This window comes from Pongo abelii, chromosome 11 (genome assembly GCF_028885655.2).
Source record: "Pongo abelii isolate AG06213 chromosome 11, NHGRI_mPonAbe1-v2.0_pri, whole genome shotgun sequence".
In the NCBI taxonomy this organism is placed as follows: Eukaryota; Metazoa; Chordata; class Mammalia; order Primates; family Hominidae; genus Pongo; species Pongo abelii.
Genome location: NC_071996.2, coordinates 111,614,518 through 111,758,696, shown reverse-complemented (window position 1 = coordinate 111,758,696; position 144,179 = coordinate 111,614,518). Strand labels below are relative to the sequence as shown.

General features: G+C 38.6%; 1 protein-coding gene across 20 annotated transcripts; it reads right to left on the bottom strand.

Annotated features, from left to right (window-relative positions):
- Nucleotides 1–48,865: 48,865 nt before the first annotated feature.
- Nucleotides 48,866–140,145, bottom strand: PIKFYVE (phosphoinositide kinase, FYVE-type zinc finger containing). Of its 20 annotated transcripts, none has more exons than XM_054549716.2 (43): nt 140,057–140,144; nt 134,610–134,790; nt 132,565–132,714; nt 129,468–129,586; nt 128,591–128,762; nt 120,358–120,565; nt 117,505–117,594; nt 107,496–107,634; nt 105,181–105,338; nt 103,902–104,013; nt 101,892–102,039; nt 101,197–101,364; nt 94,643–94,708; nt 93,917–93,976; nt 91,771–91,900; nt 90,824–91,004; nt 89,849–89,923; nt 87,438–87,545; nt 83,983–84,123; nt 83,229–83,355; nt 81,837–82,996; nt 79,959–80,059; nt 78,318–78,389; nt 77,540–77,711; nt 74,720–74,898; nt 72,793–72,906; nt 72,310–72,418; nt 72,039–72,193; nt 71,301–71,391; nt 69,033–69,093; nt 68,045–68,182; nt 67,470–67,590; nt 64,956–65,051; nt 62,406–62,489; nt 61,451–61,548; nt 59,586–59,750; nt 57,541–57,600; nt 56,676–56,852; nt 56,172–56,275; nt 54,844–54,972; nt 53,457–53,718; nt 52,972–53,046; nt 48,866–52,424 (listed from the first exon to the last, which is right to left on the bottom strand). In XM_054549716.2, exons 2-43 carry the CDS (start codon nt 134,779–134,781, stop codon nt 52,309–52,311), a joined length of 6,363 nt encoding a protein of 2,120 aa, XP_054405691.1. In that variant the 5' UTR covers nt 134,782–134,790; nt 140,057–140,144; the 3' UTR covers nt 48,866–52,308. The 20 variants fall into 20 exon arrangements, with proteins under 20 accessions (XP_054405691.1, XP_024099306.2, XP_054405692.1 ...); XM_024243538.3 differs by lacking the exon at nt 140,057–140,144 and adding an exon at nt 139,905–140,034; XM_054549717.2 differs by lacking the exon at nt 140,057–140,144 and adding an exon at nt 138,352–139,882.
- Nucleotides 140,146–144,179: the final 4,034 nt, after the last annotated feature.

Below are 144,179 nucleotides of genomic sequence, written 5' to 3'. Positions count from 1 at the left end.
TCAATTTTGTTGATCCTTTCAAAAAACCAGCTCCTGGATTCATTTATTTTTTGAAGGGTTTTTTGTGTCTCTATTTCCTTCAGTTCTGCTCTGATTTTAGTTATTTCTTGCCTTCTGCTAGCTTTTGAATGTGTTTGCTCTTGCTTTTCTAGTTCTTTTAATTGTGATGTTAGGGTGTCAATTTTGGATCTTTCCTGCTTTCTCTTGTGGGCATTTAGTGCTATAAATTTCCCTCTACACACTGCTTTGAATGCATCCCAGAGATTCTGGTATGTTGTGTCTTGGTTCTCGTTGGTTTCAAAGAACATCTTTATTTCTGCCTTCATTTTGTTATGTACCCAGTAGTCATTCAGGAGCAGGTTGTTCAGTTTCCACGTAGTTGAGCGGTTTTGAGTGAGATTCTTAATCCTGAGTTCTAGCTTGATTGCACTGTGATCTGAGAGACAGTTTGTTACAATTTCTGTTCTTTTACATTTATTGAGGAGAGCTTTACTTCCAAGTATATGGTCAATTTTGGAATAGGTGTGGTGTGGTGCTGAAAAAAATGTATATTCTGTTGATTTGGGGTGGAGAGTTCTGTAGATGTCTATTAGGTCCGCTTGGTGCAGAGCTGAGTTCAATTCCTGGGTATCCTTGTTGACTTTCTGTCTCGTTGATCTGTCTAATGTTGACAGTGGGGTGTTAAAGTCTCCCATTATGAATGTGTGGGAGTCTAAGTCTCTTTGTAGGTCACTCAGGACTTGTTTTATGAATCTGGGTGCTCCTGTATTGGGTGCATATATATTTAGGATAGTTAGCTCTTCTTGTTGAATTAATCCCTTTACCATTATGTAATGGCCTTCTTTGTCTCTTTTGATCTTTGTTGGTTTAAAGTCTGTTTTATCAGAGACTAGGATTGCAACTCCCGCCTTTTTTTGTTTTCCATTTGCTTGGTAGATCTTCCTCCATCCTTTTATTTTGAGCCTATGTGTGTCTCTGCACGTGAGATGGGTTTCCTGAATACAGCACACTGATGGGTCTTGAGTCTTTATCCAATTTGCCAGTCTGTGTCTTTTAATTGGAGCATTTAGTCCATTTACATTTAAAGTTAATATTGTTATGTGTGAATCTGATCCTGTCATTATGATGTTAGCTGGATATTTTTCTCGTTAGTTGATGCAGTCTCTTCCTAGTCTCGATGTTCTTTACATTTCGGTATGATTTTGCAGTGGCTGGTACCGGTTGTGCCTTTCCATGTTTAGCGCTTCCTTCAGGAGCTCTTTTAGGGCAGGCCTGGTGGTGACAAAATCTCTCAGCATTTGCTTGTCTGTAAAGTATTTTATTTCTCCTTCACTTATGAAGCTTAGTTTGGCAGGATATGAAATTCTGGGTTGAAAATTCTTTTCTTTAAGAATGTTGAATATTGGCCCCCACTCTCTTCTGGCTTGTAGGGTTTCTGCCGAGAGATCCGCTGTGAGTCTGATGGGCTTCCCTTTGATGGTAACCCGACCTTTCTCTCTGGCTGCCCTTAACATTTTTTCCTTCATTTCAACTTTGGTGAATCTGACAATTATGTGTCTTGGAGTTGCTCTTCTCGAGGAGTATCTTTGTGGCGTTCTCTGTATTTCCTGAATCTGAATGTTGGCCTGCCTTGCTAGATTGGGGAAGTTCTCCTGGATAATATCCTGCAGAGTGTTTTCCAGCTTGTTTCCATTCTCCCCATCACTTTCAGGTACACCAATCAGACGTAGATTTGGTCTTTTCACATAGTCCCACATGTCTTGAAGGCTTTGCTCGTTTCTTTTTATTCTTTTTTCTCTAAACTTCCCTTCTCGCTTCATTTCATTCATTTCATCTTCCAGGGCTGATACCCTTTCTTCCATTTGATCGCATCGGCTCCTGAGGCTTCTGCATTCTTCACGTAGTTCTCGAGCCTTGGTTTTCAGCTCCATCAGCTCCTTTAAGCACTTCTCTGTATTGGTTATTCTAGTTATACATTCTTCTAAATTTTTTTCAAAGTTTTCAACTTCTTTGCCTTTGGTTTGAATATCCTCCCGTAGCTCGGAGTAATTTGATCGTCTGAGGCCTTCTTCTCTCAGCTCGTCAAAGTCATTCTCCGTCCAGCTTTGTTCCGTTGCTGGTGAGGAACTGCGTTCCTTTGGAGGAGGAGAGGTACTCTGGTTTTTAGAGTTTCCAGTTTTTCTGCTCTGTTTTTTCCCCATCTTTGTGGTTTTATCTACTTTTGGTCTTTGATGATGGTGATGTACAGATGGGTTTTTGGTGTGGATGTCCTTTCTGTTAGTTTTCCTTCTAACAGACAGAACCCTCAGCTGCAGGTCTGTTGGAGTACCTGGCCGGCCGTGTGAGGTGTCAGTCTGCCCCTGCTGGGGGGTGCCTCCCAGTTAGGCTGCTCGGGGGTCAGGGGTCAGGAACCCACTTGAGGAGGCAGTCAGCCGGTTCTCAGATCTCCAGCTGCGTGCTGGGAGAACCACTGCTCTCCTCACAGCTGTCAGCCAGGGACATTTAAGTCTGCAGAGGTTACTGCTGTCTTTTTGTTTGTCTGTGCCCTGCCCCCAGAGGTGGAGCCTACAGAGGCAGGCAGGCCTCCTTGAGCTGTGGTGGGCTCCACCCAGTTCAAGCTTCCGGGCTGCTTTGTTTACCTAAGCGAGCCTGGGCAATGGCGGGCGCCCCTCCCCCAGCCTCGCTGCCGACTTGCTGTTTGATCTCAGACTGCTGTGCTAGCAATCAGCGAGACTCCGTGGGCGTAGGACCCTCTGAGCCAGGTGCGGGCTATACTCTCCTGGGGCACCGGTTCCTAAGCCAGTTGGAAAAGCACAGTATTCGGGTGGGAGTGGCCCGATTTTCCAGGTGCCGTCTGTCACCCCTGGAAGGGGAACTCCCTGACCCCTTGCGCTTCCCGAGTGAGGCAATGCCTCGCCCCTGCTTCGGCTGGCGCACGGTGCACTCACCCACTGACCTGCGCCCACTGTCTGGCACTCCCTAGTGAGATGAACACGGTACCTCAGATGGAAATGCAGAAATCACCCGTCTTCTGCGTCGCTTGCGCTGGGAGCTGTAGACCGGAGCTGTTCCTATTCGGCCATCTTGGCTCCTCCCTATAATTTCTTCCTTAGCCTTTATGCGAGAAAGGAATTGCATATTAAAAATTAGAAAATCTTTTCATCAGATCTTTTTTCTAGTTCTTTTCTACCGTTTCATAATTTTACATTTAATGTTTTAAAGTATCAATTTTTTAGGTAATGTAACAATTTCTCCAAGTTCCTAACCAGTTAATGCAACATCACTTATTAAAGAATCCATCTTTTTAATGGGAAAGATATTTTGAAGGGAGGTGGAGGACAAAAGTTTGCTAATGCCTCTGAAATCACAACTTTAGCTCCATGTAAGGCTGCTCTGATAGAAGAGGCTTAGAAATCAAAGTAAGGTTTGCAATCGATTAATTAGAGCATCTCTCTAGTTTATCCAGGGTGGAATACCATTCATCAAACTCAGATGTGAAACACCTCCATCAAATGGTTGGCAATCTTTCCTCTGAGTGCCTGACTGTTAAATTTGGAAAGCTGAAGAACTTACTCCTCTGAAGCTCAGTCCTGAGGGCTTTCTCACTGGAACTCAGGAAGTAGGCAGATAACAACAGGGAAGTCTGGCCATTCAAACACGGGTACTTCTCGGGGTACATCTGAAGAGAAAAAGTACTCCCCAAGGCGAGGGTTTTTGTCTTGACTCCAAACTGATGTGCAGTGGCTCATGTGCAAGTGTCTTTCTCTCTGTTTAATTAGGAAAGGTTGTTATTACTGATAACAACTTGCCTCATAAGGCCCATGTAACAATTAAATGAGATAATGACAATGTCAAGGAAACTTTTATCAGCTGTACAATTATACAAATGACAGTAAGCTTGGTATTTGCAAAATACTTTCATATACACTATTATATTCCATTTATAATTATTAATATGCAAAGCCTATTATGGAAATACTCAATAATTAATTTGTAGCTTAAGGGAAAATAATGAAAAGGAAGCAATCGCCAATCTTAAAGTTTCCCTACTGAGGATTAAAGAAAATTATTAACAAATTCAAGGCCCACCTCCGTCAAGATAAAGCCTGAAGAAAATTAAGAAGTTGGACAATTATGTGCTTGGCACCATGCCATTTCCTCTCTCTTAAATCTACACTGCCCTACTTGTTAAATTACCAATGTTCTGCCTTTGTTTCTCAAATAATTAGATGAGAACTTTCTTCTCAGCAGCCAACTAACAGCCCCAACTCAAGCTTGTCCTCCTAAGACTTAATGTTCTTCTTCCCTCTGTTCTCCCCTTACACTCTCTGACTGTAGAGGTTTTAAAATATGTCCCAAAACTCTTGGACACACACTTTTCATTGAGAGGGGAGGGTCTATGTCTCCTTCCCATGATTATGGGCTCTGTGACTGCTTGACCTCTAGAATATAGTGGAAATAAACTCCGGCCTTAAGAAACTGGCAGCTTCTACTTCTAGGCTCTAGGACTTCCTTTCAGTCTTGGAATTTAGCCACCATGCTGTGAGGAAGTCTGAGACACCCATAGAGAAGCCCAGTGCAGGCAAGTGAAGATCTCAGGTCTCAATCCTAACCACTGTTCCAGGCAACAACTAGTGGCAACTCATCAGCCCTATGAGTGAGCCACGTTGGAACTGAATCCTCTAACCCAAGCTGAGCTCCCTTAGTTAATACCAACTTAAGCAGAGAAGAGCCCTGTCCAAATTACAGATTTCTGAGCTGTGTAAGTGGTTGTACTTACTTTAAGTCATTAAGTTTGGGGGTAGCTTGCTATGCACCAATAATAACTGAACCCCATCCTGTCATTGAACTCCCATGCTTGCAGTGTGAAATCTAGCTGCTAGCATCTGATGTGAGATCAACGTGATTTCATTAATTGTTAGATCACTTAGCACCAGGATTTAATCCTGTCCAAATGCTAACTGGACAAATAGCCCCTCTGCTTTTTGTAACTCCCTTTTGTCTTTCTAAAATTAAATGGCTTTCTCAGAGTTGACACACTCTTCTGTCAAGAATTTAGGAGAGCTGTTAAGTCTTCTCTAGAAATCCCATAGGATTTTAGTATGTGAAAAAATCATTTAACTTCTTCTCAATACTTAAATCATCCCTACATATGTATAGCATATTTCCTCAATAAAAACAATTCTAATAATGAAAATCTTACTGCCTCCATGGAAAACACCTGACTGAACTAGCCAATATCATGGATTAAATGGCTATAATTTGCTGGCTATAACAATAGCTCATATTTTTAACATATTACCAATTTCTTTCATAAATCTGCATTCTGCAAAATATTTGCATCCAGCAAAATATCCTGATTCCCCAAACAAGCCTTAGAGATACATAAATTAAGATATCCATTTTAGTGGTAGTACCCATTTAGATGAGGAAACTACAACTCAGAAAGAAGCTAAATGATGTGCAGAAGGACACATGGCAGCCAGGGAAGACTTCAGCTTAGGTTTCCACATTTATCACTTTTTCTACTATTCTACCGTGCCCCTATAGAATGCACTTTAGCATTTCCGTAGAACTTCACAGATGTACTAAGCACCTTCTCATTCATTTTCTCATTTCCCCTACAGAGATAATTTCCCAATAGAATTATATTTTTAATCCTTGTTAAACCAAAGGATGACTCAACATTACAGGCAGTATGACATATCTATGAGCAATTTATGTTGAGTCTTTCAGCACATGAAGGCATATGCTCCCAAGAATGTACCAAATAACACAAGAAAGAGAAATTTCACCTAGGTAAGTAACAACCCTTTAATTTGGAGATGGATTAGGAAAGAACACTGAAAATGTCCATCTGGTTGTTTCTTTATCACTTAAAATAAGTACAAGAAGCCTTGAAAAATAAAATTTGATTACGGACTTTTTAAGATGTAGGGAGCTATGACATTTTGTTAGCAATTTATACTAGGTACTTTCTAGACAAGAAAGATCACTGTAAAAAGTAAATATTGATAAAACAAAAAAAATGGAACATACTGGTTTTCCCCTAAAGAATTTATATGACAAAGCAAAATATCAACATGGACAAAATAATGTAATATAAAAATAGCTACAGGCTGCAGAGGGAGGGACTGATTACTTTGAGGCTAAGGTTTCTTGAAGAAGTCTTCCAGGATAGTGAGAAAATCTGCAAAGCTTCTCAGAAGCTATGACAAAGGGAAAGGGCATTTTTAAGTGTTTTGAATGGCAAAAGCACACTCAGAAACTGGCTGAGTTATATAATGTGCAAAAACAGGAAGAAAACTGCCTTGTTGGTAAAAATGGGAAAGTGAGGAGGAGTAGCAGGAACTGGGGTCCCTCAAAGCCTGGCTAAGACATGGCATTGCAATGGTATGGTAGCCAGTCATGTGCCACCAAATGACTGTGATACAAAAATGTTTTTGTAGGAAAAATGTTCTGTTGGCTCTTGTAGAACAGGTGCAGTGGAGAGGAACCAGGGAGCTGTGTAAGGGGACAACCTGTAATAACAACAACACACTGTGGCTAGGGTCTCTCAGGCACCAGAGCTTCAAGGAGAATGATCCTGTCCTGTTCCCAGTGCACTCCCAGAGCCTTGAAGACAGCAGAAGTCCTCTAAGCCCTGTGTGATGAGAGAGGATTTCCAGAGGAGTCATCAGAACTGAGTGTGAAGAAGGGCTGCGTGTGACCCAATGGAGGATGCTAAAGAGGGCATTCGAAGCAGAGAAGGACATGTGCAAAGCAGGAGACGTGCAGAACAGGAGGGATTCTAAAACAGCAGGTGTGCCGCAGAGGAAGAAGGGTGGCTGCAAACCCTGAGGAGGAAAAGGATTAAGTTTAAAAAAATACACAGGAAGGAATAAGAAGGAGAGATACCATAAAGAAAATATTAACAGGACCTGATCACTGAGCGGTTTGGAAGGCAAAAGGAATGACGGGGAAAAAAAAAAAAAAAAAAAAAAAAAAAAAACCTTTTTGCAAGTCTCGGAGGCCAAAAGAACAAGACTAGTGTTGATAGTAGTGGGAAGGCAGCAGGAAAGGCCACTGTTTTTACAGGGGACAGATGCTAATCCTAACTCTCCTCATGTTCCATTTCAGGTAACATTGGAACATACAGGTGGCAGGTAGGGGAGAATCTGGAGACTTTTGGAAAGAATGTGAAATTGGAGAGTGGGGCTCAGGTAAGTGCTGAAAACAGATTTGGGAATAGTTCCCATACAGATGGAAGGAGAGACTGTGAAGAAACTCAATGTTTATGGGAATATGAATGATTTCTTCATAGGATTCATACACATACATCCAATATTTCTGAGCATGGCATAATCCTATTGTATGCCTCCTTCTGATATCTGGAATACAACCAATGTATTCGCATAATGATCATAAGCTATGTCTACTGACTCTCATGTATCATACCCAGTTGGTTTCTATTCTAGAACTATGAGGTCAGTACTTGTCAAATGTATATTGAGGTCTACTATGAAATTTGTTTTTATTCTCTCCACAAACAGAGCTTTTATGTTTGTGCAATAAAAGTTCAAGAGATACATATAGATCTGGTTAAATACTTACTGAGACATTAAATATAATGTTGATTAGTTGAATATAATGCACATAAATCACATTTCCAATAAAATATACATATGCTTTGGAAATTAAAGAGACTATTTTAGCAATTACATAGTGAATTCTTGCTGACATAATTTGCAAAATATTTAGATAAAATTAAGTTATTGTCTGATTCATCCATGTCTAAAATGATTTTCCCCACATTAAAATAAATTAATGAGATCTTTATAAAAGGTGATAGATAGTACTACAAACCTAATACCAAAATAACCACTAATATAATCTACTCTGAACCATCCCTTAGTGATCCGGATGTTGCTGTTTTTACTAGGATACCAGGTTAAACTAGACATCTGAAAAAGACATTCTAATGAGAAATTCAAATAGCTCTTGCTACCCCTGGAAATATAAGAATACTCCACCGAAGGACATATCCTTTCATTTTAGGCAGTCCCCAAAGAGAGGTGCTGATGATTAATTTAATGACTGGGAAGATATTTATGCTGAGTATGTCTCAGGATATTATAACAATATATTACAGGAGAAAAGGTCTATCAAAGTCAATTCTACCACTTACATTTTGAAGAATTTAGACATTACTATTTAGAATTCATATTTTATTTTGTTTTCAATAAACAAGTACTCTACTAGCCTCTGGACATATAACCACTACAATATAATATTTTAGTAAGGTATAAACAGAAGCATTTTCTGAAAAACAAAATAGGTCAAATCACTGAAAGAACTAACTTGGGTTTTAAGAAGAGTTTAATTTTCCAAGTGCTGTAACTGGAGACCTACTGAAATAAAGTGTTACTTTCCATAGTGTTATTAATGAAGGTTTAAGGCCCCAGAGACAGGGTGAGTATCAATAAAAAGGGTTGAAAAGACATCAGCATAGAAGTTCATAGCTCCACACTACATGGTGGGAAGGAAAAGGTGAACAGCAGGTATGAACTTTTCTCTATCAGAAAGGAAAGAAAAACCTCAAATAAATCTCTTGGTAAACATGCTGTGTTGGGAGTCCCCAAAACCACCACCATCATGCTTAATGATTTGCTAGAAGGACTCATAGGACTCAGAAGATGTTATCTCATGGTTATGCTTCCTTAGAGTGAAAGGATACAGATTAAATTCAACATAGGGAAAAGTCACATAAGATGATGTTCAAGTAGAACCAGGAACAAGCTTCCAGGGGTCTTCTCCCAGTGGAGTCACACAGATGCACTTAATTCTCCCAGCAATGATGTATGACACCTTGTGCAAAGTGTTGCCAACTAGGGAAGCTTATGTGAGTCCTGGTGTCTAGGGTTTTTAATCACCTACTCAGAACCCAGCCCCACCATAACCCTGCCACAAGCAAAAACAGGCATTCACAGATCACATTGTTAGCATAAACTACCTGGTCAAACTGGTACAGCATAGCCCTAGGCTGCAGATATACAAACCACTCTTATCCAGCAGATTATGCTGAGGACATAGAGCTCATCTCCCAGAAACCAGCCAAGGGCCAGTCCTGAGGACTGGCCTTTCTTGGGAATGTGCAGGGTTTGAGCAACCCAGACCTACTAAGTTAACCCTTCCCTGCACACATGTGAATAACCAAATTTTCCAGTAAACTCACTAAGTATTTACTAGGAATGGAAAGATCATGGAGAGTGTAAAATGTTTTTAGGAGCACACATCTTGATTGTGTGTATAAATAAACTTAGAACTCACAGGTTTATGGATGATGTGGGAAACTAAGAGATGATTATGTAAACAATAAGGTATGAAGAAGAGGCATTGCATAACTGGAATTATTCCCTTTGTTTGAACAATGTCTCTGTGGCACATATTGCTTATAAAGAAGCTTGTCTGTTAAATCTAAAACTTATCCTACTGCATGAGAATAGGGTTATTTTGGAAATCTGTGCCAAATGGTCTCAGACTTCTCCAAGAAAAGACTGTTTTATTTGTGCCTGGTGTTTGCCTGGTCCTTTGAATTCTGAGTCAAGTTTGGGACTGGTTAAGAGCTAGAATTCAAGAGAGTCTAATTTTATGATTCCAGTATATGTGTTATCACAAGAGATACAGACAACTCTTTTCTGCCTTAAGATTCAAACAGCACAAAATCGAGATAGTAAATAAATTAATTAGTAATACAATAACTTACGGAAAGAGAGCAATCACTTTAAACAGTTTTAAGGGAATTGATCTAATTACATTCCCCAAACCACATCCAGACACCTCATATAAAGCTCTAAAATGATTATCTAAGTAAAATACAATGCCCCTAAAGAAGCTTTTCCTTTTGAACACAAGAGCGTGATTGTCTTTCTTCTATGCCTTTGCAGTTTCTTGGTTTAAGTACACACATCTAATTATTCATCAAATCACCAAGATCATCGGAAATGATTGGAACATTGACAGTAGCTGCTAGAAAAAGTAAATACTTCCAACCAACCATTACCATAAACTCATAGAAACTTTTTGCTCCATTTCTTGCATGAGACATGTTTGTCTTCCATGGCCATTCTGGCATCAGATCCTTAAGGAGAATGCCAAGGAGTGATAAATGTGACTCTATTTATACGTTAAAAATTAAGTAAACCACCATTTCACTAATTATAATAAGGATATATCTGCTCTGGAACTTAGACTACTTCATTCTGAGACAAAAGAAACTAACTTTTTTTAATGAAATGCCTATAGTGACAAATTCAGTCTTTTCCATGACTTCTGTGGCTTAAAGAATATTAATATCAAAGACCCAATGAATTAATTTTCAATTATTTGATTTTAGTTTTAAGTTTTGTGAATAAATTGCTTTCTAGTAATCATTGTGTTATAGGAGTTATTAAAAAATTATTTTAGGCAGATAAAGAAGAAAAGGGGTCCTTGGGAAGTTTATTTTTCTTTTAAAGCAGCTCCAGAAATGTTTCTTGCCTAGCAGAAAAACCCTGGCTCTTAGACCCCTGCAGGCAAGCTTTGATATGCAAATGCAGGCCATTAGAAACTAGGTCCACCAAACATGGCGATTCCTGCCATCTTCTTGTGCCCACATGTGCCTGGAAGATGGCCACCCCACATATCCCCACATGTGTAGAACATCATGGTGCCCTTCATTTGCATATTAAAAGGCTAGGGTGGGAGGGCCAGTTTTTTCACTGGCTACTTGAATGACATACCTGGTCAAACCAATCCTCTGGGCACTATGCCAGTAAGACACCACCTCCTCCAGCCTCCTCATATAAATGGCTGTTTTTCACCGCACTCAGGGTTCCCTCTTTCAGCTTAGAGCCCCCCCACCTCTATCTCTGTACAGAGGGAGCCTCTTCCTTCTTTCTTGCCTATTACAATTCTCCACTCCCTAAAGCCGCTCCACATGTGTCTGTGTCGTTTTATTCAAACCGGCGCAAGACCAAGGACCCTGGTGTTCCTCCAGTCATCAAAGCCATATCATTTTGGTGCATTGGCCAGGAATCTAAGGTACAGCATTCATCAGAGTGGTAAGTATGGGAGTAAGCTTAAAATCTGTTCTGTCATTCCAAGGTGCTCTTGGCCTCTTTTTTTTTTTTTAATTATACTTTAAGTTTTAGGGTACATGTGCACAACATGCAGGTTTGTTACATATTTATACATGTGCCATGTTGGTTTGCTGTACCCATCAACTCATCATTTACATTAGGTATTTCTCCTAATGCTATCCCTCCCCCAGCCCCCAGCCCCCACCCCCCAACAGGCCCCAGCATGTGATATTCCCCGCCCTGTGTCCAAGTGTTCTCATCGTTCAATTCCCACCTATGAGTGAGAACATGCAGTGTTTGGTTTTCTGTCCTTGTGATAGTTTGCTGAGAATGATGGTTTCCAGCTTCATCCATGTCCCTGCAAAGGATATGAACTCATCCTTTTTTATGGCTGCATAGTATTCCATGGTGTTTATGTGCCACATTTTCTTAATCCAGTCTATCATTGATGGACATTTGGGTTGGTTCCGAGTCTTTGCTATTGTGAATAGTGCCACAATAAACATACATGTGCATGTGTCTTTATAGTAGCATGATTTATAATCCTTTGGGTATATACCCTGCAATGGGGTTGCTGGGTCAAATGGTATTTCTAGTTCTAGATCCCTGAGGAATCACCACACTGTCTTCCACAATGGTTGAACTCATTTACACTCCCACCAACAGTGTAAAAGCATTCCTATTTCTCCACATCCTCTCCAGCATCTGTTGTTTCCTGATTTTTTAATGATCACCATTCTAACTGGTGTGAGATGGTATCTCATTGTGGTTTTGATTTGCATTTCTCTGATGACCAGTGATGATGAGCATTTTTTCATGTGTCTGTTGGGTGCATAAATGTCTTCTTTTGAGAAGCATCCATTCATATACTTTGCCCACTTTTTGATGGGGTTGTTTGTTTTTTTCTTGTAAATTTGTTTAAGTTCTTTGTAGATTCTGGATATTAGCCCTTTGTCAGATGGGCAGATTGCAAAAATTTTCTCACATTCTGTAGGTTGCCTGTTCACTCTGATGGTAGTTTCTTTTGCTGTGCAGAAGCTCTTTAGTTTAATTAGATCCCATTTGTCAATTTTGCCTTTTGTTGCCATTGCTTTTGGTGTTTTAGTCATGAAGTCCTTGCCCATGCCTATGTCCTGAATGGTATTGCCTAGGTTTTCTTCTAGGGTTTTTATGATTTTAGGTCTAACATTTACGTGTTTAATCCATCTTGAATTAATTTTTGTGTAAGGTGTAATGAAGGGATCCAGTTTCAGCTTTCTACATATGGCTAGCCAGTTTTCCCAGCACCATTTATTAAATAGGGAATCCTTTCCCTATTTCTTGTTTTTGTCAGGTTTGTCAAAGATCAGATGGTTGTAGATGTGTGGTGTTATTTCTGAGGGCTCTGTTCTGTTCCATTGGTCTATATCTCTGTTTTGGTACCAGTACCATGCTGTTTTGGTTACTGTAGCCTTGTAGTATAGTTTGAAGTCAGGTAGCATGATGCCTCCAGCTTTGTTCTTTTTGTTTAGGATTGTCTTGGCTATATGGGCTCTTTTTTGGTTCCATATGAACTTTAAAGTAGTTTTTTCCAATTCTGTGAAGAAAGTCGTTCGTAGCTTCATGGGGATGGTATTGAATCTATAAATTACCTTGGGCAGTATGGCCATTTTCACGATATTGATTCTTCCTACCCATGAGCATGGAATGTTCTTCCATTTCTTTGTATCCTCTTTTATTTCATTGAGCAGTGGTTTGTAGTTCTCCTTAAAGAGGTCCTTCACATCCCTTGTAAGTTGGATTCCTAGGTATTTTATTCTCTTTGTAGCAATTGTGAATGGGGTTCACTAATGATTTGGCTCTCTGTCTGTTATTGCTGTATAGGAATGCTTGTGATTTTTGCACATTGATTTTGTATCCTGAGACTTTGCTGAAGTTGCTTATCGGCTTAAGGAGATTTTGGGCTGAGATGATGGGATTTTCTAAATATACAATCATGTCATCTGCAGACAGGGAGAATTTGACTTTCTCTGTTCCTAATTGAATACCCTTTTTTTTCTTTCTCTTGCTTGATTGCCCTGGTCTTGGCCTCCTTTTTAAAAAAAAATAAAATAAATCAATGGGCATCCATCAAATGGGTACACATGCTTAGCATGACTGCTTGGATGTGGGGCTTGCTGGTGAAAATGTGGAGAACCCCATAGTACCCCAGGGTCATTGGGAATGTTGGCCATGTTTTGAACCAGCTTCTTTTCACAGAGAGACCTTGCCATTGCGCGAGGCTGGGAAAAGTCCTGAGGTAACTGAGAATTTCTGGCCAGGACACACCCTGGCATGATTCAAAGGCCTCCTTTGAAGTGGACCCAGCCTCCAACAGTCCATTCTGGGTGTTGGCAGAGAATCCTCAGCTATCCTGTTGCAAAACTCTCCTTCCTTTTCTATCCACAGTCTCATACTCTTTCTCTGTGTGAAATGTGCAGGGATTTGTAGAGCCTAGAAAAGTAATCCTGTTAGGCAAGATCAGGAAAATGTCATTGCAGTCTTCTAGGAACCGAGTTCTTCCCTTTCCCCGGTGGTGAGGTTTCTTGGGACCACATCGCTGGCGAGCACACAGTATTTCTAAGCCAACAACACCACCTAGTGGAAATAGAAATCCTCTGCATGAGGCACATTTTTTTTTTCCACAGCAATACCTCGCTTCCTTTTGCACCATTATAAACCAGACTCGGCTGGGCGCGGTGGCTCACGCCTGTAATCACAGCACTTTGGGAGGCCAAGGCGGGTGGATCACTAGGTCAGGAGATCGAGACCATCCCCGTTAACACGGTGAAACCCCGTCTCTACTAAAAATACAAAAAATTAGCCAGGCGTGGTGGCGGGGACTTGTAGTCCCAGCTACTCAGGAGGCTGAGGCAGGAGAATGGCTTGAACCTGGGAGGCAGAGCTTGCAGTGAGCTGAGATCATGCCACTGCACTCCAGCCTGGGCAACAGAGCGAGACTCCGTCTCAAAAAAAAAAGAAAAGAAAAGAAATCAGACTCTAGGCCTCTTCTGGGAACAGGAAAGCTCTGCCTTTAGCAGTTAGGAGGAGTAAGATGTCTTCTGCAGCCAAATTTTAGTCTCGTTATTCTCCCATCAGCAGGAAAATGGCCATTCGGTTCCTACGTTCCTTTGAGGCACCTATTCTGTCTCTGATTAAGACAGTACTTAATTAATAAGTACTTAATAGTATTAATTAATAATTAATTTTAATTACTTAAATAATTTAATTACTTAAATAAAATTAATAATTTTAAGTCCAGAAGTTAACTGGAACCATTTTTCTAAGGGTAAATGCTTTAGCATGGGCCATAATAGCAGGATATAGAGTTCAATCTAGCACGCCCCCTCCCTTAAAGGGGCCTTGCTCAATTACGTAGTTTTTCTTGAGATCCATTTTTTTTAGGGAGGCACACAGGTCACATAAGTCTAGGAGGTCAAAGGGAAATAAAAGGCAGAGGACTAAGGCTGCTTAGGGAAGCATGACTAGGCCCAAAAGTCTAGTTTCTCTGGTGCCGTGGCTTGGAGGGTCATGTCTGCAGTCATGGGTAGCACATTCAAATGGCTGCCAGGATCCAGGAACCAGGGAGAGAAAATAAGTGGGGCAGGGGACACCCCCTACTGTTTTCTTCTGTATCCTGGATCACATACTGAAAGGAAGGAGACTAAAAGAACACTTTTATTCTCACTTCTCTTTCTAGATAAGTAACAGATTGTCTTCAACATGCACCCCCCTGGTGTATATTTTAAAGCACTGGGACTCCTTCAACCCTGAGACTTTGAAGAAAAAGCACCTTATATTCTATTGCACAAGGGCATGGCCTTCTTACTATCTTGTGGACAGGTAAACCTGGCCTGCTGGTGGGGAACCTTGATTTTAGTATTATCCAAAAGTTAAAACTTTTCTGCTAACAGAAGGGCAAATGGACTGAGGTCACATATGTACAGGCTTTCTTTGCCCCGCAAGACAACTCAGACCTTTACAAGTTCTGTAGAATCGACCCAGTTCTTTTAGCAGCCACAACAGGCAAGCCCACAGGGAATAGTTCCCCAGAGCTAAAGCAGGTTCCAGAGGAGCAATCCAAGACAGCTATCGAATGTCCCAACACTTCCAGTCCCCTTCCAATCATACCATCCACTCCTCCAGCTCTACCAGCTCCAGTATATCCTACTCTCCCCGCTTCACTCTTACCTCTGCAGGAAATGCCTGATGGGAGTGGTGCCATAAGGGTCCAAGTTCCCTTCTCATTACAGGACCTTAAGCAAATAAAGGGAGACTTAGGCCTATTTTCTGATGACCCCTGTAGGTATATAGAAATTTTCCAAAATTTAACTCAGGTGTTTGATCTCACACGGAGGGATGTTATTTGCTGCTAAGTCAGACCCTCACTGCAGCTGAAAAGCAGACAGTTTTGCAGGCAGCAGAAAAATATGGAGATGAGCAACATGTCTCCTATAGCAGACCCAGGAGAAAAAGAGGAGAGAGGGAAGGTGAGGAAGAAGTGGAAACTCCATTCCACTAGGAAGGGAAGCAGTTCCAGTAGACAACCCTGATTGGAATCCCAATAACTCAGGAGATGAATGGAAAAGGAAGCCTTTTTTCTAATATAGAAGGCCTATGGAAGACCAGGGCCAACCCTTTCAATTACTCTAAACTGTCCATGCTAGACCAAAGATGAGATGAGAATTCCACAGCCTTTATGGAAAGGCTGAAAAAGGCACTAATAAAACATACCTCTTTATCCCCTGATTCAGTTGAGGGACAGCTCATCCTGAAGGACAAGTTTATCACACAGGCATCTCCCCACATTAGAAGGAAGCTACAGAAGCAAGTTGTAGGACTGGAGAGCACCCTAGAAAACCTCCTGAGAATAGCCACTTTAGTCTTTTACAGTAGGGATCAGGAGGAGGCCCGAGAAAAGGAGAGGAAATACAAGAGAACAGAGGCTCTAGCAGCAGCTTCGCAAGCTTGTAAAGTCCAGAATCCCCAACGTGCATCCACTAGCTGTTATCAATGTGGCCAGCCAGGGCATTTTAAGAAGGAATGCCCGGGCAGCAATACGAAGCTTCCTTGACCCTGTCCAGCCTGTGGTGGAAACTGCTGAAGATGGGTCTTTCCCTGGTGGCAGAGGTCACTGGGTTCAGAACCAGTCTCAGAGATGGTCCAGCAGGATTGATGGGTCCTGGGGCTCAAACCCCTGTTCCAGCAGCTCAGACTGCCATTACAGCACGGAAGCCCCAGGTGATTCTGGAAATTGAAGGAAGGAAGGAAGGTAGATCTTCTGGATAGTGGAGCCAGTCTCTCTCTTCTCCTCTGTGATCCAGGCCTTCCCTCTTCCTTTAGCATGACTGTAAGGGGTGTCTCAGGAAAAACTCTAACCTGATATTTACCTTTAACCCGTAGCTGCAGGTTGAGAGCTTACTATTTACACATGCCTTTCTAATAAGGCCTAAAAGTCCCACTCCTTTATTAGGTAGAGATATTCTAGCTCACATGGGAGCCAGTATCCTTATAGCCCTAGGACAAACTCTTTGTCTCCCCCTGATGGAAGTTAACATTAATCCAGAAGTGTGAGCAACTCAAGGAAGAATAGGTTGAGGTACAACTGCTAGGCCCATCCAAATCTATCTTAAGGATCCCACTTCTTTTCCTAGCCAGAGAGAGTATCCCTTAAGGCCAGAGGCTAGGAAAGGGCTAGAAGCCATTATTAATAACCTAAAGATGCGGGGCCTCCTCAAACCCTGTAATAGCCCCTGCAACACCCCAATATTAGGAGTGCAGAAACCCAATGGGGAATGGAGAATAGTTCAGGACTTTCACCTCATTAATAAAGCTGTAGTTCCAATCCATCCAGTGGTCCCTAATCTCTATACCCTGTTAACTCAAATACCTGAGGGAACTAAATGGTTTACAGTCCTAAATTTAAAAGATGCCTTTTTCTGCATACTGTTACATCCTGACTCTTAATACCTGTTTGCCTTTGAAGATCCCTCCGGCCAGACCACCCATTTAACATGGATGGTTTTCCCTTAGGGATTTTGAGATAGTTTTCATCTGTTTGGACAGGCACTGTTGTAAGACCTCTCTGAGTTCTCTCATACTCAAGTTAGGGTCTTGCAGTATGTGGATTATATACTGCTCTGTGCCCCAACTGAGGAAGCTTCTCAGGAAGGCACTGAAGCTCTTCTCAACTTCTTAGCTAGCAGAGGATATAAGGTTTCAAAACCCAAGGCCCAGCTCTGCAAAACCTTAGTGAAGTACCTAGGCTTAGTGTTGTCTGAGGGGACCAGAGCATTAGGGAAAGAGAGGATTAAGCCTATCTCCTCCTTCTCCCTCCCCAAAACTCTCAAGCAACTAAGAGGATTTGGGGGCATTACAGGATTTTGTAAACTGTGGATACCTGGATATGGTGAAATAGCCCATCCATTATATAACCTCATAAAAAAACTCAGGGAGCTAAAACTCATCTTTTAACCTGGGAACCTGAAGCTCAGAAGGCCTTTGACCAGCTAAAGCAAGCTTTGCTCAAGGCAGCAGCTCTCAGCCTTCCTGTAGGGGAGTCCTTCAATCTGTATGTATCAGAAAGAAAGGGGATGGCCCTGGAAATTTTAACACAGGCCCAAGGACCAGCTCAACAGCCAGTGGGTTATCTATCAAGAGACACCTCAGAAAATTATCCCAAGAAACTCACCTTCCTTGGGTCACTCTTCTTCCTATGGCCTTACTAGAAATAAAAAATACCCCTTCAAAATTAGGTCTTAGCGCTTTTAAGATGCTGTATGGATGGCCTTTCCTTACCAATGATTTTCTATTAAATCGAGAAACCTCTAAGCTAGTTAAGCATGTAACTTCTCTGGCTCACTTCCAATTAGCACAATTCGTGAAAGCTCAACCCCAGGAAATTGGACCACTCTATTTAACCCAGGAGATTTGGTACTGGTGAAGGCTCTCCTTTCCCTGTCTCCCTCCCTAAGCCCAAGCTGGGAAGGGCCTTACACTGTTCTTCTTTCAACTCCCTCAGGAATAAAAGTTATAGGAATCAAATTCTGGATACATCACACTCGAGTTAAAGCCTTGGAGAGCTAAGGGACCAAAGCCCAAAGGAATGACCTGAATATCTGTGAAAAAATAGATCTTAAGCTGAAAATCACAAAAGATAAGTAACTAAGAACTACTCATCGTACTCAGTCTCACCCCTACCTCATCAAATACTTTTTGTCATTTCTACCTCTCCCTTTGAGCCAAATATTAAAACTTCTTTTTGATGGAAATTATTTACTACGCCACCCTTGCAGGAATTGTTATACTCACTCTACTATTTGCAGTAGAACTATATACTGTAGCACCCTCAGGGTGGAATATCAGACAGAGAATCTCGATTACTGTAGCATTTTGCTTAATTATTATCCTGATAGCAGGAATAATGGTTACTAACAGAAAATAAACATGAGTGTTTTACTATCGCTAAGTCTATTAGGACTTTTTGTCGAACATAGTAATATATCACACCCTTTAGCTCCTACAATATCCACCATGGCCCATTTGTACAAGACTAATTGTTGGATCTCTCCTAAGTAGTTCATTCAATTCAACCACACTGAGGAATCTTACAGTGACCTGGAACTCATCGTCTTGGGGTTCCCTTTATTGGCTTTACCTTTAACCCTTAAAGACATATCAGGCATAAATGGGACATGGTATGGGAGCACTTTCAACTGGGTGACTAACTCCTCTCAGGAGAACATTCTACCCCCAGTGGCAAAAAACACTGTCTCCAAACATAAGCTTCACATCCTCAGGCTGGGAAAAGTTGGCCAAGTAATAGCAAATGTCTTTCTCTGCTTTAAAAGTAGCGGGAAAGGACCACACTTGGGAGATCTCAGATATTGTAACATCACACTTGTAATTGCTGACAGTTCAAAAATTTGAGGAGAAGGGGGCAACAAGGGTCATCTAAAAGGATCGGAAGCTCTAGTGGGGGGCTTTCAGAATCTAGCCTCTCCTGGTTGGAAGTCCTAATGGGAGTGGCATGCTCTAAATAACCATCTTGACTATAATGTAAAAAATAACACATGGGCCTCTCCAAACATGCTCCCTCATGGAACTTGAGACCCTCTATAACGTTTGCTAATAGTAGCAGCTTACTTTCCAACAAACATCCATTAAACACTTACTATGTGCCAGATGCTTGTCTAGGTTGTAGTAAAACGGTAGTTTAGAAAACAAACAACCCCCCCACCCCCACAAAAAAAAGAAAAAACGGAAAAGAAATCTATCTTCAAAGATCTTTAGTTTTTGCTCATTAATTTGTGATAAAAATTAAACATTTGTGAGAAAACATCACAAATGTGTGATAAAACATCAATGTTTGGCACACTATGTTAAAGGTAATGAAAGGATCAGCTTGATCATGATTCATTACTTCCCCTCATGGGTCATACATAGCCTAGACATAGGGAAGGTACTATTCCAGTGTCTACCCATTGAAAACAACTGGCAAACTAACATGAACTAATTTCCATTTATAGGCTAGAAATTAAAAGATTCATTTAATGATTTGTCCTCCAGTGCTTCTGTTATCTTTTGGCGTTTATGAGTTAATAAGCTGCTATGGTTTCTGCAAATATAACTGGCAGTAATCCACAATTGATTGAGTTAATTAAGCATAACAATTGTGAAGAGCTAAGACTAACGAGAAGGAAGAATTTTAATGAAATGATGTATAAGGCCATAGAGCTGCACCAAGGAGTATAGACAATCTGGAAATTTTTCCTCAATAGATTGTGTGTGTGTGTGTGTGTTTGTGTGTGTGTTTGTGTGTTTGTGTGTGTGTGTATGTATGTGTTTCCTTTTAATGTATCATCATTCTGTAAAATATGGCATATTCCTAATGTTCAGAGTAATGGAAAATATGTTGTTAGAAACTTAGTTTTTTCCTATAGCTTGACTGTGTAATACTCTCTGATGCTTAAATTCAGATATAATGAAAACATCTTCACAATATGAACATGTCTAATTCTTATTGCTAATTAGAATCTCTTGATAATAAGAAGGGGCACTGATGCTGATGCTAAGGTCACATTGTTTTCTACCTATGTGCTATGCTTCGATGAGTCCGGCTACAGGATATTTGCTGCTTACATCCATGAGTGCTTACTGAGTGCCAGACCCTGGATTAGTGTTCTCTCCCCTGGTGTAAGCGCTAGCTAAAAATAGCCTTTAAACTTCCTGGGGATAGAATTATAATCAAACATCAGGAGAAGCAGAAGTTCAAGGATATGGGCAGTGAATTTGCATGTCTCATATCCTAGTAGTTTGGCCATAGTCCTTGACAGTTTTCTTTCTAAAGTTGTATTTATTTCCCCAGTTCTACTCAACCTTACAGTGATTCTTATCTCAATTGTCTATTCTAGAGTAATCACTATTACATTGTGTTTCAAACCACACAACTCATAAAGACATATTTTATGCGAAGATAGAAGGCTACAGGGGTTACAATATCTCTGTACCAACACAGAGTACAAGGATAGGGAGATAAATATTACCTAATAGGTTATTCTCAAGTCTTGATGGAATGGGACACAGGTATGAACATGACAGAAGAAAAAGATGTCATTGTAGTGTTGAAGGATAATGTGGAATGTCACCGAAGGTAAGACCTTTTTGGAAGTATCTGTGGAATTATAGCTTTGTTGGTGTTGGGATCGATGCCATTGAAGCGTGAAGTTTTTTTGGGTTTTTTTGTTTGTTTGTTTGTTTGTTTGTTTTTTGAGAAGGACTCTCACTCTGTCACCCAGGCTGGAGTGCAGTGGCACGATCTCGACTCACTGCAAGCTCCACCTCCCAGGTTCATTCCATTCTCCTGCCTCAGCCTCCCGAGTAGCTGGGGCTACAGGCGCCCGCCACCAAGCTCGGCTAATTTTTTGTATTTTTAGTAGAGATGGGGTTTCACCATGTTAGCCAGGATGGTCTTGATCTCCTGACCTCATGATCTGCCCGCCTCGGCCTCCCAAAGTGCTGGGATTACAGACGTGAGCCACCGCGCCCGGCTGAAGCGTGAAGTTTTAAGCCATTGCTAGTTAATTTATTATTCCATCCACAACTGTTTAGCCTATCTCCTCAAGGAAGAATGGTCCAATGTTTACCGACTAGCACTGAGAGGGGTTGTCCTGCACCCAAATCTAGATTCTGCCACTGGCAGCATCATCTGTGATCCTGGAATAAGACATTTAACATGAGAGCATCCGTTTCCTGATCTTTGTATAACAAGGGGTTGTTGTAATGATGTGATCAGTGAGACACACAGGTCTCTGCACTTCAAAGAATAATCACCTAAAGATTACAACATTGTGACATCCTCTATCTATGCTAGTATGATGGTATAATAGAGAAGCAAAATCACCTGAATGTTATTTTGCCTCAATTATTTTCATAATGGAAAATGATCATCTAATTGGAAAAAACAGAGTCACATTTTTAAAGGAGGGTTAACTTCTAATGTAGTTAAATGGCTCTTTTTTTCTGAAACACTAGGAATTTTTCCTAAGGGAATCAAAGCAACAAAGTCTGAAGCTTCAGTGATTAGGCATTTGGGGACAAAAAGTATAGTATGATGGAGACATTTAGGAGAGTGTGTCCTTTGTGAGTGCAAAGTTTTAAGTCAGTAACTGCCTGTTCAATTCATGTGATGTGATTCCATTTGATGTGGATGCCTGTATGTGCATTTAGGGAAATAAGACTGTTTATTTATGATTTAATACCACCATGTTTTACCCATACAATCTAAGGTACCCTAGACTCTCCCTGGAGCTTATCTGTAAAACAAAATATATGTTCTTTCTATCTCATGGATTGTTTATTGAAAAATAAAATTTAATACTGTATATAAAATTGTTTTAAAAATGTATAAAGCACTATCTCTGCACACATACAACCATGGGATGATCGTAACAATGATCCAGAGCTCAAAAAGCAGAGAACATTTAGCCAAATATTATCCCTTTGTATGTGAAAGTTTAAAAATTAAAAAGTAAAAAAGAATCATAGAAAAGATAAAAATAGATTACAAATTGGCATTAAACTTAAAATTCTGCTTATTAATGATCTTTCATATATAAAATATAAATTCTTGAGATTTTCTACCTTACCTGTTATGAGCTGAATGTTTGTCTTCTCCACCCCAAATGATTCGCATGTTAAAGACCTAATTCCCAGTGTGACGCTATTTGGAGATGGTAGCATTAGGAAGTAATTAGGTCATGGCAGATAGAACCCTCATCATGGGATTAGTGCCCTTAGGCACTTTCTCCCTTCCCTCCCTCCGTTCCTCCTACACTATGTGAGAATACAGTGAGAAATCTGTGATTTGCAAACCATGAGGAGCTGCAAAAGAGGAAGACTGCTGTCACCAGAAACTAATCTTGACCTTGGACTTCCCAGATTCCACAACTGTGAGAAACAAAGGTCTGCTGTTTAAGCCACACAGTCCATGGTATTTTGTTATAACAACCCAACCTGACTATTATGCATATTAGCAGTTTCTGTCTCTATCACATACACACACACGCACACACACAAACACATACATCGATTGATTGCAGTGTGCCAGGTGTTGTGCTAAGAGCTCCACATATTTATGCCTTATAACTCAATTAGATATTGACACAGATACAGTCAAGATACAGTACACAAGATATGTGAAACACAGATGCAATTATACAGCTGTACTGAATCTACATCAATACCATATATATAGCCATCTGCTTCATCATCTATGCATATCTACATCCAAGTCCATCCATCACAGCACAAACACAGCGTGATAGATGTATACACGTATCAATGAGAGTTACGTGAGATGTCTCCTCAGAGCTTAAAATGATGTCAAGAACATGAGTATTATGATGAGCACAAGTCTAAATCTGACTTTCTCTAGAATAAGGTTATTGGGACACTGTCTTGAACCAGATGTATGGAATGAATTAAAGATTTGATGATTTGAATATATTCTAGAACTTTCTGTATCTGAAGAGATGGAGGAAACTCAAGAGTAGAGAACAGTAATTTAGCTGCTTAAAACTATTGCCAACAGAATATGGTGATGATGAATGCCCAGATTTGTGGATCTCTGAGTCAGGATAGGGGTGAACAATATCTTCATATGTTTCAATTGAGGAGGGATGCTTTGGTTAATATGAAAATGCTCTTTGAAGTTTTTGCTCAATTGACCCAGTACTAATTTTGACAATAAATTCTCTCTCAAAGTTGGTTTTCTTATCTTCTGTGTTTTATTCTGTGTCTAAGTCTTCACAGGTCCTTTACAAGTTAGGAGTAGCCACATCAAGGCTAAAAGCCAGATTCTATTTCAAATCCAGAGCCCTACAAATACATTTGACTTAAGAGATTGTCTGGTAATACGTCATTGAAAATTAGAGAATGGACTGCTACAAAAAAGATGACAGTCCAGGATAGAATTGCAGCATTTTCATGACTTTGCGTTGCTCTGGTACCTCTGAACCAGGTCAAGCCTTCTCCAAGATGACCACAGATCTTTGTGCAGCAAAGTCTAGAAGTGGAAATGCTTGGTCAAAGCCTAAGAACATTTTTAGAATTTCTATTATGTACACCAGTGGCCAGGAAAGGTGTGTTGATTTGCAATCCTATCCATAAAATTTACATAATAATTGTTAAAGTATTAATTTGACAAGCAAGAAGGGTATTATTATTATAATTTGCATTTCTTTGAATATTAGTGAAGGGAACTTTTTGATGTGTTTACTGACCACACTTATTGCTCACTTTTTAAATAACTTGTTCTTGTCCTTTACTCAAAAGGCCATTTTTTAAATCATCATAGCACACTATAATTGAATTTAAAAACACAGTTTCTTGGAACAGATCATTTCCCTGTATATTTTAAAGAAAGGTACTACAAAAAGGTATTAACACTATCAGGTAGTAAATGTAACTTGGAGAATAAGAAGTACAAAGAAAATTCTTCCACCCATTTTCTTAAAGCACAGGGATTTTATTTCTGTTCTGAGAAGGGAGTGGTAGAAAAAATGAGTGTTTTTCAAATGTTTGCGCTATTTTTGCTTAGGCTTTTTTATTCTAATTCTAAGCATTGAAACAGAATCAGTTTGTTGTGTATGACTTAAGAGATTGTCTGGTAATATGTTGTTGAAAATTAGAGAATGGACCACTGCAAAAAGATGAGAGCCCAGGATAGAATTGCAGCACTTCCGTGACTTTACATTGCTCTGACACCTCTGAACCAGGTCAGGCCTTGCCTAGATGACCACAGATCTTTATGCAGCAAAGTCTAGAAGTGGAAATGCTTGCTCAAAACATAAGAACATTTTAATTTCTCCTTTTGAAGTTATCACCCAAATGTGTAATTGTTTTATGGGACTATGTGCCTTTTTCATTTAAATAACAGTTTGTCTATCTAATAGAAGAAAAATTCTCAAGAGAAAACTGTGTGTGTTTAAAGAAACTAACATTCAGCAGCAGCATTGAATTGACAATCTTTTTTACACTAAATTCTTATCAAGGGACCCATTCCTTGAGGGAGAGGTAATGAATGGTAAGGTGTTTGGGGTTTACCAATCCTGCATACGAAGATCAGGCTAAGAACAGCTTTCATTATGTTTCTTCTCAAGTCTTCAGAGCCTCTAGTTAGCACTCCTCAAACTGGATATCACGATCCTTCATACTTTCATGCATTTCTCCACAGTCATGCCCTATTCTTACAGGCTCTTCAGACACAAATACTCAATTCTCCTGAAATCCACTGGCATAACTTCTTGATGTGAGATGTCCTCCCCATCTCTTTCCACCAATCCAAACCCTCACCAATCTTCACCTTCACCCAGAAACCTGCTCTAACCAGTTCAGCCTACACTGAACTCACTTTGCTAAACTGCTATTGCACTTGTTTTCTGTGCCACACATGGTATTGCTTAGTCACGTGCTCTCTTGTTTGAGTATTTAGCAGTTTTTCACATGGACATCTTCTCTTCCAAGTTAAATATTAGGCAGAAACATTTATCCCCTATTCCTAACTTCTACACAAAGGGTCATAGCTAGAGAAAGCCTCATCTTTCCTCATGCCCCCATCCTCCATTCACTCCTCCCGGACTGTTCTCTTCATCATGGCAAACACTCCTGTTGACTGTTCTCTTCATCATGGCAAACAGACACTCAGCATGGAGATCTGTCTTGACCAGAGCATGCAGATCCCCACTGATGCTCATTGTGGTTTTGGGATTATACCTGAGTCTCAGCAGGGAAGTGATATTCAACTGTGTTCATTGTGAATCATCAATGCCAGCCCTCACACTCATGCATTATGTTTAAGTTCAACTATTGGCTGGTAATCGATATGTACCTCATGCATTACTTTAATAAAATGTATTTCTAGATTATTTTCTAGGATCATTTACAAGACAGAAGAGATTTAGATAAATAGCCAAGTGTTTCTTTGCTGCATAATGTGGCCAGAATAAATCAAATTTTGGAGAACTGTTGGAGTTGTGATTGAATGTTCCATGAGTTTTCAAGAAGCTTATTTAAACATTTAAGCATGTCTGCCTTTTGCAACAATTCTACCAGAAAATTTAAGGAATTCTTTACATCTTCTGAAGTGCCTTGGAGTCCCTGACAATATTGTTATTTCTCAGTTGGCCGTATATGCCACTCCCCTAAATCTCTGCCTTGTAGCTACATGTGAGCTGTTGAGCAGAGACATGAGATACACTGTTATTTCACATCCAGGCCCCTTAACAAATTTCTACCCACAGGACCAGCTGGCATATTCTAAACAAATAATAAAAGGAAATTCGTCCTTACTTTAGATCCAAGTTACATTTAAAAAGAAAGAAAGAAAAATATTTAGCACCTTACAGCGTCTACCTCCCTCCCTTGAAGTAGTTTTCCCACTGATGAATTTCTAGATAACATAACAGTTTTACTAATATAAAAGGCTTAGTATAGAAATTGAGGGATTGGGCTATGGCTAGATCTGTCAACTAAGACAGAAAAAGTGAACTGATTAGTGCACAGGTGCATTTCTTGGAATAGACTAATAATGCAAATGATGTCAGACCCCCGACATCCCCCAAGGGGACAGCTGTGGGAAGACAGAGCAAGGAACTTGGAGTGGGATCAATGCTGAAGGCCCAGCTTTATGAACCAGGGCACACTAGCAGCATGCAGTGTGCCTCAGAGAATATCATAGTGTGCTGGTCAATGCCAGGCTAATAAACTCTAAGTTGAGTTGGCAGTTGGGGTGACAGGGACAGCCACGCAGGAGTCCGTAAGTACAGAGTAACACCAAAACTTCCCTGGAATAGCTTAGCTTAAGCTCTTCCTGAAGTCTCTGATAGTTCAGTAACTAGAACAGAAAAGGGTCCAAAAGCAGATGAATCTACCAATTTATTTGTGAGGAGTAGGGAGGATCAGACTCAGAAATGAGGTGGGATAGGAAAAGCAAAACTTTCTGACGCACATTTTCTGTGTACCTGCTCCCTCCACGCCTTCCATGTATTACCTAGGCAATTACTACACTGGCAGACCAGGACGCTATTATTAGATTCTCTTAGGTTGTAGACATATAGCATCAAAATTGCTAGTGTTTTTCCTCTTTTCTGAAACAGCAAGTATGGTAGAACCATTATGGAAAATAGTTTGACAGTTTCTCTTCATTTTAAGTATACAGAGTATTTACCATATGATCTAACAATTCCATTCCCTTATATTTACCCAAGAGATATGAAAACCTATTTCCACACAAAGACATGTATGTAAATGCTCATAGAATAGCTAAAAACTAGGAACTCCCAAATATCCATAAATGTGTATGGATAAACACACTGGATATATCTACACAATGTAATATACTACTCAACAATTTAGAAACTACTGATAAAATAAATAAATAAAAACTACTGGTAATGCAACAATATGGATGAACCTCAAAAGCATTATGCTAATTGGAAGAAGCCAGACTCAAACACTATGTATTAATTCTTCTTGACTGTGGATACCACTCCCCTAAATCTCTGCCTTGTAGCTACACGTAAGCTTTTGAGCAGAGACACCAGATACACCTTTATTTCCCACCTTTATTCACATCCTTGCTCTCTAACAAATTCCTGCCCAGGGTCCAAGAATCAAATGTGCAGATATGATTCCCTTTATATGATATCTGTTTGCAAGACTGAAGTCCCTGTTATCTTGCTGGGATTAGTTTAGTTCAGCCCAAGATAATCTCTCTTTTGATTAACTGAAAGCCAACTGATTAGAGCAAGTCACTGTCACTCAAGAGACAGGGTATTGATTGTACAAGGGTGTGGGTCATTTGGGAGTCATTTTAGGCGTCTACCTGCCACAAATAATTAAAAGGCTTCTATTGTTGTATTACTCTTTCAGATGCAGCAGTGTAAGTGTAATTAGTAAGTGCAACTTATTCAAAATTTAAGTGCATGCTGGACACCATGGCTCAGGTCTATAATCCCAGCTACTCCAGAGTGTGAGGCAGGAGGATCACTTAAGCCCAAGAGTTTGAGGCTGCAGTGAGCTATGATTGTGCCACTGCCCTCCAGCCTGGGTTCGAGAGAGCAGGAACCTGTGTCTAGAAATACAAATTTAAGTAAAGAATAGTTATTTTGTATTTTAAAAATGATAAGCTTAATGAAAGAGGTTACATATTGTATTATATCAATTATGACAATATGCTAATTTCCAATAAATGTTAAAAACGAGAAATAATAAACACTGAAGATACCTGCAAAGTTCAAGTAGATTTTTTTTAACTGGATATGATACATCTAGAGGAAAAAGGAAAATAGAATTCACATGCTGAAATAGGTTCTTTACATATATTTTATCACTTTAGAGATGAAGAGACTGGGGCTCTGGGGGGCTGAAAAGCTTTCCTAAAATCACAGAGCCAGTAAGTGGTGGCCCCAAAAATAAAAGTTTTAAAATATATAACATATGCGAAAAGAAAGTAAGACAGATTGTGTGATATATCTCAAAGAGTGCAGGACTCTATCCAAAGATTTGGGTGTACTAAGAAAATTTGCATTAGGTCCTCAATTTTTTGACCTTCATTCTCTTGGGGTTCAAGAGGAATCAGAGCATCCATTTTCTCACCAATATGCAGAACTAATGAAGACATATACACAATGATGTAGCAGATGGAGGTCAGCATGTCACCTTCCTTACTGACGAAGTCAGTACTGGAGAGGTGGCTTAGGTCTACCAGCTAATAGTCCCTACCTGATGAATGCAGGCCTTGAGGCAGTCCACACAGGAGAAAGCTAGTGCTCTAGGACAGACACACTCCACACACCTGGGTGAAGAGAGCAGAAAGAGACCTACATCTGAGGCCTTTTATCCTGTGAGTTCCATACACTAGAGAAATGTGGCCAATGGCTGCACCTACCAGGCAGGCAACTCACTCCATTGCCAAGGAGAACAGTATGGATCAGGGCAAGAGACCAGGGGTACTTAGAGAAAGTCTTTGTTCAAATAGGAAGGGGGGTGATAATTTAAGTAGGCAAGACATTGTATGATATACAGAGAATCTACTGATCTTATTTCCAATAAAATATGGAGTATTTTTCTCTCAATTATGAGGATTAAATTCCTGACATACATGACTCACAGGGTTTTTATAAAGCCCAAGACAAGAGAAGAAAAAGGTATTACTAAACTGTAAATATCACTATTAATTCAGATACCATCATAATTCACATACAAGCATCTTGTGAATTTAAAGTTTATGTCCTGTCACTTTGGGCTGCTTCCTCTGCTACATAGCTTTCCTTAGCAAGTTCCTATTCAATAAGACAAATTATATAAACTCTCATATTGAATGGAAACTCGCTAAGAATAATTGACATGTTAAATGGGAAATAGCTAAGGAAAATAACATTTACTGGGAAGCTCCTCTGTGCCAGGGAAACCTGACACATGTGATTCATTGACCTCATGGCTATCCTTAGGCATCAGAGAATTCCTTGGTTCCTGGGGTCATGCCCGTGTTCACATGGCTAGTGAGAATGAAATCAGAAAATGCAGATGCCACTGGATAATTGATTTGGGATGATTCTGAGCCTTTGAATTTTTCTATCCTGGAGATTAGGAATCAGGAATGCTCTGTGTAACACACCTTCACAAAGGGTCTCTCTCTTTTTTTTTTTTTTTTTTTTTTTGAGACAGAGTCTCACTGTGTCACCCAGGCTGGAGTGAGTGGCACAATCTTGGCTCACTGCAGCCTCCACCTCCCAGGTTCAAGTAATTCTCGTGCCTCAGCCTCCCAAGTAGCTGAGATTACAGGTGCACACCACCACGCCCAGCTAATTTTTGTATTTTTAGTAGAGATGGGGTTTCACCATGTTAGCCAGGCTGGTCTCAAACTCCTGACCTCAAGTGATCCACTCACCTGGGCCTCCGAAAATGCTAGGATTACAAGAATGAGCCACCATGCCAGAGCCCAAAGGTCTCTTTAAGATCGATTTTTAATTATTAAAACCCAAATGTGTTAAGCTTCATTGCTTTGCCTTTTTGAAGACTTTGAATGTAGCAAATATCTTTGCAATGAGCAAAAGACAGTTCCATTTTTATTTTTTTATCATTGTAGTTGATTACCTGCAGAAACACAGGCTGAATTAATTATTAAGTATTTCACTTGTTCCAGGAACTCTTTCTTGGTAGATCGTTAGAGAAGTAACTATGACACTCTGATGCTCAACTGTGTAAATGTACATTTACCCTGACTCTTTTGTGTCCCACAATATCCAACATTTTAACAAAGAACATTATCTGCTTACTTTATTAATATACATTTTCTTCCCATGAACACTTCCAGAAACCAGCTGCTGCCCAAATAAAATTATTAAGTCCCAGCCAAATGTGTCAAATGTGATTATTTGTTAGAGACTAAGTGATAATGGTGGTATGAACTGCAGAGTCACACTTTGAAAACTGCCCAAGAAACTGTATGATGTGCAGAGAACATGTGTTTCACTAGCTATCTTTAGTTTTCAACTGTGTCTTCAGTTAACACCGTGTACTGAAGTACCACGCACTGTGCTGGTCAGAGTATATGCACTTTCTCTAATCTTCACAATCACCCTGCAGTGTAACTATCATTATCCCCATATCTAACACAATTAAACCGAGGCTCCATGAAGGTAAATGACTTGCCCAATGTATAACTCAGGTGCACTGTCCTCCACTTGCCTACCGCCTGAGTCCATTCAGGCTGCTATAACAAAAATACCTTAGACTGGGTGACTTAAACAACAAACATTTATTTCTCGCAGTTCAGGAGACTGGGAAGTCTGAGATCAAATTGCTTGTAGATTCGGTACGTAGTGAGGGCCTGCTTCCTGGTTCACAAACAGCTGTCTTCTCGCTGTGTCCTCATAGGGTAGAAAAGGGTGAAAGAGCTCTCTGGGGTCTTGTTTATAAAGGCATTAAATTTATTCAGGAGGACTCCACCCTCCTGAACTAATTATCTCCCAAAGGCTCCATACTTCCTAATACTATCACTCTGAGGGCTAAGATTTCAACCTATGAATTTTGGGAGGAACTACAGAAGGCAATCATCTATCAATCTTACCTTACATACTTGAAAGAGGCATTTTTAATTGAAGAAGATAGGAGTGGGAGCACATAAGAGGGGCGGATAAAAGAGGGAGTGACGTGCTGCAGAGAATAGAGCCCATATATAGGAATATGTCCAAGGCATGTGCTCAACATTACAAGATCAAGAAATAAAATGACGTGTCATTGGGTAGAAGCTGGGTTTTGATAGATGATTTGGATATGTGCTTTCTTTTTTCTTACTCTTATTACTTAATTATGTGGGCTAGGAAGCAAGTTCAAAAATAATAGCTAAAACCTTGTGGGTACTCTTAAAAATCAATTTACATAATGTAAATAAACTGCAGATCAATTCATATGGTAACATAAAATTTTAACTTTAAAAAAGGACTAATTTTACAAAAATATTTCATCTTCAGTCAAAGCCTATTTGATGAAAATCACACACTTGCCAACCCAGATGTTATTTATATATAAAAACACACATAAAAGTGCAACAGTAGGTATTTTAATTTAAATAGGAACTATTTTATAACCTATAACAATGTGGATAAGAAAGTTCCTTCTCAAGTTTCCCTGGTTCGTTTCCTTTGTAATACTTTGTAAAGTGCTAGTTTACATTTAAAAAGCCTAGGATTTCAACCAATACAGTTTAACACTATATTATCTTGGCAAAAATGCTATCATTACTGACTGAAAAAACACAGAAATAACATGAGGCTAAATGTTAATGGTATGGTAAACTGGCATGCTGTTACACTGTGTGAAATGGCAGTGAAGCATTTATTAATTTCTTTTAGAATTGTTAGTGCCTAAATAAAAGGCCATGCCCGGGTTACCTGATGGGCATTTATTATGTGTGTGTGGGAAAGAAAGGAAAGTTTGAAACCTATTTGGGCTTCATGGAGAGCTAGAAAACTCTTCCCTATTCATGAGAGGATGGGAACTCGGAATGCTAAAGAAGTGCTGGAGACATAGGCAGTTTGTCTTCCTCTCCGGAGCCAACTCTCTCTTACTCCCTACTCTGCTGAGCACACCACTCTCATGACCCAGCTTCCCTGTCAGTTCCTCCCTCTAGTCTCTGGTTATACACACAGAACCTGCTTCTACTGCCTTCTCTGGAAATCAAAATGACCAAGAAAGAGAATCTGATTGGATTCATAGGCATCATCTGACATGGGGCCTTTCTGTTCAAATCACATCACATCACCTCACAGGCTGCTGGGCTCTGGTACATCTAGACTATGCAGAGTTGCTTTGGGGGTAAGAAAGTGTTGGATCACACAGAAGAAACTGCTTCTGGCCACTTTATTCTAAAGGGAAAACAACCATGTCAAGTTCCTTGCCTTGCCTCTAGTTCGACTATAAAAAGAAATATTAGCAGAGTCAAAAATGAGTAAAGATAGGTCGCTGCCTTCACAGAGCAGACAGTTTCAAATTATTAATAATGGGCTTTGAGTGGAATGACATTTAGGTGTCTTCACAAGAGTTTTACATTGTCCTTCTATCTTAGCTAATAGAGCCTTCTTCTCTGAGCTATACAGCATGTTCCCTTCTCAGGGTACTTGAAATTAAGTGTTCAAGCTAAACTTTCTTCTCCTTGAGGTTCACGGGGGGGATTCATTATTTACAAAGAGACTGCATCAAGTTTACATGTTAAAAAGAAAACATCTTGGTCTCAGATGGCTTATAAAATAGACACTAGAAACCAAAGATTTTTGCAACCAACGTAACTCTCTGAAATTAAAAAAGTAAAAACAAATCTCATCTCTAAATTCACTTAAATATCCTTCAAATAAATAATTTTTGTCATGTTGCTAATTAAATATTCTCTGAGAATGTTTACCTGTGTCAACAAAATAGACCTCATCAGTCTTCACCTCACATCTTATGATTATTTTACATCCAGTGCCACCACTAAACTGCAAGCTCCTCGAGGCTAGGAGTGGCGTCTTTCGTCTTTGCAGCACCTGATCTAGCCAAGAATACGTGTTCAATGCACGTTTTTTGATTGAATGAGTGAAGGTCTTTCCTGGATTTAGTTGCTCTTAAAAATAAATGTCATTTGGGCCAGGCGTGGTGGCTCACGCTTGTAATTCCAGCACTTTGTGGGGCTGAGGCAGGCAGATCACCTAAGGTCAGGAGTTTGAGACCAGCCTGGCCAAAATGGCGAAACCCCATCTCTACTAAAAAAATACAAAACTTAGCCAGGCATGGTTGAGGGTGCCTGTAATCCCAGCTACTCAGGAGGCTGAGGCAGGAGAATCGCTTGAACCAGGGAGGTGGAGGTTGCAGTGAGCCGAGATCATGCCATTGTACTCCAGCTGGGCGACAAGAATGAAACTCTGTCTCAAAATAAATAAATAAATAAATGTTGTTTGAATTCTAAACAGTAATCGATGTGCATTTAGGCAATTAGATTTCAAACAAGTGCTGAACCAAAGATGACCTTCACAGGAGCAATCATTGAGGAGTAGAAGGCAGACTGCAATGAGTAAGCAGAGTTAATGTGAGGTAGCAGTGAATGTGGTGTACAACTTCTCAAAGTTCTATAATAGAGTAACTAAAACAGAAGTTAAAGGCATAGGAAAAATAAGGGGTACTTTTTGGATAAAGAGTCAGCCAAAGACAGGAGAGTGATGGATCAAGAGTAAAAAAGAACCATCAGAAATGGCAGTATATTCTCTTTCACTTGTCTGTCTTCTAAATTTAGAACAGTTGGTACTTTGAATTGAAGAAATGTGAAAGTATTTTGATAGTCAAAAAGAAAAAAGGCAAAAAAGACCCTCCCACTTAATGTCATTAAAATCAAAGTCTTTAAGGTGGGGCTATTCCTATATGCAGTATAGTCACTTATTTTTACAAACAGCCTTGAATCTACTATTTCAATGATATAGGGACAAAAATACATAAAGCATATGAAGTGTATTCGCTTTCAAATAAAAAGCTTTTAGTGCTACTTTCATTTGGAAAAAAGCGAATTATATTCTGGAATAGAATATATTAAACTATTTCTAACTTAAACCTCCACCTCAAAACTACAAATTCTGAGATGTAACAAAGTATTGTCAAAGAATAACATAGAAGACATTTAGGGCTCAGATAAAGATGTTTGGGATTGAGCTCCCTTAGTCCCAGTGGTCCTTCCAGAGTTTCCTCTGCTCCAGATTAAAATGTGGAAATTTTAGAATTAAGTACTTCACAGCCCTCTAGTGGCCACTGCTCACCACTGCAATTTAATTTTGGATCCTCTTGACTCCACCAATCTCCCTACAAATACTCTCTTCCTCCAACCATATGAGCAGGGACAATTGTTACAGCACCTTGCTAAGTGCCATATAAGAGCAGACAGTGTCCTAAAGGTGAGAATTAATCAAGTTAAAAATTTCCTCCACCCTGGCACACATATTTTGGTAAATCTGAAATTTTTTCAATGCAACAAGCAGCAAATGACAATCAGGGAAGGCCAAATTCAAGACAACTAGCTCCAAGGATGCACTAAGGGACATTACTACAGCAATATTATCTCTTCATAGCTTTTATTTTTCAGTTTAACAAACCAAAAAATATATATATTTACAAAAAGAAAAAAATTGTTTCAATAGGTGAAAACATCAGAAACAATTCCTAGGCCAGCAACTACTCATTTACTCATATATCTCACTTTATGGCTTAACTGTTTCAAGACACTTCACTTGGCTCTCTACTTATTTTTCTTCTCTTTTGTTTTAGCCAAAGACATCAGAATACATGTTATAGAACATAAGTTTTCATTTATTTATTTATTTATTTATTTGAGATGGGGTCTCAGTCTGTCACCCATGCTGGAGTGCAGTGGTGTGAGCTTTGCTCACTGCAGCCTCCACATCCCAAGCTCAAGCGATCCTCCCACCTCAGCCTCTCGAGTAGCTGGACCTACAGGCATGTGCGATCACGCCTGGCTAATTTCTTGTATTTTTGGTGGAGATGGGGTTTTGCCATGTTGCCCAGACTGGTTTCGAACTCCTGAGCTCAGGCGATCCACCTGCCTCAGCCTCCCAAAGTGCTGGGATTACAGGCATGAGCCACCGCGCCCAGCCAGAACATGTTTTCTTTTGGGTATAAATTGTGGATGGGAACATTGTTCCTAATTTCATCATTAATACAATTCTTTGTGTACTCTTTTCCTTTATGTACCTATAATGGACAAAAGTTGTAACTACTGCCTAGAGTAAGCATTTTCCCTGCATTTCAAATATCTTTTTTAGTTGACATGCCCTAGTTTATACAACCACTCCCTCTTATTATATTAGGTATTTGTTTGTAGTGTTTTGCTACTACAAATAGTACATTACTTAACAATTCTAAAAATGTACCTACTTGTGAACATTTTAATTAAGTGAATGCCAAAACGCTGATCAAGCTTAGGGTATATTATTACAAAGTATACTGGACAAGATAACTACTTGTATGTCCTAACACACACTTCCATGGCCTAGAATAGACTTAAACTGTAATAAACTTGCCCAAAACCAAGGTCCCATCCATCCCAGGATGATGAGGCTTGACCAAGCATCCTTTCTGGAAAATATTCTTTAATCTTTCAAATGACAATCTCTTAAATCAATCAAGTGATGTATTACATGGGATAATCTAACAGTGCTTATCACATATAAACACTTAATAAATGTCAACTACTCATGACTGTAATCCCAGCACCTTGGGAGGCCGAGGCGGGTGAATCACAAGCTTAGGAATTTGAGACTAGTCTGGCCAACATGGTGAAACCCCATCTCTACTAAAAATACAAAAAATTAGCTGGGAGTAGTGGCGGGCGCCTGTAATCCCAGCTATTCGGGAGGCTGAGGCAGGAGAATCACTTGAACCTGGGAGGCGGAGGTTGCAGTGAGCCGAGATCGCGCCACTGCACTCCAGCCCAGGCGACAAGAGTGAGACTCTGTCTCAATCAATCAGTCAATCAATGTCAACTATTGAGATTTTCCATCTTGCATTTCTTCAACATTAGTGGTGAACCAAAAAGGAAACAAGTAAGGAAAGTTTGGAAGCAAAACTGACATCTTGTCCTACCCCATTATGAGTATGCATATCACAACACACAGTGAGTGGCAAAAAACTAATACTTTGCAACCTATGATGACTCAGAGAGTCATCTCATCCAGTGAAAGTCCCCTAAATCAATTAAACTTTAAGCATTTCCTGAAAGTTACTGCAACCCTAACAAACAATGTTATGCCTGACCACAATCTCTACAGATATACCATAAAAGTACTATAAGCTTGGTCATGTTGGGAGGAAAACATTTCATCTGTCAACTTATATCTGAGTGGTCTAGGTCCTGTGAATTATTTGAAAATACATTAACAGGAGAAAAGTTTATTCTCCATGCCTGAGGGAGCGCCCTGTAAGGAGTCACTTCCCAAACAGCCAGCGGTAAGGGTTTATATACCAACTGAGGCTTCAGTGAGAAAGTATAAAAGGTTCTGATAAGACTCATTTACACAACTTTATTTTTTAATGTCACGTTTGTAAACATCTGTCACCTCGCTGTCTGGAAACTCCCTCAGAAGGAGTTGATGATAGCAGAACTCTTGGACAGCTCTGCTTTCAGTCAGATAAGGCTGCTTTCCGCAGCAATTGTTTGTTCAAATGTTTTCAGTTTAAAGTAATCTTTATGCCTTTCTGGTGGTTATATGGTTTGGATATTGGATATTTGTCCCCTCCAAATGTCATGTTGAAATACAATCCCCAAGTTGGAGGTGGGGCCTACTGGGAAGTGTTTGGGTGATGAGGCAGATCCCTCATGAATGGCTTAGTGCCATCCTCATGGTGATGAGTGAGCTCTGGCTCTGGTACTTCACATGAGAGCTGGTTGTTTAAAGAGCCTGGCCCCCCCGACCCTCTCTCTTGCTCCCTCTCTCACCATGTAAGATGCATGCTCCCCCTTCACCTTCAGCTATGATTGTAAGCTCCCTGAAGCCCTCACCAGAAGCTGAGCACATGCTGATGCCATGCCTATACACCCTGCAGAACTGTGAGCCAATTAAGCCTCTTTTCTTTATAAATTTCCCAGCCTCCAGGTATCTCTTCATAGCAATACAAATGAACTAACACAGGCGGGTATAAATTGGGGATAGGAGGTGGGTTGTTAGTTCCTTCATTTCCCCCATTTGAAACTTCACATGAAGTTTCACAAAGAGTTGGATTATTTCCTATGTAGAAAAGACTTATATTAGGTGTTGGGAGGTAAGATCTGCAAAATGAAAGAAGAACATAGATTACGACAGAGAAAAATCTGAACACACTGGTCCATATTCTGTTGAACCAATCTCCCAGTCGTGGGAATAGGTCAGTTCAGTTAATTGGACTATGCCTTATTTACCTAACGTAGAATGTTGACCTTTCTTTTCTTTTTTTTTTTTTTTTGAGATGGAGTCTCATTCTGTCGCCCAGGCTGGGGTGCAGTGGTGTGATCTCTGTTCACTGCAAGCTCCGCCTCCCAGGTTCACGCCATTCTCCTGCCTCAGCCTCCCAAGTAGCTGGGACTACAGGCACCCGCCACCGTGCCTGGCTAAATTTTTTGTATTTTTAGTAGAGATGGGGTTTCACCACGTTAGCCAGGATGGTCTCGATCTCCTGACCTCGTGATCCGCCCGCCTCGGCCTCCCAAAGTGCTGTGATTACAGGTGTGAGCCACTGTGCCCGGCCAACCTTTCTTTTTAAATGATATAGATTAGACACAATTTTTCCTTTCTAATTTACATAGAAGTAGCATTGTTGCCAGTGATTGTACAAGCTCCTCTCTGTTGGGCAATCAGCATATCTAGGACACAATTTTGGAGTACAACAGAGGCTACACTGCTAACTTGTAAATGGCAGGCTTCCTAGTCTGTATAGTGGCACCAGATGCTTGTTCATTACTTTGGAATGCTTAGGATTGTTCTTTCTACATCATACATTGCCAGGCTTTGGAAAAGCATTCTTATTACTGAGAACTTAGGGTTGCGGTACATAAGTGGGTTGTCTATGATGTCTCATCAGGTGCATCTACATGGCATTAATTTATATATAAAAGAACCCCAGTTGTAATGTGGCTAGCATTCAAAGTGGGATATCTGGTAAGGGAAGGCACCAGATATCCAAGTTCACATTTCTCTGACCACTTAGGTGGGAACCTTTTATATATCTTTTTTTTATACAAAAATGAGACCAGGCCAGGCACAGTGGCTCACGCTTGTAATCCCAGCACTTTGGGAGGCCAAGGCTGGCAGATCACTTGAGGTCAAGAGTTTGAGACCAGCCTGGCAAACATGGAGAAATCCTGTCTCTACTAAAACTACAAAAATAAGCTGGGCATGGTGGTGGGCACCTGTACTCCCAGCTACTCGGGAGGCTGAGGCAGGAGAATCACTTGAACCAGGAGGTGGAGGCTGCAATGAGCTGAGATTGTGCCACTGTGCTCCAGCCTGGGTAACAGAGTGAGATTCCTTCTAAAAAAAAAAAAAAAAAAAGAAACCAGTGTTGTTTATAGACAAGGTCATAGTGGGGGAACCTGTGAATAACCAAGTTGGAATTCTGTGTCTTTCACAATCCTTATCATCAATCATGTTGGCACCTGCACGTCTTCACTTCCAATGTGCTTCTGTTAGGCTATGAGGGTAAAACAGGTTGTGAAACACCTGGCAGAGAAACCCTTAATTTAGCCTTGGTTACTATAGAAATGTACTTTATTTATTGACCAAGTTAAGGTCCATCCATCAAACTGTAGTCATGGGTGCTGGTCAAGCCAACTAGGGGAACACTTGAGCTATTCTATATCCCACTACTTTTTCCTACAAACCAGGAATATTATCCTGTAATCTGACATTGACTCACATTGAAATACTTAGTTATAATCCAAGTAACAATGACAGTGGAGGGTTGTTTAGTGCCGTCTGTGAAGCCAAATCACAGAATTTGATTGCAATACATTTTTGAAATGTTACCTAGAAAAGGTCCAGTACTGTATTTATTTTCAATGTGGAGAGATTTCCTTCCAATAGTCTTACTTAGGTAAAGCACTGACCCTGAGCTTCCATGGAGGCTTCCCAGTGCCAAATTAATCTACCAGAGAAGGAGACAGAGTGACTCCTCTGCTCATGGATACCATATGCTTTTATATATCCATTGTCCAGAATGGGTTCACCAGGTATATTTACATTGGTAGGAACAAAAACTCTTCTGCATTATGTAGATGTTAACCTAACCAGTAACCAGATTAACTATTTAAGGTGGCCAGGGTTTGAAAGATTGGAACAAGCAGGTGTTGGGGTAGTGCCAGAATTGTCAAAAAACAAAAAACAAAAACAAAAACAAAAACAAAAAAAAACCAGTTAAGAGTTAGTTGAGGCAAGATCCACTTTGAAAGGGATACCAATGTAGAGGAACAGCATGGAGAACAGAGAGGTGAATGGTGGGGCAGTATAAGAATACTTGCTTTGTCAATTAGGATGGCAGCTAAGTCTGTTGCATATAAGCATGGAGGAATGCCTGATGCTAATTAACATGAGAAAGGTACTGTGGGACATATCTAGGTTGACATGAGAAATATGTTATGGGACAAAAAGATTGTCCTAAGATACCCACAACAATCCCATCATTTTCACAGTAATATAGGTAAAAAGGATTGTCAAAGTTGGGTAGTCGAAGGGCTGGGGTGTGGACAATGCTTCCAAGGAGGCTGGTGCCTCAGAGTACCAGGTAAAGTGCTCTGTGGTTGTATCTAAGAGGACAGCATATAAAGGTTAGACATGGGCAGCAAAATTGGGAATCCATTGGCAATAGCCAGTTGCTCCTAAAAATTCACGTAATTGTTTATCTTTGAGAGATAATGAATAAAATTGATTCAAGGCATTTTGGGACGAGTTTTTGAGTACCCTAAAATATTTTATGGCCTAAGTAGGTAACAATTTTTTGTACCCGTTGGCATTTGGACCTGGAAGATTTATAACCTTAGTCAGTCAGTGCCTTCAGGTGAGTAAGGGAGTCCAGAAGAGCACCCTGTTTGCTTTGGTTGCAAAGTAGGAGGTCATCAACATATTGGAAACAAAGGGAACCTTGAGTGATTGTCATAGAGTCTAATTTGACTTTGAGAACTTAGAAAAATATTGAGAGGTATTCACAATATCCTGGAGGTATGCAAGTCCATGTTAACTGTTTCTTCTTAAATTTGAGGCTGGGCACAGTGGCTCATGCCTGTAATCCTAGCACTTTGGGAGGCCAAGGCAGGCAGATCACCTGAGGTCGGGAGTTCAAGATCAGCCTGGCCAATATGGTGAAAACCCATCTCTACTAAAAACACAAAAATTAGCCGGAAATCGCTTGAATCTGGGAGGCGGAGGTTGCAGTGAGCCGAGATTGTGCCACTGCACTTCAGCCTGGGTGACAGTGACTCTGTCTCAAAAAAAAAAAAAAAAGAAAGAGAAAAAAATAAAAACTTTAGCTGAATTAAATTTGAAGGAGTGAGGCCAGGCGCAGTGGCTCACACCTGTAATCTCAGCACTTTGGGAGGCTGAGGTCAGGAGTTCGAGACCAGCCTGGCCAACATGGTGAAACCCTGTCTCTACTAAAAATATAAAAATTAGCTGGGCGTGGTGGCACGCGCCTGTAATCTCAGCTACTCAGGAGGCTGAGGCAGGATAATCACTTGAACCCAGGAGGCAGAGGCTGCAGTGAGCAGAGACTGCACCATTGCACTCCAACTTGGGCAACAAGGGTGAAACTCCGTCTCAAAAAAAAAAATTTAAAGAAGTTTAATTGAGCCGTGAATGATTCACAAATCAGGCAGCCTCCTGAGCCAGAATAGGCTCTGAGACTCCAGCACAGCCACGCTGTGGAAGATGATTTATGGACAGAAAAAGGAAAGTGACATACAGAAAACAGAAGTGAGGTACAGAAACAGTTGGCTTGGTTACAGCTGAGCATTTGCCTTATTTGAATACAGTTCAAACAGTTGGCTATATTTGATTGGCCAAAACTTGGTAAATGGCACAAGTGTAAGCTACGGTCTGGTTATATCTCCACTTGTTACAGTTCACGATGTACAGAAAAGCCTTTAGGCCGAACTTAAAATATGTAAGAAAGCAGCTTTAGGCTAAACTTTATTTAACATGAGGAAGTGTACAATGTAAAAGGTACAATGGTATCAAGAAGAAAGCTGAGCAGAAGTCCTTACCTCAATGCAGTACAGCACATTAACAGAATAAACCAGGCTGCACCAGCAGGGATTGAGGTAAGGATGATGGCTGGGCTAAGAATTATGGGATGGTGAGGAATGACATAGGAGTTTATGGCTATTAGATCTTATACAAATTGAAAAGTATGATTACCTCCTGAATCAAATTTCCCTTCTTTCTTTACTAGCAAGACAAGGGTATTGCAAGGTGAGAAGGTAAAAATAAGGTCACCCCATTATAAAAGGGGGGCCTATTATAGGTTCAATTCCTAATTCTGCATCTCCAAATAGGAGGTACTGAGCTACAGATAAGAAAGGATTATAAGAGAAGACTATGCACTATACCAAAAAACTGGATGACCTATAAGAAATGGATAAATTTCTAGAAACACCAAACCTGCCAAGACTGAATCATGAAGAAATAGAAGATATAAACAGACCAATAACTAGTAAGGAAATTGAGTTGGTAATTAAAAACCTCCCAACAAAGAAAAGCCCAGTACTAGAAGACTTCACTGAAGAATTCTACCAAATATTGAAGAATTAACACTGGCCAGACGTGGTGGCTCATGCCTGTAATCCCAGAACTTTGGGAGACTGAGGTGAGAGGTTCACTTGAGCCTAGGAGTCTGAGACCAGCCTGGGCAACATAGCAAGACCTTGTCTCTTGCTATGAGACCAAAAAAAAATATATATATATATATATATTTATATTTATATATATTTATATATTACATTTTATATATATATATATATATGAAAATTAGCTGTGCATGGTGGCACATCCTTATAGTCCCAGCTACTCAGGAGGCTGAAGCAGAATTGCTTGAGCCCAGGAGTTAGAGGCTGCAGTGAGCTATGATTGTGCCGCTGCACTCCAGCCTGGGTGACAGTGAGACCCTGTCTCCAAAAAAAAAAAAAAAAAAAGAATTTACATCAATCCCCCAAAAACTGAAGAGAAAGGAATACTTCCAAGGTCATTCTTTGAGGGGCAGCATTAGTGTGATATCAAAGCTAGGCAAAAATACAAGAACAAATAATTACCCAATATGTCTGATGAATGTAGTCAAAAAAATACTAGCAAAATTTTTTTGCACACTCAAACAGCACACTCAAAAGATCATTCACCATGATCAAGTGGAATTTATCCCTGGGATGCAAGGATGGTTCAACATATGAAAATCAATGCAGTATACCACATTTACAGAATAAAGGACAAAACCCACATGACCATCTCCACTGATGCAGGAAAAGCATTTGGCAAAATTCAATATCCTTTCACACACACAAAAAAAAAAAAGAAAGAAAAGAAAAAAAACACTCAAAAGTGGAAAGAGAAGGAAATTAACTGCACATAATAAAGGTTGTTTGGGAAAAGTCCACAGCTAATGGCATACTCAGTGAAAAACTGGAAGCTTTTCCTCTAAGATTAAGAACTAGGCAAAAATGTCTGTTCTGGACACTTCTATTCAACAAAGTATTGGAACTCCAGTCCAAAGCAATTAGACAAGAAAAAGCAATAAAAGGCATCCAAATTGGGAAGAAAGAAGTAAAAATTTCTCTGTTTGTAGATGGCATGATCTTATATGCAGAAAATACTAAAGATTCCACCAAAAAAAAAAACAGGTTAAAACAAATTTAAAAATTCAGTAAAGTTACCAGATACAAAATCAACACACACAAAAAAAATCAGTTACATTTCTATACACAAATAGTGAAAGCATCTGAAAAAATTAAGAAAATGATTCCCGTTGCAATGGCATCAAAAAGAAAACAATTCTTAGAAATTGACTAAGGAAGTAAAAACTTATATAATGAAAACTATAAAACATTACTGAAAGAAATCAAAGAAGAGATAAATAAATAGAAACATCTCATGTTCATGGATTAGACTTAATATTATTAAGATGTTAATACCACTCAAAACAGTCTACAGATTCAATTCAATCCTTATCAAAATTCCAATAGCATTTGTTGCAGAAATAGAAGAATTCATCCTAAAATTGATATGGAATCTCAAAGGGCCCTAAGAGTCAAATTGAAAAAGAAGAATAAAACAGTGTGGTACTGGAATAAAGACAGATATACAAATCAATAGAATAGAATAAAGAGCCCAGAAATAAACCCATGTACATGTGGCCAACTGACCTCCAAGAAGAGCTCCAACAGCACTAAATGGGAAAAGGACAATCTGGTCAACAAATGATGCTGGGAAAACTGGATATTTACATGCAAAACAATGCAGTTGGACTTGTTTCTTACACCACATAAAAAAATTAACTCAAAATGGACTAAAGACTTAAACCAAAGACCCAAAGCAATAAAACTTCTAGAAGAAAACATAGAAGAAAATCTTCAGGACATTGAATGTGCATATGACACATTCCACATTCTTGGATATGACACCAAAATCACAGGCAACCAAAAAAAATGGACAAATGGGACTGCATCAAACATAAAAACTTTTGTTCATTGAAGGACACAATAGTGAAAAGGCAACCTACAGAATGAGGGAAAATGTTTTGCAAATCATATTTGATAAGATGTTAGCATCCATAATATATAAAGAACTCCTACAATTCAACAACAAAATAATCAAATTACTCTATTTTTTAATATGGACAAAGCAACAAAAACAAAAATTGACAAGTAGTACCTAACTAAACTAAAGAGCTTCTGCATAGCAAAAGAAACTATCAACAGAGTAAACAACCTAAGGAATGGGAGAAAATATTCACAAACTATGCATCTGACAAAGGTCTAATATCCAGAATCTACATGAAACTTAAATTAACAAGCAAAAACAAACAAGCCCATTAAAAAGTGGGCAAATGACAGGAGCAGACACTTCTCAAAAGAAGACACATGCGGCCAACAAGCATTTGAAAAAATGCTCTACATCACTAATCATCAGAGAAATGCAAGTCAAAACCACAGAGAGATACGATCTCATATGAGTCAGAATGGCTATCATTAAAAAGTCAAAAAATAACAGATGTTAGTAAGGTTGTGGAGAAAAGGAAACACTTGGACACTGCTGGTGGGAATGTAAGTTAGTTCAGCCACTGGGGAAAGAGGTTTAGAGATTTCTTAAAGAGCTTAAAAGTGAATTAATCATTCCACCTAGCAACCCCATTACTGGGTATATACCCAAAGAAATGTAAATTGTGCTGCCACAAAGACACATGCACACATATGTTCATCATGGCACTATTCACAATATCAAAGACATGGAATCAACCTAGATGCCCATCAGCAGTGGACTGGATAAAGAAAATGTGGTACATATACACCACAGCTATAAAGAAGAACGAAATCATGTCCTTTGCAGCAACATGGATGCTGCTGGAGGCCATCATTCTAAGCAAGTTCATGCAAGAACAGAAAACCAAATACCACATTTTCTCACTTATAAGTGGGAGCTAAACATTGACTACACACGGATGCTAAGAAGGGAACAATAAACACTGGGGCCTACTTCAAGGTGGAGGGTGGGAGAAGGGGGAGGGTCAAAAAACTACCTATCAGGTACTATGCTCATTTACCTAGGCAACCAAATAATCCGTACACCAAACCCCCATGACACACAGTTTATCCATGTAACAAACCTGCACATGTACCCCCAAACCTAAAATAAAAGTTGGAAGGAAAAAAAATAGACAAAAGACTTGAATGGACATTTTTTCCAAAGATGATATATAAATGACCAACAAGCATATGGAAGGATGCTCAACACCAGCAATCATCAGAGATGTGCAAATCAGAACCACAGTGAAATGTCACCTCACACCCATTAGGACAGCCATTAAACACACACACACACAACACTAATAAGTGTTGGTACGGATGTAGAGAAATTGAAACCCTGTGCACTCTTGGTGAGATTATAAAATGGTGCAACCACTATGGAAAACAGTATGGAATTTCCTCAAAAAATTAAAAGTAGAACCACCGAATCATCCAGCAATCCACTTCTGGGTATTTACCCAAAAGAACTCAAAGCAGAGTCTCAAAGAAGTATTTGCATACCCATGGTTACAGCAGCATTACTCATGATGGCCAAAAGGTGGAAGCAACCTGTATCAGTCAGAATTCTCCAAAGAAACAGACATATATATGATATCTATGCATCTATGATATAGATATATCTATATCGATATCATGAGACATCTATATATAGATGATTAGATATATAGAGATGATATAGATACATAGATACCATATATGAGACATCTACATATAGAGACATTGATATATATATGAGACATCTATTTATCTATGGGATTGATATATAGATATCATATCTATATGAAATATAGATACATAAGAAGAGATTTATTATGGGAATTAGCTCACATGATTACGGAGGTCAAGAAGTCCCACAATATTCCGTATGCAAGCTAGAGAACTAGGAAAGTTCATGCTGTAATTCAGTTCAAGTCCAAAGGCCTGAGAATCAGGGAAACATACAGTGAAGTATGTTCACTGAGTCCGAAAGCCTAAGAACCAGGGAAGCCACTGGTATGACTTCTGGAGTCTGAAGGCCTGAGAACCAGAAGCTCTGATGTCTGATGGCAGAAGATGGATGTCCCAGCTCAAGGGCACAGGGGTGGTGGGGAGATAACTGGTCCTTTCTCCACCTTTTTGTTTTGTTCTAGCCCATCCACATTGATGAGGGCAGATCTTTATTCAGCCTGCCAATTCAAATGCTAATCTCTTCTGGAAACAGCCTCACTAACATACCCAGAAATAATGTTTTACCAGCTGTCTGGGCAACCCTTTGCCCCGTCAAGTTGACACATAATTAAACATCACACAACTCAAACATTTGAAGAAAAATGGATGGATAAACAAAATGTGGCATATACATACAAACGAATAGTCTTCATCCTTTTTTTAAAAAAAAAAAAAAAAAGGAAATCCTGACACGTGCTACAACATGAATGAACCTTAAGAAATCATGCTAAGTGATGTAACCAAGCAAGAAAAGACAAATACTTATGAACCCCTTTATATGAGGTAATACAAGTAGTCAAATTCATAGAAACAAACAGTAGTTACCTGGAGCTTGGGAGTAGGGGGAAAGAGGAGTTATTTAGTTTTGCAAAATGAAAAAGTTGTGGAGATCTGTTTCACAACAACACAATTATACTTAACACTACCGGATTTTACAATTAAAAAATGGTTAAGATGGTAAAATTGCATTATGCATTTTTTACTTCAAAAAACCAGAGCACTGGTTGGGTGCGTCCTGCCCAGAGTCTGCAGCTGGGGTACTCTGAAAAGGAGAGCAACTACAGCCTCCCACAGCTGACTGCAGGAACCCATTGCTGCCAAACCTGGAGCAAGGGCCGCACCCGGATGGTCACCAACTGCCTCAACAACCACGAAGCTGTAAGAGTGGGGCCAAGTGGGCCAAGGTGCCCGAGCTCAAGGAGCACAACGGGCAGGTAACAGGCATCAACTGGGCCTCCAAGAGTAACCTCATCGTGACCTATGGCACAGGCCACAAGGCCTCTGTGTGGACGCTGACAGGCGGGGCGGGTAAGCCCGCAACCACTGCCTGCTGTGTGTGCTGGGCCCACAGGACAAATTTGCTGTGGGCAGCAGCTGTGTGTCATCGCCATCTGTTATTTCCAGCGGGAGAATAACTGGTGGGTGTGCAAGTACATCAAGAAGCCCATTGGCTCCACCGTCCTCAGCCTGGACTGGCATCCCAGCAACGTGCTCCTGGCTGATGCCCCCTGAGACGTCAAGCACGGGATCCTCGGTATACATCAAGTGCGTGGAGGAGCGGCCGGCACCTCCACCATGGGACTCCAACATACCCTTTGGGGTGCTGATGTCTGAGGCCAGCGGTAGGTGCGGCTGGGTGCTCGGGTTGGCTTCTCAGTCAGCGGGTGCCTCACGGCCGGGGTCAGCCACGACAGCACTGCGTGCCTGGCTGATGCCAACAAGAGGAGGGCCTTGCAACCCTGGCCCCCACCTTCACCACAGAAGGCAGCCTGGTGGCAGCAGGCGACGACTGCTTCCGGGTGCTGTTTTACCCTGGCTGTTGGTGGGTGGCTGGATGGACAAAGCCAGGTAGAGCGGGCAGCGCGGCTTGCGGCCCGCCAGACTCCAGAGCCCCAAGCGAGTGGGAGGGCGGCAGGGCCCCAGGAGCGGCCTCCACTCGCCGCACAAGCACAGTCTCAGCCAGGTCTGGCCCAGAGCCGCGGTTCTGCGCCCCAGGCACGCCCAGCGCCTGAGGGAGGACCTCAGGACCAAGTAACCTGCGAGGAGCACGCTGCCCTCATCCCAGCTGCCAGGGAAGGGGCCCCGAGGGGCTCGGGGAGGCCGCCGCTCCGGGTGTGGCGAAAGTTCCTAGGGACCAGTAGGAGACCCCGGAGGGGCTGCTCATGCAGAAGGCGGGAGAACAAGTGGGGCGCTCTTCTTACCTGTTCAAGGAACCTGTGCCTTTTTCTTGAAGAAATGCTTTCATTTATTGTAGAAAAAGAGAAAAGAAAAAGCACCATGCTGGTGACAAACTGCTTCGAAGCATAAAAAGGTCATTTTCGAGGGAAAAAAAATCATGTTTAAAAACTCTCCGTTTTTTAAAATATTAACCCAGGAATTTTATCAGATAATTTCTCTCCGACCCAAGAAACCTGTGGGTGGATAGGGACTGGAGAGCGGGCTGCCTCCCAAGCCACATCCGCTCCTCCCGCCCAGCACTAGAACGTGGAGGCAGCGACTGGGCGCCCCGCAGATCTGCCACCTCCCGGTCTCCCTGCGCAGCTGGCCACCAGCCCAGCCACCTGCCCAACCACCTCTCAGGGCACGCTCTACCCAGCCACCCTCGCCTTCCCCTGCATGAACCCAGGCAGGGGGCGGGCCTCCCGGCTTCGTGCCCACAGGTGTGAGTTCCTGTGGGAGGGAAGCCTCCCCTCACGTAGGGGACCTGAGGTCCCCCGGAGCACTGAGGCACTGGCAGCCGAGAGCCCTGCCCACCCACAAACTCAGCCAATCGCAAATGGAAGAGGGTGGGACTTCCTTTAGTGCCCTATCAGAAGAAAGAAGGGGAATGCGGCTTGCCCAATATTGGCTGAAATGAACTGTGGGTTTACCTTAAGTTACGGATTCTCCAGTGGTTAAACAACCAGGAAGAGAATGAACAGAATGAACAGAAAGTGACACTGCTAGGCCAGGTGAGGCAGAATAGTCTGGAGGCAGGGAACCTAAGGCCGATTCACACTGACTTTCTACAACTAAATCAAAAGGAAAACCCCAACTTTCTACATCTAAGTAACAAAAGGACTGGAATACTCCGTTTGCAAGCACCCTCTTCCCTTTTCTGCATGGCAGACGGAAAATTGAAAGCATCTCTGATTGACTGCTTTCTGCAACCAGACATTGGCATGGAAGTGTAACTTTGTAACTTCACTTCAGCCTCTGATTTGTCGTTTTCCTCAACCAATCAGATGCTTGCATAGGATGTAACCTTTGTAACTTCGGCCTCTGATTGGTTGTTTTCCACAACGACACTTGCATAGGGTTTAACCTTTGTAACTTCACTTCAGCCTGATGGGTTGCTTTCTGCAACCAATTACACTGATTGCAGGGCACTAATTAATTTACACAGGGTGTACACCAACTAACCAATGGTAAATCCCTAGAGGGTATTTAAGCCCCAGAAAGTTCTGTAACGGGAGTTCTTGTGCCCCAGTGTTCCTGAGCTCCTACTCTGTGGAATGTACTTTCGTTTTCAATAAATCTCTACTTTTGTTGCTTCATTCTTTCCTTGCTTTGTGTGTTTTGTCCAATTCTTTGTTCAAAACGCCAAGAACCTGGACACCCTCCACCAGTAACACAAAGACTAGGCTTGCAGGACAAACTCCATTTCCTTTTGTTGTCAATTTCTTCAAGCAGACTCAAAACTAAGTGAAGTAGATTCTCAGTTTATTGTTAAGATTTCTTTATTTACAGTACAAGTCTCCAAAAGTTCAAGGCAGTTATCTTTTAAATAACATGTCAATCATATAAAATAGCTAGAACCAAAGTAGAGAAATATATACAATATAATACATTAAGTACTTTCAATATAGTGGCATTTTTCATATTAAATTAAAAGAGGCTACTGTGATTTACAATGTCATTTCCCTAGTTTAAAGTTCAACATGTCAAAAGACATAATGTACATTTTTTACAAAACTGACACAGCAGTATTAAAACTGCTAATGATTGTAGTTTTTACTTTTTCTATAATACACTGCACCTGTGTTACGAAAAAAAAAAAAAACAAAACAAAAGATTGCACTAGATGGTTTGAATACTGCGTAAGTCAGTATATTAACACTTGAGGAATAATGAATGGCCTGATCATTCACAACAGTTTTCACTCTTCAAGCTCAGCTAACTCCTACAGGTAATTACTTTCCTTGGCAGTTTTACACAGGATCACTGCAAATGGGTAAAATGTCATGAAGCTGATGACCACAATGCCATCACAAAAGCTGATATCGATATAACCCTACTATTTACAATACCTAATAAGAGCCAAAGCTAGAAAACCACTCACTGCTAAATCATGGAAAAAATTATAGTTTGTAGGAAATTTTGAATATTTATAAAATATTCAACAGACTACAAAAGAGCTTGCAACAGCTTGTTCTCATTATTTTTCTTAGGTCAGAATTAGAAAAAAGTAAATCCTTCCTATTTTTTAATAAGTTTTGATGGCATCAAAAAGCTTCACATTTATAAATAAGATTTTTATACAAAGCAACATGTTACTGACATAGTTTTCTCTTGCTACTATCAATTATTCTCGGGACTTATGTTGTATGTTAAGGAAAGAAGTATTAAGATTTCTTCCTTATTCCTAAATTTTCAGAGTATACTCTAGGCCTTGAAGGAAAGGAAAACAGTCATTCAATACTTAACACTGAGTAGTACAATATTTGAAATATATCTGTGATAGTGGCCTAAACAAAAGCAGCAAGGGACCAGACATATAGTTCTACCACTCAATAGAAATAGTTAAATTGTATATTTCCCCTTCATTAATACTGTTCAATTTTAAAATGAGAGATTACCTTTGCAAGGCAGCAACTATTGTTTCAGAATGTATTATACTGAAAATTTTTGCCACAAAGTTACCTACTAGACTACAGTACTTTAAAACACAGTTGTTCAAGTCATGGGCAAGGAAAACAAAATCAACAGGACAGATTATTGTCAGAAGCCATTCCTGTGGAGCATTCCTGCTATGCACATAGAATTGAAACAAAAAACAAAGAAACAACCTAATTGCACCTAGGGGGAGACACCTTGTACTTCAAGTGCTCATGACTAGGGGAGTATAGGAAATGGACAGGATAAATAACCATAAGTATCCTCACAGAAAAAATGAACAGAGACAAAACAGTGTTGGCATTTTAAATCAGATACAAAATCCATTGTTCCTAGACACGAAATAAGCTAATAATGTTCCACATTTATTTTTTTACCTCTGTACAGCTCCTTTAATAGTCTTTGATTTCAAAACTAAAATCGTCAGTGTTTTGTGTATCTTCAAAAGGCACATACACGTTTTTAAAAGGGGCCAAATGGAACTTAGCATCACATTAGTCATAAGTCCTCGGTCAACTTGCTTCCAGTTCAAAACAAACCACATTTTTAATAAGCACCAAATACCAAACTACTGCCTTCATTCTCTAAAGCAAATTTTCCATAATGTTCCTAATTCAAGTATTCATCATACTGTGTAACTGAACTTGTCCAGATTTCTTATGATGTGAAGGTTAATGTGCTATTATTATAGGCAGTCCGAAAACAGTGAAATCCTTACAGCTTTATAAATCCCTAAATTATCCTTGTTACAAAAAGAAGTCAAGAGGAAATATTCTGGGGTTACAGTATTTCCTCAAAGATAGTTTACTACTTCTGATCACTTTTTAAAATAAACAAAAATGCTATTAAACAAGAAGTTCCTTACTAAGAATAACTTTCTTTTTTTGTTTCGTTTTGTTTTTTGAGAGAGAGTCTTGCTCTGTTGCCCAGGCTGGAATGCAATGGTGTAATCCCAGCTCACTGCAGCCTCCGCCTCCCAGGTTCAAACAATTCTCCTGCCTCAGCCACCCAAGTAGTTGGGGTTACAGGTATATGGAACCATGCCCAGCTAATTTTTTGTCTTTTTAGTAGAGACGGGGTTTCATCATGTTGGCCAGGCTGGTCTTGAACTCCTGACCTCAGGTGATCTGCCCGCCTAGGCCTCTCAAAGTGCTAGGATTATAGGCGTGAACCACCGCACTCGGCCTATTTCTTAACATTTCTTAGCAGTCAGAGCTAGCCATTATGTAGAAAGTTGGAAAAGGGGATGTCCACAGTGGAATTTTTTTTATTTTATAGATGCCACCTAAATTGCTGGTTATATTGAAAAGACACTTTACCTCTGTGAAAAAAACAAGTGTTTCCTTCTCACTCAATTTCTTGGATTGGGCCTAATTTATTTTTTGTATTTCAAAAATCCTTCATTAATAATTATTCCATTAGGGTTTAGTAACTACAGACTCATTTACTAATGATTTACTATGATACCCTAAAAATAGAGAAAAAACCCTAGAATATGAGCATATGCAAGTAAGTGCAGTTTAATATATCAATTGCACAAAAATTTTAAACAAGCTTTAAAAATATCTCTAAAAGAAGGCTTAAAGTTAATGGCTATAGCCTCCTGTCATCCAGAGAAGACAAAATTTTAAAAACATCAAACATACTCAAAAACAGGCAAGCTGGAAAGATAAAGAACATGACAGGATTCCCAGTTTAAGTCAAATTCCTCAATAAAACAATAAATGCCCACATGTTTAACTGGCCATTAATGGAATAAATCAGAATTTTTGTAAAGGTTTCAGAAATTCTGATAATAAGTAACATTAAATTATTACAGAAAAACACAAAACAAATTCAGCAGCTCTACAAATGCTTTCTAAGTAGATAATGTGTTAAATGTGATGCCAGGATAGTCAATTTATGAGACACTGTTTTCTTCTTAAAACAATTGAACTAGCAAATTTAACCCATTTTTCACCCTATCTACTCATCTCCAACTTTAGCCCTTTGAAACATGTCTGTATTTTAGCTTAAGAAAATTTTCATGCCACTTCCCAACCTACAGACAGCTAATCCACAGGTATCAAAAACCAAAGTGCAAATTCATGGAGTTTTACCATTCCATTATGGACAGTCTAAACAGTCACAGAACTGAAAAGCCTTTGCATACAGTGGTGAACACGATGAAGAAATAAAACATGTAGCTTATTTTTGGTCCTTTGTTCCTGTCCCCTTTTCCTTCACAGTCCATTTCAAAATACGCGCTTGATTTCAGCAATTCAGACCCAAGCCTGTCCAGTGGTCTGGTACCATTAGGAAATACTTGTCCATTGCCTCACAAAACCTAGTCCTGTACAACTCCGGAGACACCACTGTTGGCATTTTACCTGAGATTATGAAAGACAAAAGGGGGGAAAAGCTGTTATATAATTGATTGGGCAACTTAAGTCAACCGACCATGTTCTTTCATATAAAATGCCATAAAGATACACATGCAGAAGCAGTCTGAGTGGGCAGGAAAGGTTATCTGCTGTGCCACATGCCATGGGACAAGGTCCTACCTGGTACGAGTTTCTGTTTAAAAAGACTAGCTCCTGCCTAGAGATGAGAGATGTCTAAGAGCACAAATGAGGCTAACAGTGCTTAGAGAACTTGGAAGTCTCAAGTGTTAATTAAAGACAATCTCTTATTCAGAACATCTGGCTTTTTAAAAAATCTTTTTGAGAACCTCTGACATTTTAACACAAATTTACACCCAATATTTCCCCACCTATATAATTCTCATTATTGTTTGGTCACTTTAGAAATGACAATGAAATCAATGATAACCACTTATTTTTTACAACTAAAAAAAAGTATCAGTATCCACTTTTAAAATTTTAACTGATAAGAAATACATGTGAACAATTTAAACAAAACAAAAATTCTGCTCACCTTGTCCACCTAAAATTCCTGTTGATTTCACAACCATCTCAAGCTTTTTGTCCCATGTAAATGTTCGAATATAATCTGGGGGTAGAAGGAGTGAAATTAGCAATAAAGTTATGTTAATAAATACAATCAAATGACAACAGCAATGACTATTACTACTACTTCTATGACAGTTAACTTTTATTGAGTGCTAACAATGTGCCAAGCACTGTTCTCAGGGTTTCTCCACACTAATTTGTTTAATCCTCACAACAATCACAAAAGCCCTCATTTATAAGTGACTTTTTGAATTCACATATTTTTGGTAAAGATAATGAAAATGAGGAAACTGAGTAGAAGAGACTAGAATAAAAAACTTATTTTTGAAATTTCAAATGAAAGTTTGTGAAAATATTCAATAAGCTATTATTAGACCAGGTTCAATAGAATCTTTAAAATTTGACTCTGACTTCAATCATGAAATATAAGCAGGGTACTCATTGACTTACCTATAATTCCAACTACTAGCTCATTGCTAGTATCATCTCGCCCAACCAGCAAAGAATAATCTATAATGAGGTGGCTAGAAAGGAAATGGGAGTCACTATGGATGGAGGTTCTCAGCACAGCTTTGGAATGAGAACGAATATATAGAGGGTTGTCTCGAACCATCTTTAGGAGATTTTCATCTAGCAGGACCACATCACAACTCTCTTTTCCAGTGTCAGTTTTTACATTCCGATTCCTAAGAGAGCCCTTCAAATCAAAAACCTAGTAGAAAGAAAATGCTTTGTCATTTATGTACAGGTTGCCACAAATGATTAGTTAATGTAAGTAAATAAAAAAGGCAGAAAGACTCCTAAGTCACTACCATTACATACACTCCAAAGTTTAACTGAAAATTGAATCATAATTTTTAAGTTTTTAAATGCACAGTGATATCATTGTACAGTACACAAAATACACAGTAACATAATTCTATCATTTAAAATTAACACCTAGGTACTCAATTACTGAAACGTTTCCGAAATACACTGGCCAATTTAATCAATTTTAAGATACATTAACAAGTAACTCCAGAAATACATCATTGGATCACAAAACAGTGTTAAAAAAAAAAAGAGAGAGAGAGAGAGAGAGATGCAAATAGTCTTAAGAAGCATAGTTTTGATACCAAACTCTGGACAATTACTTACAGCAATGTAGAAGAGCATAACACAGGAATATTTGGGTGGTAGGAAAAGCAATGCGCTCAAAGGACAGGGGACTTGAGTACCAGGACCAGTACAACCTGTAGTATATTCTACAGACCAATGCTGGTCAGTTGCTCCTGGCTCACTACAACATTAGGGAACTAGTGCCAGAATATAAATCAATTACATTATTAAGTATATTGTTTAGTTCAGCTGACATTTTTCTCATAGAAGGTGTTCTCAATGAAGAAAGCAGTGAACTGAATTACGTTCTAGCACACGTTCCTTATCTTACCATAGACTGGAAACAGTTCAAGGACTACCTCTTTGAACAGTAGTGTTTTAGAATCTAGACTAACCTGAGTCTAGGAATAACTGAGTGATTTTGATGAAGTACTTAATTTCTGTAGGCCTCAGCTTCTCAATCTTCAAAAAAGATGTGGGAAGTAGATCTGCCTTCTTATTCTACCAATTCTGTGATTCTAGAATATTGGATATGCTGTATTTTAAGACCACTCCACAAGAATAATTCCTCTTCATTCTTTCTCCAAGGCTGAGCAAGTCAAAAGTTAAATATGGCCTAGTAACCAAAGTTAAATATTTACTATAAAATAAGATGTTACTCTCTGATTCACTATATTTAAGAACCAAAGGTACAAAAGGTTCCAGTAGCTAAATGCTTCACATAGTCCAATACCCTTACCTGTGCCATCTTTCTCCCGTAGAAAAGATTTTCCATGACAAGGAGATCTAACTTCTTCTCAGTGTTGTTCTGAGAGTTCTTATAACCAATTCTGTAAACTCCAAGAATTTTGGCCAACGCCGTGGGCCTCTAATCAAGAGAAGGTCAAAATAAATTGTTATCAAAAAGGGTTATTTATAATTTAATACCAATATAAGGATTATCCATGTAACAACTGAACATAATTTTCTATTAATATGACCAAAGGACTTTGAAAAAAACTCAAACTCTTGAATCTCAGAAGTGAGTATAGCAGCAATGCCAATAAAAATATTAGATCCTTAACATTCTCCCAAGGAATAATCCTTCAGTTGATTAAATTCAAAAACTTCATTATGACATGTAATTTCCCCCAATACTACGTAATAAACCATGATAACTTCAAAAAAAAAAAACCCAAAACTATGTAACTCTTTCATGATTCTAAGATGGCAGTTGGGATGGGGTGGGGGCACTGGTGGCTGCTCAATGACAAGTGGGCAAACCTGGGCCATTGGCTGCCTCTCTTTCTAGCTAAAGGAAGCATCCCCTTGTTTCTCAATACATGTTTCAAATTTCAGTCTCAGCAAAATTACCAACTACTGAATGTGCACCTAATTTCATCCAGTCTTAATGTCTTAAGTGATTTTTTATATAAACTAATTAAAGGCAACTTGGTCAAGATCACTTGGTTCCTCACTAACAAACGCAGGAAATACATAGTTTAAGATCTCTGAATCCTATAATACCTCAATAGCATAACAGAGATCAACTTGTGTCCTGCATGTATCTTACCACAGAGAAAACTGCCATTAGGACTGTTACCATTTGGATGTTTGCCCCTGCAAATCTCATGTTGAAATGTTATCTGCAATGTTGGAGGTGCGGCCTGGTGAGAGGTATTTGGGTCATGGGAGCAGAACCCTCATGCATGGCTTGGTGCCCTCCTTGCAGTAATAAGTTCTTGCTCTGAGTTCACGCAAGATCTGGTTAGTTAAAAGAATGCAGCACTTTCCCCCACCCCCAACCCCATTCTCTTGCTCTGTCTCTCACCATGTGACATGCTGGCTCCCCTTGCCTTCCACCATGACTGTAAGCTTCCTGAGGCCCTCACCAGAAACAGACGCTGCCAGCACTATGCTTTGTATACACAGCCTGCAGAACTATGAGCCAAATAAACCTCTTTTCTTTACAAATTACCCAGCCTCAGGTATTTCTTTATAGCAACACAAGAATAGACTAACAGAAAGACTCAGGATGTGAAAAAAGCCACCAAACTTTGATTATAGACCATGGTTTTAGATTTCTACCTTTTGTTGAACAGCATTTGTAATATAATTGAAGTAATGTGGTGCAAAGTCGAGGAAGGACTGGACTTCCAGACGAGGCATTTGCTTCAAAATAAATCTATCATCTAAAAGGCAGAAATTTTATGTGTTTACTCAATCACAATATATACTGTAATCTATAACACATCATTCCAAAGATCCTAAATGATTAGGTTGTTTTATGATTTTAAGGGGAATTTTCTAATGTCACAGTGAAAATTTTGATCAGAACACAATTCTCAATTAACTGAAGGGATCCTGTGGATTTGTATAGTCAAAGACCCTCTACTTTTGTCAACAATACATCTAAGTTCAGTTCTAGAAGATCTACTTTTTAAAACTATTAAATAAAACTTTATAAATGCCTCTGTTAAAACTAGTAAGTCATAGTTATGAAAGTTCTTATTAAGCAATATCCTTCCTGCTGCATTTTCTGAGGCAAAGAGATACTACTGAACCAATCAATAAACGATGAGAAAGGCTCACCCTCAGTTGCATAGAAGGCAGCTCCTGATTTGCCTCCCCGGGCCTGCCAGGGTGATGAGTGGGAGAGGGAACGAATGAAATCTTCCTCACTGCTGTCCAGAATTACTTCACGCATCTTATGAAACTCTCCCGCATAGTAGAGCCGACAGTAAAACTTGGCATTAGCATCGGAAAATTCTATCAACAACAGAAGTTTTTTTTAAAAAGCTTTATGACTCAGAAAATATCTTTCCTCCTCCGCTCCCTCATTCCCTGCCCTGGCCAAATGCAACCACTTAAGTTTCGCCATGATGGCATTTTGCATGTTAGATCCAAATCCCTATTTATCACAATTTTGTTAAACTGATCTTCAGGGGGAATTAAAGAACATCATATGACCATCCTTACATATTTTCCAAAAAAAGAGAAAAAAATAAAAATCACACAAAAAAAAGACTCAGTTCTAATTTTACACTTGTTACCTACCATATTAACATCATTGTACTTTTATAGCAATTCTTAATAAATATCTTAAAATGTACTGTACATATTATTCTGGATAATACATTTCTGGCACACATATACACAATTCTAAATGCAATTGTCAAAATTCTGTGGCTCTAGATTACATAATAAGTAAATGTTTAACTATTAGAAATGAGAGCATAATTTACAAATAAATTATACTTTTGATTAAATTTCTTTATAAATTAAATTTATATTTTATAAACTGTTGATTAAATATACCTCATGTCAGCATAAAGACTTAATATTCATTTCAAGAACTGGGACATTTATTTAGTATGAAGCTAGAATTCTCAAATAATAGAGTTGGCTCAACTGTAGTCCCTCTCCCCAAACCAATGATATAATATCTCATACTTACGAAGTTCCACATGAGGATTTATGAGTTGCTTCTTTTGTGTATCTCCTCCATCTACTTCATCTAAAAGGTTTAATATCATTAGTAAAGCCAAGGTTTTGAGTAATTATCAGTTCATTTTGTCCTTTCCTTTTTCCTTGATATAACAAAAAAACTTAGCAAATTAAAAGTAAAAATATCCTACTCAAGTCACTATCAAGCAAGCATAAGATATACAATTAAACTGTCTAAATGATTACAATAAAAATGTATGTTTTTTTGGAATTTCAGTTTTTAAATTAGAAAAATAGAGAATTTAGGTTGAATACTTTTTCTTATAACTGAATGATTCCTACAGTGGCAATACAGTAACTCAGTTCTTATACCAAGAACTTCCATGGCTTCTTTATTATGACTATTTTCCCCATGTGCATAGAATAATGTTTCCCCAATAGTTTGCAATGCTTTATCATGTACTAAGCTATATAAAATATGTATAAAATATTATTTTATAAAACATAATTTTAAAACATAAAATTATATACTAGTTACATAATATATAACTTTATTAATAGCATATAACATATAATTATATAACATACATAATTAACATATAATACAATTATATATTAATATACTTAAAACATATATTTTTATACATAAAATATACTAGAATCTATGTCAGAGCTATTTTTTTATATGTGACTGACTTGCATTGCAAGCCTACTACTTTCTGTTTAATTATTAGAGATTTGAAATACATCTTAATATCTAGAAGAACAAATAGTCCCCTAAGTTTCACATTTCAAAATAATTTTTGAAGCATCTAGGCCTTCCAAGGATCCCATTATAAACAGCTACAGCCCAATAGCAAGCAGCCTATAGAATACTAAACAGGTATCTTAATTACTAGTCAAAATTTATTACAGCAGTTGGTTTTTTTGTTTGTTTGAGATAGAGTCTTGCTGTCACCCAGGCTGGAGTGCAATGGCGTAATCTCGGCTCACTGCAACCTATACCTCCTGGGTTCATGCAATTCTCATGCCTCAGCCTCGCAAGTAGTTGAGATTACAGGCATGCGCCACCAGACCCGGCTAATTTTTTTATTTTCAGTAGAGACGGGGTTTCTCTATGTTGGCCAGGCTCATCTCCAACTCCTAGTCTCAAGTGATCCGCCCGCCTCAGCCTCCCGAAGTGCTGGGATTACTATACTGGGCCCAGCAGTTGCTATTTTTTAAAACTACTAATTCACGGACTAACCCAGAGGTCACCAAACTATTTCTGTATAGAGACAGAGCAAATATTTCACTCTGAAAAAGTTCCAACTACTCATCTTGCCAATATAAAGTGAAAGCAACCAGATGATAAGTAAATGAATGGGTCTGTTTCCCAATAAATGTTAATTTACAAAAACAGGTCATCACAGTCTGCCTATTCCTGATCTAAACCCATACCCAAACACAATGAGGTAGATACACACACACACACACACACACATTTTTTTTTTTTTGGTAGAGACAGAGGTCTCATTTTATTGCCCAGGCTGGTCTCAAACTGCTGGCTTCAAGTGATCCTGCCGTCTCAGCCTCCCAAAGTGATGGGATTATAGACATGGGCCATCTCACCCAGCATTAGACATAATTTTTAAATGTCAAAATGAAAGGGGACATAAATAGCTGCAACTTTACAGGGACTTGAAAGAAAACACTTGAGGGTGTAGTGGAATGAAAACATTTGAGTATATAATATGAGTTACATATTGAGACAAATGTTTTTACATGTGGAATGTCACATCAACCTTGGAAGACATTGTTTTTGCCACTTTACACGTTATGGAAACTAAAGATTTCTGATTCTACCACACAGTACACGATGGCAGTGAAATCTGAAACTAGTTGGACTCTCCCAGTGCCATGCTTTTTCCACTCTACCACACTGACAAGTGAGAACAGAGGGAATGCCCCAGTTTCAGCACTAAGAATTATCTATTTAAGGCTATAAGAAATATATGCAACTAAAACAAATAAATCAAAGCCTAGAATAAGCACATTTACTCTTCTTTAACACACCTTGAGGCTCAACGCCTTGATTCTCGGTCCCCTCCTTGCCCGTCTGCCCAACCTGGTAGTAAGCACTATCTGCTCCACGTAAGGTCTCTCTCTTCTGGGAAGAGAGATCGGGGCTTTTTCCTGCTGTCCCTCTGAAGAAGGACAACATTCCAGAAGCCTTTTTGCCTAAAAATAAGAAGTAACATATTAATTTTAAGTACAGGTCACTACAGATGAAAAATAAAAATTTTCAGCTCATTTCTTTGTTAGCAGTAACCACTATATGAAGCTAATCAATCTGAGTAATGCAGATACTTTTGTTTGCACACTGTCCCTCATGTTGTTACTTATTGTTCCAGATGCTGTTTTTGCGTAATCAAGCACCCTTTTTAACAAAAACCCCTATTAATAAAAACATAAAAAAAGATAGAAGGTTAACACTCAGCTAGATTAATATAAAAATACGGGGAATTATCTAGAAGGCCTTTCAAAAATATCTTTCAAAGGCAGTCACAGCTTAAGCAACAAGATTAAATTAGGGCTGAGTTCTTACAGTACTGCAATATAGTTAACTAAATGAACACAAAACAATTTCACAAGCTACAAGAATTCAGTTAAAGGTAACATCTTTGTGTCATTTGTGTTCCTACAGTTTAACACAGGAAAATATAAGATTTCCTTTTTAGCATCTTTCAAAAAAAGGCCATCAAACAGCCAAGAATTTACTAAAGCTTGCTCTATACTTTTACTCCTAGTTTTGAGCTTCATTCATCATACTATTAATATGATTCTAATTCTTGCAAATTTACCATTTACAAAACTCACAGAAAATGTCAATCATAAATGTGTTTACTTGGGTAACAGACACTAGTATTGCCTCTTTAATATCCACTCCTACCTGGTTCCCTACCAACAGAATGCCAACTTAGGGGAAGAGGGGAGTGGGGTCGGGTGTGTAACTATGTGTACAGCACCAGGAAAGGATCATGATTTGTATAACCCAACAGGGACAATGCTGCTCCCTACTTTCTCTGTGTCTTTCAGTCAGGAGTGGCCATGAGCCTCAGTTCTGACCAATGAGACTGACTAAAGGAGGAGCCTCTGCTTTCCTAATGAAAGAGAACAGCTGCAGCTTGCAACACCTTTGTTTCTAACTCAAATGCAAACAAAAATGGAACACTTTTAACCATGAGGAAAACTTAAAGGAATCATAGAGAAACTATTCCCCTAATGTTATAACAATGCTGAGCAGCTAAACAAATGCCAGCAACTGCCAACCTCCAGGTTTGGTTATTTTAGAAAAATAAGCTGTCATTTGTTTAAATCCTTACAGTTGAATTTTGTGTTACTTGTAGCTGAATGTGTTCCTGACAAAGTCAGAGAAACACAAATTCAAATCCCAGCTCCAGCACTGTCTAATCTGGAGCAAGTTACTAAATCTAAATTTTAAGTTTCTTCTTGAAAAATAAGGATATGTCAAATAATTCTTATGTGGTTATTAGGGGGATTAAAGGAGGGAATGTATGAAAATGTATTTTCATAGTGCCAGTAATACTGTAAAACTAGAAAGGAAAAAATGTATCTTGCATCTTAGGTTGTATATTTTAAACTGAAAGCTCTTCTAGGAAGCAGATTCTCCTTTTTGCATAGACCAAAGAGCTTCTAAAAGTTTCTAATTCAATACCTTGAACTTACATTTGAGATAAGAATCAACGAAGAAAAGCAAAACACCTATAAAGAGGACATACAAAAATATCTAAATTTATATTTCAGAGATCATAAGTAGTAAATCATTGCCAGATAGTACTTGTTTTTATGTATTTTCTTTTTCAAACCATAATTATAGGTAAATCTAATTATAAATATTCCTCCATGTGTAATCTTACTTGGTTGTGGTTCTGTTTCTGTTGTACGATTTGTCTGTCCTCCACTCATTTCAGGTAATCTGATAGGGCTGCTACTCTTTGGTCTGCTATCTGAAGTACTAAAATGAAAAGAAAAAAAAAGAAAAAATTAGTTTTATACAAGTCAAACAGAAAATAGTAAGTCCACTACACTAATTACGCTGTACACTGATTTACTTCCTACCTAAGCCCACCTACAATATCAAAAGTCTGATTCATAATTTACATAAACACAGGCTAGAACACAGAAAAAAAAGTCTGAAATATCTACTGGACTTAAAGTGAAATGCTGTAACTATAAAAATGTATGGAGGAATACACTATGTTTCCCAAGTCCGTTAACACTATATCAGCACCCATAAATCAAACAACTACAGAAAATATCAATTCCTTTCTAAACTCACACTAGTTATCACAATGATAATTCAGATAAAACTATCATGTTAGTAGAGATGGAAACTCTATTTCAGTAAGAATCACAATAATGAGCATGTGACAATTTCTGTCTAGAAGTCTAAAATACTCAACATGCCAAAATAACTGGTTTGGGTTTGGTTTTTGAAGTATTAGGACCTTTATTTATTATAAACAATTCACAGATACTTTGAATTGCCAAGTCAAGCAGGAGCTTACCAATTTTACAAGTTATTATTTTTTAAATAAAAATACCTTTTCATTTTTTTCAAAAATGTCCTTAAATATGCAATATACATTTAACTGCTATTGCAATTATCATAAAACTACATCCTAAGGGACTGTTTAAGTTCTTTTGCTATATTTGAGCTTTGTTGTCTCAATTATTGGCTGAAATATGAGTGCCATTATTGAATCCTAGAAATTTTTATGCTGATAAATGCTATAATAAAACTGAAGTACAAGCATATAGAAAATGATAACATAACTAAATTAAAATAGTTTCTACTCAATCATGAATCACCTATTTGTTGGAAGCCCTTCTTCGGCACTGTTCCACTGAGTCGCTTTAGACAATTCCTCCAAGGCATTTCGGTATTCTTTACAACTTAGGGTAGAAATAGGTTGAAAAATATTAAACATTAACTTCTTCTTTAAAAGTAAATCATATGCTTTAGAGTAAGTTTTGCATTATAGAAGCACAATCATTATACATTTCCATAATTAAATAATTTTGGTTAACTAACAAAAGCAATCAAGTAGAAGCTTCATGAGGAAGGTCAATGTCTTCATAGAAGGTAATACAAAATATGACCCACTGACTCACCAACCAGTATCAATATCCTCAACAAAGATTTTAAAAGCCTGCTTACTAATATTTAGATCAAATGACTTCAGGGATTGAACAGGTAAAAGTTTGAAGCCTCAGTGTTGAGTACAATAGAGAAAAAAAGAACTTGAGAGTGCTTTTCTACTTAACATACTAAACTTTAAGGGAAAAAAATGTTTAATGTTCTATTAACCAAAAAGAAAAAAAAAACCTGACTCTTAAGCTAGCAGTCTAGGAACCCTGCTTTAGATAAATGTCATGCAACAAGGGAGGCATGTTAGGTATGTATTGTTTTTTCTAAGACATTGAAAAAAGATGATCTCAACTAGAATCCTTACTTCCTAATAGTACAAAAAATATTTTTGATTTGGTTGACTCTCCTACCTTTCTTACCTATTAATATATTATGACTATTAAATAAAGTGAGAAGCTTATACTATGTTCACAAAAGCCAAAGGCAAAAAATGTTATCATATGGAATCTTATAAAGGAAAAAAATTCCTCATTATCTACACAGTAAACTCTAAACTGCATAAAGGCAGAGGAATGTAAATCTATCTTGTTTACTCCTGTACATCCAATATCTAGTATATCACATTTTGTAAACATTCAAATATTTGTTGAATAAATGGACTCCCTGTAACCACCATCTAACAAGAAAAATTAAAAACTGTAATGCCTTCCAGTGGGAAAAAAATTGCTTTAAACATCTTAGATTCTACTTAAACTAAGTGCAGCTACCACCAAAATATTCTTAAGATTTAAGGCTGGGCGCGGTGGCTCACGCCTGTAATCCCGGCACTTTGGGAGGCCGAGGCAGGTGGATCACGAGGTCAGGAGATGGAGACCATCCTGGCTAACATGGTGAAATCCCGTCTCTACTTAAAATACAAAAAAAATTAGCCGGGCATGGTGGCGGGCGCCTGTAGTCCCAGCTACTCGGGAGACTGAGGCAGGAGAATGGTGTAAACCCTGGAGGCGGAGCTTGCAGTGAGCCAAGATCACGCCACTGCACTCCAGCCTGGGCAACTGATCAAGACTCTGTCTCAAAAAAAAAAAGATTTAAAAGCTTTGCCCTTTTAGACATACTATATATTTTTACAGTGGATATAGATTTAAGATATATGGTAAGTGTGTAAACTAAAAAGTCAGAAATGTCTACGGAATAAGGCATAAGAACAGCATTACAGTAGTCCCTCCTCATCCATAGTTTCACTTTCCATGGTTTCAATTACCCACAGTCAACTGCAGTCCAAAAACATTAACATATTTAGAAAGAGAGAGCACATTCACATAACTTTTGTTGTAGTATATTGTTATAAAACTGTCCTATCTTATTGTTGTTGTTCATCTCTTATTGTGGCTAGGCTAATTTATAAATTAAACTTTATCATAGGTATGTATGTACAGGAAAAAACATAGTATTTATAGGGTTCAGTACTATCTGTAGGTTCAGACATCCACGGGGGTTCTTAGAACATATCTTCAATGGGTAAGAGGTGACTGCTGTTTTCTAAGTAGAAAAATTTTGCCTCGTACGTAGGAAGGGTAGTAGAAAATGAGTGAATGGTACAAAAAAGATATTCAGATTGTACAAGGCAGGATGCTCCAAGTACTATGTTAACAAGTAAACTGAGAGAAGGGATACAAGGGAAAACATATTTTAACAGAATGGATAGAGGATTCAAGGCTCAGTAAATAACTTGCCAAGTCAATTTAGTTATTAGGAGCTTACTTAGGAATCATCCTATACTTCATTATTTGGGTTCAGAGAAGATTTTTATGCACAAAAAGAACAAGCTGCCAGGCGCGGTGGCTCACGCCTGTAATTCCAGCACTTTGGGAGGCCGAGGTGGGTGGATCACCTGAGGTCAGGAGTTCAAGACCAGCCTGACCATTATGGTGAAACCCCGTCTCTACTAAAAATACAAAAGTTAGCCGGGCATGGTGGTGTGTGCCTGTAGTCCCAGCTACTCGGGAGGCTGAGGCAGGAGAACTACTTGAACCCAGGAGGCAGAGGTTGCAGTGAGCCGAGTTTGCACCACTGCACTCCAGCCTGGGCAACAGAGTGACACTCTGTCTCAAAAAAAAAAAAAAAAGAACAAGCTATCATGACTAAAGAACATATATTTTTGCTTATATTTAATCATTTTGCTTTATGTGAAAGATTCCAAATATAATGGATTAATAGACATACATAAAATACAGAGATATTATCATAAGTCAAAGTCCCATGAATAATACCTGAGAGCAAAAGCAATGATGGAGCTGGGTTCCTTCTCGCAGACTGCAATGGGCACTCGTTCATGTTCATACATTAAGTAGTGTTTATCTGGATCACTATGCAAATTTTTAAAATACATAAGTTAACTAAGTACTGTAGAGTTAAGAATATAATTAAGAAAGCCAACATGTATGCAGATATGATAACTTGAATCATTAGGAAAGAAAAAGATTTCAAGAGAAAGTTTTTGAAGGCAATTAGAAAATTATCAGAATTAATTAGGTTTCAAATCAGAGAGTTCTGCAATAGTCACTCCAAACAAACCTTTCCATACTGCCAAGGCTCTGGCCACACTAATCTCAAAAAGAATTTACAATGAACAGCGGAAGTCTAAGATATTTTGTTCCATTATAAGCTAGAGAGAAAAAGTCTTCTAGAAATTGTGGAGAAGACATACTACTAGTTCAATAATAAACAATGCAACACAGCCACTTTACTATTATCACACAAAAAAACCCAGTGTAGCTCCACTTCAACTTAAATTTTGCTCCCCTGACTCCGACCCTAACTCACCTAGGCACTGTTAGGCACAGTCATTTTTAATTTAGGTGCTATTTACTGAACACTGAACATGCCAAGGATACAATATGAAGAAAAACTATTTTTAAGGATCTTAGATGTGTGAGATGTTAACAATAAAATGGTGAAAAAAAAATTGGCACCATAGAGTTTATAGTGTAGTGGGGGTAAAGAAACAGATAATCCTATAAATAAATAAATATAATCTCTGTGGTAAGTGCTATGAGGGAATTGCTACAGAATGAATGTTTACCCTCCCAGCCCCCACAAAATTCATATGTTAAAATCCTAACTCCCAATGTTATGGTATAAGGAGGTAGGGCCTTTAGGAAGTAATTTAGGTCATGAGAGTGGAGTACTCTTGAATGGGATTAGTGTCCTCATAAAAAAGACTGGACACAGCTCTCTCAGCCTCCTTCCACCACATAAGAATACAAAGAGACAGCAGCAATCTACAACCCAGAAGAGGACCCTTGCCAGAACCCAACCATGCTGGCACCCTCATCTCAGACTTCTAGCCTCTAGGACTGTAAGTATTAAATTTCTGCTGTCTATAAGCAACTCAGTCTATGGTAATTCATCAGAGCAGCATGAACGGATAAAGACAGGAATCATAAGAGCATATAATAGAAACCTACTCTGACTGGAGCAGGAGGTAAGGGGGAAGGTCTAGTAAATTCTTCTTAGAAAGAACAGGACTGAATGATTAAAAAAGAATGTGTTTCACAAAAAGTGGTTTAGAGAGAAGAGAAACAAATAAAAAGAAAAAAACTATATTAAAAAAAAAGTTTAAAGGGTCGGGTCCAGTAGCTCAGTACTTTGGGAGACTGAGGTGGGCAGATCACCTGAGGTCAGGAGTTCGAGAGCAGCCTGGCCAATATGGTGAAACCTCATCTCTACTAAAAATATGAAAATTAGCCAGGTGTGGTGGCGCACACCTGTAGTCCCAGTTACTTGGGAAGCTGAGGCAGGAGAATCACTTGAATCTAGGAGGCAGAGGTTGCAATGAGCCAAGATCACACCACTGCATTCCAGCCTGGGTGACAGAGGGAGACTCTGTCTCAAAAATAATAAAAATTTAAAAAATAAAAATAAATGTGAGAGCATGAACAAAGACCATAACGTAAGAGGGATCCCAGCCCAATCAAGAAACTGATATATTCAGGTCTAAAGTAGAGAAAAAAAGGGACCTTTTATATTTTACTGTCATGTAACATATCACATACTGTACTGTGAGTCCTAACTGTATCTTCCCAAAGATTATGAGCTCCTAAGAGCAATGACTTTTCCTCACAAATCTTATTCTACATCACAGGACACTAAAACAGGCACTAAATAAAAGTTTAAATACTGACTGAATAAACATGTAAGTCAGTTAATAAAAAGCAGAAGGCCTTATTAACAAAAATGTCCACTTTTTGGATACACTTGTTCTATAACAAGGGCAGCATTTGATAGCCACATGGGTCAACGAGTGGAAGAAAAATAAACTTTCACAGCCAGCCTACATTCTTTCCAAATTTGAGTGCGCCCCATAAAAAAAAGATCACATGAAAACTTGTACAAGTCACTGTAGTTCATCATCAGTGCTAGGACAATGTCATGTCTCAGCAAATCAACTACCAACCTCATATATAACCAGCAATATGTTTTTATAATTATTAAATCAGTGGATATAGCCACATATCTTTGAAAAAAGATAAACAAGTGTTTCCAGAACAAGTAATTCACACATTTATAAGTAACATTGGCTAGTGTTTATCCACTCATCTACTATATTATAATGATTATATGTTCTACAAATTACATTGTATCAAAAGACATCTCTTTTACTAAGATGAAATAAAATTTAGGATTGAAAAATCATGCATCAGATAAATATATTTAAATATGCAGCGAGCAACTAAGGAAAAATAAGCCCCCTGCTAAGAGCCACTGGTTTTAGTAATACTTACAAAGGAAATGGAATAGGATTATAGCTATTTCCTGGAAGCAAATTTGCAAAGATGGCTTTCATGGTTGACTTTTCCTTCACTTGGCTGTCTGTGGATCCCAGCAAATGCCCATCAAACACATCTAAAATGAAAAATAGTCTACTTATATATTAATATGCAGAGAGAATAAGAAGTATAAACTGCTGACTTTGGTTCTTTTCCTTTCTGGAATATGGACATATGTATACTATACCAATAACAGTTTAAAATTTCTGATCAAGGGAAAAGACCAATATGGGATAAAACAGGAAAAAACAGTGAAGCATACACAGCATGGACTCCAAGGGACACTTGTTTTTTTAAACATCTCTGAAGCACTGTGGCTATTACACCTGAGTTAAATAGCAATTTTAAAGTTAATTTCAAAGTTTATACTATCATTTAGTAGTTACCGCCTAAACAGAAAGCAAGGCATGAATCTGTTATTATGAAGCAAATATCTGTCCTTAGAGAAATGGCTGTAATTCATGTAAATCAATGATACATCTTTCAGTCTTAGATACAATGAAATATGGTAAAAGTGACTTAACCTCTACCTTCGGAACTGCTGGCTGTATCTAGCTCAGGGGGCCCTCCCACTGACTGTTCAGACATGACTTCAGGTGGCGTAGGCAATTGGAGATGAGTAGAACTGGTGGAGCTCTGGCTGGACAAAGTTGTTAAGAAGCGATCCTCTAAAGAAAAACACAGTCTTAAATGAGTCATTTACATACATTAAGTCCATGTCTACCTAATATTTTTTAAATGCTCATTCATATTCCTACTTCCTAAAAGGCAGAATTTTTACTTTTTAAAAATCATCTAGGTCATGTAGCTCATGTCATAGAAATGGACACAAAAATCCAGAAAGATTATATATGACTTGACTACAATCAAATCCTGATAGCAGTACTGCAACTGTCAACCAAGACTGACTCCTATCCAATACGCTATCCATTATACCACAATGCCTACCTAAATATTAGTTTTTAGTTTAATAGAAAATGAAATTGGGACACTCTGAGAAAGACTGCATGCTTATTCTGGGAGAGAAAAAGCAATTATAATAGAAAAATGCCAAGAATTATAAGTTGAGCTCCTGGTTCTACAGTCTATGTAAATTTCCCCACAAAGTTTCCATGATGACACCAAGTTATTCAATGAAATACTGTGAAAGACATCTTAAGTCTAGACAATATTTTAGTGACATTAAAAATGTAAATTAAACTTTATAAGATTTTTGCAATGAAACCTGGGGATTGACTTTGTAATAAACAAAACAAATTCAATTTACTTTTTTCTGTTTTTTTCTTCCCCTAATAGCAGCCTTCTTTATATTTCATGTATTTCTATAACCTGATTTATCTTATTGCAATACACTATATGATAATCTTAATCTGATAGGATTACAAGTGCTCTACAGGAAGGAAAAAAAGTCTATGAACAACAGCATCGGAAAAACTGTTCAAACAGTTTAAAACAACTTATACAATAAGAAATTTCTTTAAATCCTATGGCAAGTGATCACTAGACTCAAGGACCAACCTTTTTCTCCATTCTGAAGTCCTGGAGAAATATTCCGTGGAGATGCATCCATTGCACTTATCTGTAGAGAAGTAAATACTTTGTTCTTATGGAAAACATGAAAATCACATTCAAAAAATTTTTTAATCCAGTGAATCTTAAACTTTTTGGTCTCAGGACCCATTTGTACCCTTAAAAATTACTAAAAACCCCCTTAATATTTTTAATTAGCTTTTGTTTACCTTAGAAATTTTTACATTAGAAATTAAAACAGAGAAAGTTATTAAATGTGCATGAACTCATTTATAAATAATAAAACCATTAATATAAGTAACATATTTAAACACGTAACATACTGATTTTCTAAAATTAAAAAAAAAAAATTGGTGAAAAGAGTAGCACTGCTTTACATTTTGAAAAATATCTTTAATGTCTAGCTAAATAGAAAACAGCTAGATTCATATTTGGCTTCTGCATGTAATCTGTTGAGATACACCATTATGATTGAAGTATATAAAGAAAATCTGGCTTCATACAGATATGCAATCAAAAAAAAAAAAAATTAAAATGGGCCAGGTGTGGTGGCTTATGCCTGTAATCCCAACACTTTGGGAGGCCAAGGTGGGTGGATCACCTGAGGTCAGGAGTTTAAGACCAGTCTGGCCAACATGGAGAAACCCCATCTCTACTAAAAATACAAAAAATTAGCTGGGTGTGGTGGCGCATACCTGTAATCCCAGCTACTCAAGAGGCTGAGGAAGGAGAATTGCTTGAACTCGGAAGGCAGAGGTTGCAGTGAGCCGAGATCGCACCACTGCACTCCAGCATGCACAACAGAGTGAGACTCCATCTCTCAAAAAAAAAAATTTTTGCAGAGTCCCTGAAAAGGTCTTGGACTATCAGGAGTCATTGAACCACACTTTGAGAATTGCATTCTAAATAGTAGCTCGCTTCCTGGAATTAAGCATCTAGGTATAGATATATCTATCTATCTAGATAGATAGATTGATAGACAGATAGATATATCTAGATAGATCAACAGATAGATATATATCTAGATAGATCGACAGATAGATATAGATCTATCTATACAAGATTATTAGGTGTAAGGGATAATCCTAAGTATTATATCTATATATATCTATACAGATATATCCATCTATAAATACCTATACAGATATATCCATCTATAAATACCTATACAGATATATCCATCTATAAATACCTATACAGATATATCCATCTATAAATACCTATACAGATATATCCATCTATAAATACCTATACAGATATATCCATCTATAAATACCTATACAGATATATCCATCTATAAATACCTATACAGATATATCCATCTATAAATACCTATACAGATATATCCATCTATAAATACCTATACAGATATATCCATCTATAAATATCTATACAGATATATCCATCTATAAATATCTATACAGATATATCTATAAATATCTATACAGACACATCTATCTATAAATATCTATACAGACACATCTATCTATAAATATCTATACAGATACATCTATCTATAAATATCTATACAGATACATCTATCTATAAATATCTATACAGATACATCTATCTATAAATATCTATACAGATACATCTATCTATAAATATCTATACAGATACATCTATCTATAAATATCTATACAGATACATCTATCTATAAATATCTATACAGATACATCTATCTATAAATATCTATACAGATACATCTATCTATAAATATCTATACAGATACATCTATCTATAAATATCTATACAGATATATCTATCTATAAATTTGTGGTTTTGGCCACTATGTTTGGGATAATCTGTCACCGAGCAAGAGAAAACTAACACAGTTGAAAAAGAACTTATGCAGTTCAAATACCTTAAGAAAAACCACTTATTTAAGCACAGAGATTTTAAAAACAACCAAAACTGCGGAGTATAAAATAAATAAGGACCCTATTATATACTCAGAGCATCCACGACTTTCCTTTGTAGCACTTGCTGTCACCATGATGCTACCCTCAGTGATGCAGCAAACTGTAGCTTTTATAAACATTTCAAATAAATAAATTATAAGTGATCATTTTATTTCAGGTTATAACATAAAAGTAATCCAGGTCATAGTTCCTTGAAACCTCACAAATTCAAAATGGAAAACCCTACTGGATATCATTACTAAAGTATGTATTAAACTATCCCTGCTAAGTATTATAAATGGAACTAACTATATTTCTATCGATTAAGGACCAAAGACAAGACTACATTTCATACCTTGCTTTCTTCCCCTTGTCTCAGTCTTCCAGGACTTGGAGGAACTGAAGGTCTCTTTCTACCCTTTTCCTGTTGGAAAAGGTCCTGCAACCTGTGGCCAAAAGCAAAAAAAAAAAAAAAAAAAAAAAATGTATGGTTTGTTTCTAGTCCCTTGAGTGCTGTTTATAAATTTTCTCTTTACAACTTTGAAATCACAAAGTTTTCCTATTTGGATTACCATAGTCTTTAAAGTTATATATAAATAAGAGTAACTTTTTGTCATATCTAATTAACCAGGAGCATTTGTTGATCTGACTATAGTTGTAAAAAAAAAAAAATAGCAAATTATTATAAAGAAAAATACTTCTAAAAAATAAATATTTAAATAAAGGCATAAGATAAACATTTCAATATACAATATATTTGAAATTGCTGGCCAAAAACCAATAGTGACTTATGGCATACTAATTCAGTTAAAAACAATTCAACAGCACACACATCTGAACAACATCGTTTCAAATTATATTAGAAACAGCATCAAAGGCTGTTCTCTTTAGTTTTTACATCTTCACAAGCTACCTCAAATACAGCACATATACTTTAAAATATAAAGAGGAAAGGAGAGTGACAGGAAACAAAAGGTTCTTTAACCTGAGCACAAAATGAAACACCCATAATAAAAAATTTTTAAGTTTTAAGGTATCACATTAGAACAAATGTGGCAATAATATTAAAGAAAACCAGACTGCAAAATCACACCTGTTATTCCAAGCTTGCAGCACTTCACAGAGACTTTGTTTCTTGGCAATGAGTGACTCAAAGACCGACTGCAGTTGCTGAGGGGTATCTACAGAGGAAGACATGAGCCTTGCTTGCATCTTCTCAATCCAGTTCTTGAACTCACCTTCTTCCATCTACAAGGAACAGAAACAACTTCAGGAGACAGAGACACTATACAGACATACACCAAAAGAAACTGCTATTAAGTTAATAATTAACTTTTGAATTTTCTACCAAAGAAATAAATTACCTCTTTCTGTGCAAAAATATCTTCCATTTTTTCCTCTCTTGTTTTACTAAATGTATCAGTTTTCAAAGATGCAAGTCTTTCATCAATGGCAAGATATACCTGTGAAACTCTAACAATAGAGAGAACATTAAACACTTTAGAAAGGGTGAATCAAATTTTCTATCTCACATAAATAGAAAAAAAAAGCTACATGCAAAATGTAATTGAAATTATGTTTTACCTAATTAAGAATTACATACAGTTTTGCAGAGTAAATAAGACCTAAAAGGATGTACTTCAAAATTTTAAGTTGTTATGTCTAAAAGAGTTTGGCTTCTTTTTTATTATCTTTCCATAGCGTCTACAATTTTCTTTTTGTACACCAAGCATGCATACCATACAATTAGAAAATTTACATTTTCAAAGAAAGTAAAATGAATAAATCTGATACTTTAAAATAGCTGTAAATAAACAAAAAAAGATGATAAAAGAAACTGAACTTACTTTTGAAAGAAGTCCTTCAGATCCTGAAGAAGGGACACTTTTAATGGGGCCTGACGCTTAATGAATATTTTGGGGAGTGGAACACATACTTCAAGAAGCCGAATGGGAGAATAACTGAGAAGAAAATACAAGGACCAATAGAAAATGAAAAATAGTTTAATACCTTGAATAGAGCTGTATCATGATGTTCAACTATATCCTATGAGGCATAAGAGAAAAAGTTTCTATAAAATGGCATTTTAAAACTATCACAAAAATAATTTTCAGCCATTACAATAAATATCCTCCCCAATTCTGGAGGGATTTTGTTTTATCTTTCATTACGCTGTAGTACCATCATTTATCCCTTGAAGTTATCCTTACCTGCTGTAAAACCAAAAACGATTGCTATAAACCATCCCTATTAATAAGGAAACTAAAATACCTACATCTAATTGTAGGTATTCATTACTTTCCAGCTCCTGAAGATTCTTCATGAGTCTTTTGTTTCCTTTCCACCTGAGGGTTTATATTGACTAATAAATGCTACAACCCCACTCCCCTGCAAGGCCCTACATGCGTGGTTAAAAACTCTTGCTTAAAAAAGGGAATAAGCTCTAATTAGCAAATATCTCCTGAGGGTCTATTATGTGCCAGACACTGTTTTAGGTGCTGAGGATATAACACTAACAATTCCTGTTCTCATAATTCAGGAAAAACAAGATTCAGGTAACAAACAAAACAAATACATATCAGATGTTCAGTACTATGGAGAAAAATATAGCAAGAAAGAGAAGCAGAGTGCTAGGATGGGGGAGTGTCAGGGCAGGTGAAATGTGAGCAAAGACTTGTAAGACGCAAGGAAGCAACAAGCAGATATCTGGGGAATGAGCAATTCAGAGAGGGAAGAACAAGTACAAGGCTCCCAGGCAGCAACCTACCTGACATACCTGAGGCCCAGTCAGGAGGCCAGTGGGGCAGCGGCAGGATGAGTGAAGAGAGAGCAGTAGGAGGTAAGAGCAGAGAGGTCCTGGGCAGCCAGTGCAGGTAGATTAAAGGCCAGTAAATGGACTTTGGCTTTCACTCCGGGTGAAACACACCCTTTGGAGTGTCCAGAGCAGAGGAGTGGCCTTAGCTGATTGCCCCTTAACAGAACCACTCTGACTGCTGTGTTGAGAAGAGGCTAAAGGGACAAGGCCAAAGGGAGACTGCTAAGGCTACTACAATAATCCAGGTGAAAGATAACAGACGCTCAGCCCAAAGTGGTAGTGGTAGAGGTGGTAAAAAGTGCTCAGACTCTGGATATATTTTGAAGGCAGAACCTAAAGGCTTTCTCAAATTATTTAATACCACAATGGCAACTATCAATTATTTGAACACAGAGTTTTAGCTCTATCAGAAATATGTGATTATCCTTCTGATGGTTAATGTCTTGGCAAAAATTCTGACAGACTTTCAGATGCCATCAGATGCCAAAACAATGGTTAAGAGTTAGGCCAGGGCCCGACATGGTGGCTCACACTTCTAATCCCCACACTTTGAAAGGCCGAGGCAGGAGAATCACTTGAGCACAATTCAAGATCAGCCTGGGTAACAGTGAGATCCTGTCTCATATTTTTCTAAAATTTTTATATTAAAAATTTTTTTTAAAAAAGAGTGAGGCTGGTAGTAGATTGACCAAGGGTCAAATCATTACTCCATCACTTGAGAGCTCTGTAAGTGAATGATCGTAAGCTCTGTAAGTGAGGATAATAAGAACTATTTCGTAGGGTAAAGAGTAAATAAAATAATACTGAAAGTTCTTAATACAGTCTGGTCCTCTGCATTTATAAGGGTAGAAATGGGGAATCCCACAAATTAATTCAATCTAGTAACAGTGAAAATGTTAAAAAATTCTTAAGGGATTATGAGATCTGAGATCATGCACAAGATTCCTAGGATTTCTTACCTGAAAGACGCCACCATCTGGTTATAGGAGAAATACTGGTGATAATCATGATGGATGGAGTGACCACAGGGCTCAGCGTTGGCTCTGCGAGTATACTGGTGCCCATAAAATCTAAGTTCAAGGTATTTTGCAAATGACATAGACCAGGACTCATTGGAAAGAGCAACAACTGGTGTTACCTGGAATTCAGCAAAAACAGTTTACCTAATCACATATTGAGAATCTCTTTTTCAAAAAATAACATTTTCTTTTCTTTTTTTTTTTTTTTGAGACGGAGTCTCGCTCTGTTGCCTAGGCTGGAGTGCAGTGGCACGATCTTGGCTCACTGCAAGCTCCGCTTCCCGGGTTCAGGCCATTCTCCTGCCTCAGCCTCCTGAGTAGCTAGGACTACAGGCACACGCCACCACGCCCGGCTAATTTTTTGTATTTTTAGTAGAGACAGGGTTTCACGATGTTAGCCAGGGTGGTCTCGATCTCCTGACCTCGTGATCCGCCTGCCTCAGCCTCCCAAAGTGCTGGGATTACAGGTGTGAGCCACCACACCCGGCCAACATTTTCTTTTGTAATACAAATGTAATATATTCTGACTGCAGAAAACTGGGAAAAGAATGAGAAAGTTCAAAGGTGGGTGGACTTGGGGGTGGTGGAGGAGAGCAGCATCACCAATAAACCCACCAACAACATCAATATACTAGTATATGTTTACTTTTGATGTATTTATATATATATATACACACACACACACATATACATATATACATACATACATGGACACGCACACGGCCAGTATATTTGTAAATAAAAACTCCTATAGTTTCATAATCTTTTACTTAGCAATATATCGTGAATATTTTCCCACATAAAATATTCTTGCACAACTTTTCAAATGGCTTCAGAGTATCTGGACAAGTATTTAACCAATCCTTACTGATGTGCCTTTAAGACGTTACAAGTTTTTCCATACTGAGATGATGTTCTGATGAACATCCTTGTATATACATATTTACAAATATCCGCAATTATTCCCGTGGGATAAATTAATAAAGGTGGGAATTGGTAAGTCAAAGGGCATAAACATTTATATGATCTTTGATAATTTTTGCCACATTATCTTCCAAAACAAGTGCACCAGTGTATACAGTCTCCAACAATATTTAAGAATATCAATTTCCCCCACTTTCTTACCCAATCCTAGGAATTAGAATTGAAATTTTTGAAATGTAACCTCCTAAAGAAAAAATTTTAAAGAGATTTTACTGATATATGCTTATCTGACTACTAATGAATAACATTTATTTGTTATTTGTTTAGTAACCATTTGCATTAAATTGCATTGTCATGTCCTCTGCCCATTTTTCTATTATCATGGCTTATAGAAATTTGATATTACATATATTTATGTTTAGTCATATATGTTGTATTTTTCCTTGACACTAGAAGTTTTTCATTTTAGTGTAACAAAATTTACCTTTTCCTTTCTAGCATAAAAAAAGCAGAAGTTTCTGTTTTAAAATAAAGTGCATATAGCAAAGCATGTAAGTCATAAAGACCAAATTTAAGTTATTCATTTAGTACCACGGTCAGTCTACCCAGTTAACATATTCTACAACAAACTATTACCAGCTAACTAATAGGAACTAAAGTCAGTAAGAACAAGTATGAAACTAAGACTGAGAATTGCTAGAAATAATTTTATGTCTGTATGTTTGCTGCTGCAGGTGCAACTTTGATTTTGCCCTTCTCTACCACTGATTAATGTAGGTCGTGCTATTATTTTATATATAATTCCCATATGTGCCTTCCAAAAGCACACTTTGAAATAACCCAATTAAGGCCAGGCGATGTGGCTCACACCTGTAATACCAACACTTTGGGAGGCCGAGTTGGGTGGATCACCTGAGGTCAGGAGTTTGAGACCAGCCTGGCTAATGTAGTGAAACCTTGTCTCTATTAAAAATACAAAAATTAGCTGGGCATAGTGACGCATGCCTGTAGTCCCAGCTACTCCAGAGGATGAGGCAGAAGAATAGCTTGAACTCAGGAGACAGAGGTTGCAGTGAGCAGAGATCACACGACTGCACTCTAGACTGGGCGATAGAGCAAGACTCTGTCTCAAAAAAAAAAAAAATAACCTAATTAAGGTAATAAGTTAAATTTGGAACATTTTATCCAGATTGCAAGCAGTCTGGATAAAAATCATATATTAAAAAAAAACACAATATTGGCACCAACTTTTTGCCCCAGAGTTAGAAAAGTAAAGAAAGGCACAAAGAAGAAACAAAACACATGTCCCTTTCTCAAGAACATGCATAAAAACCAGTAGAGATCAATTTCAACATGGTCTCATCTGTATGTGAATAGAAATGCTGATATAGGCTCAAATTTATTATACAAATATCCTAATATACTGCAGTTATTGCTTTACAAGTCTGTCTCCTCCCCTAGAGAACAGAAGTCATTCCTTATTCTTTTTTTCATTCCTAGGGCCTAGCACAGTATCTGGCACATAAATGGTGCTAAATGTTTGTTGAATGAATAAACAAACAAAATTGAGATATGTCAAGATACAACCTCAAGATACTTTACTGTATAAGGCACTTGTATTTTATTTAATGACTGATACACTCCTAAGATGGGATCTTCAAAAAACGATTACTAGATTGAACATACAGCACTGGAAGGTAAAATAACAATGACAAATAGAGCTCTATAACAAATAACAAATCCAGTACCATATAGGAAACCTTCTCCTCAGAAAAAAAAAACCATACAAATAAAGAAATAAATGGCAAACAAAATATAGTAATAGGGTCTATTTACCTGTTTGCAGATTCTACACCAGGAATATGTAAGAATTGTATGCTGATATCCAGGTACTGGAGAATCCAACTCCTTCAGGATTATCTGCACACAGCCTTGGCCATGAACAAAGCGCCGAATATGATGTACCATGGGGGTATCACAGAACATGCTTGGACACTGATAAGAAGGCCTTTGACAAACAAAAGAGCCCTTCTCACATTAAGCATGAAACAGAAATCAGAACCACTGTCAAAGTGCAGCGTGACTAGTGGACAATCTGCACAAGGTACTCATGCTGCTCTGAGCCTGCAGCTGAACATCGTCTTCAGCTACAGCATGGTGATAGTTTCCATTTGTTAGGCACCTTCTATTTGCCAAACCATTTTAAAACATTTCCTTTTACCTTCTGACAATTCTAGGGATTGTTATTCCCTATAAAGGGGACTAGTAAAGTGCTTTGTCATGTAAGTGGCAAGTGATGATGCTAAGACTTAAACTGAGGTCTAGATGATTCCAACATTTTACCTCTCATTTGAATCACTGTAAAAAAACAGGTATCTGAAAAATGTTGATGGTAGGGTAATTAGATGGGCAGAGATATGAGGAATGTTCTGGATAAGAGATCTCAGTTTAAATATGAAATAGATTACTTCTTTGAATGATATACTCTGATATGCACTATGAAAGTGAGGATCATGTAACAGTCACTTGACATCCAACTCATGTTTACATTTTAGGTTGAAATTTTGAGCATCAAAAATGTGTAATGGAAGAGAAGGAAGAAATATGTTCTTACCTGAAACAGTATCTCTCTAAAAATATTCCTAATGTAAGATCATTCTTTCCATAAAATTCCATTGTTACAATCCTAAAGAAGAGACCACCTCTTAGAAACATAAGAATTACCATGCACCAGAGACATTTCATGAGACCACGAATTATGATTACCTATTAAATGTATGGTACTTAACAATGAAGTATGAAAGCAGGTAATGTTCTTTGTTGTTATGAAACAGGTTTTAACTCATCCAATAAAACAAGTTTAGACTTGCCACACTAAAGCATCTTTTTCACTCCCAATCCACTAGTATCTTATGAAACTAATGAGGATGCATAAACTATAATATTAATTTAGTAAAACTGATCTGAGTTAAGAAGAGGTAAAGGTTTTCTTTACAAAGGCTTAAGCCCTGTCAGCACAAGGTGGGACTCTGGTCTCCTACTCTCTTGTCCATGCCTTTACTGAGCATGGAAAACAGCAATTCTTGCTAAAGTGCCAGTTTCTAACTTTTTATCTAACCTATAAATGCTCACAAGACAGTTTGGCTATATAACTGTTGAAATCCACATCTTATTCAAGCCTTGACCTATATATAAACTCCCAAAGAAAATTCCCATGGGTTCTGCCAGTCCCAAGTCTGCCTGCTGAAGCTACACTACTAGAAGAATCCATGAGCTCACTGCTGGAAATAAGTGTTTCAGGTATCCAAAATTAAAACACAGAATGTTTTGGCATGAAAACAGTGCCCTCCAAAAAGAAGTTATGTTCCATAGTACTTTTAAAACTAAAGGTGAACTATGTAATGTAAGGCTATGTAAGTCTGTGTGAGGTTTTTGTGACAATAATTTGAAAAAAATAATTTAAAACATAAAATGTATTTCAGTTTCTATCAATCTACTTAAGTTTTAGACCAAAACCCATTAATAAAGCAAAAGGTTGACTGCTTTTATAAAAACTATGCCTGAAGGAAAACCTGCCTAAATTGTACATGCTATCATCAAAATGCTTATAAACAAGCTTTTTGTGTGTCAACTTTCTCACTTTTTTAAGTACATGTTGGGCATCCCTAATCTGAAAATCCAAAATCCAAAATGCTCCAAAATCTGAAACTTTTGAGTCCTGATATGATACCACAAGAGAGAAATTCCACAACTGAAACCTTTGCTTTCTGGTGGTTCAATGTATACAAACTTTGTTTTATACATAAAATTATTACAAATCTTATATAAAATTAACTTCAGGCTACGTGTACAAGGTGTATATGAAACACAAATGAATTTCATGTTTAGACTTGGGTCCCATCCCCAAGATAACTCATTAAGTATATGCAAATATTTCCAAATTTGAAAAAATATTAAATCCAAAACACTTCTGGTTCCAAGCATTTCAGATAAGGGAAAGTCAACCAATACAAATTCCTCTTCTATCCCTCACATTTTTTTCACTCTTAATGTACTCTCATTTACTTCTACTCATGAACAAACATGTATTTTCATATTTACTTCACAAGTTTAAAAGTTCTATCAATTCATATATGACCAGCAGTGTGCTGTGTACCTAAATACAGGTCCTAATGACTGTTTTTGTCTTTGTTTTTTTTTTAATTGCTGGAATTCTGTTCTTAAGTGGAATAGTGTAGGGGGAAAAGAATCCTACCAAGGACTGACACAGGCACTAGGAGCATTGCTGGACTGGGCAGAAGAGCTGCTGAAGAGCACACAAAGTCTCTGGTGGTTAATGGGATTCAGACAGTCCACCTGAAAAAGAAGGAATGAATGGATGAGCAAGCGACTGCAACCACATTCAACCCCAATTCACCAAACACACTCCACTCTATTTGTAAAGCCTCCAATTATCACTGTAGGGGCTCTGGTCAAGATTTAAAACTACAGAAAACTAAATATAAGGAAGAAGGGCAGTTGGTTTTTGAGAAAAGACAACCCAAAAAGTTTCAATTAAACTTAAAAATACAAAACAATGTCTAGATAGCTTGTTTTCTTAACTTACTCTTTATTTTACACAACTGCACTAAATTATTTCGGAAGAAAAATTAATTAAATATATCCATACTTAACAGTCTGAACTGATGGGATATAACATCAATCTGAGACACCCAGAAATCTAAATTCTAAAGTGTTTATTTATCTATGCTTATGGCTGTTTTTGATCATTACAAAGGTAAAACCAGCTCAGCTCTCTGTTAAAATTGAAATAGTATAGAAGCATATGAAGAAGTTCATAAAATACACAAAACTGCTCCTCCTATGATTCTACTCCACCTCCTAAGCTGAGGAGTTTGACTCTGTGGTTTTAAAATATCTATTCTTTTTGCTAGTTTACATACCTGTTCCACATACACACATCACTTCCTAAGTACACATAGCGGATTTTGTTTTTATAAATATGGAATAATATAATGCAACACATATTAAAACATAATTTGCTTTTTAACACTTCAAATATATCATGGGCTTTATCCAAGTCATTAAATGACTTGAGATCCTGCTCATCCTTAAACTGTTTCAATAAACATCTTTGTACATATATTCTTACAAAATGCAAGCACCCTTACATAAGCAAACTTAATTATTTCTGCAGGATAGATTATAAAAAGTTGGAGTCCTGGGTCAAAGGTATATACATGTATGTGTAAATTAATAGAGACTTTCCTATCACTTTCTATAAATTTATACAAATGTACATATACCTACATTTGTATAAACTTACATAAAATTTATGAAAGGTGTTTTTCCATGCCATCATTAACCATGGGTCTTTTACGACTTTCCTTTTTGTCAATCTCACAAATAAAAAATTATTTAGCACCACTATTATTTAGCACTTCCTTGACTACTAGTGAAATTGAACATATATTATTTAGCACTTCCTTGACTACTGGCGAAATTGGACATCTTTTCGTTTTATTAAACAATTGCATTTCCTCATCTAGCAATGGATTTGTTAATTAGTTTTATTGCTACCATTATCAATAATGGATCTATAAACCTTCCTTAATTTGCTCTCAATTTATGCCTAAAAAGAAAAAGGTCACTGTCGTAGTTAAATAACAAGGTAAAATGTTTTATGTTAAAAAAAAAAAAAAAGAGCTAACTTTTTTTAGAAAACAAATATATTTCCTGCTAACTTTTTTTAAAAAACACATCTATTTCCTACAATAAGCTTCCATCTCTCACTCCCTGACACAAGGATCCAGGATTATCATACCACATCCAAGTCATGTTGTCAGAAATTTTAAGCAGCTCCACATTTCCCCTTACTTACTTCAGGGATCTTCCTAGCTTACTATAAGCTCATCTTAAAACCCTGAAATCCAGTTTCATTACAATTCTGCTTCATACATATTAAAGTAACACATAAGCCAACAGACTCAAGACAAAAACAAAAATAGCATAGGAGAAGAAATATTTCACAAATCTGCATGCAGTCTGCCAAACTGATTTTTTTAGCCTGCCTTTGAGGAGTCATTCAACACATCCTAAATGCACAGGAGCATCAAAAAGTGGTCTGGCTCACCTTTGTTGACCACACAGCATCACTCAGAATAAGCCCTCTCTCTTCATTACCCTCGTTTTTGCTTCCTGATTTGCCACTTGAAGTACTTGATGCATCCTTTGAATGAGCAAAAGGGTCTGAATTTTTGGGCTGAATTCTTCCTCCTCTGGCTCGATAATCAGCCAGCATTCTACCCAAGCTCTGGCTATCGCCCAGATGCTCAGCAATTCTAGTGCTCACTAGCTCATGTGAGGGTAAGACTTGAATAGACTTGGCCTGAATACTTCCATTCATGCCCTGAAGTCCAGAGAGATCCCTGAGCAGCTGTTTCTTCCTCCTGTTCTCCATTTCTTTGAATTCTTTATTGAGGAGAGGAGACCAGTAAACCTGCTCTGCAAAATAATCTCTGGTAGAGCATCTCATCCCCTTTTCAGTTAAAAGAAAGGGTTCTCGGAATGTGATTACTGGGGAGATACAGAGGATCACATCTTTTAATTCCTGCTTAAAGGCCAAAGAATAAGTCTTTCGTTTATCTTCAGAGGAGGTGACTTCCTCAGTAACATATAATCCAGTGTCATCCTGTAGAGGGTCTCTAAAGGCTCTTATCTGGCTTTTGGGATCCTGCAGCACAACTGTTTGCTGCAAACTCTCTGGCTGCTCACTGCCTAAAGCATCTTGTTGGTCATCCACAGGGAGTGGCAACAATGATTCCGGTACAGGTGCAAAGAAAGCACAAGGGAGACCAGCCGGGCAAGCTGTTGTGCTATGTTCTTGATGCTTCACAGACGCAACAGCCTGTGGAAGATTTTTATTTTCCTGCTCACCCTTCTCAAACACAATCCTCGATTCCAGCAAACTGCTATCATCACAGGGCAGAGACTCAGGAGGGATGTCGGGATCCCAGGGGAGGGAACCTCCGCCATACTGCTCTTGGACAGCCCCCTCATGCCCTTGTCCCTCAATCAGGGAATGGAATGAAGGGTTTTGCATTAATGTGGGAGGCATAGCAAATTCATCCATGAGAAAGGATATTTCTAGTTGAGAATGATAAGCAACACAGATCATAAATATTAGGATCTCCTTAACTCGAGCCAGCTCATAATCAGAGCCTCCTCTTAGCTTGATTGTACAGCCTAGGTGCTGTGGACAACCTTCAAAAAACATCAGCGTCTTGGTTTGTTCTACAAATAAAAACAAACAGAAAGTTAAGATGGTGGAGGTGGCAATCCAGAAGTCCAAATAGAATTAATTCACTCTCTTAACATCTGTAAAAGAAAAACTCTTACATGAATAAGATCACAGTTGCCTATCCTCACTTACCCACTATTAATAGGTATTTCCTAGTAAGTAAACATTGTAGTAGTGATAAGTTAACTCTTTTCCTCAGGTCAGTCTATGCTAAAGATCACTCACCATTAGGCAACTGAAATATCTGCATATAAAATTTGTGACAAGTGCCCAGGTGCGGTTTCGTAAGCAGCTGGTCCATTGACATCACTAAATCACCTTGGGTCATTCGACTGATTCGTTCCAAAACTTGCTACAAAACAGAAAAACATTATATTACAAAACTAGAGAAGAATAAAAATCCTTATAAATTTAATCTGGAAAAGTAATGGAAAAATTAAAAAATAACATTCACAAATTTCCTTTTTAATAAATATATGATCAATTTTTTTATTCCGGATTCTTCTACACTTAGTTGCTTAGTAATCAATATATGCCCACTGAAACCTTACTCACATTAATAACATTATAAAAATGCACTTAAGCATCATGGATTACCACAAGATACTGTGGGGAGAAAAACAGCTTCCTAGAATTGGCCCCTGTTCTGCACAGGGTAAACTTTTCAAGGGAGAGAACGTTTTCTGCTTGAGCAATTCTCCAACAAAAACAAAGGATCAACAAATACCTAGTGATTAACTAATGTCCATTTCACTTTTGGTCTTGTAGACACCAGTAAGTATTACATAATCAATTATACTTTCTTCCAGTTCCAGTCTGAAATTCTCAATCTTAATGAAATAGGTGCCATATCTTCTGTCCCACTTTCAATACAAATAGAACAGCAAAGAAAAAAAGATTCTTGTATACCTACCATACGTGCATATAAATTTAAAAGCTGTGATTTTTTTTAATAAAATAGAAAATTAAAAACACTCACTGACTTTACATTAATGACCAAAGTAATGCCATGTTCCAATAACATGTCCTGGGCAATCCGAGACACTGTTTTCTCAACTAGAACCAAGGTGGGTCGAACATCAACTATTCGCTGGACATAATTCTTCAAGAATTCCCTTTCCTAAGTAAGATAAATCAGAAATATTACACCTGGTAAAATGCAGTATCTGGACATATTAAAATATCATCAGAGTGAACAGGCAACCTACAGAATGGGAGAAAATTTTTGCAATCTACTCATCTGACAAAGGGCTAATATCCAGAATCTACAAAAAACTCAAACAAATTTACAAGAAAAAAACAAACAACCCCATCAAAAGTGGGTGAAGCACATGAACAGACACTTCTCAAAAGAAGACATTTATGCAGCCAACAGACACATGAAAAAATGCTCATCATCACTGGCCATCAGAGAAATGCAAATCAAAACCACAATGAGATACCATCTCACACCAGTTAGAATGGTGACCATTAAAAAGTCAGGAAACAACAGGTGCTGGAGAGGATGTGGAGAAATAGGAACACTTTTACACTGTTGGTGGGACTGTAAACTAGTTCAACCATTGTGGAAGACAGTGTGGTGATTCCTCAAGGATCTAGAACTAGAAATGCCATTTGACCCAGCCATCCTATTACTAGATTATAAATCATGCTGCTATAAAGACACATGCACATGTATGTTTATTGTGACACTATTCACAATAGCAAAGACTTGGAACCAACCCAAATGTCCATCAATGATAGACTGGATTAAGAAAATGTGGCACATACACACCATGGAATACTATGCAGAAACAAAAAAGGATGAGTTCGTGTCCTTTGTAGGGACATGGATGAAGCTGGAAACCATCATTCTCAGCAAACTATTACAAGGACAAAAAACCAAACACCGCATGTTCTCACTCATAGGTGGGAATTGAACAATGAGAACACTTGGACACAGGAAAGGGAACATCACATACGGGGGCCTGTCATGGGGTGGGGGAGGGGGGAGGGATAGCATTAGGAGATATACCTAATGTAAATGACGAGTTAATGGGTGCAACACACGAACATGGCATATGTATACATATGTAACAAACCTGCACATTGTGCACATGTACCCTAGAACTTAAAGTATAATAAAATATATATATATATAAAAAGATAGCTTGACTATTATCAATCTTAGCCTAAATTTTCTTCATCCACAAATAAGTCTGTAAGAAAATTAATTCAAACACAGTAAGAATCTCATTCATCATTCTAAACTTGATTATGCTGACAAGAGTTTCAGGAGAAATTCCATGCTCCAACTAACTTTCCTTGAGAGATTTTCAATTCTTAATTTAAAAGCCAAGAATCCAATTAGCTAGTTCAGAGGTTAAAAAAAAACAAGAACAACAAAAACCCTAACCTCACAACTCCCAAAATAAAAGCAATTTCTAAGTTTTTTTTGTTTGTTTGTTTTTGTTTTTAAGAGACGGGGTCTCATTCTGTTACCCAGGCTGGAGTGCAGAGGTGCCATCATAGCTCACTGTGACCTCAAAGTCCTGGGCTCAAGCAATCCTCCTGCTTCACTCTTCTAGGACTACAGGCACACATCACCATGCCTGGCTAATTTTTTCTATTTTTTGTAGAAACAGAGTCTCACTATGTTACCCAGGCTGGTCTTGAACTCCTGGCCTCAAGCAATCACAAGTGTCAGCCACTATGCCCATCCCTAAGTTGTTTTAATATGATTATGAATTCTCTCCTCTACATTCTGAAACCAACATGAGTTATCCCTTTTTCTGGATCTCTGAATAAATAACTCTAACAGATGCTATTTCAGCTACTTCCTAATTCCAATTTCCCAACAGATCATATAATACCTAGAACAGCTACAGTTAAAGATCTCAAACATAATGCTAATAGAATTTTATCACAAAGGCTTAATTTCAAAAGAAATGAATATTGTGGCTCATGCCTGTAATCCCAGCATTTTGGGACACCTTGGGCGGATCACCTGACGTCTGGCGCTCAAGACCAGCCTGGCCAACATGATGAAACCCCGTCTCTACTAAAAAAAATACAAAAATTAGCCAGGCGTGGTGGCAGGCACCTGTAATCCCAGCTACTCGAGAGGCTAAGGCAGGAGAATAGCCTGAACCCGGGAGGCGGGGGTTTCAGTGAGCCAAGATTGCACCATTGCACTCCAGCCTGGGGGACAAGAGCGAGACTTCGTCTCAAAAAAAAAAAAAAAAAGAAAAGAAAAAGAAAAAAGAAGTATTTTCCTTTATTCCTTTAGAGTTCTCTACTAAAATGTCTAGTCAAAACCCATCATTTTTACTGATAGCACAGCTGAATTCCAAAGAGAAAACAGCCCCAGGTCACAGAGTTCTTAAGTAATACAGCAGAGTTTTATAAAGCACTGTCCCTTTTACTACAACTCATTTTCTCTTATTGTTATCTAGGAAATCAGTACAAAAGTGATTGCTCCTACCACTCTTGAAAAAAATGTATTTACCTAGGAATTTTCAAGTAATGCTTTTCCTAAATGTTTCTGGAACCCAGCATAAGTGTTTCACTATAATATAATATACACATTCCTTAAAAGCTTCCATTTCGAATGACCACAAAGTAAAATTAACAGCATTTATGGGAGAAAAGGAGTTGGGGCAGAAAACTTAAAACCTATGCAACTTTATACCTTCAGCACTAACAAAGATAATAATTGGTACCTTAAGAGGAATCATGGAGAGCCCGGGCAGAGAGCTTCATATGGCATGAGGCTGCCTCAAGTGAAATTAAATGCACAAAAACTATTGCAACACTACAACTAGAAATGGAGCTCTGAGCAGTAAAGCTACCAAGAACCACACAGAGATGTGGGTGTGCCTCCCTGGGGAGAGAGCCCTGCAAGCAAAAGCTCACTTTTACTTTCTTAAAATAGAGCTGGAAGGGTTTCTGCCTGTGTAGTAGCTGAGCTGAGACTGTTTTCCTTTCCAGCTGAGGGTTATAACCTACTGCGGCTATTCTGGGCCTCCTTGCTTAGGAAAAACCACTAAGAAACCAACACAACTTCCATCTGACATTATTCTGTTTGCCAACTACATATAAGCTAATTGGTATTCTAGAAATATGTTATAGTAGCATAGACTGTATTACAAACCAGAGACTCCATTAGAAATCTGGTAAGTTTGAGAAATTCCCACAGTAAATCAGTGGATTAAGTGGGAAAGGGAAATTAGTATTTGGATTTTCACTTTTTCTTCCTTATATCCTTGAACAGTCACATGTTACCTTTAAGACTTTGAAACTTTAAAAATAATGAGCGACAGAGGTTTTGGTAAGCTATCAAGTTTGCCTATCCAATTTAATTAGCTAGAATTAAGTCAAAATCATTAAGAGTTTATAAGCATCATGGTACACAAACATCCCTCCAAATTATTATTTTCAGTAGTAAATTCTTACCTGAAGCACAATAGGATCAATGCAAGTAAACTTAGTTTCTTCTCTGTAGAGATACTCAATGGAACACTTCAACAGAAGAATTTTGGGGTTTTTAATACAAGAATTCATCTACAAAAAAATGAACAGTTTGTTAAAGTGTTTAAAGGTTTGCATTTTACAACCCTCCTTTAATTATAACTTTAAATCTATATTGTTCATAATTCCTATTAACTTAATGTATCTCATATTAGTATTAATATACTCTCACTTAGTTCTTTTATGGTATTAAATTTTTTCAAAGCAAATAATATGTTCAGAACAATGCAAAATTCTTCAAAAAATGGCTTTTCTTTCTTAATACTACTTTGATCTTCTATACTCTTTAACTTTTTTTTTTATTTCTGATGTTGTAAGAAGAGACATCATGCCCTGAGTGTGCACGGAGGGAGCAGTATTTAATGACAGGTTACTTCACAAACTCTAAGAAATAAGCAACTTTAAAAGCATATTTTAGTCTTTCTAAAATTCAAGAGGAGAAGTGGGAGAAAAGAATTAAAATGCCTCCTGAGCATATCGCTAATAGAATAAATTTCCAAACAATCATTAAGGTGGCAAGCTGAAATAGGAAACATGAAGCTCAAAAAGAAAATCTGAAAGCATCTCAAGAAGCAGAGACTCAAATAATATACCCTAACCGTGTGCTTAAAGCCACAGGCAGAATAGCAATAGAGGTTTCAGGCTGACCAAGTTTATGGACCCCAAACTGGCAAACAGTTCTGAAAACAGTGACTCACCAGCTGGGAAACTCAATTCAGGACTCTTTTTAGCAACTACAAATCAAGGACTATCTCTAATCAGTGGGGCAAGACAGTCATTCATGCATATGTTTCCACCACACCCACATACAAATTTTCCTCACTTTCTGAGAAGGCACAACATATTTACCTCTTAATTCAACAAATATCATTTAATTTGGTTTAAAGTTCTCCTTTAAAGGGTAATGTGTGGTTTTGGTAAGACTCTGTAGAAATATTGACTGATGTGGAATTATTGCAATAAAATACGCGATAAGTACAAAACTCAAGCCAAGTATATTTTTATTTACCTATGGTCACTAATAATTTTCAGGAATCTTAATGCCTTAGAAAAAACTATAATAAGCTCAACTTAGAAAAAAGTGAAAACAAGACTAGAGTTTATCCATCTGGTTGCTCAGGCTAGAAATCTGCCTCAGCTCTCGCTGTAACAAAATCAGTATCCCCAGAAGTGGGGCCAGGGTATCTCTGTTTTGAATGTTTCCCCTGGAGATTCTGAAGCACAGCAAGGTTTGAGAACACTACTATAGATCAATGGTATCTCAAAACCCAAGGACCAACAAATGACACTGGAAACACCTGAAGTGCCTACTTTTTTTTTCTTTTTTGAGACGGAGTCTCACTCTGTTGCCCAGGCTGGAGTGCAGTGGCGTGATCTCGGCTCACCGCAACCTTCACCTCCAGGGTTCAAGAGATTCTTCTGCCTCAGCCTCCCGAGTAGCTGAGACTACAGGGACACGCCACCGTGCCGGCTAATTTTTGTATTTTTCGTAGAGACGGGGTTTCACCCTATGGCCAGGCTGGTCTCAAAGTCCTGATCTTGTGATCCGCCAGCCTCGGCCTCCCAAAGTGCTGGGATTACACACTCCGCCTAGTGCCTACTTTAAATACAGTACCACCATTTCCCTAACATCCATACACTGCCATTGCCCTTAACCTACTGAATGAGAATTTCTAGTGGTTAGGCTAAGAACAGGCATTTTTAAAAGGTCCACATGTGATCTCAATGTATGTACACTACACTGAGAATCAAAAGATTTCAGAATAAAGTTCAAGACCTTTAATGAGATACAAAGCCCTTGCCTGCTTCCTCCAGCTTCATCTACATTGCCCATATTACACCTTAGGAGCTCAGAGTCTCCTTAATACCTCAGGTTATCTCACTCCACTCCTTTGTGCTAGTGCTACAAAGATATAAGGTGAGAAGGATACCAGAAGAAGACTGACAGTTCTGTAGCCGAGCACTAGAAGAGCTATCAGTTTTAGAATGCTAAGCCTCTGGAAGGACTCCAGCCTACTAGAGAAACCCTGTCTCCCTAAGATGTAACAGGATCAGGAGATAAATAATGCCAGTATCTTACCATTCTATTAATCTAGAAGCCTGATCCTCCCCCCTTCCTCCTTCTGTCTGGTGAATTCCCATTATTCAAATTCCAATCCATTCATCCTCAGCTCTGAGAAATCTTCCCTGAACCTACCAAATTTCACCCCTATGGCAGACACAGCTGCCTTTCATTGTCCATTGTCCATTTCTTCCATGACTAAGGTGCCCCAACTTGTTACCTAAGCACACAGCCATGGTTTGCTGAACTTCACTGCTGAACTGAGTCACATTACCTTTTTATGTGCAATGTTCTTGGTACAAACAAAGCCATTGACAACCACGGAATCAAACTTCTTTCCACCTGGGATCTAATGGAACAATTAAGAAAACAATAAAATTCAATGATAACATGCTTAGAATCTAGTTAGATGTATGCTATTATTTCCATTTTTTTAAACTATTATGTAATCAAATAAGAACAAAAAATTTCAGGAAATAATTCTTCCTTTCAACCAATGATCAATGCCATCTCTGCATGACTCTGTTTTCCCATCCCCTGTTCTCTAATGTACTATACTAGGACTCTAAAGTACTCACTGACTGAATAAACTAGTGCCATGTGGCAGTTAACACTATTGTTTAAGTTAAATATCATAGGGAAAAAGCACACACAGGACTCCATTACTATCTAAATCAGGGGTGTCCAATCTTTCGACTTCCCTGGGCCTCACTGGAAGAAGAACTGTATTCGGCCACACAAAATACACTAATAACAGCTGATGAGCTTAAAAAAAAATCTCAAAAAATGTCATAATGTTTTAAGAAAGTTTATGAATTGGTGTTGGGCCAGATTCAAAGCAATCTTGGGCTGCATGCAGCCCACAGGCCACGAGTGGGACGAGCTTGATCTAAATAAAGCAAATTACCCACTGCTTTTCCTCAGAACAGTGATCACAATCTGTGAGAACAGGCTTTCTCATAGCTGACTTGTCAAGAAGAGGAAGCAAGAAAGGAAGAACCTATCTCTGTTTGGGTTCCCAACTCATCTCCGATATAACTCATCCTTTCCATTCACCTCTCACTTCCTATGTGTGGCTTCCATGACTCCTAAGTGCACTGCTAACAAACAAAGCAGACAGCAAAACCTCCTACTCCTCACCTAGCACCCCTCAGGGTAATTACTCTTTTCAGATTACCATTAAAACAAAAATTACAATCAGTCCTGCCTCATCAGTTCCTAGCATTAGTAAAACATTAGCAGAGCTCACTTTTTTGATGTGAACAAACTGACGGATATCCATGTCATCATCCTGGTTCTTGACATCAGGTCGGACTGTCTGAACAACCTGGCAGACCAATGACACGATGATGTCCCTCCAAGATGATGACAGTGAGTCACTATGGAGCAACTGCTGGAGTAGTGCCATCATGTGGTTATGATTAGCTGAACTACAAAAATATTATAAGAAAGAAGTTTGCATAGTTAATACTGCCAGAGACAATAATTCTGATGATAAAACAAGCAGCCTACAAAGAAATAACATTTCAATTATGGCTCACAGATAAGATTTTCTAGGTCAATATCATTCTTTCATTATATCTGTACCTTAAGGATTTTGCATATAAATGAAATCTGAATATCTTCCACTAAGAAGTCCCCTGCAATTGACTGAAATGAAATTTTAACACGTAAAATGGGGACAGACAAGCACAGTTTGGGGCTTTTGTTTTTGTTTTTTTCTCTGAGATGAAGTCTTGCTCTGTTGCCTAGGTTGGAGTGCAGTGGCGGATCTCAGCTCACTGCAACCTCCACCTCTTGAGTTCAAGCAATCCTCCTGTCTCAGCCTCCGAGTAGTTGGGATTACAGGCCAGCGCCACCACGCCTGACTAATTTTTGTATTATTAGTAGAGACAGGGTTTGACCATGTTGGCCAGGCTGGTCTCGACCTTCTGACCTTGTGATCCTCCCGCCTCAGCCTCCCAAAGTGCTAGGATTACAGGCTTGAGCCACCGCACCCAGCCGGGGCTCTTGGTTTTATAAGAAATTTAATCACAAGTCAAAATAGACTTTATTTCCTAAGTAATCTTGGTATTTTTTTACTTTCTAAGGAAAAAGAAAAAGACCTCCCTTTTTAAGAGGAATGATGCATATGCTTATCAAGTCATTGAAGATAATAAAAGTGAAAAATTAAAATTAAAAATTTCACTGCCTTACAGCAATCTCTCCATGGCTTGTTTCTCCCCATTCTCCTCCCTCAGGAGCTCCAGGTTGTTATGATGCCAGCCCAAAGGTGTGAAAGGCAGCTCTTTGGATTTTTCCTCTACTCGACGATTAAATAAGGATTCTAAGTACAATATAAAATAAGAAGTTATTACTTCATTGTCCTGTTTTATACCATCTACTCATATATTTAGAAATTGCCCTTTGTCTTTATAAATGTTTTAAGTTAGCCAACATAAATTATTGGTGTAAAAAGGCAAGAACATGTAATAAACATATAAATAAAATGCATAAGAAAATACATACAAATACATAAAATACACTAAAAATACAGAAATGCAAGAATTAAGAAGAGCAGTAATTGGCAACAGCCAAAATCAGAAACAGAACTGTGAAAATCAAATGTACGTAACTAAGACTCTCAAGCCAATAATTATAAGCACAGCTTCTGAAAAGCAAATAAAATGAAACTTTTGCTTCTCCTTTTAATTTTTAAAAATGAGGGTGTTAATTTCCCCCTTTAAAATCACAAACTGGGCCGCGCATGGTAGCTCACGCCTGTAATTCCAACACTTTGGGAGGCCAAGGTGGGCAGATCACCTGAGGTCAGGAGTTCGAGACCAGCCTGGCCAACATGGTGAAACCCCATCTCTACTAAAAACACAAAAATTAGCTGGGCATGTTGGCACACGCCTGTAATCCCAGCTACAAGGGAGGCTGAGGCAGGAGAATCACTTGAACCTAGGAGGCAGAGATTGCAGTAAGCCAAGATCGCACCACTGCACTCCAACCTGAGTGACAGAGTGAGACTCCATCTCAAAAAAAAAAAAAAAAAAAAAAATCACAAACTGAAAACTGCATTTGACAGAAATCTGAATGCTGGCAAAAGAACACATGATAGCGTGGGTGATGAATTTTCAAGAAAGAAGCTCAGCTCAGATATCACAAAACAACAGATGACAGTGTAGAAAGTCTATTCAGACAATCCTCAATAGTGTTTCTCTTTCAATATTGGCACAGGGGTTTTTTAACAAAATTTTAGCAAGACAGACTCAAAAACATAAATATTAAAACATAATAAACAGCATTTATGTAGAATTTGTGTAAAATCTTTAAATTTTTTAAAGGATGAATGAAAATAGATGACAAAAAATAAATAATAAATGCTTAACAAAAAAATATGTTCACTAAATAATTGAATAATCTGACCAAATAAGTGGAAAGAAAAGAAGTGGGAAATGCTTACAAAAATTCTCTAACCTGTCCTCTCTTAAAAGCAAAACAAACTAACTAAAAAACTTCCACCAAACAGCCCAGCAGATTACACAGTAAAGTATATGTCCATAACATGTGAAGTACAAGAATTGCGCATTTTAATTACATAAAGGGCCACTCTGTAAACTTCCAGCTGAACCAGATGCTTGGAGGTGAATTTAGAAGCACTGCCAAGCTATCAGATAAGCTGCAGTGGCTTCCTTGTACCAGCTTGCCTTCTCTGTTCGATCTGAAACCCTGGGAGCCAAGAAGGAAGAGAAATTTTCTCCCATTATCTGAGGCCTAACCAGTGGAGTGCTATGGACTATAACTAAGAATGTCTTTACTCTAGGAAGCTAAGCTAAGCTAAGTAGGGAAGGAATAGGAGAAGGCTAATACTTTTCTATTCTCCTTTTGTGTCCAAAAGAAATTTATCAGCAGAGTTAGTTCTTTAACCTCTACTGCCTACTTCTCTTCCTCACTCCACAGGGCAAGCAGCATCCTTAAATGGAGATCTGCCTGTGGGCTTTTTGACAAATTTGACAATCCTTGATGATATTTATATCAATACTTAATATTATATTCACAATATAGTTAAGTGTAAACTACGTCTTTAAAAGAATTAAGTTCAAATTCTACTTACAAGTTTTTAAACAATTACTTTTCACACCAGAGACCTCCTTCTCGCAAACCAAGTCCAAGTTTACATTCTTGGTTCTCAACATTCTCAAAATCATTATACATATTAAAAACTGTGTTCCCATGATACCACCATAATCAAATATATTTTCAGCACCTTCTCTGCGCCAATCAATGTGCTAAGCCCTAAGTATATCCTCATGAAAAAAAGAGACACCATTCCACATACAGCTTTTTATAAAATTACCTTTGATGAAAGCGTCACTTATTGAGAGCTGTTGTCCTCCAGTGTCAGAAATCAAATACTCTGCATACCAGGGAGACAACAGAGAGGAGGAACAAAAGGAGAGACATATGACTATAACATGTCAGCATAATTATACAGAGAATACGCCCACACACAAAATATTACTCATACTAAACCCATCACTACCCAGCAAATTCAAGAAAGCTTTGGGTCAAAATGCCTCTTTATACTTGTTCTACGCACTTCATACTAAACTTAAGCAGACGTGCATTAATAACACAATAGAGCCATGAAAACAATTCTCCTTAATTCAAATGTCAGATAGAGAAATGTTTTTCTCTTACCAAAACCAACCGGTTTATGAAAATTAAGATCTTCAGATACTTGTATGACCATCCTAAAAGATTACAGTTCTTTTCACGTGTAACTTGATGATTTAACAAATAATCACTTTGCCTATGCACAAAGTAGTTCATACAGAACCCACCTGATAAAACAATATAAACTTTTTTCAAATTTCAGAATATAAGCTATAAAACAAATTAATACAGAAGTGACATTGGCAAGAATAAAGATAAAACTCATCAGTATTTGTATTAGTTCCAAATAAGTGTTTTTGTTTTTCAAAAATTATACCAAACACTGCGAAATTTTTGCTAGACATTAAATGAACACACTCTGAATGCTTTTAATATATTAAATACTTTTCTTACAAGTGAAACTTACTCTTTACTTCCCCGTGAACTTTCTCTAGGTCTGTGACCAAGCATAGCTCAAATGAGGTTCTTTCCACTATGCAAATTAAAACACGATGCATGTTAACTCCTTTAAGGTAAAGGATCTCCACAAAATTTTCTCCAAGTACATTTATAAACAACTGGGCTTTAAAAGTTACTATGTTTATAAGCCAATATGCTCATCCTTCCAACCAGGAAACAAAGAAAATATTTTATTTAGAAAGTTCAAGTGCACTATGCCAAATACAATAAAATCGAGTATGTGGACAAGACAGATGTTATACTTTATTTCTACTCTTCCCTCACAGAAATGAGTAACACCAAATCCTATTAGTTCAATTAATGTATTGTTCTTTACCAGCCTTCTCACACTAAAGCTTAATTGTATCTATATGAGACTCCAGAAATGGTGGATTTTCCCCATTTAGTTATGAAAAAAATTCAAACCTATAGAAAATGCTGTATACCATCCACCTGAGTTCAACAATTGTTAAGGATTTGCCATATATGTGTATGTTTCTTCCCCCCGATCATTCAAAGTTACACATATCATGACACTTTACCACTAGGACATCAGCACAACTCTCATAAAAATAAAGGTATTCTTCTCTATAGCCACAATATTATTTATATATTTGAGAAAATTAACAATGTCTTAATAGCACAGAATTAGCCCATACTCAAGTTTATCCAACTGTCTCCAAAATATTTTTAATCCACTGTTTTTCTTCTTAAGCCTCGATGCAATCAAGTTCACACATGGCATTTGGTTCCTGTATCTCTTCATTCTCTTTTAATCTAGAACAGATCTCCTGTCTTTTCTTTCTTTTCATAACATGTATTTAAAAGAACCCAGGTCAAACGTTCTGTGCAATGTCCCACATTCGAAGTACAATCCATTGTTTTCTCATGGTGTGTTTAACTTGCTCCTCTATCTCATGTTTTCCTATGCACGGAAAACTACATCTAGAGATTTACGGAAGCCGTGATTTTCACCTTCTTCTCTAGGTTTTACTTGCTAACTTTCCAAGAATAGTTCAGCATCCTGCTTGTAATACATAATAAAATATATTTTAACTGTACAATTCTCCAAGACCAATAATGAAAAATTAAGCCAGTTTTACAAGCTTCTGAAAATAGGGTTTTCTCACTTAAGACAGAAAGCATAAGTAGTATTTTTTAAAGTACAGATATTTCAACCAATTTTATAAATCCAATATTCCTCAGCCTGAAACAATATAGGACAATCCATAAGAAAATATTTAATAAGTACTACCTTTAATTTCAATGTAAAGATAAAAACCATTCCCATTTGTATTTATACAAAGGGAATGAAAACCCTTTTTCACGTAACTACCAGTCTCCCCGGAAATCTTTATTTTCTGGTAATCAGTGTTCATCTTGACTGTAACACTCAGCAAACTATTACACTTCAACTTCACAAGAAAAAATGTAAAAAGAATAACTCGTTAGTATGTTAAAAACTAAGAGAGAACTGTGAAAGCCAGCAATATTTATTAAGAGACTTTTAAAGTCTTCAAATTATAAGGCTGCAAATGACCTAAGAGGTCAATTTAATAATTATCTTCTTCCTAATGCTGGAACCTCCTCTGTAATATTCTCACTGAGTAGGCTAAAGGATTATAATTTCTTTTTAACTCTAGGTCTAGATTTTTCAGTTCACAGATTTAGAATTAAAAGAAAACTTAGAAGTCCCCAAGTCTATAACGCATCACCCAATGCGGGCATCTGTCCTCAATAACCATGACAGGTGGACATTCAGACACAACCTGGACACTTACCATGCACAGTGGCAAAAGTTCACTACTCCCAACTACTGAATCTAGTTCTTCCTTCAGCCATATGCAAAACAAATATAATTTCTTTCAGGTACTCTTCAGATACCTAAAGGAAACACCAAGTCTTTTTTCCATTTTAAATAGTCCAGCTTTCCTTAGCATGGTTTTCAGATGTCTTAGGACCCTGGCAACCTCATTCTATTCATAAATGAGGACTGAACACAAAACAGTAAATTGGATCCTCATTCTAGACATTATATGGCCACTAATGAAATCTATTATTGCCCTAGGGAGTGCTGGGGAGTGCGGGGTTGGCACACCACACTATTAAGTTTGCAAATAACTAAAACTTAGATCTTTATCACACAAATTATTAAGAGTGACTTTCTCCAAAGTACTAATAGTAAACATGTTAAGCCTTATTATTTTATGTTTAACTGTGTTAACTTTCATCTTGTTAGTCTCAATCTATTGCTTGAGAAAATAAAGATCTTTAAATGTCAGTTCTGCTATCTAACACGCTAGCCATTCTTTCCAGATTTTAATTATTTGTGGATCTAAAAAAACATTAAAAGTGCTGACCAAAAAAAAGTGAACAACACTAAATATAGAGTCAAATCCCTAAAACATAAACTAGGAGCATCCACTTCCTGTTGACATCAAATTATTAATTATCCTTTCAATATTTTGTACAACAAGCTACAAATCCATGTGTTAATACTAGTAGTGGGCCGGGTGTGGTGGCTCACGCCTGTAATCCCAGCACTTTGGGAGGCCAAGGTTGGCGGATTGCCTGAGGTCAGGAGTTGGAGACCAGCCTGACCAACAGGGTGAAACCCTGTCTCTACTAAAAATACAAAAATTAGCCAGGCATGGTGGCAGCCGCCTGTAATCCCAGCTACTTGGGAGGCTAAGACAGGAGAATCGCTTTAACACGGAAGGCGGAGGTTGCAGTGAGCCCCGGAAGGCGGAGGTTGCAGTGAGCCAAGACCGGGCCATTGCACTCCAGCCTGGACAACAAGAGCAAAATTTCGTCTCAAAAAAAAAAAAAAAACTAGTAGTGTTATCATAAGCCCTTACATTCAACAGATACACTACACTCTTTGTGTTTTTCATATTAAAAGCTCATACTAAGTAGAATGGTGGTTACCAGAGGTTGAGGGAGTGAAGGGAATGGGGAGATGCTAGTCAAAGGGTAAAAAGTTTCATCCAGACAGGAGGAATAAGTTTTTGAGATATACTGTACAGTATGATGACTATAGTTAATAATAATGTATTGTATATTTCAAAATTGCTAAGAGTAAATTTCAAAGGTTCTCACCACTAAGAATAATACGGAATTTTTTTTTTTTTTTTTTTTTTTTTTTAGATAAAGTCTCACTCTGTCACCGAGGCTGGACTGCAGTGGCAAAATCATGGCTCACTGCAGCCTCAACCTGCCAAGCTCAAGCAATCCTCCCACCTCAGCCTCCCAAATAGCTGGGACCACAGGCACACACCACCACACCCGGCTAATTTTTTTGTATTTTTTGTAGAGACGGGGTTTTGCCACATTGCCCAAACTGGTCTTGAACTCCTAGACTCAAGCAATCCGCCTGCCTCAGCCACCCAACGTGCTGGGATTACAGGCATGAGCCACTGCACCCTGCCCCAACAAAAAGGATTTGAAATGATGAATATGTTCATTAGTTTGGTTTAATAAATATATCTATCATTTCAAATCCTTATTCCTTAATCATTCCATATTTTATACATACTTTGTAACATCTTTTTATATCCCATAAATATATACAATTATAATTTGTCAATTTACAATTTTAAAAATAAAGCTCAGACTCCAAAGCCTGTGCTTTAAACAAATATGACCATTGCCTTTGCCTCTTTTAACATATTTCAAGTACAAAATTGTCCTCTTCGTCTACAAAATTATTGAGAGATCATTAAATGTTTTATTAACATCAACAAAGATAGTATCTATTACAGTCTTCTGATTTATCAATCTTGTATCACCATAAAAAATGGAAATGGGGTTGTTTTGGAATGACTTAGTTTGCTTAACCAATGCTGGTGCCCAGTCACCACCAATCCCTTTTCTAAATACCACAGTACATTCTGCTTACTACACTTCTCTACATTTTGCCAGCTTCCAAAGTCAAATCAAGAATCCATCTTTTTAAAAAAAAAAAAAAAGTATCTATCACTATAGTCATCTAGACTCTCTCCTACTCTTCGAAACTCTTCAAAGACAACAAACTCTGGCTCCATGATCCCAGATCCAAAGTCTTTCAACAACCTGGCATATAGTTTGCCTAAACCTGGCAACAGACTTATTTAAAAAACCATTAATTCTCTATCTCTTCATTATCCTGGGCTTCATTTTCCTCTTAACCATGTGTATTCTTTCCTGATAAAATTAGTCTAAAGAGCGGGGAGGAAAAAGAAGCCTTCTTTTCGTCATCAATCAATATTATATAAACTTTCCCAAATAACTGGCCTAGTTTTTCTTTCTACCAAACTTTAAATCTTTCCCAGATGTCCTTGGCATTTTCTCCAACCTTCAGGGCAAGCTGGACTTCTATTATACCGTCATTTTTCTTAAAAGTGCTGCCCCCTCTTTCAGATTCATTCTCCTATGAAAGTTGCCACTTACAACTTTGATAGACAATCTTTTTAAAGGATTGAGGGCCAGGCACAGTGGCTTATGCCTGTAATCCCAGCACTTAGGGAGGCTAAGGCAGGTGAATCACTTGAGGCCAGGAATTCAAGACCAGCCTGGCCAACATGGCAAAACCCCACCTTTACTAAAAATACAAAAAATTAGCTGGGCATGGTGGTGCGCACCGGTAATCCCAGCTACTCCAGAGGCTGAAGTGGGAGAATCACTTGAACCCGGGAGGCGGAGGTTGCAGTGAGCCAAGATCACGCCACTGCACTCCAGCCTGGGCAACAGAGCCAGACCCTGTCTCTTAAAAAAAAAAAAAAAAGGATTGAGATCAGGGAAGTTCCAAAGGAGTCATATTTTTGTCAACTGCAGGTGCTTCTCCTGTCAATTTCCTTGGAGATACAATCTGGGGTTGTACCATAACAATGTCATTTTTGGAGCCTCCTGTTCCATTCCATTCCGAATGTTCTCAAGTTAGGTTTTCAAAAGTAAGTATCTGACTGTGCTCAGCAGTCTATCCTTCCCTATTACAAATTCTATGATGATAGGTCACTTTCTTCAAGATTTTCAAAACTTCTTTAATATTGAAGAGATGAAATCATCACCAAGTCAAAAGTATACTTCACATTCTGCTTACAGCAAAATGTGATTGCCAACAGATGTGTCCAGAGAACAGATGTTCATCATGTGTGCCCCTGACCCACATCTGTAAGTTTATATTCAAAACCTTCATAATATCCTCCATGTGACCACCATCTATAGTTAATTCTCACACAAGTGTCATATCTGCTTTTCCATCCTTTCATACTCACCCAAATATTCTCCATCATTTTTCCAATTTCTGTTTTGAGGATTTCCATAAAGATGTCTATCTTACTCATGTTCAATGCTGGTCAAGTCTCATTAACACACCTTCTCTACTTATTTTTAAATAACATATTCCTTTTTATTACTATAACTCTTAAGTACCATTTTACCACATCTTGATAATAGCTAATACTGACAACTACGAGAAATTTGTTGGAGAAATATAAACTTGCATCAAATCAGTTTAGTATAAATGTTTGATTCAAAAGCTTCTGTTTTCTGATCATATTCTTAGGCTCAAAATAGAGTGTGCAAAACTTAGGCAAGCATTTCAGATCTAAGTAAGGAGACAATTCCACTTTACACAGTTATATGTTTAAAATACAAACTCCAGGTAAAATCATGGAATAAAGTGCTTCATCTTTATAATAATGATTTTTCAGTTATTACAACATAACAAAATCCCACATTTATTTATTTACTCATGTATTTTTTATTTATTCACTTTTACACAATCCCATGATCAGACTATAATTTAAATTGGCTTTTAATTATATCCAATAAAGTAAACCTCATCATCCATTTTAAAAACAGGCATTTCTTATGTGCTGCTATGTTAGATTTTAATAATGTTTACCTCTTTCTCCTTTTACATCAAATGTCTTTTGAATATGGTCACTATTATTTTTGAGCCAGTAGACTAAAGCACCAAATAAGATAGCTAAAAATAATGAATTCATTTTACATTAGAGAAGAAATTGTTTTAATAAATATAGAATATACATAATAAGCATTATGAATTATTATGGAGATATTCTGGAATGTGTGAATGATTTTCCCCCAATCTAGTTCAAGCATCTTAATGGGTTTAGTGAAATATTATGTTACTGAGTAACGGCAAAGGCAAATAGGCTTTAAAATGTTAAATGAAGAAAGAGAAAAGAATAGAGCAGAACATCCATGTTATAAATGCAAAGAAATGCCACCTTGGAAGTTGCACATTATGGGAAGAGCAGTCAGATGTAGTTCCTTTTAAAGACTACAAGCTTTACACTGGGCATGGTGGTGCTGAGGGAGAAAACAAGAAATAAAAGGAATCAACCAAAAAAGGTATGGGGAGGAGGTGTGGGAGAAATGAGAAAAGGTAGAACAAAACCCACACCAAATCCCCTCAGCCACGTGGGACAGAGGAAGCCAGAAGGACAGGCTGGCATGAGATCCTATGGCCCAGCTGTCCAGCCTGTGTTTGGATTCCAGATGGTGACTACCTCCTACCTTTTTGGTCAGCAGGGTGAGGGGGCACATGTGGGTACTTGGAGGGCTTCTTGATATGGAAGTTCACGTTGTCCAGCTCCACGTTCAGGCTGATAGAAGCGGCTGAGTCACTGTCCACTGTGGACTGGAAACTGCTGACTGATGTGCGCTTGCTAGGACTGGCAGAATCTTTTAGTGTTGGGAAGGGGAAAGAAATATAGGGAGAGGAGGGGAGTAAAAATGGGTTTCATCAGGGTATTGGAGGAAAGGAGAAAAATGTTTTTTTAATATACAAGCCCAATGTGCAATACCAAAATGGATACAGTATTTTCATGTACTTCTGTGTAGACTTAATAAAATTTGAACAAGTTAAATATAAAATCAATTTTTAAAATGAAGAAATATATTGGAGGTTCTGCAGAGAGAAAGTCTGATATCATAGTGAAGAGATGAGAAAGTTGTCTGCTGCCATATTATTAGTTCAGTTATTTTTAAGCTGCTGCAAACTATAGACTATGGTAAAATCTAGAAATGTCAGCCTAACAAGTTGGTTTAAGAAAATACTGTATCTAAGACAAAGACTGCTATCAGATGTTTCCATTTAGTTGGAGCCATAAATTATAAAGCAGAATTATTTCAACAAACAAGATAATCATTTTATCATACATACACAGTAATGACCCATCAAAACTAAAATGTTAGAAAGTTAAACTCACTAGCCAAATTATCGTCACCTTCTTCAGCTATCTGTTCTGTGTCACTGTCATCAAACTTTATGTCTTTAAACCAGGATGGCTCAGAGTGTCCTTCCACGGAGTTCACTGAGTCACTGTCGGGAGAAGGCGTCTCAGAAAATTCTGTACTCTGAAAGGATGAAGACAGGATCCAAGCAATTGGCCCTCAATGGCAACAATGTTGAGGCTGTCACACTATAAATAAATTGTAGTCCAATATTTCTACGAACCTAACAATTGAATTTTATAAAAATAAACAAATTAACAAAAACCAAGTTATAAACCAGAATCATACTGATGATTCCACTCTTTAAAATTGTAATTTTTGTTAACTAGAAGACTTAAGTAGTATATTAAGAACAAAACATTTTTTGATACAGATTTTATAGTGTTTCATTTCATGCCTTAGTCCTGACAGTGAAGATAGCTTAGAATTTATTTTAGCTCTGGGGCAACTCTCTCCAGAACATATCTTGGAAAATAACTTTTAATCAATCATACCACACCAATATTTGGAGTCATTTGTCTCTTCTAACCATTGACTTTCCAATTTTAGTTCACAAAGGTGTTACTTAACATTATACAGCTGACCTTTGAACAAGGGTTTAAACTGCATTGGTCTATTTATATGTGGATTTTCTTCTGCCTCTGCTACCCCTGAGACAGCAAGAGCAATCTCTTCTTTTCCTCCCTCCTCCTCAGCCTACTCAACATGAAACGAGGATAAAGACTTTTGTGATGATCCATTTCCACTTAATGAATAGTAAGTATAGTTTCTCTTATGATTTTCTTCATGTTTCTCTAGCTTACTTTATTGTAAGAACATGGTATATAATACACACAACATACAAAATATGTATTAATTGCCTGTTATCGATAAAGATTCCAGTCAACAGTAAGCTATTAGTAGTTAAGTTTTGGGGAAGTCAAACATCCGTGAATTTTCAACTATACAGGGGGTCAGTATCCCTAACTCTTAACTGTCAGCTATATATATATATGTGTATGTATGTATATATATATATGTGTATGTGTGTGTGCCTGTGTGTGTATATGTATATATATGTTTATGTGTGTGTGTATATATATATATAACCTATATATTGTATCAAATTACATAAACCAAGAGTTTATGTAATTTTTTTGAAGTTTTTTTGAAGAGTTTTTTTGAAGTTATATCTTTAAATAATTTCCACTTCCCTAAAGTAAAAAAACACATATTCATCAGTATACCATTGTGTTTTGTTTGTTTGTTTGTTTTGAGACGGAGCCTTGCTTTGTCACCCAGGCTGGAGTGCAGTGGCGCAATCTCGGCTCACTGCAAGCTCCACCTCCTAGGTTCACGTCATTCTCCTGTCTCAGCCTCCCAAGTAGCTGGAACCACAGGTGTCCACCACCATGCCTGGCTAATTTTTTTGTAATTTTAGTAGAGACAGGATTTCACCATGTTAGCCAGGATGGTCTCAATCTCCTGACCTCAGGTGATGCGCCCGCCTCAGCCTCCCAAAGTGCTGGGATTACAGGCATGAGCCACCGTACCCAGCCATCATCACTAGTTATACAATAGTTCTAGAGTCAAAATGATTTCAATAGATGCCATAAAATTTTTCATTTTATTATTTATACTCAGTTCTAAAAGCATAGGCGTAATAAAACCGAAAACCATTAAAGTTAAATGATAAGCAACTATAAAGACCATAAACCCAAATTTAAGAACTACCACACCAACTGAAAAAAGTGTTTGATTCTTATCTTTTTCTTTTTTTATTGTCTGATCAAATTTAAAGTGAACAATAAAATGTTTGATTCTAATGGCAGCTTTTTCATCACTGCTGCCTATCAAGTAAAAAAAGTTTTAACTTTCCTCAAACAGCAGGAAAAAATGTTAGAAAAAATTATCTTCTAATAAACTCCTTTTTATTCCCACTGATGAAGAAAGACTATAAAATAAGCTTGCTACCTTCTAATTTGGCAGTAAACACTGAAAAGTACCTGCAGTGGTCTATACAGCGCATACTCATCTCTGAAAAGTTGGTCGTGATGACTAACACAATCCAGCCAACGTCCATCAACCATTGCTTGTCCAATTGCTATAGCTTGTGCCCTGAATCAAGACCCACAAAAATGAAAAGTTTTAGAAGTCAGTCAGAATAGTTAAGTACCAGGTAAGACAGAACCTTAAAATATTTTTTTCAGTTCTAATCAGTTAGAATTTCAAATGGCCCTTGGATAAGTAAAGGATAAAACAAGAGAGAGTTAAAGCAAACTAAAAGATTCTTCCAGGTACTATAGTAAAGGAGAAGAAACTACTGGTAAGGCAGTCCCAACAAAACCTAATTTTAATAATAGCAAGCATTGACTGAGTATTCAATGCATGCACAACCCTGTACTTAACAGATTTAAAAATGTTGAGAAAAGCTCCTACCTTCAAGGAGCTTAGTTTTAATAAGACAATACCAAATATTACAGATACAGGCATAACGTGTGTGTGTGTATATATATATATGATATATATATACACACATGAAATAGACAGTTAATGACACAATACATTATATGGCATTTCACAATTTATAAAGCACTTCAGCCACCATTATTTCATCCCCCACAGTTTATTCACAGGACCACATAATTTTCCTCACGGTGAAGAAGTCTCAGAGATTGAATAACGTGACTAAAAGCACAAAGCTAAAAAATATATACAGCCAAAATTGCAACCAGGGCTTTACTGCTTAAAGCTATTTCTCTCTTTACTTCTTTACGTACCTTTTTCTTCCCATGAGAGAAGGAGTAGCTAATCTGAGAAAATAGTAAAAGCTAGGGTATACGTGTATTTGAAAAGCAGGACCTGTCTGTTACTCTTTTTTATAAATGATTTGTGAGGCAAGCTAGGATCCGACAGGCATAGCTTATGGATCAAATACTCAACACAGGTTACAACCTGTCTAGATTAGTGAACAGTAGCTGGAGAATTCTTTGGCCTTAGGTTCCAGCTACATTCTCTAATCCTGCTTTGCTAGAGAGTTCTGCTGCTTTTAATAAGGTAAATTAAGATCCTATTTGGCTCCTTGTATTCCTTGCATCTGTTCTCTGCTGGTTAAAACTCAGATTGGAGGAGGGTTAACTAATTAGCACCCTAAACCATCAATTACATAAAACAAAGAGCACCCTAACTCTACAAAGAAATCTGTAACTCTTACTATCTTCAAATATGTTTTCTCATTCAAAATAAATAAATAATATTGAAACCTTCTTTCTAAGATCAGAATACCTTGTGGCAATGTGCCCATTTCGGATTAGCCAGTTGACTAATTCCTTTCCTACAATGCAGTTGGGATGAGTTCTCAACCAGTAGCGGTGATCCTGAAACTCCATTCCACTGCTGTGATGGCAGATTTTTTTCCACAGGTCTTTTAACTGCACACTGTCCTGCAATCACATTAACAGCAAGTAGTTACTCTTGAGAAAAATGCTACATACCTTTTCAGATGTTTTCCTGTGATTTTTAGACTCATAAAAGGAAACCTAAGTTGGATTTCTTTATGGTAGCTAACTCACACAATTTAATACAAATGACATATACGTGGGAACAGCTTGAACTCAGCTCATCTAATTCCAAACATAACTTTTTCTTTTGAAAACCAACTATTCCAAATACTTCTTTTTTCAGTCAATGGCACATATTATCAATCTCCTATTTATGTATTCTTCTTTGGAGATGGGGCAAGGCAGAGGGAGACAACAGTTAATCACACTAACCTAAGGTAACTGTTCCTAGAGGCTTTCACTCCACCAGATTCTCACCATGTACCCAACTGATAGATGAGTTTTTTAAAAGGAAGAGCTTCAGTAAATTACTCCCTGCTCAAAAAAATTCTGAATGTTCCTCAGCAACTAAAGGTTCAAATCTACACCTGTAAGTACAGAATTCATTGCCTTCCACCAGGTAGTCCCAAATAACTTTCCTTTCTCATTGCCCCCAGACTCCTACTTAAACTCTCTCCCAATTAAAAAATCCTACTTCTGGCCATGGAAAATGTCATGCTTATTCTTACCTCTATATCTTTCTTCACACCTTTAAATAAGATTCACCTTCCTCACTGCCTATCCAAAATGATTCCATCTCTCAAGGTCCAGTTCAAGCCCTTCAGTTTAAGCCTTTTTCTGATTTCCTCATTAGTAATGAGCTTTCTGTCTTTTTGAATTCTTACATGACATACAGTCATTTATTTATTTGACACTTTTTTATTATTAAAATATTACTACTTCCACTATTAAGGATCTTCCCACTGATTTTATTTCTACCTTTTGTGGGTTTGTTGGCTTGTTTGTTGTCTTAGAGACAAGGTCTTGCTATGTTGCCCAGGCTGGAGTGCAGTGGCTATTCACAAGCATGATCACAGCACCCTACAGCCTCAAACCCCTGGCCTCAAGAGTCCTCTCACCCTAGCCTCCCAAGTAGCTGGGACTACAAGTGCATGCCACCACACCTGGCTCTTATTTCTACTTTTGAATTATAAGCTTGAGGACACAGCCATACCTTCTATTTCTCTGAGTCACTCTTAGAATTGAACACAGTATTTTATGCACAGATAAATTCAATAAGCAACTGATTATTTCATATAAACATATAGTATTAAATGTCTGAAAAGTGTTACATGTGTATAACAAATATGCTTCAAAGCTTAAATAGCAATATGGGACCTAAGAGTTAAGCTCTCTTATTACGTAGGTAACTGAATTCTGATTTTACCAGATAAAAGGGTAAAGAAAATACTGGCCAGGCGCGGTGGCTCACGCCTGTAATCCCAGCACTTTGTGAGGCCGAGGCAGGGAGATCACGAGGTCAGGAGATTGAGACCATCCTGACCAACACTGTGAAACCCCATCTCTACTAAAAATACAAAAATTAGCTCGGTGTGGTGGTGTGTGCCTGTAGTCCCAGCTACTCTGGAGGCTGAGGCAGGAGAATCGCTGGAACCTGGGAGGCGGAGGTTGCAGTGAGCCGAGATCGCGCCACTGCACTCCAGCCTGGTGACAGAGCGAGACTCCATCTCCAAAAAAAAAAAAAATAAGAAGAAAGAAAGAAAAGAAAATATTAATGCAATGAGTATAGAATACTTGACCCATCTCTCAGGTGATCCTAGTAAAACTGAAACTAAGCACTTCTGTTTAACTGATATGCTATTTCTTTTATATGTTTCTTTTTAAAAAGACTCAGTGACAGGCTGGGTGCAGTGGCTCACACCTGTAATCCCAGCACTCTGGGAGCCAAGGCGGGCAGATCACTTGAGGTCAGGAGTTTAAGACCAGCCTGGCCAACAGGGTGAAACCATGTCTCTACTAAAAATACAAAAAATTAGGTGTAGTGGCATGCGCCTGTAATCCCAGCTACTCAGGAGGCTAAGGTACCAGAATCACTTAAATCTGGGAGGCAGAGGTTGCAGGAAGTCAAGATCACACCACTGCACCCCAGCCTGGGCAGCACACCAAGACCGTGTCTCAAAAAGAAAAAAAAAAGACTCAGTCACATAAACATTCTCTATGCTCAAAACTAGCAATGGGTCAAAGATACTGGACCAGTACCAGAAGAATTTTGCGTTCATCCTCAGTGGTCTCTGTCCTAACATATGTTCGGTTAGCCTGGGGACTGACAGATGTCTCATATGAAGGTACCATAGGAGAACCAGATCTATCCAGTGACAGGTTAGTAATGCTGGCTGATCTGGAAATAAAAACAAGAAGTGAAATCACAGGTGTAAATTCTTCTTCGATAAATAGAATTACAGAGAAAATTCATTTTTAAATAAATGCTTATTTACCAATGTTAAAGGTACTTTTAAAAGTAGTTATGATGGTTATGCATGATATTATCATTGGAAGAAATTTGGTAAAGGATACCCAGAAACTCTCTGTACAATATTTGCAACTCTATGTAAGTCTATATTTTGCAATTCTATGTGTCTAAAATTACTTGGAAATAAGTTTAAAAGAAAGTAGTTATGGAAAGATTACAGGAAAACAATTACATAGCTCATATATCAGTAATATTTCAAAGGGAATAGACACAAATTAAAATTTGTTAAATGCTTGTTAAAATGCTGTAAGTTAGTGGATTTTTTTTTTTTAATAACAAATATAAAGAATGAAATTAAATGCAGAAATAATCTTGCAGATCAGAGTCAGGAAACTATGGCCCACAGGCCAAATCTAGCCTTCTTCCTGTTTTTGTATAGCCCATGAACTAAGAAGGTTTTATAGTTAAATATCTGCAATGCAATCAATCTGATGAAGGGAACACCAATTGTGACGCCCAAATAAGCAAAATGTTATGACCAAAAAAAGAATTCCTTTCTTCTCACTAGTAGACCTATATTTAAAATAGTCCTCAAATATTATTACATTATGCTATTTTGTCAGTAGAAAAATTACAAGAAATTTGTTTCTTCTCATAATATCAGTATTCATACATATCGTTAATTTTGACTCTTGGTAAAGTTACCAAACAAATGACTTAGAAGTGGAATACCAATAGCATCAAGGAAACTTTAATTTATTTAAAAGAAAAGGCAACTAGAAATTTAGTTGGCTTCTATCTAGAAAAAAATTAAACCCAATTTTAGCCTCCACATAAAGGATAAAAGGCAAAAGCACCTATGATGTGTTAGACTACATATATATAACTCATTCATTGGGCAGTATCTGTATCTTCCCACATTTAATCTTCGCAGCATCCTATGGAATATGTATTACTAGCTCTATTTTACAGATAAAGAAATCAAGAATAAAGGATTAAGTAATCTGCCTAAAGTAGCTCAACTAATATGTATCAGGGCTGCCACCTACAATTAGGTGTCAATTGAAAAACCAATATTTCCCCACTATAAAGATAAAAATATTTTTAAAATAATTTAAGAAAGTATTCACAGGTTTAGCAAAGTGTCAGTTAACAGGAAACCACTGATATCAAATAGCTGATAAGCAATTTTTAAAAATAATTGGTTATTTATTTCTTGGCATAGTCTTTCAGTGAAAGCTTGCTATTATTTCTTAATTTAATCTCTTTTCCAATGGGTGCATTATCCATATATTCTACTTCTCTATCATTTTAACCATCCCTGCACATATTCTAATATAGTGGCAACAAGAATAAAAGAAAACTAGTCAATTTTACTGTCAAAAGCTCTAATAAATAGGCCAGTAGCAAGAATACTGATTAAAATTATATTTAGAGACAGCACTCATTGACTAAATTACGTCTTTCCTAAAGACTTACATCAGTCTTAGCATTAATTCAAAACACATGGAGATACACTGTAAATCAGCACAGGTATCCCTACACTTCTACACATGCCAACAGGAATACTGTAATTTTCCCCATCTTTTTAAAAAGCCATCTCTTGACTCCACATCCCTCGGCTGCATTTCCCTCTACTTTACAGCAAAACTCCCATCTCCAGTAATTCTTCCATTATCTCTTGAACCCCAAACAACCCACTGAGACTGCCTATCAAGATTACCAATGTTGTCATTAAATCCAATAGTCAGTTTTCACTCCTCATCTTACTTAACATATCAGCAGCATAGCTCCCTTTTCTTGAAAAACTTTCTCCACTTGACTAATAAGATAAATACCCTCCTAGTTTCCCTGTCACCTCGCTGGCCTCTCCCCATCTCCTTTTCTGGTTTCTCTTGATTTCTCCAATCTCAGTCCTTAGTCCTTATTTCCTCCCTTTTCACACTCATTCTCTTGATGATCTCCATTCAAGTTCATAGCTTTAAATACCATACACATGATGACAACATCCAAGTTTACATCTCTAGCCTGTAGCCCTCCCCTAAATTCTGGACTCATATATCCAACTATTTGACATCTCACTTGGATGTCTAGAAGATATCTCAAATTCAACACCTCTAAAACCAAACTGTTCCTCCCAGTTGGCAATTCCACCCCTCCAACTGCTCAGGTCAAAGACCTGAGTCATCTTTGATGTCTTTCTGTTGAACCCTACATCCAGTTGATTAGCAAATCCTATTAGCTCTACAATCAAAATATATTTAGAATTTGTCTGTTTCATCCAGGCGTGGTGGCTCACACCTATAATCCCAGCACTTTGGGAGGCCAAGGCAGGTGGATCACCTGAGGTCAGGAGTTTGAGACCAACCTGGCCAACATGGTGAGACTCTGTCTCTATTAAAAATACAAAAATTAGCCAGGCATGCTAGCAGGTGCCTGTAATCCCAGGCTAGCGGGAGACTGAGGCACAAGAATTGCTTGAACCTGGGAGGCAGAGGTTGCAGTGAGGTGAAATTGCGCCACTGCACTCCAGCCTGGGCAACAAAGCGAGACTGTCTCAAAAAAAAAATTTCGTGTCATCCTTCCACACTCCACCCAAAACTCTCCAACAAGGGAAAACTTTTCAGAGTAGAATGTCAACTAATAAATGTCAAAGCAATGATAGACTTAGAAAAATCACCATTTTGCAAACATAATAACATTGCATTTCAACAAGTATCATAAATGAATGCTAAAACTATTGACTGAAAGATTATTAAGATATAGGGTATTCATGCAGTTTCAAAGTAACTCCCCCACATATTACTTACTAATTACGAAGGACAAAATAGTAACTTTACAGTGGAGAAACCTAACATGTGAGAGATCAAGTCAACACCACCAATGGGATAAACTTGTATTGTGTCCTTTATAACATAACAGATTGAGAAGGATGTGGCACTCATGGAGTATTTCTGCCCCAAAACTCCACAGCCCAAATCTAATCATAGGGAGCTTTTGATAAACTTAAATTGATGGGCATTTTACTAAACAACTAGTCTATATCCTCTTCACAAAGAAAGACTAAGATACTGTTACAGAGTAAAGAAAACCAAGACATATGACAAATAAGTTCAATGTATGATTCTGAACTGGATCACAGATTGGGGGGAAAATCAGTACAAAAAAACATTATTAGCACAATTGGCGAAATCAGAATACCTACAGTATATTACATAATAGAAATGTACCACTGTTACAATTTCCTAAATTTGTTATGTAAGAGAACATGACTGTTCTGAGGAAAAACACTTAAGTATTCAAAAGTGAAAAATAGAACTTTCTACTTCTGGCCTAGCACGTGAGCATCTTCACTCCATCTCAACAACTAAAACCTGAACAAAGAGAAAAATCATCAACTGTTCTTAGGTCCATCAGAGAAGTGAGGTCACAAGCCAAATCCTGCTCTAAATACTGCAGAAAGATAAGCAGATACAGAGGATCACAACTCACTGGAGCAGAAACCTCCATGGAAACCAGTACTAGGGTAGGAAAACCTAAAATCAAATTGACAAATTCCTTGAAGCTCAGTGTAGACAAACCAGAGATACAAATTCTAGGTGAACCCAGTCATAGGGGTAGCGGGGATGCTTTTGGGAGTTTCACTTCCAGATCTACCACGTCCTCACAGTGAATGTCAGAAAAATTCCCTCCAGCTTCTGGCTTCCAGCAGAGGGAGAGAATAAACAACTTAAAAATACGTCAGAGCATTCTGTTCTTCATAACAAGTCCCGCCCTGAGGAGAAACTATTTTACCAGAGCCTAACCTGCTGGAGTTATATCAGAGCTTAACCTACCCAGGGAGAAGGAAATCCCCAACCACAGCCCCTTCTAGCCTTCCACATGGGGGAAGAAAAATCCCCAACTCCAGCCCCCTCCAGCCATTCTGTCTCACCTAAGGGGAAAAAAACGAGAAGCCCTGATAAAGTTTACAGTTCAGGGGCACAGGCTCACCTGTGAGAGTGATTCACAGGACTAGAGACCACTTAACCTCCCCCTACATCCTATCACTACATCACTAAAGGCCTATTTACCATAGTTCCTTTTACCCAGTACAGCATGTCCAACTTTCAACAAAAAATCACAAGGCATAATGAAAGCCAAAAAACACAGTTCAAAGACACTGAACAAGCATCCGAAACAGGCTCAACATGAATGTGGGACTTATGAGTCTAGGAATTGTTTTTAAACTATAATTAATATGCTAAGGGTGTTAATGGGAAAAGTAAACAACAGGCAAGAACAGATAATATAAGCGGAGAGACGGATATTCTAAGAAAGAAGCAAAAAGGAAATGCAAGAGATCAAAAACACCATAACATTAAAGAAGAGTGCCTTTGATGGGCTCTTAGTAGACTAGACACAGGTAAGGAAAGAATCTTTGAACTTGAGGCTATCTCAACGGAAACTGCCAAAACTGAAAAGCAAATAGAAAAAAGACTGAACAAACAATATCCAAGAAATGTGGGACAACTACAAAAGGTATAATATAAATGTAATGGGAATACCAAAAAAAGAAGAAAGAGAGAAAGGAACACAAGCAATATTTGAAGCCATAATCACTGAGAATTTCCCACAAATTAATGTCAGATGCCAAGCCACAGGTCCAGGAAGCTCAGAGAACACAAGCGTGGATAAATGTCAAAAAACGACACTTAGGCAAAACTAAGTGTATTCAAATGGCAGAAACTCAAAAATAAAGAAAAAGATCTTGAAAAAAACCACCTGAAAGACCAAGCGTGGTGGCCCACACCTGTAATCCCTGCACTTTGGGAAGCCAAAGCAAAAGGATCGCTTGAAGCCAGGAGTTTGAGACCAGCCTGGGCAACACAGCAAGACCCCATCTCTATTTAAAGAAAAAAAAAAACCTTACCTGTAGAGTATCAAAGATAATAAATACATCTGACTTCTCCTCAGAAGCCATGCAAGCAAAAAGAATGAAATGAAATATTTAAGATGCTGAGAGAAAAAAGCCACCAACCTAGAATTCTGTACCCTGATGATACCCTCCAAAAGTGAAGGAGAATTAAAGCCTTTCTTAGACAAATGAAAACTGAGGGAATTTTTTGCCAGTAGACCTGCCTTGCAAAAAATGCTGAAAAGGCAGAGAGAAGGAATATGATATAGGTCAGAAACTTGGATCTATTAATACACAAAGAAAAGCATCAAAGAAGGAATAAGTTAAAGTAAAAACTTTTCTTTTTCTTACTCTTAGTTGATGTAACAGATTAACTATTTCTTCAAAATAATAGCAACAATGTATTCAATTATGTATGTATGCATGCTTATATGTAAGTGAAATGAATGCCAGTGATACAACAGATGGGAGGGAAAAATTAGGAGTATTTTGTTATAAGGTATTTGCATTACCTGTGTAGTATAGCATTATTTGAAAGTAAATGTGGATTAGTTGTAAGTTACACTGCAAACTCTAGGGTAATCACTAAAAAAAGTAAAAAGAATATAACTGATATCCTTTAAAAAGGAGAGAAAATGGAATAACATAAAATGCTCAATTAAATACATAAAGGTGGAAAAGGTACAGAAGACAAAAACAGGAAGAACAAGGGCAACAAGTAGAAAACAGTAACAAATATGGCAGATATTACTCTAACTACATCAGTAATCAGCTTAAACATCAATAGTCTAAATACACCAACTAAAAGACAGAGATGGTTAGAATGGATCAAAAACTAAGACCCAAAAATACATTGTCTACAAGAAACCTAATTTAAATACAAAGACACATACAGATTAAAAAATAAGTGAAGGGTCAAAATGTCACTATTTACCCCATAAATATGCACAATTATTATGTGTCAATTTTAAAAATTAATTTTTAAATTTTTAAATGAAATCATAACAGGATACATGAACAAAAGTAAATAGATGGAGAAAGATATACCAAGTTAACGCTAATAAAAAAAAGAGCAGGAGTAACTATATTAATTTTCAGGCAGAACAGACTTCAGAGCAATCAAAGATAAAAAGAGAAATTACATAATGATAAAGAAATCAATATTCCAAAAGACAGAACAATCCTTAATATGTATGCTCGCTCCTAACAACAGAGTACCAAAATATATGAGGCAAAAACTGATAGAACTACAGGAGAAATGGATGAATTCATTATTATAGCTGGAGACTTTAACCCCTCTATCAGAGATGGAAACATCCAGCAGAGAGAAAATCAATAACAACATAGCTGAACTCAACAACACCATTAATCAGGTGGATATAATGGATATCTTATATATAATGGATAGACTGTTTAATTCAACAACAGAATACACATTCCTCTCAAGTAACATGGAATTCATTCACCAAAACACACCACATTCTGGGTCATAAAACACACCATAACAAATTTAAAAGAGTAGAAATCATACAATGTCTGCCTTCAACAACCAACATGGAATCAAACCAGACATCATTAACAGAAAAACAGCTATAAAATCCCAAAATCCTTAGAAATGAAACAACACACTTGTTAAAAAAAATAGATGAGTCAAAGAAGAATATAAAGAAAAATTTTTAAATATTTGTAACTAAATGAAAATGAAAATACAACCTATCTAAATTCGTGGAATGCAGCAGAAAGCAGTGCTTAGCGGGAAATTCATAGCAGGAAGTACATACATTTAAAAAGAAAATCTAAAATCAATCATCTAAGCTTCCACCTTAGGGAACAAAGTGTTTGTTAAAAAGCATATTAAATCCAAAGTAAGCACAGGAAAAATAATAATAAAGATTAGAGAAGAAGTCAATAGAGAAAATCAACAAAGCCAAAGCTGGTTCTTTGAAAAGATCAATAAAATCAGTAAGTATCCAGCCAGGCTAAGAAAAAAAAGGGAGAAAACACAAAGTATTAATATCAGAAATGAAAATCGAAATAGACCTATTTCTCTTACAGAAATTGAATCAATAACTGGTAACTTTCCAAAACAGAAAGCACCAGGCCCAGATGCATTCACTGGTGAATTCCACCAAACATTTAAGAAATAAATTATGTCAATTCTCCACAAAATTTTCCTGAAGATAGAATCAGAGGAAATACTTTCTAACTCAGTCTATGAGGCCAGGATTTCCCTAATACCAAAACCAGACAAAGACTTGACAAGAAAAGGAAACCACTAACTATTATCCTCTACAAAACAGTAACAAATCCAATCCAACAATGTATTAAAAACTATATAAACCACAACCAAATGGAATTTATCCCAGGTATGCAAGGCTGGTTCAACATTCAAAAATCAATTAATATAACTCATCACATCAAGTTACAGAAGAATAATTACATAATCATGTCATTGATATAGAAAAAGCATTTGACAAAATCCAACACTCCTTCATTATAAAAACTCTCAGTAAACTAGGAATAGAGGAAACTTCCCCAACATGATAAAGAGTATCTACGAAAAACAACATACAGCTAACATCATACTTAATGGTGAGAAACTCAAAGCTTTCCTACTAAGATCAGGAACAAGGAAAGGATGTCCCCTCTCACTACTCCTTTTCAACATTGGACTAGAAGTCTTAGCTAATGAAATAAGACAGGAAAAGGAAATAAAAGGTACACTGATTGGGAACGAAGAAACAAAACTTTGTTCACAGATGACAAGACTGTTTATATAGAAAATCCAAAAGAACTAACAAACTCCTGAAATTAGTAAGTGATTATAGCAAGGTGGCAGGATACAAGATTAATACACAAAAGTCAATCACACGAGATAATACTATACACCCATCAAAACTGCCAAAATCCAAAACTGACAACACCAAATGTGACGAGGATGTGAAACAACAGGAACTCTCATTCATTGCTGGTAGGAATGCAAAATGGTAAAACCACTTTGAAGAAAGGTCTACCAGTGTCTTACAAAATTAAACATAATCTTACCATAGGACTCAGCAATCATGCTCCTTAGTATTTATCCATATGAATTGAAAATTACACCCACAAAAAAACCTGTACTCAGATGTTGTAACAGCCTTGCTCGTAACTGATAAAACTTAGAAGCAATCAAGATGTCCTTCAGTAGGTGAGTAGATAAACCATAGCGTATCCAGACAATGGGATATTATTCATCACTAAAAAGAAATGAGCTATCAAGCTATGGAAAGACATAGAGAAAACTTAAATGCATATTAGTAGGTGAAAGAAGCCTATCTGAAAAGTCTACACACTGTATAATTCCAACTATATGGCATTCTGGAAAAAGTAAAACTATGGAGACAGTAAAAAAGATTAATGATTGTCATGGGTTGGGGAGAGGAAGGGATAAATAGGAGGAGCCCAGTAGACTTTTTGGGCAGAGGAACTATTCCATAGGATACAACAATGACAGACGCATGTCATTATACATTTGTCCAAATCCATAGAATATTCAACACCAAGGGTGAATTCTAATGTTAACTATGAACTTTTAGATGATGATCATGTGTCAAAGTAGGTCCACTGAATACAACATGCCACTCTAGTGCAGGACACCGATAGTCATGAAGATTGTGCATGTGTGGGGACAGGGGCTATAGGGGAACTCTCTGTACTTTCTGCTCACTTTTTCTATGAACCTTAAAACTGCTATAAAAAATAAACTTAATAAAAATATATAAAGGATAATGACGTCTGCAACTTACTCTCAAATGGTTCAGAAAATATGCATATATGTTCAGAAAATATGCATATATACAATATAAAAAACGATGGCCAGGTGCAGTGGCTCACACCTGTAATCTCAGCACTTTAGGAGTCCGAGGTGGGAAGATCGCTTGAGGTCAGAAGTTCAAGACCATCCTGGACAACAAAGTGAAACCCCATCTCTGTATTTTACTAAAAAATAATAGGCTGGGCGCGGTGGCTCATGCCTGTAATCCCAACACTTTGGGAGGCCGAGGCAGGAGAATCACGAGGTCAGGAGATCAAGACCATCCTGGCTAACACGGTGAAACCCTGTCTCTACTAAAAATACAAAAAAATTAGCCGGGCACGGTGATGGGCGCCTGTAGTCCCAGCTACTCAGGAAGCTGAGGCAGGAGAATGGCATGAACCCAGGAGGCAGAGCTTGCAGTGAGCTGAGATCGCACCACCGCACTCCAGCCTGGCGAGAGAGTGAGACTCCGTCTCAAAAATAATAATAAGATAAATAAAAATTAAAAAAAGAAAAAATGGGAAAGCAAAGGGACAAAATATAAATTAGCAAATCTTAATGAAAAATATATGAAGATATATTTTTCTATTCTCGCAACTTTTCTGCATGTTTGACATTTTTTCAAAGCAATTAAAAATTAACAACAAAAAATGTAAAACTCTCCAACAGCTTCCCATCTCACTCAGAGTAAATGACAAAGTCCTTACAATTAACTCTAAGACTGCTCTACTCCATTACCATAGGATTCCTTGTTATTCCTTGCCAAGTGTATTTCCTCTCAGGAATTTGTTATAACTGTTTTCTTGGGACACTCCTCCACAAAATGTCCACATGGCTCCTTCCCTCACATCCTTCACGTCTTATTTAACCAGAAGAGAAAGGATGGTGTAGGTTCCAAACCCGGAAGCCAGTGGAGAATATTGGAAAGTCACTGAGAGAATGGAAACAAGGGCTGAATAGCAAAAGAAAATGATAGTTTAATTCAGCTTTTAGAGCTACGGAAGTATATGACAATCAATCCCACCCTTTTTATCCGTTTGTTCTTCTTATTAGCATGAAAAGAAATAAACATCAGAGAGCACAGTGTTTTCATTTGTCAATTTACCTATTTCGAGCAGGAGATTTCCCAGCATCCTCTTGCACAGATACAAGTCTTGTTGAAAGAGGAGTATTTGAGGAATCTGGATGAATCAAACTATAAAGAAAATTGGAAAATACTGAAATAATTCAGGACAGTAAAAGGGAATTTCAATGAGGCTCTTTAACATTAAAAGCAGATTTAATCTTTTTCCTTGCAATAATGAGATTATGGGTCATTTTTGTTCTTCCTTTAATTAGGGTGTAAATGGTATGAATGATAGTTTTTACAGTGCATGGCTTTTAAGAATACAAAATGCCGAAATGACAATTTTTAAAAGTTTTTAAGTATATGGAATGTAAATAAAGTTAGTTGGATGGGTGCCTTTGAAACTTCTAACATTATTAATACAAGATGAAAGTGATTTTGGAGGGAAATCTGAGTTCAAATATTTTATTCTCAGTCCCCATAACCCACTAGAATAGCACCACAGAGTCAGACAAACCTAGGTCCAAGTGCAGGCTCGACCTCTTACTAGCTGCATGACCTTGGGTTCATTACTTAATCTCGCTAAACCTCAGCATCCACATCTGTCAAAAGGAGAAAAATAGTGCCTACCACAGAGATACACTGACTAAAAGAGAATGAACATTAAGCAATTAGCACAGAACCTAAAATTTAACTATCATTCTACCTTTGACATCTATCGTACATCTCTCGGGAAGCCTTCTAACCCGATTTGTTTTGTTAAATCACATCTGCCCATTACAACAGGGCCAGTCACAACTAAAAAGCATTACTAACTAAAGTAAGCAAAAACTAAAAAATCTCTATACTTCATATTGCTTAATTAAACATAGAATCAATTTTTTAAATTTATAAAATATATGTAAGGTATAAAAAATCACAATGCCATAAACACCAAAGTATTCATGAAGCAATGTAAGAAAAGGCTGGGCATGGTGACTCATGCCTATAATGCCAGCACTTTGGGAGGCGGGCAAATCACTGGAGCCTAGGAATTCGAGACCAGCCTGGCCAACATGGCAAAACCCATCTCTACTGAATATACAAAACTTAGCCGGGCATGGTGGCACACACCTGTAATCCCAGCTATTTGGGAGGCTGAGACACAAGAATCGCTTGAACCTGGGAGGCGGAGGTTGCAGTGAGCCAAGATCGTGCCACTGCACTCCAGCCTGGGTGACAGAGCAAGACTCCATCTCAAAATAAATAAATAAATAAAAACTAATGTAAGAAAAAGAAACTTCGGCCAGGTGCGGTGGCTCACACCTGTAATCCCAGCCCTTTGGGAGGCCAAGGCAGGTAGGTCACCTGAGGTCAGGAGTTCAAAACCAGCCTGGCCAACATGATGAAACCCCATCTCTACTAAAAATAGAAAAATCAGCCAGGCATGGTGGTGGACACCTGTAATCCCAGCTACTCAGGAGGTTGAGGCAGGAGAATCACTTGAACCCAGGAAAAGAAGGTTGCAGTGAGCCGAGATCATGCCATTGCACTCCAACCTGGGCAACAAGAGCAAAAAAAACTCCGTCTCAAAAAAAAAAAAAAAAAAAAAAAGAAAAAGAAAAAGTACACTACCACTGACTGTGAAATTCCCCTACCCAGTCCTAATCCCTTCCTGTCCCTCAGTGAAACCACTGTTATAACTTTCATATCTATCGTCTTTAAGTTTTACCACATTTCAGTCCCTAGACAGTGTACTAGTTTTGTGTATTTTTAAATTTTATATAAATTAAATTTTACTGGTTACATGATTAGATGATTTTCTTTTCTACTCCACTTTATGTCCCTGAGATTCATATGTATTGAATGTAGCTGTAATTAATTCATTTTTTACTTCTATTTAAATTCATTACATACTAATTTCTCAATTCCTTAAGGGTTAACTGAGAAATTAACTTATCAGAGAGATGTTACTTAAAACTATAAGCTCTTTGTAATGGCCAGATTTGGTATTATGCTTAACAAAATAATTCAGCTAAACAAAATAATCAGAGGCCAGGTGCAGTGAGTGGCTCATGCCTGTAATCTCAGCACTTTAGGAAGCTGAGGTGGGAGGATCACTTGAAGCCAGGAGTTCAAGACAGCCTGGTCAACATGGCAAGACCCCGCCTCTTAAAAAAAAAAAAAAATTAGCCAAGCACAGTGGTGTGCGCCTGTTGTCCTAGCTACTCAGGAGGCTGAGGCGGAGGGGATCTGAGGCTGCCCTGAGCTACGATCACGCCACTACACTTCAGCCTGGGTGACAGAGCAAGGTTGTCTCAAAAATAATAACTAATAATTTTTAAAAATCAGAAACTGATGAAACTAAGATTCTAATTCAAACAATTCCGGGTAACTTCCAAGAGTTAGCACCCTCTACTACCAAGCAGGGCAGTATACTTACAAAAAAACATGACGTAGCAGTGCAGTATACTTACAGAAAAACATGACATATACCTTCAGAAGGAAAAAAAATCTAATTTCATTTGGAAATATGAATACATATTGTATGGGCATTCTTCTTCTCACAGAAGGCTACATTAGAAATTAATAATCTCAATGACTTCTGTTGCCTATTCAACAAATATTATCAAGATTATATACATGCCATGCACTGTTCTTGGTGCCTGGGGTAGAACAGTGACAAGAAAGGTGTAAAGTCTCCTCTCATGGAGCTTACATTCTAATTAGCCAATATCATCACTATCCATAAACATCTGCAAACATTCTGGAGGCAAGCCAAAGAAAAAGGAGAACACAGTGAACTGACGGGAAATAATTCAAAGAGGGTAAGTGTTAACTGAAAGCACTCAAAGGTCAGACAACTATCGATATTTCTCAACTTTAAATAAAATTATATTTAAGGGACAATACCTTTGCCAGGCCAAATCATCCTCTAAAAATATGTTACGGCTGGCTTTCCTACTCCCAACAGGTGTTCGGGGTTCACTTGGATCAAGCACAGACACAGAGCAAGCAGAATCTGAAAGAGCATTCAAGTCTTCCCCAATAGAATTACTGTCTGTGGAATGAGCATAACTTAAGGCTATTTTTCTACAATATGTGCAAGCTCGGAGGTCTCCTAGGAGAAAAAAACAAAAACAAAAACAAGGAAAATGAAGGAAAAGATAGCAGTAACATATTGCTTAACGTAACTTTTTTTAACTCCTTGGGTCAACAGTTCATCTAATAACAGGGAAATCTCTTCAAGTACAGACTCTCAAAAAAAGACATTTTAAAAAGTGAAATAATTTTGTTAGCTCTATTATATATATTTAAGGGCCATTTTGAATTCTGGCACTAAAAATAAAAAGTTAAAAGTTAAAAGAAAAAAAAAGAGCCATCATTATGATAAATTCATCCAGGTGTCCAAACTACCACAAACATTCATAGTGAGTTTAAAATGTAACATACCAGGCCGGACATGGTAGCTCACACCTGTAACCCCAACACTTTGGGAGGCTGAGGCGGCAGATCACCTGAGGTCAGGAGTTCAAGACTAGCCTCGCCAACATGGTAAAACCCCATCTCTACTAAAAATACAAAAATTAGCCGGGCATGGTAACGCATACCTGTAATCCCAGCTACTCAGGAGGGTGAGGCAGGAGAACTGCTTGAACCCGGGAGGCGGAGGTTGCAGTGAGCCAAGACTGTGCCATTGCACTCTAGCCTGGGCAACAAGAACGAAACTCCGTCTCAAAATAAATAAATAAATAAATAAATAAATAAATAAAATAAAATAAAATAAAACTAAATAAAATGTATATCCCAATGATACTAGAAAATTTTGCTTAAAAGAGTATTTTTTTCCAGGTTGTAAAAGTGAAATAAGGGATCTAGAACAGGCACAGTGGCTCACACCTGTAATCCCAGCACTTTGGGGGGCCAAGGCAGGAGGACTGCTTGAGGGCGGGAGGACTGCTTGAGGGCAGGAGCTCAAGAACAACCTGGCCAACATACCGAGACCCTGTCTCTATACAAATATAAATATATATAAAATAAAATTTTAAAAAAGAAATCTAACAGAGACATGAGTTTCAAGGAATAACATTTTTTAATAGAATAAATAAACCAACACAAATGGAAACAACATATTTTCCACAGGCAAATTAATTAAGGGGGAAAATATTAAGGTCTTTATTGTGAAGCCCTGAAGAGTACCCTCCAAAGAATTTCAAAAGCAAACTAACAGAAAATGGGCTTACATGCAGTATAATATATGAGAGTAAAAACTATAAAAGAATTCTTATAAAAAAAGTTAGGGCCGGGCACGGTGGCTCACGCCTGTAATCCCAGCACTTTGGGAGACTGAGACGGATAAATCACCTGAGGTCAGTAGTCCAAGACCAGCCTGGCCAACATGGTGAAACCCTGTCTCTACTAAAAATACAAAAATTAGCCAGGCATGGCGGCGGGTGCCTGTAATCCCAGCTACTCGGGAGGCTGTAGTGGGAGAATCACTTGAATCTGGGAGGCAGATGTTGCAGTGAGCCGAGACTGTGCCACTGCACTCCAGCCTGGGCAATAAAAGCGAAACTGTCTGGGGGGGAAAAAAAGGATAGAAATGAAATATTCTTGAGAGGACAAACAAGGTTAATATTTCTAAATATGTATTTTTTGAGGGTGCAGTCCTGTCCAAATAGAAGTTTTCATTTCTACCCTATTTTTCTATAACATTGTTTTGAGTGATTCTATAACATCTTAGGTATTAAAAAAGGAGGTAAAATAATTAAACCTTACTAATAACATGTTGTTTTAATAATTCTACCTAAAATTTTCCCACTAATATTAGAAAACTGAAGTGATACAAAATAAAAGACTTCTAAAAGTTAACTGTATTATGTTTTTACCATAATCACTACCAAAATGGCCTTTTACTTTTTCATTTTAAGACTACTATTACATAGTACTCAGTTTTATTAAATTATGCATGTAGGCCACACATGGTGGCACACACCCATAATCCCAACACTTTGGGAGGCCAAGGCAGGCGGACTGCTTGAGCACAGGAGTTTGAGACCAGCCTAGGCTACATGGTGAGACCCCACATCAATAAAAAATACAAAAACTAGCCAGGGCATGGTGGCATGCACCCTGTAGTCCAAGCTACTTGGGAGGCTGAGAGGTGGGAAGATTGCTTGAGCCCAGGAGGCTGAGGCTGCAGTGAGGTGAGCTGTGATCGTGCCACTGCACTCCAGCCTGGGCGACAGAGCAAGACTCGGTCTCCAAAAAAAAACAAAAGAAGTGAAATTACTCCCTGCAGAAAGACTTTCAATTTACTACAACAAAGACTTCATTTGTTTCTTACACTATAAAGGAAATCTCCCTTAACCAGTCAGCTATTAGAACTAAAACTGTCAAATCAATAAACAGAGCCAAGCCTAATCAGAAAAGTTTTCATTTCATGAAGAAATTTCATCAGCAAGAGCCTATTAAGCGCATGCCTATATGGTGTGATGGGAATACAAAGATTGATGAGATACAGCCCTGCCATCAAAAAACTCATAGTCCACTGGAGGCAACACACATATAACCAAAAAGCTGCACGACAGATGCAGATACTATTGCTATTACCATCAATAACAATAGTTTACTGTTCATTGATCCCTTTCCATGTACTAGACATTTTTCTAGGTATTTATATTTATTCAGGGTCACAATGTATAACTGTGCCTAGCATATATTATCCCAGGGGTCCCCAATCCCAGGGCCATGTACTACTCCCCATCCGTAGCCTGTTAGGAATCGAGCTGCACAGCAGGAGGTGAGTGGCGATCAAGCAGCACACAAGCCATACACAAATGGGCATTACCTCCTGAGCTCCACCTCCTGTCAGATCAGCGGTGGCATTAGACTCTTCTAGAAGCGTGAACCCTATGGTGAACTGCGCATGTGAGGGATCTAGATTGCACGTTCCTTACGAGAATCTAATGCCTGATTATCTAAGGTGGAATAGTTTCATCCCAAAACCATCCCCTGTCCCCCACACGCCAGTCCATGGAAAAACTGTCTTCCACAAAACCAGTCCCTGGTGCCAAAAAGGTTGGGGACCACTATATTATCCCATTTGTGATTAACCTTATGTGTCAACTTGGCTAGATTAGTTATTTGGTCAAGCTGAGATGCTGTGAAGGTTATTTTTTTTTGGATGTGATTAATATTTACAATCAGCTGACTTTAAGTAAAGCAGATTGTCCTCTAGAATGTGAGTGGGTCTCATCTAATCAGTTGAAGTCCTTAAGGACAAAGACTAAAGTTTTCTGAAGAAAAAGAAATTCTGTCTCAACACTGCAAGACAGAAATCCTGTAGGAGTTTCCAGCCTACTGGCCTGCCCTGAGAATTTCAGACTTGCCAGCCCTCAAAATAACTTGACCAATTGTTAAACACAAAATTCTCTCTATATAAATGTGTGTTTGTGTATCCTACTGGTTCTGTTTCTCTGGAGAACCTTAATACATATTTTGGTACCAACAATGGCTTTAGAGCAACAGAATCTTAAGGGTAAGTTTTCTGAATTGGTTCTTACATTTCTGGAATTGGTTCTCTAAGCTGATTAGATTTAAAGGCACTAATGACTCTATTTCCAGTAGTAAAGAGAACACTGATAGTCCATTGTGTAATGTGGCAACAAAGACATACAAAATATCACCTATAGATACTCCTAATCAAATATTAATACTTATAAAAGGCAAAGTTCTGAGTGACCAAGTATTTAATATCTTAGAATGGTTTTGTCAAGCTAACAACTATAATGACATGGGCTGGTTCCTCCTAATTGCATTAGACAAAAGTAAAAAAAGAAATGGATTACCTTAGGGATTCAAATTCCCAGCTCAAGAACTGTATAAATTATCTGAAAGTTTCTAGGTCTTCCTTGAAAGAAATCCTTATCTCCTGCAGGTTCAGTGCTAAGATTGTTAAAAATCAAAACAACACTCTCATCCTGCAAGTGGCTGAATTGAAACACAAACTGAATCACCAACCTTGAAGTTTGTCTGCTATTAAAGTGAGGGTGTTGTTGGGAAGGAATGGAAATATATTAGAAGGTCCTGATGAAGCTGGGGATGTTAAACACCAAAATTCTGAGTGTTCTTTGCCAGCAGCAGCAGTCTTTCCACCTCATTTGAGGAGATTAACCTGGCTTTGATCAGACAGTCTGTAATGACCTCCCTGAGTTAGCTGCCTTGCAAGACACTGCTAATTTTACTCAGGATCTACTCCTACTACTCCTCTTTGCTACCAGACCTATAAAGAAACTCAAGCTCAGGTAGGCCCTGAAAGGTGAGATACAAACTGTGACCCATGAGAAGGTGCACTACACTCCAGAAGAACTACATGATTTTTCCAATTTATACAGATAAAAACCAAGGAAATACATGTGGGAATGGATAATGAAGGTATGAGATAACAGTGGAAAGAACATAAAGTTGGATCAAGCTGAATTTACTGACATGGGCCCACTAAGCAGATTCTATATTTATTGTTAACAGCTCAAGGGGTTAAAAGGGTCTCCAACAGTCTGTTTAGATGACTGGCTGAAACACAGACCAAAAGGTGGCTTACACTAAATGGGGTTGAAATGTCAGAAATGCCCTATTATATTATAGAGGAAGGCATCCAAAGGTTAGGGGAGATTGAAATGTTAAAAGTAGTTTTACCATGTAAGACTTGCTGACTCACCCAAGAAGGATATACCTTTCAACCACGACTATGAGAAATAAATTTGTGAGGGGAGGCCCTGCATCCTTAAAGAGCTTTGTGGTTGCTCTTCTTTGCAGATCAGAAATTACAGCAGGAACTACTGCTACTGGGTCAGGAAACCTAAATGCAATGGGGATCACTGGATCCCAGGGTGGCAGGGGCCAACAGGCAGCACTTTAGTCGCCAAAGACAAGGTGGGCATGGTTACTATAATAGACATCAGAATCAAAGCAATAATCAGAATAGCCTAAGAGATTTATGGCATTGGCTAGTTGATCATAATGTCTCCACAAGTGAAGCAGATGGGCAGTCAACAAAATTCTTACTTGATTTGTATAAGGGAAACAACTCTATATCAAGTAGCTGTAAGTCCAACTTGAATCATGAAAACAGAGTCATATGATCCTTCACTCAATTCCCAGACTTGAGCCATTTACAGATGATACAGAACTCCTTGAATGAAGAGGGGATTGGTCATTCTGAAGAAGAACCCCACTACACTGCCAGAAATGTACACCATTAATCTTTCTACCAGCCATCCCCAAAGAGACCTATGCTTTTACCAAAGCAACCGGACACTAAGGAGAAGGAAATGATCAAATTTTTCAGGGGTTACTAGACACTTACTCTCAACTGACACTAATTCCAGGAGACCCAAAACATCACTCTGGTCTGCCTGTCAGAGTAGGGACTTATAGAGGTCAGGTGATCAGTGAAGCTTTAACTCAGGTCCATCTCACTGTGAGTTTAGTGAGTCCCCAAACTCACTCTATGGTTATTTCCCCAGTTCTAGAACATACAGTTAGAACAGACAACCAGCAGAATCCCTATATTTGTTCGCTGATCTGTATTTTGGTACTTCTGGCCTCCAGAACTATGAGACATACATTTCTGTTGTTCCAAGCCACTCAGCCTGTGGTACTGTGTTATGGCAGCCCTAGGAAGCTAACATACCAACCATATTAACAAGAAAGGTTTTATCCTGAGGGTAATGGGAGCTCTGAAACAGTATTATGCAGGAAAATACCCTGACATGATCAAATTAGCATTTTACAAAGAATGCTGACTAGGATATGAAATATGAATTAGAGGTAGGAAGAAACTAAAAGTAAAAAAAAAAAGTCTTTTAAAAGCTGTAATCTTGGTCACTGTAGCCTTAGATTACAATTTGAAGTCAGGAAATGTGATGCCTCCTGCCTTGTTCTTTTTGCTTAGGATTGTTTTAGCTATTCAGGCTCTTTTTCGGTTCTATATGAATTTTAGAATAGTTTTTTCTAATTCTATGAAAAACGACATTGGTATTTTCATAGGAATAGGCTACAGTAACAAAAACAGCATGGTACTGGTACAACCACAGGTACATAAGCCAATGGAACAGAACAAAGAAACCAGAAATAAAATCACACACTTACAGACATTTGATCTTCAACAAAGTCAACAAAAATGAACAACAGGGAAAGGACTCTCTATTCAATAAATGGCACTGGGATAGCTGGCTAGCCATATGCAGAAGAATAAAACTGGCCCCTATGTTTCGCCATATACGAAAATTAATTCAAGATGGATTAAAGATCTAAATGTAAGACCTCAAACTATGAAAGTCCTAGAAGAAAACCTATGAAGCACGATTCTGGACATCAGCCTTGGGAAACAATTTATGACTAAGTCCTCAAAAGCAATTGCAACAAAAACAAAAATTGACATGTGGGACCTAATTAAACTAAAGTGCTTCTGCACGGCAAAAGAAACTATCAACAGAGTAAACAGACAAGCCACAGAATAGGAGAAAATACTTGCAAACTATGCATCTGACAAAGATCTAATATCCAGAATATATAAGAAACGTAATTCAACAAGTAAAAAACAAATGACCCCATTAAAAATTGGGCAAAAGACATGAACAGACACTTCTCAAAAAAAGACCTACAAGTGGCCAACAAACATGAAAAAATGTTCCACATCACTAATCATTAGTGAAATGCAAATCAAAACCACAATAAGATACCGTCTCACACCAGTCAGAATGGCTGTTATTAAAAAGCCAAAAAACGAATGCTCGTAAAGCTGCAGAGAAAAGAGAATGCTTATACACTGCTGATGGGAATGTAAGTTAGTTCAGCCATTGTGGAAGACAGTTTGAAGATTTCTCAAAGAGCTTAAAACAGAACTGCTACCATTTGACTCAGGAATCCCACTACTGGGTATATATCCAAAGGAAAATAAATCATTCTATCAAAAAGACACATGTACTCGTATGTTCATTGTAACACTTTTTATAATAGCAAATACAGAATCAACCTGGGTGCCACCAATGGTGAAATGGATAAAGAAAATGTGGTACATATACACCATGGAATACTACACAGCCATAAAAAAAGCAAATTTATGTCCTTTGCAGCAATATGGATGCAGCTGGAGGCCATTATCCTAAGTAAATTAACACAGAACAGAAAACCAAATGCCGCAAGCTCCCACTTACAAGTGGGAGCTAAACACTGAACACATAAGGACATAAAGATGGCAACAACAGACAAGGGGACTACTAGAGCAGGGAGGGAGGAAGAGGAGCAAGGTTTGAAAAACTAACTACTGGATACCATACTCACTACCTGGGTGACAGGATCAGTCATATGCAAAATCTCAGCATCACTAAATATACCCATGTAACAAACATGAATCTAAAATAAAAGTTGAAATTATTACCAAAAAAAAAAAGAAATACAAATAATTTTCAAACAAAAAAGCTGTTGTAAAAGCTAATGGGATTCTGGGTGACAGATAATGGGATTCTGAACTCTGTAGTAGTTTAGGTGGAAAAAAATGAGCAGATAGAAAGATCTTCACAATAACAAAAATAACATGAGAGATGTTAGGAGTTTTCTTTTTCAGGTAATTTCTGCCTGCCTTCCACTCCCAAATCACTGTATAAATCAACACATCATTGTTCAGTTTTTTCTGTTTCAACAAATAACTGAAATTTTCTGTACTGCTGAAATTTGACTATGTTCCTTATGCAAGAATCTGAGTAAGACACAATTCACTGCCAAAGCACAGCGTCATGTAATTACGTCAAGGAAGACCTGTACTTTGTAAAATGAAAACTCTCATAGTGATTTAAATTAGTAATCTACTCTAACGACCTTGTCTAATAAATTTTAATGTTCCTATAGTTTTTTGCTAGCATCTACAATAAATACACTTTTACTCTAGTTATTTATAAGTCTCATCTACTGTATTATTCAATAGGAAAGTTCTTAAAAGCAAAGCTGTGTCTCCCTCACCTTTGTGTCCCCATGTCTTACACATAAAACCCAAAATGAAAATTGGCTTAACACTATCCTGTATTATAAGTGTTTTATAGTTATGACCTTTAAAAATTGTAAACTGGCAATAAAATGCATTTACCTGTATAGCCCATAAATTTTCCAGGGATTTCTTGATTACAGCAACGACTGCAGAAAATCTGCCCACATAGTCGACAATGGTGTCTGCGCCTAAAGGTTGTAAATTTCTCACTACAGTCATAGCACTCTTTACATTGGCTATCTGGCATCCAGTATTGTTTCAGGTCACTATCCTATAACAATAAAAATGTGTGAAGGCTTCTTGAAAATACTGATTATTAATATGCAATGGCAAATGAAATCCTCAAAGGTTTCTTTTGCAGAAAACAAACTAATTCAAAAATTCATATGGGAATACAAAAGGTCAAAATAACCAAGACAATCTTGAAGAAGAACAAATTGAAGGACTTAATATTACCAGCCATCAAGACTTATTCTAATGCTACAATAATTTTAGACAGGGTACTGGTACAAGGATAGAAAAAAATAAAGGCATGGAACAGAAAAAGAGAGCCCTGACACACCCTCACACATATATGGACTTATGGTGGAATTTATAATGCAATCAGTGAAAGATGGTCTTTTCAAAAACAATGGTACTATACCTAACTGGACATCCATGAGGAAAAATGGAAGCCTGACCCCTATACTTGACAGAAATAATAAAGCTTCTTGAAGAAACCATAGGAGAATATCTACTGCCCTGAACTAGATAAACACTTCTTAAACAGAACACAAAAAGCACTAAGGATAATGGGAAAAAAACTGATAAATTAGACTACAATAAAATTAAGAACTTATGTATAAAAATAGGGTGCTCACAGCCGGAGGAAGTGCTAATTAAACTTTCTTTCAGTGGCATTAAGCCATTTTCATTAGGTATGGCATGATCCCCATAAGCGCTTAATAAGTAATCTTCCAAAGCCTCTAGACAGTACCTGGCTTTTCCCCTCCATGATTTCCTTGAGGCGTTTTAATACTGTGCTGAGGCTTCGAAGCTGAACAGCTGTACGAGGGTCATGACCTCCAAAGGTAGGTTCTGCTTTCCTTCTTGTGTCTGAGTTGGATTAAAAAAAAAGCAACCTTGTTAACAGTCCCTAGTATCTATATACAACAAGGTATATATGTGATGGAAACTGCCTCTTATTGTTGGCATATAATTATGTTCTCCCACCCAGTTATATGAATTGAGAGTTAAAACAAGTCTTTATAAGGGTAAGAAGCTACTGAAAGTATTTCTTCTCATGTAAAATGCTGTTTTACAAGCAAGTCAAGGCTGCCTAAGACAAGCATTGTCTGAGACCATTGATGGTTCTCAGGCCTGGAACGGGAACATCACTTAAATGGTCCAAAATTCATTAATGACTTCTTAAGCCCTTTGGTCCAACCTATAATAAATGCGTGCTAGAAATTTAGCAGAAGAAAAAGCAATCAAGGAGGGTTAACTTAGCTTGGTCTCTAAAGTCAAACAGGTAAGCAATAAGACCAAACTGTTCAGTTCTGTCTGTATCTGTAGACCATATATCCAAAGTCTCATGCAGAAGATGATCAGAAAGAAGTTTAATAGCCCAGCCTTCAAAGATTCTGACAGACTTCACAACATCCAGGATGGCAAATTTTGCCATGGTAAAACCTGACCTATGTCCAAGCAAATTAAAACTACCAGAAAATTGCTAAAACTCCAATCCTATCCTTCCCTGTCACTTCCCCAACCCCGCAGCTCCAAATAGGAAAGGATCATTTATACCTGACATAGCAATACTGAAGCCAAATCTATCACTAATAAGCCCAAATTCCAGCCTCGTGGCCAAAATAGGGTATGCCCACCAAAGTTGTCACTTATTATTTCCTTAATTTAGACCAAAATTACAACTGAAGTTTCTGCCTATTTCTGGCAGTTACAAAACCTAAGGATGAAGCAAAGATGTTTTGATAAAAAGGATGAACATCCTATTAGCTTAAACCCATCAACCTGATAACCTATGGCAAAGTAAACTGGAAAATACCCCATTCTGAATCTTCCTCAAACTCACCATTTGCTAGATAGGTGCTGTTTTGGCTGGGTGGGAAAAAAAAGAATTACAAAGAAATGAGAGGTTGGGATCTAAAGTTTACAAAGAATTTCCCAAGATAATGTAATCACTGAAGTAACTATCAAAATTGTACCTATTTTAGAAAACTTTGGCAACTTTTACCTTTCTATAAAGTTGTATCTTAATTTTAGCACATACCTCAGATGTGTTGCTACTGTATTAGAATAACTAAACTTGAGTCTCTAAACAAAAAACAACTCTCCATGATCTACAAATTGAAAAAGGAGACAGATGAAGCTACTGGAAACATAATGGCTGTGCTTCCATGCATCAGGCAAAAACTTGTGAAATCTCTTGCATTTAGCCAATTAGGAATATAAGAAAGTATTAATAGCATCACCCGCTGAAAAACGATGAGTGAGACCCTTCTTGGAACCAAGAGAATCACAGATGTTGGCTGAAGATGAAAGAAACCCAGAGAGAAAATCTGGTCTAGCTCTGTGCCCTTAGGCAAATAGCCTTAGCTGCTTCTCTTGCAAAATGAACATTAGAAAATTAAATAACTTTCCTAAGGTCGGAAAGCTAGTAAATTATGGAATTACAGCCCTTTTAATAGGGAAAAGAACTTGACTGGCCAAACAACACCAGGCTTCTGAAGCTCAAATGCCTTCAAGATAGAATCAAATAATCAAGTAGACTTGAGAAAGACAGTAAAGAAACTAGACAGTAAAGGCTCCACCTGGAGATATTAAAGTTCAAGTTGATCATAACACCAATGGCAAGGTTTGGCAGGCTGCCAATTTGTAACTCTTAAAATATTACATTCTAGTCTAACTTGATTTTAGAAATAAAAAAATCCTACACTCAATTCAGCATGGGATTTAGTCAAAAGAGCTCCCTCAACAAAAAGTGTTGTTGTGGGTCAGATTCAAGAGCTAAGGAGAGTTTACTGAGGTTGAAAGTCAAAATAGAGATTATCTGGAATAAAAGGAGAGCTCCTTTCTTTCTCCCTCTCCCACTCCCCATCTTCTGATTCTTCCCTCCAAATGGCTGATGTAACCCTGGCTGAGGCTCACTGCCCTAGAAAACCTGTGCAGGAGATGCAGCCAGCTCTGTGCCAGTCCTCGGGTAGAAACTCTTCTTTTGCTTGGTTTCTCTTTGTTCTGGCTGACCAAGTCTAAACTCACAATAAAATATCCTTCTGCCAACCACCACTACCTGGGGGAAGATCAGCCAGACCAGACGAGATCTGGTGTTCTGGGGCATCTAATTCCCAATGCTGCATCCCTTACCCTCTCATGCCACCTCCCACTTCCTTTGTCACCTTGACTTAGGGCAAACCACTCCACCAAGCTGAAAAATCTGACAGAAATAAAACATAAACCACCTCTCTTTTTCTAATCTCTCAATTCTGACACCAATCCCCAGCCCATACTCATCAGAAGAGCATGAAAATGAAGGAGATGACTGTGTAGTAGACCAGAATGGAAAACAGACAGATGAGAGGAGCTCAGCTTATTCAGCCACACTGACAGTTTGCACCCCAACAAGAACAGAAGGCCAAGAGCAAGTGGCAGCCCAGTAATGGAGTTGACAGAGTTCTGCAGCCAGAGGCATGCATATCACATTTCACTAGCACCCCAAGAACAGATGCAGAATTCATTCACAAAGTGGAAACTAACCTGTGTTCTCCTGGGGATGTTGCAAACTGTTCTCTGCTGAAACCCAAGCAAGTAATTAATCAAAAAATAGTCAAGAGATCTGTGCCTTGCCTAAGTTAAAGTTTAATGAGACGTTTAAGAATTTTTTCAGGTGTCAATAAATTCTTTCACTACCGAGGTAAGAGTTTTATTTACTCTAAACAGTACCTGACTATTCCAAATAGTACCTTACTATTCCAAATAGCAGGAAAGTTAAGTCCTGCTATAAACAACCTAGGAAACACAATGACTGTGGAAAAATCTAGCATATAGAAGGGAATGAAATAAGAACACTGTTTTACCTAATGCTGAAGAGCGCCGCTGGAGTTCCTCATTAAGCTGTTTTTTATAAGGTGTGGGTGACCTAACAGACTGTGTCCTTGAAGGGAGCTGAGGGCTGGTCCAACTTCCACTCAAAGGCTGCTGTTCTCCCTGGCCTCCTTCTGCTCTCTCTGTAGCAAGGGAACGCTTGGCATTACTTGAAAAACTAAGACTGAGAGTTCAGCAATGAGAAGGAAGTAGATGAAATTTTCAGGCAACAATGTATACATGTATTATATGCGTAACTGAAAATTATTTTTTTTTCCTTTTTCATTTATCTAATTTTTAATACAAGCAGGTTCTCCCTACATTGCCCAGGCTGGTATTGAACCCCTGGCCTCAAGCAATCCTCCCACTTCAGCCTCCCAAAGTGCTGAAATTACAGGCACAGGCCACTGTGCCCAGCCTAGATTTTACAAAAAGAAAATTCAAAGAAGGAGGCAAAATTACAGGCCAATAATCACACCCTTGGTATATATGATCTTCTATTTGTTTCACTTTTCATTAGAAATTTCTTGAGCATATTGAAACAAAATGCAAGCTTCATATGAAGGCAGGGATTTTTTGGGTCTGTTTATGGGACAGATCCCTTACACTATTAAAACAGTTCCCAGCACAAAGGAGGTACCCAACAAACATTTGCTAAATAGAAATTTTATTGTCTTATGACAACTAAGTGTAACGTAGTATGACAAATGGGATCCTGGAACATAAAAAGAACAACTGGTAAAAACTCAAGAAATCTAAATAAAATACATAATTTAGTTAATAATCTATCAATAATAGTTCATTAATTGTAACAAATGTACCAGACAAATGTAAAATGTTAATATAAGGAAAACTGGGTATGGGAGTATACAGAAATTCTATCTTCCCAATTTTTCTGTAAATCTAAAACTCTTCTAAAAAATAGGTTTTTTTTAAGTATCATTGTCTTAAAAATGTACTAAAGGGTTTTCATAGCACTTTAAACATGATCATAAATAAAATTCAGTTAATATTATTAAAGGTTCTGAGTTAATTAACACTATTAACCTCTCCAAATTCTATACAACAACAAGAATTACCTTCTAACATACTTCAAGTAATACAGACAAATGAAAGACAAAAGATATAGGCCATGTTTTTTTAATTCTTGTCCCAAGTAAAAGACATATTACTTAAAAAGAGCTCATTTTAAAAGTATCTTTCCATTTGATGTCATTACATGTACACCTTAGTCTAACAGTTTTAAGTCAACAAGAAGCCTACTGACAGCTTCCAATTTTTGAAAAATATAAACCTTTCCTCCCATGTACTGTTCCTTTCAGTTTCATTGCTTTAAATATTTTAGTTATTAACCCCCAAAAGAACAAAGTCCATTCTATGAACTAACTTGAAGTATATTAAGAAAAAAAGAATAACAAAAAAAGACGACTACTTTCTCTATTAAAAGAAATCTCCTTTTAACCTTTAGTTTTTTATTTATTTATTTTTTTTTTTTGAGATGGAGTCTCGCTCTGTCGCCCAAGCTGGAGTACAGTCGCCCAATCTCGGCTCACTGCAAGCCCCGCCTCCTGGGTTCACGCCATTCTCCTGCCTCAGCCTCCTGAGTAGCTGGGACTACAGGCTCCCGCCAACACAGCCAGCTAATTTTTCTGTATTTTTAGTACAGACGGGATTTCACCGTGTTAGCCAGGATGGTCTTGATCTCCTGACCTCGTGATCCGCCCGCCTCAGCCTCCCAAAGTGCTGGGACTACAGGTGTGAGACACCACGCCTGGCCTAACATTTAGTTTTTAATCCAGACCTTTAGTTACCAATAATTAATGATATTACAGTGAAAATTCTAGCTTTCTCTTCAGCAGTAAACCCTGAAGACCTACGATTAAAGCTATCAGCTTGTTAATAGTTCACTTTCTTACAGACCCAACATTAAAGCTGAACAGAGTACTAACCACTATATGATCATGGTGAGCACTGGAGACAAAGGAGCATTTCAAAGAATCAGACCTGAATCAAACCTCCTATCTTTAATAAGTCTTACCTTTGTTAAAACGAAAGAGATTTACAAAAGAACTATAAGCTGATTTAAAAGGGGGCTCATCTTGATCAGGAGTCAAAGGTTTAAAGTGTGTGAGATGAGAAGGACTAGTAGGAGATCGAGGCAAATCATTAGCAGAGTCCAGTGTTGGGGACGTCTTATCACCTGTGGCCATTTCATGAGTCTGAAAAACAAAAGAAACAAGCAAAAATCTAAATTCTTCAGGAAGCTCAAAAGTTGATTCCAAACAGCATCGAAATATGCAAAAAATCCTATTCTGTGAAAATTCAGATTATGAAAACAAACAGTAAATAAATCTAGCTTCATATATTCCAAAGGACTGAAAACACTGCTGTCTAAATCATAAGAGCCCCAATCATCTAAAACTATGATCTGATAGCCAACTCAATTTTAAATATTTCTATTCAAATTATAGAAAATATTTAAATTAATAAAAATTTGGAGGTAAAGCATTAATGTGAGCAGGCAGAAAGAAAAATAAGCATTTTCACATCATTTCTATCTCTTTCATTTTAAGATGTTTCAGAAGAAGGGATACACAACAGCTTTTTAAAGTTATGGGGGGAAGCTAGTTATACAACACACATATAAATTCTTCAGTCTTATTTTCCTTATTTCAACTTTTTTTTTTTTTTTTTGGAGATGGAGTCTTGCTCTGTCGCCCAGACTGGAGTGCAGTGGCGTGATCTTGGCTCACCGCAACCTCCGCCTCCCAGGTTCAAGTGATCCTCCTGCCTCAGCCTCCTGAGTAGCTGGGACTATAGGCAGGCAGTCACCACGCCCAGTTAATTTTTTGTATTTTCAGTAGAGATGGGGTTTCACCATGTTGGCCAAGCTGGTCTCGAACTCCTGACTTCAGGTAATCCACCCGCCTCAGCCTCCCAAAGTGCTGGGATTACAAGCATGAGCCACCATGCCTGGCCTCAACTTTTATATTTTAAAAAGTAATATAAAAATCATCATATTTCTAAGACGAGGACATGAAAGTCATCCTCTAATGACATGTCTACAAAACTTTAACAATTACCTCAAGCTACACTTCATGACCTATGACAACTATTCAAATTAACAAGTTGTTCCCCACTATCTTTGCTCCTAAACACATGAACATGGTTTTTCCTCCCTTTAAGCCTCAATTCATAGAGACATTAAGATGAAGATCTTCTTAAAGGGCTTTGTTTCTAAATAACCAAAAAATCATATTTCAACCGAAGCAATAAAGCTAACCACATCACCAGATGGAAGTTACAGAAAAGTACTATTTTCTGCCATATTGATTTATATTTCAAAGAGAAGAACCATGGATAACTCTAATCATTAAAATAATGTAGACTGGGCCAGGCGCGATGGCTCACACCTATAATCCCAGCACTTTGGGAGGCCGAAGTGGGCAGATCACCTGAAGTCAGGAGTTCGAGACCAGCCTGGCCAACATGGTGAAACCCCATCTCTATCAAAAATACAAAAATTAGCTCAGCATGGTGGCGGGTACCTGTAATCCCAGCTACTCAGGAGGCTGAGGCAGAAGAATCGCTTGAACCCGGGAGGCAGAGGTTACAGTGAGCCAAGATCACGCCACTGCACTCCAGCCTGGGCAACAAGAGCAAAACTCCATCCACACACACACACAAAAAAAAAAAAAAAAAAAAAAAAATACTGTAGTCTGGCCCAGACACGGACTCTGCAAGAGATGGGTGCCCCCATCCGCACACTGTCCTTTGGCCACCAGACATCATGCCTCCCAAGGATATTCTGGGAGGAACCAGCAGGGCCCTCTATCTCCAAAGCTGCTGCCAAGCCAGAAGCAGCATGGGCCCCTCCAGCCAAGACCAAAGCTGAGCCAGCTATCCCATCCCCCAGGCCCCTGAGAAAACCAAGGAGCCCCCAGTTGATCTCTCAAAAGTGGTGATCAAGTTTAACAAGGACCAGCTGGAGGAGTTCAAAGTGGCCTTCAAGCTGTTTAACTGAGTGGGGGATGGCAAGATCCTATACAGCCAGTTTGGGGACATGATGGGGGCCCTGGACCAGAACCTCACCAGTGCCAAGGTGATGAAGGTCCTGGGGAACCCCAAGAGTGATGAGCTGAAGTCCCGGCATGTGGACTTCAAGACTTTCCTGCCCATGCTCCAGGCAGCAGCCAAGAAGCGGAACCAAGGCACATATGAGGACTACTCGGAGGGGCTTCATGTGTTAGTCAAGGAGGGGAACAGCAAAGTCACGGGAGCAGAGCTCAGACAAGTCCTCACCACCCTGGAAGAGAAGATGGCTGAGGAGGAGATGGAGACTGTTCTGGCAGGACATGAGGACAGCATCAACTAGGAGGCCTTCCTGAAACACTTCCTAAGCTTACTGAGCTCTGTAGATGCCTAGGGCCCAGACACTGGGCCCCCGCAGGCAGAAGCATGTTCCAGCCACCAGAAGGCTACCTACTGTTTCAAAATAAAGACAACGTTCCTCCCTTGGAGAAAACAATATATATTCTATAGTTTATAATCTAGTCTCCACTTTACAAAGAGGACATTACAGTCTTGGTAAAATGCTTTTCACATTCAAAATCATAGCTACCATCTCATTTTATTCTTACAATCCTGGAAGGCACACACAGCTGGCTTTACTACATTTTACCTTTGAGGCAACCAAGGTACACTGAACCTAAAACAACTTTCTTGGGGGTCACACAGACATTAGTAGAACTATCACTATACCCCAAGTCTCACCCCAAAAGAATTACTTAAATTAAAATTACTTTTGTAGCTCTTCACACTTTCCTTTTAGCCTATCCGCGTTCTCTAACTACTTAAGGCTTTGTCTGATATCAATAATTTAATTAATAAATTAAGGCAGAAATGAAACCACTGACTTAAACAGAATTTTGGCAATACATGTTTATTTGGGGGGGGAAGAAAAAGAGGAAGAGGAAGGGGAAGGAAAGAGGAAGGAGAAAAGGAAGAAGAAGGGGAAGGAAGGTTTCTAATATCTTCCATTGAGAAGAATAATCAACAATCCTTCTGAAGTGTCATGACAATTCAGCAAAAATTGTTGGGAAGTAAGCTGATAACTGATCAAGTACACACTCAAAAAAAGAGTTTTTTTATTTAAAAAAAAAAAAAAAAAGAGGCCAGGCACTGTGGCCTTATGTCTGTAATCCCAGCACTTTAGGAGGCTGAGATGGGGGGATCGCTTGAGGCCAGGAGTTCCAGACCAGCCTAGTCAACATAGCGAGACTTCATCTCTATTTTATTTAGGGAAAAAAAAAAAAAAAAAAAAAAAAAAAAAAAGAGCTCTGGAGAGAAACGATAATGTGATGGCCGTAACAACTACCCCTGGAAAACAGCCTACATTCTACTTTGACACAAGTAATGTCAGAAGCAGAGATGGCATTCTGCCTAAAGGGTCTTAGAATTACTTCTAAAGGTTATCTACACAAAAATTATACTTGGCTTTGGAAATAAGAAGATAAAAATTCCCATGAAAACACTTAGCAAGTGTAGTCTCTGAAATATAAACCCAATCATATAGTTAACCCTAATAATTACATGATGACACTAGGGCCCTGAAAAAATTATAACTCTCACTCTTTAGCAGCTTAACAACGCTTTAAATATAAATTAGGACTCTTTCCTGAGTGGTAATCAGTCCTATTAACCTACCTACCCAAAGCCTTCTGATATATCATCAATACTTCACCATTTCTAATTCAGGCTACTAATATATGCAGACTTACTACAAACTATCAGAAGCCAGTCAGTAAAGGCCGGACGTGGTTGCTCACACCTGTGATCCCAGCACTTTGGGAGTCCGAGGCAGGAAAATCCCTTGAGCCTGGGAGGCGGAGACTGCAGTGAGCCGAGATCACACCACTTCACTCCAGCCTGGGCGAGGGAGGGAGACCCCCGCCCCGTGGCTCACGCCTGTAATCCCAGCACCTTGGGAGGCCGAGGTGGGTGAATTGCCTGAGGTCAGGAATTCAAAACCAGCTTAGCTAACATGGTGAAACCCCGTCTCCCCTAAAAATACAAAAATTAGCCGAGCGTGGTGTCGCGCGCCTGCAATCTAGCTACTCAGGAGGCTGAGGCAGGAGAATCGCCTGAACCCTGGGAGGCGGAGGTTGCAGTCGGCGGAGATCGCGCCACTGCACTCCAACCTGGGGGACAGAGCGTGACTGTCTCTCAAAAAAAAAAAAACTGGAAATGTAATAATTTAGGAAAGCTGAATATTGGAAATGTTAGCTTCTATCAACAAAGATTTCTTGTTCAATTTTTGACCAACACGCCTAAAGGAAAACCAGAGCACAATCCAGAAAGCAGAAAAAGGGAGAACATACGAAATTAGCCTTGCTCCACAGAAGAGATTTAACCTACACAATCTTTGTCACAAACACAAAAGAAAGAAAGAACATTTTTTGTAAGAAAACTGACAGAGTGGGAGTTTTGGAGTGCCAAAAAAAGGGGCTCAAATAAATCAGAAATAAGTACACTATACCAAGCGACTACCTCTATTGTCAACACTGGACATATTTTACAACACAGGATGCACTGCGTCAATACTAGATAATGAATCATGTACACACATCAGATACACACGAATAACTTGCTTTATACAGAATTCTAGCACTTCTTATATTTCTTGACCGTCTTAGGAATAACCCGATTGGGCAGAAAACCCCTAAGTCCTAAAAGTTTCCAACACATTCCATTCTCATCCTTTTGTTGGGAACATTCTAAGCAAAGGGTAAACACTAATTGGGAAATAAGGCTCCTCCTCAAGAGACTCCGAAACCTAAGGTGAAATGGAATCGTCTCAAATAGCAGAGGCAAGCATTTAAAAAGACAAACACATATTTGAACCCCCACGGTTGGTTTGGTATCGTTTCTGCAGCTCATGAACTTTCTTTTCCAGCCTACGGATGCGCCTCTGACAAACTCAGAACTCATGCACTCAGAGGGAAAAGCAACTGGACTCTTCCCCTCCTAATTAAGTTCAGGCGTAAGGGTCGAGAGAGAGGCAAAGGAACTTCAAATGTTTCCAAGGAAATCTCAAGGGCCCCACCCTGCTTCCGTCCCCACTCGCCAGACAACGCAGCCGGAGAATCGGGAGGACCAGCTAATTCTAAAGCCAGATTCTCTGCCCTTCCTTGCTCAGCCGCAGCCAGGACCTAGCCCCGGCTGTGGAGCCCTGGTTCTCACTTTCACCTCAGCTCTGGCCCAGGAGTTCCCCATACCGGCCTCCTTCCCATGCTGAGCCCCAGCCGGCCAAGCTCCAGGCCCCCTCCCTTACCTGCGCCTCCCGCCCCGGCCGCGCCGGCCTCCCCGGCTGCCCCCCACCCCAGCCTCCGCTTCAACGGCTCAGCCCCCCGGAAGTCGGCCCCCTAGCGCGGCGGTGGGCTCTTCAGGCCGCGGACGGTTGCGGCAGGAAGCGAAGCTGCTTACATGGTTGATGCGGCTTCTCGCTCCCCGCCCCCCCAAGACTCCGCCCTCTGTTTTCCTGTCCCCCAATCCGAAATCTTTCCCTGGGGCCGGCTCCTCCCAGCCCGGCCGACGCTCGGATCAGATGCTCAGGCAGAAGGAGTCCAGCCCAGATCGAGTCGTCCTGATCTTTTGGCCCAGATTAGGCCGCCTCAGCCTTCCTGGAAGAAGCCAGGGGGACTGCGCGCGTGAGCGTCACGCGTGCGGGGTCAACGGATGGGTGCTTGGTGCTCTGGGCACTGCACGGGTGCTGGCTGGACTGCGGTTACCGTATGTGTTCGATACTGTGGGCACTCATAATATGTTATTGCCTTGTTGTAGACAGTTCACTCGTGTAGCACTGAACCGGAGTTAGCGATGACTTTGTTTCCAGACTTGCATGACTCCGCCAATAACCAGCCATATGATCTTAAACAAATTGCTCATTTATTTAGGACTTAGACCTCTGGCGTGTAAAGTCGGATTAATAAAAGGACTCACTTCTTAATACTTTTTTGAGATTAAGTAAATGCACTTAAAGCGAATGGCACAGTTCCCTGACCCAGAGTAAGTGATGTTGGCTTTATAGTTAATTTTTTCATTTAGGTGTTGTGTTGCAAATGCTGATGCAAATAAAGTTACCAAGCCCAAGCCCTATCTTACTCAGCTTGGCTAGCGTTATTCGTCATTTCTGTCCTGCTGAGAGCGCAGTGCAGTTAACTGCAGAAAACATGCCCGCCGCAGTTGTGGGACTTGGTAGGGGAGGATGGAAAGCAGACGAAACCTAAAGGGAAATGCAGTTTTAAATTCTGTGAGTCCTTTTCCTCAAGAGTTTTGTCAAATCCCAACCCAGTTTTCCTTGAGTTGGAAAGCACCATCGAAACCTGCAGGTTGATTCCAGTGCAAATCCCAGTCACCATCCTCAGCTGGGCCCTTCAGCAATCTTTCTGGGAGTCTGTAGTCAGTTTCTCCCATTCCTTATTACTGCTGCGTCAGACCACCACCACGACCCCCACATTACCTTGACTATCATTCTCATCAGAGAATCTTATTTTATACCCAAGTGAAACATCCCAAGGTATCTGGGCGTGACCCTTAACAACCTAATTCCCGCCACACCACAACATTTACCTACATCCACATCTGCCCTAGTCTGCCTTTCTCCCTCATCTCTCTGAGGAAGGGGCCTCTTCTTCCCCAGCTCAATCCTTTTGGCCCCCAGTTCACCCTCTCCTGCCTGGGAGCTTGCACCATATCTGCAAACTTCCCCTTTTCCAATGACTCTGCCTCTTCAGCCCACAAAGATGCTCAAGTCTCTGCCTTCCTTTAAAAAAATTAAAAAAAAAAATTTAAGATAAGCAAAAAAGGCCCTCGTAATTATCACCATATGTTAATATTTCATAAACCTACAATAAAGTGTAAAATAGGTACAGAGATCATATGAAAAGAATAAATTACCCAGCCACGACGACTGCAGTGTATGTAGAAACTCCATCTATGGTTAAAAACAAAAAAAAAGTCCACTCCACAAATATTTTTGAGTCCCTAATTTAACCAGCAGTGTGTTAGTTATAGAAGCACTGCACTAAGGATAAAATTATAAACATATCCCAGTGCTTCACTTGACTAGCCTAAAAAATAAAAATATATGTGAACATTACACAGTACATGTCCTCAAGAAGCTTGCTGTCTAATATCTATATTAGCTTACAGTTTAATTTCTGTGGAAAAGAGATTGAAAACTGGGCTACTCTTTTTGCAAAAAAAAATCATTTTAGATTCTCACTTCACACTAGACATCCAAAATTAATTCCAGATGAATTTTATCTGTAGAGAGATTGTCTGTGTATATATCCTCCTCAAAAACTTTCATTCAAGCACAGATTTAGGATTCTTGCTGAATCAATTATTGTTTGATGATATACTTCTATTCCTCTCTATGTATTAGTTGAATTTTATTGCAACTAATAGCGTTCCATCTTTTTCTTTCTTTTTTTTTTTTTTTTTTAATTTATGAAGTATTTATTGATCATTCTTGGGTGTTTCTGGGAGAGGGGGATATGGGAGGGTCATAGGATAATAGTGGAGAGAAGGTCAGGAGATAAACACATGAACAAAGGTCTCTGGTTTTCCTAGGCAGAGGACCCTGCGGCCTTCTGCAGTGTTTGTGCCCCTGGGTACTTGAGATTAGGGAGTGGTGATGACTCTTAAAGAGCATGCTGCCTTCAAGCATCTGTTTAACAAAGCACATCTTGCACCGCCCTTAATCCATTTAACCCTGAGTTGACACAGCACATGTTTCAGAGAGCACGGGGCTGGGGGCAAGGCCATAGATCAACAGCATCCCAAGGCAGAAGAATTTCTCCTAGTCAGAACAAAATGGAGTCTCCTATGCCCACCTCTTTCTACACAGATACAGCAACAATCTGATCTCTCCTTCCTTTCGCCACACTTCCCCCCCCCTTCCTTTCAACAAAACCGCCATCGTCCTCATGGCCCGCTCCCGATGGTCGCTGTCTCTTCGGAGCTGTTGGGTACACCTCCCAGACAGGGCGGCCGGGCAGAGGCGCTCCTCACCTCCCAGACAGGGCGGCCGGGCAGAGGCGCTCCTCGCTTCCCAGACGGGGCCGCCCGGGCAGAGGCGCTCCTCACTTCCCAGATGGGGAGGCCGGGCAGAGGCGCTCCTCGCTTCCCCGACAGGGCCGCCCGGGCAGAGGCACTCCTCACTTCCCAGACGGGGCCGCCCAGGCAGAGGCGCTCCTCACTTCCTCCCAGACCGGGTGGCAGCCGGGCAGAGGCGCTCCTCACTTCCCAGACGGGGCGGCCGAGCAGAGGCGCTCCTCACCTCCCAGAGGGGGCGGCCGGGCAGAGGCGCTCCTCACTTCCCAGATCGGGCGGCCGGGCAGAGGCGCTCCTCACTTCCCAGACGGGGCGGCCGGGCAGAGACGCTCCTCACCTCCCAGACGGGGCGGCCGGGCAGAGACGCTCCTCACCTCCCAGACGGGGCGGCCGGGCAGAGGCGCTCCTCACTTCCCAGACTGGGCGGCCGGGCAGAGGCGCTCCTCACCACCTAGACGGGGTGGCCAGGCAGAGGCGCTCCTCACTTCCCAGACAGTGTGGCGGCTGGGCAGAGGCGCTCCTCCCTTCCCAGATGGGGCAGCCAGGCAGAGGCGCTCCTCACTTCCTCCCAGACGGGGTGGCGGCCAGGCAGAGGCGCTCCTCACTTCCCAGAGGGGGCGGCCGGGCAGAGGCGCTCCTCACCTCCCAGACGGAGTGGCCAGGCAGAGGCGCTCCTCACTTCCCATATGGGGTGGCGGCCGGGCAGAGGCGCTCCTCACTTCCCAGATGGGGCAGCCGGGCAGAGGCGCTCCTCACTTCCTCCCAGACGGGGTGGCGGCCAGGCAGAGGCGCTCCTCACCTCCCAGACGGGGCGGCCGGGCAGAGGTGCTCCTCATCTCCCAGACGGGGCGGCCGGGCAGAGGTGCTCCTCATCTCCCAGACGGGGCAGCCGGGCAGAGGTGCTCCTCACTTCCTCCCAGACGGGGTGACGGCCGGGCAGAGGCGCTCCTCACCTCCCAGACGGAGTGGTCAGGCAGAGGCGCTCCTCACTTCCCATATGGGGTGGCGGCCGGGCAGAGGCGCTCCTCACTTCCCAGATGGGGCAGCCAGGCAGAGGCGCTCCTCACTTCCTCCCAGACGGGATGGCAGCCGGGCAGAGGCACTCCTCACCTCCCAGACGGGGCGGCCGGGCAGAGGTGCTCCTCATCTCCCAGATGGGGCAGCCGGGCATAGGTGCTCCTCACTTCCTCCCAGACGGGATGGCAGCCGGGCAGAGGCACTCCTCACCTCCCAGACGGGGCGGCCGGGCAGAGACGCTCCTCACTTCCCATACGGGGTGGCGGCTGGGCAGAGGCGCTCCTCACTTCCTCCCAGACGGGGTGGTGGCCAGGCAGAGGTGCTCCTCACTTCCCAGACGGGGTGGCTGGGCAGAGGCGCTCCTCACTTCCCATACGGGGTGGCAGCCGGGCAGAGGCGCTCCTCACTTCCCAGATGGGGCAGCCGGGCAGAGGCGCTCCTCACTTCCTCCCAGACGGGGTGGCGGCCGAGC

Coding starts and splice junctions, on each gene's coding strand:
- PIKFYVE (XM_054549713.2), bottom strand. CDS start 136,750: ATGGGCAGGAAAGTCTTGAAGTCCACATGCCGGGACTTCAGCTCATCA. Junction 134,791..136,663: donor CCTTCATCACCTTGGCACTG/GTGAGGTTCTGG, acceptor TTTGTTTTTCAG/ACTCATGAAATGGCCACAGG. Junction 129,587..132,564: donor GCGGCGCTCTTCAGCATTAG/GTAAAACAGTGT, acceptor AATCCAACTCAG/ACACAAGAAGGAAAGCAGAA.